Below are 143,670 nucleotides of genomic sequence, written 5' to 3'. Positions count from 1 at the left end.
CAGTTTGTCCTCAATATCGTTTAGAATGCTTAGCCTATGTCTTCTTCTCCTTCTACCATATAACACAGCATCCTCTACCGTTGCATTCTTTCTCACTCCCATATCAATGAAACCTCTAGCACCCAATAAGTCTACGAGAACTCCTTGCCTAGACCAATTATCATACCAGAAAGAAGTATGCCTCCCATTACCTACTTCGACCTTGTAAAACAGCTTTGCAACACTTCTCAACTTAAGCATTTTATGCCACATCCAAGAACCAGTCTGCATCTTCAAGTTGACTTCCCAAAAACTTCTTCCTTTTAGCAAATTTACTCTAATCCACTTCCCCCAGAGAGATGATCCTGTTAGCATTCTCCATATCAGCTTAAGACCATAAACTTTATTAACTTCTTTCAAGCTTCTGATCCCCAAACCTCCTTCTCTCTTAGGGAACCATACTTCTGTCCAAGCAACCTTAGCATTAGTAGATTTAAGGATTGGCCCCGTCCATAGAAACGCTGAACATATTTGTTCAACTTCTGTGATACAACTACAAGGCAATCTAAACACCGTCGCCCAAAAATTAACTATGCTAGTAAGGACATAAGTTATCAATTGGAGTCTTCCAGCATACGACAGAAACCGACAAGTCCAGGAGCTTATTTTACCTCGTATCTTCTCCAAAAGAGGAGTATAGTCTTGCTTCTTCATCCTTTGCGTCATGAGGGGAAGTCCCAGATATCGCACAGGAAGTTCACCATCATCAAATTTGAAATTTCTCAAGATACTCCTCTTCTCTGCCTCAGGAACTCTCGCCTATTAAAAAAAATTAGATTGTGAATGTATCAATAAAAACTGCTATTATGTGAAAATAACTTTTTCTTTTCCTAAAATCCTTAATAAAAAAAGATTTCTAAATTTTTTTTTTCTAATCTTAACAAGCTAAGATTTTTTTTTCTTTTTCTTTTTAAATTCTGACAAGAGAAAAATTGTAAAGTTTTACTTAATAGTACTTTGTACTTAAGAAAATTGACGATAAGTGTGATAGCAAAAACTATTTAATTAACAAGAAAAATTGTAAAAATATTAGTGATATTGAAAAAAGCGAATTTTGAAAATGGCAACTTTTAAAAATAGTTAATATTAACTGGAAATATCTATTTGATATAAATTTTATTTTTCTAAATCATAGACAAAATATAATTGTAAAAGATTATGTAATATTAATTTTCTTTTCTAAAATCCAAAAAAACTGTAAAAGAATATTTGATAGTTGTTTTCCTTTTTTATATAAAAAATTCATAAACAAAAAAAATTGTATAATATTTTTTTTTCCTAACCAAAAGAGAATTGTAAAATTTATTTGATAATATTTTTAAAAGAGTATTTGATGATGAAGATGATAATAAAAATTATTTAATTAACAAAAGAAGTGTAAATTTAGTATTGATATGAATTGTAAAAATAGTTAATAAAATAGAGTATTAATAACTAAAAATAATTATTTGATAGCAATTTATTTTTTTCTGAAATTCTATAGAGAAGATAATTATAATAGGTTATATGACAGTAATTTTAACTGTAAATAAAAAGGAGAATTATAAAATAGAATGTTTTTATTTTAAAAAAAAATCCTAACAAAATAAAATTTTTAATACTTATTTAATAAAATATTAAATTAATACATAAGAACACGTATAATGTTGTCATTGACTCGATTGATATATTTGACTTCCATTTTTTTTTACTTTTCATTCAATTTCTTATTTCAAGTGTGTTCAGTTTAAACGTTTAGGTATAGTATTTTCTCTAATTCTAAGTACAAAGTTTATAACAATTCATCTATGCACCATGATTACAAAATACAAATATTAACTTGAACTTATGTGTAAAAACGGGTTTAATTATAAAATAAATCTCAAACAATGTATGTAAAAAAACAATCATAAAAATATAAATGTATGCAAAAAACAATCATTAAATTAAAACATCAAACAAAACCAGTTGCAATGCAACGGGCTCATATCTTGTATGTTTATAAACATAATTATTGCATCTATAAATACAAATAACTAAATAGATAATAACATGGTACAATTATAAATAAACATAAATATTAAAATCAACTAATCATATTTCAAATAAGAAAATTATATAAATCAATTAAATTGTTAGCTTAAAAGTTATTATAAAACTAAACTAAATTATTAATATAGACTGGCGCGTAGCGCGAGTATAAAATCTAGTAATATATATAAAATAGAACACAAAAAAATTATAGTTTTGGATATACATGTTTTTAAGTCGGGTACAAATTGGTTCTTATCAGATCGGGTCTATTCGGATCGGTTTTTTTCGGATCCGGGTCTATTCGGGTCGGTTCCTAACGATTCCGGTTCTTTTGGGTAAAAAAAAATTAGACGCAAAAAGTATTTGTAAATTTTCGGTTTGGTTCCGGATCGGATATTTTTTGGTCGGTTCCAGTTCGGGCTTTTGGGTCCAGGTTAAAATGCATTGGCCTACCTTGCAGTATGCCATCGGTGCTAGCACCAGTCTACTAATTTAATCATGACTTCTTTAACCTTACATTATCTTCCTCGACATTGATAACAAAACAATAACTAATGAAAAAGATTTAAAGAAACGGGTTATACTTCTACAACTTGGCTCATCACTGATGAGATTTCTATAAACCATGTGAACAGTGATGAAATTTTCTAATAGCGTCAATTTACACCACCAGAGTGTCTTACAATGACTTTATACATCTAGCTATAATTGCGTGAGCATAACGAAAAGCATACGGTATTACATTTTATTTCAAATGGTGGATGTATCTCTCAATTAGTTTTTTGGCTACAATTTTATAGAATCTTTGGGTAGGATGGAAACTATCCCAAAACACGTAAGCAGATACATTGGAGCACACGTCTGTCGTGAATCGATTGCAGAGTATACCTGCTTCCACAAGTCCAGTTCCACAACATCCTTTCGTTATTTCCTCAAACCCTGAAACATTAATATCCCAATTCAATATATATATATATACATGTTACTATTTTTTTTTTTTTTTGGAACATACATGTTACTATAAAATTCGTTTTTGTAAGTCTAAGAAGTCGTGTGCGGTCTAAAATTACCATAATCTTGTGCGTTTACTGCGATGTCACTAAAAGGAGAGTAGATATCGATGTAGAAGACATTTGAATTTGGTAGGGCATGAGTCAATTGATCCAACGTGATGAAGAGTTTGGCATTGAAAAGCTGAGATGCATAGTTTAGATCTTGAGCACAGTCTCTACGAGGACCTCCCTTTATGGTTCTTTGTGATGGTACACATCCAAGTGGTGGTGTTCCTATCACTGCTATTTGTCTTGCTCCATATCCATATAATTGCTGCTTAATTATATCCATATTATCAGTTCAGTAAGTTAATATTTGAATAGTTACTCCCATAATTATAATTAACGTGGGATTTCTGTAGTTTTTTAAGAATAAAATAATAGATCGGTTTTTGCTAGATGAAATCACTTTGACTGGTTAAAAAAAATTGTTGTTTCAGATCTTATGAAAAATTAGTTTTTGATTCAAAAATAGTCCAAAAAAAACTCACTATTGCATAACTATGTTCCTAAAACATGGTAATTTTGCAAACTCCTTCTCTTAGGGTCAAATTCTTATTAACTTGGGTTCTTTTAGTTGTCAGCAAATTTCAGTTTAATTATTTGGGGTAAATGAAACTGAAAGTATGAGCTTAAGAAAAAGGATGGATGAAGCAGCGAACCGTAACGAAACTTGCAGCAGACTTAGCCATCATTGATGTGAAGTTGTGAATGTCGTATATGAGCGATTGAGAACCTTGACCATAGTATGTAATAAGCAGATCGTTGTTGCCTGCGACCACAATGGCTAAGCCCTTGGCTAATAAGTGATCAGTCTTATCTTTCCCTACTAACCTCTTTGCTCTCGCTATGTATTGTTCGAAATATGTCAACTGCTCCAACATTGACCTTACTCTCTGGTTATATTTTGATGAATGATCATTAGTCTAAGAGCTATATATATAAAATTAAATCTAGAGGGGGCTGTTTTGATCTTACTGATATTTTGGCTGTTAAATGGTGATAGCCACTACCACCCGAAGCAAATGATACGCCAGTGAGAAGTTCTTCTAGTTGTACGTTGGGTTCCAAATATGCCGGTACAATCGATTTTAGTCCTAAATATCGGGCTGCATGGATTATGATACCAACAAACAGTAATTAGAAGAACCAAAAACTGATCATATATATCCACCTAACAAAATAATAAATATATCCTCACTACCTCAAATATTATTTCGATGTTTTACAAGCAAAGATAGCAGTATTAAAGAATCTGGAAAATGTTTTTTTTTCTCTGGAAGGTCTTCTCCGCTTAACAAAATAACAAATATATTATCTTCTAAATGAACTAATAAATGTCACATATTAACGGTAACAATACAAATTAACGGTAATAAATGTCACCTCCGGCCCAAAAGAAAAGGAAAAAAGAGAGAGAGGACGAACATATATAGTCAGATGCGACCCTTCCGTTGCTGAATCTACCGGTGGCAACTCCCGTAGGAAAGTTCATGCCATAGGGACTAAAATTACATTTCATTTCTGTTGTTAGATTATTATTATTTCCCGTGTCGATGATCGAATCACCAAAGTAAAACAGTGCCGGTGTAGCTTGGTTCTGTGGTGGTGGATTAGGTGGTGAGCCTGGACCAGATTCTTGTGTTAGCCATGGCCACAGTCGTCGGTTGTGGATCACTTGGGAATGGGTCGTCGTCACGAAAAAGATACAAAATGATGATAAGAGAAAGAAAACAAATCGAAGCAGCCAATATTGTTTCATAGCTCTATAGCTATCAATCTCTGAAAAAAGGAAAAGCTTCTCTAACAAAAAAAAACAAAGATGGAATTTTACTAGTGATACTATTTTGCATGTGTGTTTATACAGAAAAAACAAAGATGTATATATTTCCCACTACACTTGGACATGCAATTTATGTGTCGTGTTAGGGTTCCGTGTGTCTCAAAGCTTCTTTTGTCACATGGTTGAGATTTTCCTTATATTCAGCTTCATTTTTCCTTATTAGGGTTCAAAGTAATCATAAAAGTTGCGTTCAAAAAAAAAAAAAAGGGGTCCATACGTAAGCGTAAACCCAGTTGCAGATCGAGCTTAGTTGCTGTCGGGAAATAGTTCTACCTTCTAAGATACTGTAATTAAATCTCTTAGGAGTTTTTTTTGTTCGACGAAATGCGTAATTATGCCGGTTTGAACTCGGATGTGGACTTGAACACAAACCATTAAGTTACTGGTCAAAATTACAAATTAATCAGCAATGAATAGAGTAGCATATACGATCATTGTACATATATATACACATGATTTATCTTATCATTCAAGATTCTGAAGATTGGCATCATTTTATCTTTGAAATTATGTGAAAGTAACTGAACTTATTAAGAGTTAAATGATAACAGTGAGCAACTTATATATTGTTATAATAATCCGAGATTCTTAACAAATGTTGTAGGAGTCTATGCAATGAGAAATATTAATATTTGAACAATACTTGGGTTCACCCCTATGGTGAATAATTAAATTCACCGCAACTTTTATAGCCAACCAATTGTCATGTTGGATTAGTTAAAAAAAAACAATAAAATTTAAAAAAAATTGCTGAAAAAAACACCGACGTTAACGCCGTCTACGAAACCTAAAATTCTTAAAATCTAAAATCTAAACCATAATCCTCAAATCCTAAACTCTAAATCCTAAATTCTAAACCTTAATTTCTAAACCTAAAACCCTAAACCCTAAACCATAAACCCTAAATCCTAAACTCTAAACCCAAAATTCTAAATTCTAAACCCTAAACCATAAACCCTAAACCATCAACCCTAAACTCTAAACCTTAAATCCTAAACCCTAAACCCAAAACTCTAAACTCTAGACCCGAACCCTGATCAAGTAATGGGTTTAGGGATTAATTTAGGGTTGTGTTTTAGGTTTAGGGTTTAGGATTTATGATTTAGGGTTAGAGTTTTGGGTTTAGGGCTTAGGATTTTTGGTTTAGATTTTAGGGTTTAGAATTTTGGGTTTAGAGTTTATGATTTGGGGTTTTGGGTTTAGAGTTTAGGGTTTGGGATTTAAAGTTTAGGGTTTAGATTTTTTATTTTTAGAGTTTTGGGTTTACAGACGGTTTTAATATTGGTGTTGTTTTTCTAAGTCATTTATTTTTTAATTTTATTACTTTTTTTAATTTTATTACTTTTTTTAATTATACCTATATGATATTTTGGTTAGTTATAAATGGTGATGTGAATTTAACCATTTACTATGGGATGAACCCAAGTATTGTTCTTAATATTTTTGGAATCGCCGAATTTTCAGTCCTACACTTGAAAACCGTTTCAAAGACAGAAAATTGGTACGTAACCATCATAAACAACAATCATTTCATAAGAACACTATGCTAAGTAACACATATAAAAGTTATCCTCGCACGATAAAACACGTTTTGCATAAGAATATGTTAATTAGCACATTGTTCTTATGAAATGATCGTTGTTTATGATAGTTGCCAATCGATTTTATGCGTCTTTGAAACAGTTAAAGCTTCAGGGTCGAAACTCAATAGCTCAAGTAGTCGATGCATATTTGCACATGGTGAACCCATATATGAAATTGTAACAAATACGCGTTTGCCTTTAAAGTGACTATCAGGCACGTATTGTTTCTTCCAATTTACTAATTTGTTCACCGGTTATCTTAAGAGAAGGGGAATATAGTCTAAAACGCGTCGTACGTGTTGGTTTGCTCAACATAAGGAATACAAACCTTAAACAAACATGGCTGGATCGGCGAGGGATTCGTTTACAAAAACAAAAAGCTTAGGTGACTATCTCAAACGTAGGTTCATGATCCTCACTTAAATTCATAAATTCAAGTGCTACCTTCACTACAAGAAAACATAATCTTAACGAGGGCGGTTTTCCTCGTTATTTCGTCGTAAAAGAGGCTTTACGACGAATTAGCGAGGAAACGCGTTTGCTCGTTACACGTCTGTCGTAACACATATTTCCTCGCTAATTCGTCGTAACTTAGCGAGGAATATATTTCGTCGTAAAGACGAAGTAGGACGATTCGTCGTAAAGACCACGTCAATATTCCACGTAAGGACGTCGCTATAATTCCTCGTAAATACCTCGAAAATAGTTCCTCGTAATCTACACGTAAATACCTTGAAAGAGTTTCCTCGCAAAATACACGTAACAACCACGAAATGATTTCCTCGTAAAATGGTCGTAAACTTTTCCTCGTTATTTCCTCGTAAATGGTTCCCCGTAAAATACTCGTTAAATGTTTCTCGTCATTTCCTCGTAAGGTTTCCACGTAAAGAGGTCGTACATTGGCTACGAATTTACTTCATTTTTATTATTTTACAGAATTTAAAAATATAATTAAAAAATAATTAAAATTATTTAATTTAATAATAAATTAAAATTCAAAATAAAAATAAATCAATATGAAAATATTTTATATATAAATAAGTTTTGAATTTATATAATACAACAACCAAAAAAAAAAACTAAGGGTCGTTCATCGCCCGGTAGAATTCATCACTCCTCCTCGTAACATCCGCCTCGTTATGTACGTCGGATGACTCGCCTTGAATGAGATGTTGTTGTAGCATGTTCCTCAACATGGACTCTCATTCTGGATTTGTGGCCGCAATAACGTCCAAGAAGCCCTCGACTCCACCCATACGAGATTTTGTCGCGGTCAACTCGTTACGCAGCTGAGCGGACTCTCTACGCAGCTCCGTGACTTCATCATCCCGTCGCTGACCATAAGACGATGTCACTCTCGGAACATCGTTGACATAACCAATACCCAACGTCCGTCCCTTTTTTTTAGGGACAACCTTAAAAACAAAAAATAAATATTGTAAGTAAAAATTTAAAGTTAAATTAAATGAATAATTAAAAATTAATTTTTTTGAAAATTTACCTCCTCGTAAATCTTATCCACTTCAAGTGTGGATAAGGTGACGGGTAATCCTTCGGTAGACTGCTGGGTCAGCTGAGTCTGGCGGTCTTCAACCCTAGCAACTACGTCGTTGTAGATTTGCTCGGACTTGCCATCTACAAATACGCCCGCCTTGTTCTTGTGGGTCCTCTCGTAAAGTTCCATAAGAGACGGGAGATGTCCCGTCTCTTTGGCCTAAAAAACAGTTAAGAAAGTTAGAATAAATTAATATATGTATTAAAAAAATTATTTAATAAAATATTTAATTACCATTTCCAAACGGACACCGGCGTGGGGTTTTTGGCCCGTAGTGTGAAGCATCGGTCCGTTCCCGTGCTCATCGACCGTGTTACGGGAGTTAGAGCAAGCCTGGGCGATTCTAATGGAATCAGGAAGGCGCCAATAACGGATGAGGCCATCCCACACATCCGTGGTGAGCTCAGCGGGTTTGCCACGCTCATACCCCTTCACGATCCAGTCACCCTTCCAGTTGGAGACCGTGTCCAACAAGCGAACTTTCGCTTTCGCGTTAAACTTCTTCCTCACCCTCTCAGTGATCCCCAAGGCCCAATTATATTTTTGCTGTTGGAAAAAATAAATTAACAATTAGTTTTTTAGAAAGTATATATATAAATCATGAAAAAATTAAAATATATATAATTAATTAATAGAAACTTACAGCGTAAATTTTGAACCACGTCTTTCTGACGTAGTGAGGCGTCTTACTCCAGTTTGGATGTGCCATGGAGAAGTAACCCTTGATCGTGTCGGTTACGTCCGATGCAAGACATCCGTCAACCCCCCACCTGGAAAATACAAATTTAAAATATAAATTATTTTTTAATGTTATAAAAGAAATTTAAACGAATTAAAAAAAAATTAATGCAACATACCACAACGTTCCGTCCGGTCGGTCTGGGTCGATGACTGGTAAACCTTCTCTGCCTGGCAGACTGAGAATGTCCTCTACAGTGTACTGCGAGTAAGGAGCACTCTGAGAGGCACCATCAGATCAGGATGAATATCGGCGGCCATCGGAGGTGCCATCGGAGGAGGCACAGGAGGAGGCATCGGAGGAGGCACATGAGGAGCCGATGGTGCACTAGAAGAAGTAGACCCAGAGACTCTCTGAGTGTACTGAGTCTCGGGGACAGTCTCCTGGCCCGAAGAACTGGGAGCGGAAGAAGAGGCCGGGTCTAAACGACTACCCGGCTCACCGAAGATCTCTCTGTAATGGGCAGTAAGTCTTCCTTTTCGAACCTGGGAAAAAAATGAAATTTTTAAAATTAACATCAACAATATATTTCCCAACATTATCCACCTAATCAACACTAAATAACATAAAATCCGCAAACCTATCTAAATTCCCTATACTAACCACCTAATCTATCCTAAACTAACCAAATTAGAGAGGAATCAGAGAGGCTTACCATTGCTACGAAATGGAGAGGAAGTAGAGAGGAAAGAAAGAGTGAGCGCTCGGGTGTATATATAAGATTACATATCGTCGCAAATTCGTCGTAAGTTTACGACGAAATAGCGAGCAGTTACAAAGGCCCGTGTTTTTTTTACGAGGAAATTGCGAGGAATCACAAAGGTCCGTGTTTTTGTTTACGAGGTATTAACGACGATTTTGCCTACGTGGAATTAACGAGGCTTGCTTTCCTATAAATATACTCACAACTCTCATTCTTAAACCACACATAAACTCCCAAATCACACACCTATCTGAAATCACATTCCTCAGCAAAATCATATTCAAATTATAAATATTTGAAAAAAATAGGAAAAGGATAAGATATTAGAATTCATGTGGGCGAGACTTACGTATTATAATTGCTGGAAGTCTTGCCACATGTTATTCTGGTATTTTGATCCTTTTCCCTTTTTTCTAGTTTTTACACTACGAGGTATTTACGACGATTTATGCTTACGTGGAATTAACGTGTTTTGTGTTTAAATCTTTTTACGTGGTCTTTACGACGATTTCTGCTTACGTGGTCTTTACGACGATTTCTGGTTACGTGGTCTTTACGACGATTTATGCTTACGTGGTATTTACGACGATTTCATCCTACGTGGAATTAACGAGTGTTATGTTTAAATCCCTAGAATCCGAAAACCGAAACCCGAAACCCCATACCCGAAACCCCAAACCCCAACCCCCAAACCCGAAACCCGAAAGCCCAAACCCGAAACCCGAAACCCAAACCCCCATCTTTAATTTTCTACTTCATATATTCCAAACCCCATATTTAATTTTAAGTTTCGTCGTTATTCCTAAACCCCAACCCCCAAATCCGAAACCCGAAAGCCCAAACCCGAAACCCGAAACCCGAAACCCCAACCCGAAACCCGAAACCCGAAACCCGAAACCCGAAACCCGAAACCTCATACCCGAAACCCCAAACCCCAACCCCCAAACCCGAAACCCGAAATCCCAAACCCGAAACCCGAAACCCAAACCCCATCTTTAATTTTCTACTTCATATATTCCAAACCCCATATTTAATTTTAAGTTTCGTCGTTATTTTTAACGAGTGTTATGGTTAAATCCCTAGAACCCCAAACCCGAAACCCGAAACCCGAAACCCGAAATCCAAAACCCGAAACCCCAAACCCCGAACCCCTAAACCCGAAACCCCAAACTCGAAACCCCAAACCCGAAACCCGAAACCCGAAATCCAAAACCCGAAACCCCAAACCCGAAATCCAAAACCCGAAACCCCAAACTCCGAACCCCTAAACCCCGAACCCCAAACCCAAACCCCGAACCCCTAAACCCGAAACCCGAAACCAAAACCCGAAACCCAAACCCCAAACCCGTAACCCGAAACCCGAAACCCCAAACCCCAAACCCCTAAACCCGAAACTCCAAACTCCGAACCCCGAAAACCCCAAACCCCAAACCCCAAACCCCGAACCCCTAAACCCGAAACCCGAAACCAAAAACCCGAAACCTAAACCCCAAACCCGAAACCCGAAACCCGAAACCCGAAACCCGAAACCCGAAACCCGAAACCCGAAACCCGAATACCGAAACCCCAAACCCCATATTCCTTATTTTCTACTTCATATATTCCAAACCCCATCTTTATTTTTAGGTTTCGTCGTTATTTCCTCGTTGTCTTACGTTGTATTTACGACGATTTCAACCTACGTGGTTTTTACGACGAATTCATCCTACGTGGTATTTACGACGATTTTGTCCTACGTGGAATTAACGAGTCCCGCGTTCTTTATTTTTATATTTCGTCGTTATTTCCTCGTTGACCTACGAGTCCTTTACGACGATTTTTTGTTACGTGGAATTAACGAGTGTTATGTTTAAATCCCTTGAATCCGAAACCCCAAACCCCAAACCCCATATTCCTTATTTTCTACTTCATATACTCCAAACCCCATCTTTATTTCCATTCCAAACCACAATTCCCACATTTGCTTATTCATAAAACAAACTCCCGGCATTACCTTATTCATAAAACAAACCCCACATTATCTTATTCATTAAACAAACTCCCTCATCTTATTCATAAAACAAATACATCAATCGGATACATCGACATTCTCGTCATCACTAGAAACATCATCATTTTCATTAAACTCGTCTTCAACAACTTCGTCTGTGGCATCATCGGTAAGATCTTCGTACTCGTGATTATGCGGATCAATGAGAAGGATGTCATCAATTTCTTGTTCAGGTTCCTCAACTTCATTTATCTGTTCTTCTTGCAATGGTGGTTCTTCTCCACTGATGATTCGTCCTCGAGGTGTAACTTTGATCACTGCTAACCAATTTATACCTGAATCTCTCATCCGAGGGTATGGAAGGAAGCTAACTTGGTCTGCTTGTGAAGCTAAGATGAAAGGCTCGAATTTGTTGTACCTTCGTCCACCGTTGACATCAACTACACCGAATTTGTTAGACCGAACACCTCTGTTGACGACGGGGTCGAACCATTCACATTTGAAGAGGACGCATTTCAGCTTCAGTATCCCTGGAAATTCGACTTCAATAATCTCCGTCAAGATCCCGTAGAAATCTGTTTCCCCTTTCACACATATTCCATAGTTACTGGTCGCCCGCTGTCTACCATAGTCATATGTATGAAAAGTATAGCCTCGTGTGAAATACATCTGTGATGTGGTGACCTTTACAAGTGGAGATTGAATTACTTCGTGTAACCACTTAGGATAATCTGCATCGTCGTCGTCATAATCAACCTGCAAAAATAAAGAGAATGTTAATGAAATACAGATAATGTATGAAAAAAAAGTTTTAGTTAATACCTGATTCCGCAACCACTTAATGAAGTGTTGATCTTTCCTTTTGTCTACGTCACTTGTGGATATACCAGGAAATGTTTCTTCGACTTGAGAAACAAATAGGCTGTAAAATCACATTTTATAGGAATGAATCTCTCGCAATTATACAATTAATTATACTTATATGTGTTTCGAAGTGTCAATATATGTTACCTTTCAAAATAACGCATCAATGGATCTTCGCAATTGAGTAGAATATAGGTGTGTGCACTATGAGCGTCTTCTTCACTCGACCATCAAACCTCTTTAGACTTCCCACCGAGTCGCCCAATCTGGCTAAAGATGTCTGGAACACCAGCAACTGCATATGTTGGCGCAACACCACCATCATCATATCTTCTTGGAGCTCTTCTCCGTGTACGTACTTTTGACGCAAAGTAGTACGATGTGAAGTGAGAAACTTCTTCCGTCAAACTTCCAGCAATTATAGAACCTTCAACTTTGGCGAGGTTCTTTGCTTTTCCTTTCAAATATTTCATGGCTCGCTCATACTGATATTCCATCCGTAATGTACAGGTCCACGAAGCAATGCCTCATATGGGAGGTGGACAGCTAGATGCTCCATGACGTCAAAAAATCCGGGAGGAAATATCTTCTCCAAGTTGCACAATAAGATGGGAATGTTCTCCTGAAGCTGTTCCACAACTTCTTCTTTAAGAGTGCGTGTGCTCAGATCCCTGAAAAATGCTCCAATGCCTTTTATATTCAAAAAAAAATTAAACACATTGTTAGTCATATATTATTTTGTAAATTATTGTGATATAATACACTACGTACCTGCAAGTGCTTCATGTACATTTGTTGGAAGTAGCTCCGCAAATGCAAAGGGCAGTAGTCGTTGCATAAATACATGACAATCATGACTCTTCATCCCGGAGAACTTTTGACCCTTTTCAACACATCTAGAGAGATTCGAAACATACCCATCGGGGAACTTCACTTCTGATGCCACCCAGTTGAACAACACCGACTTTTTTTCTGAAGATAATCTGAATATCGGAACGGGAACTTGTCCATTGCTTTTAATATGTAACTCGCTTCTTGAGCAAATATCCGGCAAGTCCAACCTCGATTTTATGTTGTCTTTTGTCTTCCCTGGGACATTCAATATTGTATTCATGATGTTCTCAAAGAAATTCTTCTCTATATGCATCACATCGAGGTTGTGGCGCAGAAGAAGATCCTTCCAATATGGCAACTCCCAAAATATACTCTTCTTGTGCCAGTTGTGATGAACACCGTAAGAATCTGGCATATTACGAGGGACATGCCAATTACCACCCCAACGAACTGTTTCGTTAGCTCCGTAGTAGTCGATTTGCGCTTCAATTTGTTCTCCAGTTAGATATGGAGGAGGAGTGTCTCTCACAACCCTTTTGTGCCTAAACAAATTCTTGTTTCTTCGGTAAGGATGACCAATGGGAAGAAATCGACGGTGACAATCAAAACAACTTGTCTTCCTACCATTCTTCAGTTGAAACGCATCTGTCGTTCCATTACAATATGGACAAGCTAATCTCCCATGTGTAGTCCATCCAGACAACATCCCATAGGCAGGGAAATCACTTATGGTCCACAAAAGCATCGCTCGCATCGTAAAATTCGTCTTCGTTGAACAGTCATACGTCCTCACCCCTGTTGACCACAAATCCTTCAACTCTTTTATCAGTGGTTGTAGGAAAACATCCAGGGACCTTTTTGGATGGTTCGGACCAGGTATTAATATGGTCAAGAATAGTAACTCCCGTTGCATGCACATCTCCGGTGGCAGGTTGTATGGAGTAAGAAAGACTGGCCACAATGAATATTGTCTCCCTGACATTCCGAACGGACTAAATCCATCTGTGCATAATCCGAGATACACATTCCGGATATTGCTAGCGAAATCTGGATGTACTTTGTTGAAATGTTTCCAGGCTCTTGCATCTGATGGATGAGTCATCTCACCATCCGTCTGAGTATGCTCGGCATGCCATCTCATCTTTCCAGTAGTCTGCTCTGATTGATACAATCTTTTCAATCTGTCTGTAATTGGTAGGTACCACATCCTTTGGTACGGTACCCTATTACGTCCCCGTCCTTGCGGCTTGAATCGTGGCTTCTTGCAGAATCGACATTCTTCTAGCTTCTCATCATCTCCCCAATAGATCATGCAGTTGTCGATGCAAACATCTATCATCTCCGAAGGCAACCCAAGACTATAAACCAGTTTCTGAATCTCATAATAAGAATCAGCAGACACATTGTCTTCCGGCAAATACTCTTTAAACAAGTCCGCCCATTCGTTCATGCAACTTTCAGGTAGATTGTGATCAGTTTTAATATTCATCATTCTAGCAGCTAACGACAATTTAGAGAGACCTTCTCTACAACCACTGTAAAGTGGTTGATTCGCCGCGTTTAACATTTCGTAAAACCTTTTTGCATCTATATTAGGTTCTTCATCTTCATCATGAGCTACGAATGCATCAGCTACCATATCATGAACCCTATCATAATCTACCATCTCCTCCTGATGGTAACTATGTTCATTATGCAAATGATGATCAACCGGTTCTTTTTCCTGAAAATTGCTATTACTACTACTAGCTTCATTCTGATCATAATTAAAACCTTCTCCATGTTGAAACCAGATATAGTAATTTGCCGTGAAACCTCTATTTATTAAATGCTTCCAAACATTTTCACGATTTGCCAGTTTCGAATTGTTGCATTTCCGACAAGGACAGAACATCTTACCACTTTCTTGGGCGAGCGGTGTTGAATCTGCTTGATGCATAAATGTCTCCAGACCCGCAAGGTATTCTTTCGTCACTCTCCCGTTAGCATCTCTATGCATATACATCCACTTCCGCAACTCGTAAATAGTCCCGGAGCCAGCCATTTTTTTTCTTTCACGTTTTTTGTTGTTGGTGTGTTTAAAATGATGTTTAAACATCCATATTTATAGGAAAATTCGAATCTGGTAGTTGTAATTTTGCTATGAATTTACGACGAAAATTAATTAGGTGGGCAAAAAAAACGTGTAACACCTATAAAGTTGGTGGATTCAAAAATTTCCTCGCTAAATACACGTAAACTATTCCCTCGTAAATACCACGCAAAGTTTACGTCGTATTTACGAGGAAATAGTTTTTCCTCGTAAAATACTCGTAAAATTACATCCACTTTATGACGAAACAGTTTTGTCGTTACGTTACGAGGAAATAACGGTGACTTTAGTTTTTCACGTAAATTCGTCGTAAACTCGACGCAAATTTACGAGGATTGTTTTTCCTCGTTAATTTTCGTCGTTAAGCATGTGTTTTCTTGTAGTGCTTGTATGCAAATAAATCATCTTATGTCGACATTTCTTATTGGTTCCATTATGTTCCAGACATGATATAATCGATTGAGATTCATTATTATCAGGACCTTTAATACTTTGCAGCTTGGCGTCCCAAGCTACATTGTTTGGTACATGTACCTTAGAGCCGGTCGGCCTTATCTCCATGTCTGGGATGGTTTCCTTAGTAACCTCGGATTTGGATTTTGATTATCATTCTCTGCACCTTTCTTTTGTTTCCGAAGATTCTTATCTTTTGGAACATATTTGGTCTACCACGTTTCATATGTTGTCTAGACTCTGTAGCAACTTGATTGTGTCTCTTCTTGGATATCAAATTCGTTGGTGCTTTACAAGCTGGTTTATATATGACTTAGTCATTCTTTTTTGGATCAGCAAATGTGTCTGGCATTTGATTAGCTAGCTTTGTAAATGTATAATCTTTGGATGTCTATTTCACATTCTTTAGTCCGAGGATCTTGTCAAGACATTGATGGTTGATTTCATTCTATTTCTTTTACCATTCTTTTACCAGCTTTTTTATTTTTTTTCTCCTCCTGGTCTTAAAATAATCAGTGTGCCTGGCCTCAAATATAATCACTCATAGTTGGCTCAAAGTACTTTATTATTGTGGGAGAATCATATCCAACATATATCCCCATCCTCCTTTTGAGGCCCATTCTTAGTTCTCTGTGGTGGAGCAATTAGTACATAGACAGCACATCCAAATGTCTTATTATGGGGTATGTCTGGCTCTTGACCCGTTAATAATTGTGATAGAGGATATCTATGCTCACTAAATGGTTTGATGCGTATTAACTTAGGTACATGTAAATTTCTTGTGGCCTAAGCTATGAATGAGAGTTTTGACCTCATAAGTTATGGTCTATCAATCAGCTATTTGCGTTTTAAAAGATTTCGGCCAAGCCGTTCTTGATATGGACATGTATCACATAATTGTCCACACTTACCCCCATGGACATACCATAATCATTTAAACGCTTGGGACATGTATTCACCAGTATTATCTAGACATATAGTCTTTATTTATGAAAAAGGGGCTCGTAGCCGTTTTACTGGTGATGGCCTAATGAGTTTTCCTTGTGTACATGCTACACACGTGATATTCTTTGGGATAACTCTTCTTATCTTTTAATGTGTGCCTTTTGAATATCAATTTTTGCATCATGTTTGGACCAGGATGGCTAATCCGATCGTGCCATAAAGTGTATATTTTCGCAGGCTTTTAGCCTCTATCATACTGATCTATGCATAGTCTAGGTCAGTAGAGAATGCAGGTATAGTCTTTAGGACTTATTATAGCCTTGGGCGATTTTATACATATATCTGAAGGAACTCTTTGTTTCCTTCGCATATTGTTTCAATATGGAAACCATTCATTCTTATATCTTTAAAACTCAATAGTCTGCTCTTGCTCTTAGAGCTGGGTGAGTATAAGGCATCACTGATTTCTAGATGCATACCCTTAGGCAATAATATATTAGCCGAGCCATAGTCTTCTTTCAGACTGGCGATACCTGCTTTAATACTTATATTGGTGTTTTTCAGTGTACTCATATAGAAAAATCATTCATTCATTTAATCTAAGCAGACAATGTAATAGAAATAAATTCAAAGAGATAAAAATCAGAGAAAGCATACAAGCAAAGCAATCACACAAGTTTGATGTTAAAATCAGATTATCAACTTGATTCTTTTAGGCAATCATAAGTCTCATATTCCATAAGATCATCTTGATCATGTTCGAAATTATTTTCACCATCTTTATAGACCAAGTGGGTTTCAGGATTCTTCCCTTTCAGACTCTCTTTGATAGAGGTCACAAAAATGTTTGGGAGTCCTTCATATCTTAGCCTAATGGTTTCCCATTCCATATCTATGGCACACTGATTTGGTTGAGCTTTGTGGTTTAAAGGATACTAGATCTTGACCCGCGCCCCCGCGCGGGTGTTGGATTTAACTTGCGTTCAACGTAAATTTATAAACCATTTTTTATAAAATGTCCATTTATATTTTTGTGTTTTGTAAAATATATTTAGAGTAGAATATATTATATTATAATATAGATGTTTGATAATAATTTTTTATCTGTACGTAATATTATATTTATAATTTTATAACTTGATGCAATTTGATGTAATTGTAATATTCATATATTAACCTATTGATTTTTTGTTTATTTATTTAAAAATGATTTAATTTTTTACAGTAAGTTTTTATGAATTATTATTAATTTTATGATATTTGGTTTTCTTGAAAATTGTATTGTAGCAGATTAATATATACTATATATTACAGTTTGTGTTTTTTTTTCAGCAAAAAGAAATAACAATTCATTGTAATTAATTAATTTAAATTTTTGATTTTAAGTGAAGTGACAGATTTGTAAATAAGAAAGAAATGCAATGGCTAAATGTGTAAATAAAACAAAATATTTAATCTACTATCTGTGTTTCCTAACAATTCTCATTTAATCTGCTATCCAAGTTTCCAAACGACAGAATCTGTAAATGAGAAATAAATACAGTGACTAAATATGTAAATAAAATAATTTGCTATCCTTGTTTCCAAACAACTTTCATTTAATCTACTATCTAAGTTTCCAAATAGTACCAAAAGGTACTTCAGTTTTAATAATATAGATACCACAGCCACTCCTTTGACCGTGGCTAAAATTGGGTTGATACCCATGGCCTCTGCCATAGTGATTCCCACGGCAAAATGTGTTATAGTGGCCATGGCCACGTCCTTTCCAGCCTCCACGGCTATGGCCGTGTGGTCTATCAATCTAGATGTAGTTACCTTTTTTTTTGCGGCCTTATTGCTATCAGGTAATGGGGTTAATCCGGGAGGTCTCAATTCACTGTTTCTCATCAGTAATCCATTATTTTGCTCAGCTAGCAATAGACTCATCCACGGACTTATAGTCCTGGATTCTGGGATTCCTCCAATCAAATAGGGTCTTTGGTAATAACACCGTTCTTTGGTGATCATATCTCGTTTTTTAACTCTGTCCAAAGGTCTAGAGGATTCTCTACAGTCAGATACTGATCTTTGAGACTCTTAATAAGATGATAGCTAATAATTAATATTGCCATGTATCAATCTTTCTCATTGGCATTATTGCCTTCTATGATACATTCACCAAGTCTTTTTGACTTTGGGATAATCTTTGTATCCAATGCCCACTGTAAATAATTATATCCAGAGAGATTTAGGGCAGCAAAATCCAGGTTGATTTTCGACATCTCAAATCATAGATTACATAATTTAGCAATTCTAATGATCAAACAAAGCAATAAGCCTTAACGGCCAACGAGGAAGCCTCACGGCCAACAATGAAGCCTCTCGGCCAAGACAGATAACAAGCCGCACGGCTATGAATGCAATCAGTTCGGTTTAATGCATTAAGTTCATTGCAATCCTAGCATAGATGATTTCTATCGGTTCATGATGCAATCAAAACTTCTCAGCCAAGTCAAAGAACAATCACACAGCTTATTTGATTTCAATTCAATACCATCCTAGCATAAGGTTCTAAGTGTAACTGCAATCAATCAATGTGATCAAGTTAGGTATGAATGCAACAAGGCCGCACGGCCACGAGATGATATGGTCTTAGTGATTTTAATTTAAAACTATCAAAGCTATCAATATTAGGGTTTCAATCAATTCAATACCAAATTTGAGTTTAAATAATCTTAGTAACAGTTCTAGGTGATCAAAACAATCAATCAAGATTCAAATTCAAACAATCAAAACCGATTTTCAAATTAGGGTTTAGGGTTTCGATTTTGATCTTAGATCAAAGGAGATTGTTTTGAGATTCAAAACCATCAAAGATTTTGATTTTAATTGATCAATAGATCAATCTCGATTTAGGGTTTGGGGTATCGAACTTTTAGAGCTTCGATTTACTCATTAGGGTTTGATCTATTATCCTATGGCTTTTATCATAAAGATTAGGATTTTAGGGTTTCATTCTTTATCAAACAATCCAAATTCGATCATAGGTTCTTAGATTTCGAATTACCTTTTAACCTAGATGATTGTTGAAACCGGACCACCAAGAAGGATGAACCGCAAGCTGCAATACGAACATGAACGAACGCGAGCTATCCGCAAGCTGGACACGAGCTGATCGGGAACGCCTTGATCGTCGGATGCGTGCTGACTGCGAGCTGGACACGCGCGGATTGAAGTTGATCTGAGACACGAGCTGGAATGGGTCGAGTTGCTCCTATCGAGTCGCGAACGTCGGATCGGGAACGCGGGCCGTGCGGGATGCGAGCTGAGGTTGAGGTCGTCTGATTGCTGAGCTGGGACGGATCGCGAGCTGAGGCTATCGGATCGGGAACACCTCGGTTGGGATGCAAGAGACGCGATCGAGAATTAGGGTTCGTCGGATCGCCGGCTAGGGTTAGGGTTTTAGGGTTTTTCGATTTGAGTATTAGCTTGGGGATTTAGAGTTTCGTGCTGATAACGTTTTATAAAAGTAATGGAAAAATCTATCTTTATTCATAACATAGAGGTTCCTTATATAGGAGATTACACCGTCATAGATAAATGGAAAGGTTACAAATCATAATCTTTTGGTTATGAGCCATCCACCGATCTGCTTCATAACAGTTTTCTTTTTAATGAAACAAGCTAAAAATACTCAGTTCAAGCCATCTCCAAAAGTTAGTACTAAAAGACTATGAAATGACATTTCCGGATTTAATCACATTTCCAAATTAATCATGTATAATAGCTCATGTGTGAACTAATTTTATATGTTTGTGGTTAACCAATCACTACAACAAAACATAGTGAATTCTAACCAATTTTCTGACCACTTAAGTTGGTCAAAACTGTTTCCGACCATAAACTTATCATTTAATGACGATCTAAATAAATGGACAAAAAGTGGTCAGAAATTACTGACCAAAAAAACTGGTTAAAAAACGGTCAGTAATTTGTGATTGAATTTTTACCACTTTATAATCGTCAGAATTTTGGTCAGAAACTAATCAGAAAGTGGTCAGGCATTCTAAAAATTTTAGCTGTTCCCAACCGTTGGGACAGTGGTCGGAAAATGATCAAAAACCTGATTTTTCATTTAGTTTGCAAACTAGCCGTTAGTCGTATATCATCTATATAAGGCATTTGATTCATTTGTAATCTACAGACAGATACAAAGTTAAGAAAACATCACTGAAAATGTCTTCACATATTTTAAATTTTCGTAGATGGATGTACGATCAATGGGATTCAAATGGGCAAATTTCAAAAGAGTTTGCGGAAGGGCTTAACGAGTTCATGCGTTTTGCCGGAAATCAAGAGATTACTTTGAGAGAAGGTAAGACGTTTTGTCCTTGTATTCATTGCGATAATAGTAAATTCATTCCTATTGAAAGAGTATGGAATCATTTGTATCAATATGGATTTACACCTAATTATAAAATATGGTATTTTCATGGGGAAGTTGATACCGGAAATATGCCTAGTACTAGTGAATATGTGCCGGTTAATTTAGAGGAACCTAGAATGGTAGTTGAATCTAGTGATACAATGCAAATGGTAAACGATGCATTTCGTGAAAACATCTCTTCATTTATAGAAGACGGAGAGAGAGTTGACGAACCAAATTTAGAAGCAAGGAGATTTTTTGATATGTTGGATGCAGCTAAGCATCCAATATATGAGGGTTGTAAAAAAGATCATTCTCCTTTATCGGCTGCAACTAGGATGATGACCATAAAATCAGATTTTAATTTGGCAGAAGACTGTGTAGATGCAATTGCTGATTTTGTGAAAGATTATCTCCCCGAAGATAATATGTGTCCAGCTTCTTACGACGAGGTCGATAAACTTGTTTCGGGTCTAGGTTTGCCATTTCAAATGATAGACGTTTGCATCGACAACTGTATGATTTACTGGAAAGCCGATGCGAACTACTTGGCATGTAAATTTTGTGGTAAACCCCGATTTAAGGTCACTAGTGGAAGAGCCAAGGTTCCATATAAACGTATGTGGTATTTGCCATTAGCTGATAGGCTTAAAAGGTTATATCAATCGGAACGCACAGCAAGTGCTATGAAATGGCATAAAGAGCACTCAAGTGAAGAAGAAATTGTGCATCCCTCAGATGCAAAAGCATGGAAGCACTTTCAATCAATTTATGAGGAATTTGCATCAGAGAGTAGAAACGTCTACCTCGGATTATGTACTGATGGTTTCAACCCATTTGGAAAACATGGAAGGCAATATTCATTATGGCCAGTAATTGTCACACCTTACAATTTGCCCCCCTGAGCATTACTGAAACCGTAAAGTTTCTTTACTTTTCATTCTTCATTCACTATAAAGTTTCTTTACTTTTCAGCAACAATTTACTTGGGAACCGAGCATTACTGAAACCGTAAAAATTGCTTACGAGAAAAAGGCACAAAAATCTTTTTCAAGCAATTTGTGTGAATGGAAAGAAAAATGGAAGCTCAACAAAGATCCTCCGGAGTGGGTATCAGATGATAATTGGCTTGGTTACGACTCGCTGTGGAAGGATGAAAAAGTCCAAGCAAAGTCTTCCACAAACTCTACCAACCGGAAAAGCGAGCGTGGTGGTTTTGGTATTGCAATACACAACACAGGGGCAAAATCCTATGAAAGGCGCAAAGACGAGATGGTATTATATTGTTAAATATACTTTGGCTAATTGTAGTTACTGTGGGTTGATTTTTTTATTTTCATTTTAGTAAGACCATTGATAATGGAGGGGAAGAGCCTGATATGCTAGCATTTCTTGCGAATGCACATCGAAGTCGCAAAACTGGTGACATTCTTGACAAAAAAGTGAAGGGGATTGTGGAGACTGTCAAAGAGAAGATAAAATGATCAGCTAACTCAAGGTGGATCAACTGAGACAAACCTTCTTACCCAAGGACATATCAACAATCTCGTTTTAAAGGTTAAGTTAGTTTGTTTATTTTTTTTTTTTGTAATTTTTTGTGCTTTCCTTATATATTTCTCATTCTACAGGAAATCCCTGTCATTAAGGGTCACCGTTTTGGGTTTGGAACACTGCCGGATCCGGGACAAGTACCTCCTTCAGCTTCTTTCATGTCAAATTTGGACCAAGAAGGACAACTACGGATTGCAAACGAGAAGATAGCAATAGCTGATGAGAAGATTGCTATGGCAACAGAGAAGATTGTGACACTGGAGAATGACAAAGCTGAGAAAGATAAGGTTATACAGTATTTGCAAAACTTAGCATCTAAGGTTGTTAGCAAATTTCCAGATTTGCTTCAAGAAGATGAAGATGCAACTCAAGAATAAGTGTTATGCTTGTAGTCTTTTTGTTAAAGCTTTAGTAACAAACGTGTGTTACATATTATGCTCGTAGTTTTTTGGTTAAAGCTTTAGTAATGAACTCTATTGTAACTTTAACGGTTGTTTTAAGACTTTAGCAAAATATTTTGCTAAAACTTTTTTTTTTGTAACATGCTAAAACTATTTTAATGTTAATTGTTTAAGTAGGTTTCAAGTCTAAAATATATTTGATTTAGTCTTTTAAATTTTAATTGCAATTTTATTGATTAATAAATAATTAAATTAATTAATTTTATAAATGGTCAGAATTTCATCGAGAATAAATGATCACAAATTCGTCAAAAATTTTAATAACAAAGAGGTCAATAAGTGGTCAGATATTTGTAGATTAAATCTGACAGTAATACGTTAGAAAATGGTCAGAAATTTTTGACCGTTTACCGACGATAATTTCTGACGACTTTTATGACCATTATTTTGGTCAAAAAAATTTGACAATTTTCTGACCAAGATAAATTTCTGACGGAGCTTTTCCGACGACTTTAAGTGGTCAGAGATCGGACAAAAACTCGTTGTTTTGACCAATTTCTATCGGATTTGGTGGTCAGAAATCAAACTTTTCTTTGTAGTGAATGATAAATGTGTTTTTAACACTGATAAATGTGTGTTAATAGTTTGTTTACGTATATTCATCTCCCTCTAATAAATCAAAGTTATACGTGTAATTTTAGTTATATATAAAACTGATTTTTTTTTGTAACAGAAAAAAGATTCTCATGCATAGCATTGGGGATCAATACTAGTTAATCAGATAAAATGGATGTATTTCTTTACAAGTTTTCTGTTTGATATTTCATAAGCTCTCTGACTGGGATGGAGACCGTCCCAAAACAGATAAGACGATGTATTGGGACATATTTTTGATGTCCTCTCTTTGCAGAATACACCTCCTTTCGTCAATCCTATTTTGCAACACGGTTTCTTTATCTCCTCAAACCCTGCATGTATTCAAATTCTCATATTATAAGTAACATATATGAATTCTCACAATAGTAACAGAAGTAATAAAATAATAGATTTACCATAGTCTTCTGGGCTTTCTAGCATCTTGCTGAAGATAGAGTAGATATCCCCGTAAACAATTGTAGAATTTGGTAGGGTTTTGGACAGTTGACCCAAAATAATTATGAGCTTAGAATTGAAAAGCTGAGCAGCATAATTTAGATCTTCATTACATATTTTTTTCTTTTTAACTCTCTGTGAAGGTGTACATCCAATCGGTGGTGTTCCGATCACTCCTATACGTCTTGCTCCATATCCATACAGTTGCTGCCCAAATATTTGGATTAATATCGTTTTTGATGAAACATTTACATTTTAAAAGAAAATATAGTTTATCGATGATAGTAACACGTACCAAGACGAAACTGGCAGCAGAATCAGCCATCATAGTGGTAAAAGAGTCGACGTCATTTTTGAGGTGTTGAGCACCATTTCCAAAATATGTATAAATCAGATCATTGCTTCCGGCGACCACAATGGCTGCTCCTTTGCTCACAATCTTTTTAGTCTTCTTTTTTCCTACTAGCTTCTTCATTCTTTTCTTGTAGTCTTGGAAATATGTCAACTGGTCCAACATTGTTGTTACTTTCTGATTTAAATAAATCAAATGATCAGTCAGTGTATTAATAATGATTTAACATTTAAAAAAAAACATGATCTAGGGTGTTAGGATTTGATCTTTACCCATGATTCAGATGTTTGAGGAAGGTAGCCAGCACCACCCGAAGCAAAAGATACGCCCGTAAGTAGATCGCTTTGTTGTAGTTCGTTGTTTTGTTGTAGTTTCTTGTCTACATATGCCGGTACAATTTCTTTTACTCCCAAATATTTGGCTAGTGGAATCACGAAACAAGGAGAAAAATACTTAATTAGAGGAAATATCCAAATGAGCTTAGGTAAAATGTAAACGGGAAGAACACACATTAGGCCAAACTGTGGCCCAAAGAGAATGTGACAGAGAGAAAGAGAGTACGAACATATATAATCGGAAGCGACCCTTCCGTTGCTGAATCTACCGGTGGCGACTCCCATAGGAAAATCCATACCATAGGGACGATAATTACATTTTAGCTTTGTGTCTAGGTTATTGTTATTTCCTGTGTCAAAGATTGAATCACCAAAGAAAAACACAGCCGGTATGGTTTTGTTCTGTGGCTTAGGTGGTGATGGGGCAGGTGGCTTGGGTGGGCTAGGTTTTGGCGATGGTGCAGGTGGCTTGGGTGGGCTAGGTTTTGGCGATGGAGAAGGTGGTGGAACAGGTTTCGGAGCTGGACTAGGTGGTGGCTTAGGTGGTGATGGTGATGGACCTGGCTTTGGTGATGGACCAGGTGCTGGTGGTGGCTTTGGTTGCGGTTTTGGTGGTTGCGGTGGGCATGGAGACGGGGTAGGTGCCGGTGGTGGCTTTGGTTGCGGCTTTGGTGGTTGCGGTGGGCATGGAGACGGGGTAGGTGCCGGTGGTGGCTTTGGTTGCGGCTTTGGTGGTGGCTTTGGTTGAGGCTTAGGTGGTATTGGTGGACATGGAGATGGACCAGGGGCCGGTGGCTTTGGTTGAGGCTTAGGTGGTATTGGTGGGTTTGGAGATGGTCCAGGTGTTGGACCAGGCTTTGGTGATGGGTTTGGTGGTGGGCCAGGTTGTGGAGGTTCCATTGGCCATGGAAACGGCCAAGGTCTCGTTGGCCAAGGCCTTGTTGGCCAAGGCCTTGTTGGCCAAGGCCTTGACGGCCAAGGTCCCGCTGGCCACGGCCAGAGCCGTCGGTGGACTACTTGAGCATGGGTCGTCGTCAAAAAGTAGATACAAAAGGATATGAAAAAGAAAACAAAACGAAATGTTATCGAATAAGAACAAGAATGGACCATGGAAGATTGCTTCATGCTTTTACTACAAGTAGTAGTAACAATATTTCCATTCAAGCGATTTCTTCTGTCATGTCAATATGAATATCAAAATGTGTGCATGTATGTGTATATATATGCATTACGTAGATTAGGGCATGCGATTTATGTGGGCGTGTTGAAGTTGGTTTTGTCTCGAGGCTTCTCTCATCACACATTTTGAGATACATTCCTTATATGATCAGTTTCTAGTCGGAACTTAACTCTCTTTCAAGCATCTTTCGTGACTTCTTGGAACTTAGAGCATGATTAACTCGGGATTTTTAGGATGGGGTTTTTAGCGGAAGTTAAGAAACATTTTTTTAACTTCCGCTAAAAACCCACTTTAAAAACTCCGGGTTAATCATGGTCTTAACTCTCTCTTGAGGAAGGATCTCCGGCTTCAGATTTTTTCCAAAAACAAATTGTCAGGCGAACCCAAGAAATCTTTTTTGAGGGGTCAAAATATTATAAAAGACCATCAGGAGGAATTGAACCCGGGTTCTGTGAGTTCAATGGTAACCTTTAAAACCAAATACGGCACTTTCACTTGGCTTACAGTTATTGTTTTTAACATATTTGTCGTGTCAACTGACACTTCCATATTTGAGGCTCTTATTAGGCTCCTCATTCCGACACTTCGAACTTTCCTGATATTCAGTAAATCATCACTATAGTAAACCATCACTATTCTGTATTCTCATTCTCGTATCCAACCGTGTTTCCATCTTTTTTTTAACACTTATAATCAAAGTATTTTTACAACCTGAGCCAAACCCGCCAGCAATAAAAACTCAAAAAAAAACACCAGTAGACATCTATAATTAATCTCAAACAAATGTGAGAGCCTTACCCACAAGGCAAGAACAACGTAGTTGCTTTTTCACCTCTCTCACGATGAGTAATCGACAACTGATGCCCACGACAAGCCACATGATGCATCTTCCTCCTTCCAAATAATGAGAGACCACCTTTCCATCATCATGAACCTGTGGCTCATAATATGGCAAGTTATGACCTATTGATCTTCATCACACCTCCAAATGCGGTAAAGTCCGACAACAACAAATGACACAACCAGTAAACGCCTAGATAGAAACCACCATAAAATAGGGAACAAAGACTAATTCTTCTGACAAGAATCAAGAACAAACTGAATCCGAAGGACAAGCAAACCGGGAATTGTAACCAGTGAATTCCAAACTTTAGAATCAATAAACTAACCATAGACGGTTCCGTTGCAAAAGAGAGAGCAAGAACTAAAACAGATGATCACCAAATACTTAGAAAATAACAAGACTCAAATCTCAGAACCAAGCAAGACTCCCACCCAAAATACTTCATTGATGGGAGCCGAATGATGCACCACTCACAACTGGGATAGCAGAACGAGGTCTGGAAACACCAGCCACAGATCTGGCCGGACAAATGCCAACGCGGACGAATCACTTATCAAAATCTCCGTCAGAACGAGAGCAAAGGTTGAAACAACCAACTTGAGACTGGACCGATGAAGAAAACAAACACCTTCCTTTCTCTAGCCTGAACGAAGAACGCCAAAAAGTTGTATCGTCGAGACCGTCAATGTCCTAATCCAAAGAAACAACACCGTAGGACAGAAAAAGATGATGACACTGGAGAGGAGAAAATAAGACACATGAGAGGAAATAGGACGAGGAGGAAGAGCCTCCCCGGCGGTGACGAAGCCAAACCATCGGGGAAGCTATTGATCTAAGAATAGAGGTTTTGGCGGCTGGGGACACTTCTGTTTCGTACAATCTACACTAATTTATAACAGAATATACGCATTATACTATAGATCAGCTCGTTAAGACATAAATGTTATACAGCCATAGAACTCCCTTCTTCTTAGTATCTAGCTTTTACACGAACAATCAAATCATATAGAACTTATATATCTCAGAGCATGTAAATGTTTCATATACATTAAAGGTTGGATCAGTAAATCAGACAATCAGCCCATCACTCGAAAGACTTTCATATACACACAAAGGGGAAGCACCACATGAGACACGACCAACAACTTATTTTTGGTGTGATCAAACCCAATTCAATAACCAAATGACCCAAAACCTCATAGGTTTGATTAATAATGTATATGTCAAGGCAGAATAAAAGAGGGTAGGAAGATCAATGCGCGCTAACAATGAAAGGGTTTTGGCAAACACCGCACTCAATGGTCTCGGATCCTGAGATTGGAACCTGAACCTGCAATTTAGATGGAAATGATCTCACAACCACATACTTGTTAACATGAGACACTACAAATAGTAAACTTCAAATTTCCAAATAGCTGGCTCGAATCTTATATCCACTTGCTTTAACTAACTGTTCAGATGATTAAGCGACAATCTCCATGATCCATTCTAAAACTAGACGACCATACCTAGCTATTTGATACTAGAGCTCGCATGGGTAGCAGTTCTATACTCACCTTTATAAAATAAAGGATCCTAGGAGTAAGAAGTAAGGCCTACTATTATGTCAAAAGAAGAAATCTCACAGATGCATATGATAATATTACCCAATGTTTCTCTAGTTATTGTATCGTAAAAGTGTTTGCAAGATGATTATACGCATCAACACACGGGATTATGCCTATGAGGACCGCCATGTTTTCCTTGCTCTAGAAAATATAGAACCAGAAAATCATAGAAAGGAAGATGGATTATCAAAGAATCTAACCTCCAAGTACACTGTACACGTTGGACAAGCTACGTCCTTCATCCGCCTCCCAGATCCTTCCCTCGAACCTGTTGAAACCATATCTATCATTCTCAGTAATCATAAAATGAATACCATGAAGTATATTAAATACAGATAATTACCAGATGAAGACTTTCGGTTTTTCTGCATTTCCTCCTGTGGCAAACATATTCGCAATCAGAAAACAATTGTATAATTTGTGCCGGATATCAGTTCAAATTTCTAATCGTTAAACCTAGTAAAGAAGCTGGAGAGATAAGCTCACCTGTAACTTCCTAGCGAGGTCTTCATGGCTCTGCACACTCACGTTCCTGCTAGCAGATTCCTTGGCATTACTCAACCTTTGTGACACTTCTGCCTTTGCACATCAAGAATCAGAATCATATAAGCAGCAATAACTTTTAAACTTAAAGAGCCTACTCCGACATTAACAAGTTCCGGTACAAATTTACTTTTAACTAGAACAGACAATCAAGGTTCTCCATGTTAAAGCTACATCATCAACGCATTCTCAGAAAGCCATGGAACATTATTTCACAACCTAAGGAACAATGAGCAGAGCATACCATGCATCGGTCGCAGAAACGGACTTGAGGAGCATTCTCATCGGCAGTGAGAGCAATCCTACCTTGCGTGCAGTTGTCACAGAAGACATCACCACAGTTCCGGCAGTGGTGCTGAAATAACAATAGTCCATAAGGTTTGTCAGTCCCGGGATGGTCGAGAACTTAATCCTAGATTAGAAGATCAGGGAGGAAGAAACAATACCCTTCGTATAAATGCACCGAAATCTGACCCACATGACGTGCACTTCGAAGCAGCTTCGTCTGGAACCTGAAGCCAGATTTAAATGGAGTGAGAACAACAAAACCATAGCTAAGCACGAAAGATAATAATGAGATTTTTATTCCCACAAAAACCTCAGCTAAGCAAGGAAGCGGTTTTATATTTTTGTTCCAAATAAACGAAGAATCATACCCAATGATCTTTCTCCTCATTTACAGGCTTTATAATGTTAATCCAATCACCCAATCCTTTCTTCTTCTCAGCAGATTGTTCGACCAGCTTTACAGAGGTAGGAGGTCTGCTACTTCCCCCAATCTCCTTAGCCTAAAACATACCATCATAAAATATTGGATTAATGAAAAGAAAGCATAAAGGAATTGAAAACTTAGGCCTAATTGACACAAAAACGTTAGCTAAGGAACCTGAAACATTGCAGCTGTCACTGTGTCCAGAAGTGTGTTGGTGGTGTAACTATTTGATTGCAGTCTGATACGTTTAGCATCAATGTCTACCGAAGTCTTAGACCAAAAAGCCAAAATAGAAGAATCTAGTTTCTGGATAGGAAAAAAATAGATACAAGACTCGTCTCATTCATGCAAATAGCAACACACCAAAAAGGCCTTGGAGAGAAGAAAAAAAGCTAGCTAATCTCCTCTTACCTCGCATCTTGTGATGTTCTCAAGAGGATATATTCTCAAAGTTCGGCTAGTGCTTGGATCAAGCATACGGAGGCCATCCAAACCAATCTGGTAGCAAAATTCAGAGGGACAGTTCTAAGTAACACAAAAGCTCAAAGCTCAAATGTGGAACTAGATGATTTGGGGGCTGTTCCGCGAGACCCGTAGGGCTCGACTTTGCCACCTTGGTAAGAATAGACGCCATCGCCATAGTTATCCGATCTGCTCTGGCCGTAATTCACAGGTTTCTCATAGGAAGGAGGTGCAGAGTACAATGAGGATGATGAGTAAGGCGACGGGGCAGCAGCAGATGAAGGAGGAGGATGAGGCGCATGGGAGTATCCAGAGCTCTGGTGCTGATCGTACGGTGGATACGGGGACGTAGAATCGAACGATCCGTAAGATGACGCCGGTGGATGATCAGTGTTTTGCCAGTAATTCTGGGGATAATTAGAGTAATCGGCGGTTCCGTAACCGTCGGTAAACGGTGGAGCTGACGCGAACGTGTTACTAGAAAGATTTGCCGGAGCACCGACGGCGGAGTTGTAGGATTAGGGGAAGGGTTTGGAAAGTGAGGGTACTGGTGGTGATAATAGGAATTGTGATCTCCCTGTTGCATCGCTGATCCGTGATTGGAGTTCGTTTGCTAATCGGAGAGACGACGAAGCCTGGGAGAAAGATGATCGGAGAATTTGGTGGAGGGAAAAGATTGTGCGTGCCGCAAAAACTACGTTAAGTTTTCACTATGGTACACGTGGTCTCTCCATACACCGTTGATTTATTTTAACTCGTGGTGGATACGCCCACCCACAACAGATGATTCCAGTTGTTTCTTTCTGTGCTAGACAAGTGCGAGGAACGGAGGAGACCAGTAAATGCAATTGGGCTTTCTTAACTGAACTAAGCCCAATAACAAGATACGCAAGGGGGTAAAATGGGTGTTTCACATGACGTTCCATTCTCGGACCGAGTTACACGGAGATAATAAATGACGAAAGAGAAAAAAGGGAACTTGACAATTACGGGTTTTCCTTTTTCTAATTAGTTATTCTCCCAAACGTAGGCCAAGTCGGTGGATCTGAGTGTTTCACGCGTCTTTAAATACACACCTCACCCTCTCCATTATTTTCTCAACCAATTGTTTATTCTTCTCTCTCTCTCTCTCTCTCTCTCTCTCTCTCCGTTTTTGGATTTGACAATACCAATCGAGAAAAAGAAATTAGCGTTTGATTAGATTTCGATTGATTTCGCGCCACAGAGAGAGACGTTCCGTAGGCTTGTCTGGATCTAAGGTTGTTGTATTAGTCCTGCCCGTATCCTTGTCCGTGTCCGTTTTTTACTGTTGAAACCGATTAGATAGAAAAAGACAAACGATGTCGAGATATTTCACATCACCACCGCCTGTGTATGCGAGGAACTGGGCCAACGGTCAGAACTTGGTCGAATCGACTAAGGTTCGTCGAGCACTCAATTCTTGTGATTGATTCGCACCGTGGAGATTTTGAATTGGCATGTTTTAATATAGCATATATCCTTTTTATAATATGGCTAGGTTGCATATGATTTGATTAACTTGCAGGGTTTTATTGATTTGTTGGATTGGTTGCTTATAGATCTGTGAAATTTGTATTAGCATATTGATTTTTCTATAGATTAGTATTGTCTATTATAATAGTTAACGACCGTAGAGACGTGTTGTAGGTAAGATATATATGTTCTGACTCTCGCTTAACATTGTTTTATTGTTTCCTTGGTTGATGTACCCACGTATATGGGTACTGGTTGTTAAACGATAATCCTTCCCCAATAGTCTAAATCCTTTATTCTAATGGATTATAAAGATTGAGAGACAAATAGTCACTTCAAAAAAGGTGCACCCTAAAGAGAAGAAGGAGAGAAAGAAAGATAAGAAACAGAAGAATGAGAAAACCATTGAACATGTGTATCTACCAACCAAGCAAGTGTCTGATGAATCTGAACAACTTGAGAAGAGTTGTTTGACAGAAGAACATGAGAAATATCTGTCTGATGGTAGCCAAAGTAGTAAGAAGAGAAGAAGGGAAGCTTCTCCTTCTGTTGAGAGTAATATCAAAGGTTTGTGTTTATTCTTATCTTAACTAGATGAATTTCATTTTTAAACTTCTATTGTAATTTTATGAAGATTGTTCATTTAATTATTTGCAGCTACGCCTGTAACTGGTAATCCTCTACGGATACGTTTTGTCTTCAAGAAGCCTAAGGAAGCTGAGTTTGTTGTCCCTCAAGAGGATCTCGTTTGTTCCACCTCAGGGACTGAAATATCAAGTTCTGTCTCAGGTCATGATGAGAATCTGCTTCCAGCTTCTCTCGAGAGTGTCGAGACTGCAATTCTTTCTGAATCAAAGAAGAAAAAGAAACATAAGACTAGCAAAGAATCACGGTACAGTTCACTGTTTGATGAACCGGTTCTTCCTTGTCTCTCCATTGAGGAAGATGATGGCAACAGCGATGACTGGCTTCTTAGTGGAAGGCGGCAAGAGAATAGTTCTACCAAGTCTACTATGGATGAAGACATGGTCATGAACTTGCAGAAGTCGGGAGAGTCCTGTTTTCCTAGTTCTCAGTTTTTGTCTGAAGTAGGAACTTTTTCATTGCCATACACAGTCCTGTTCTAGGTCCCAGATAATTGTTTTGTTCTTTCTCAGCTTAGGCTAGGCGCTAAGCTAGGCCTTAACTTGTACAGTTCCACGAATTGTAACAACCACAAAGATAAGTAATACTTGAATGATCCCCCTATTTTTGACTCTAATCTTGTTCTACTTTTTTCAAAGTCTGGCAACCTTTGAAGAAACGATTCCAACAACCGTTTACAATAAGTCCCCTGACATCATTGAGTTTATGATGTTGTCCAGTTGCTTTTCTCTTTTCTTCTTGAGTGTGCGTGAAGAGTAATCAATTGTTGGAAGTTTTGTGTTCTAAGGAAGATGACTTTTATAAGGAAGATGACTTTTATAAGGAAAATGACAACTATGTTCACATCAAGATTCTCAAATCATATCATTTGGGTGACGAGGCATAAGACAAACAGCTTAAAAACAGAAGCAAAATTTGCAAATTAAATTAGATTAATATGTCAATACAACAACGTGAGAGAGAGAGAGATTTATCTACATGGCACGAGTTTAACACACTATGAACTCAAAAGGATTCACCAGCAAAGAGTAAAAGACACAACAACACAATTTGTTTTAGCAACTACACAAAAAGCTACTCGGAATGTCTCCCTTCACGTTGGAATTGTCATATTAAAGTGGGGACGAATTAAATAGTCGAGATCTTCTTCTTCTTCCTTTCGTTTACCTCCTAGTCTTTAGAGATTTTCATTTATCACAAGAACACGCAACGGTTCTTGTTTCTTTTCTTCTTCTGCTTTGGTGGCTGAAGCACCACTTTTATGGCTGCATCAAACACTGCCTTCACATTCTGCATAATCCCAAAAAAACGTCAGTCTCATAACCAGAGTCTATGCAAACATAGGAACCAGGACAAGCAGTTTTATAATGTCTACCTGATGTGTCTTGGAATTACATTCAATGTAGATCGCAGATCCAATCAGTTTCTTCAGTTCCTATCCTTGCCCAATGTAGACCCTTTTGTTTTCAACAAGAACATGGCACTCATGGTGGAACTATGCGTTCTGAAGACAATACCTGGTGTGTAGTAATTGGCACTGCACCAGGATGATCTATGAAGAATTGTTTGTCATCTCGAAGGTCTGTAAATACCAAAAAAATATCAATAATCTCCCATGACCATTCAAAATCATGTAAGAATAACTTAAAAATCAAAGAACATATATAGTTAAAACAATAGCTAAGCTAAGTTTAAAGAAGGAAAGAGTTTGATCACCGAGTTGTGTGCCGACGAGGATAAAAGGAACACCAGGAGCTTAATGCCTGAGCTCAGGAATCCACTGAGAGCATTACAAGGAACACAAAATCATATTAGCTCACTACTCATCACTGTTGGAACTCGTTTTTTGACAAAGTGGCGTGGACCAATTTTCCGATGGGTTTTTCGATGGAGACGTCTGTCGGAATAACCGGAACTTGGGCACGATGTAATCGTCACCGTGAGCACTATGAGATAGTGTATTTGTTGGTCAAAATTGGAGTTGTTTTGAATAAGAAATGGAGGTGTAACGAGAGTGTTTTACAAAGCTTGTAAAATTTTGAATTTGGCTAAATATGAAATTAGCAAATGTCTCACTTTATATATTTGGGGTTAAATTAAAATTTGTTAGTTGGACATTATGTCTAATAACTTATTTTATGATTATCTTATATTTATTTAAATATAAAAGATTTAAACCCATTAAAAAGATTATTGTTGTTTAACCTAGTTAAACTTACAATATCTTTTTCTTGAATGCACGTTATCAAAATAGTTACAAAGAATCAATTTCTCTTTATGACATTTGATTTGATTCAATGCTCCATTTATGGCTTACGTTGGACCTGTTTTGTTGGTTACAAAAGGGAGCTTAAGTCATTCTTTGCAGAAACATTTATACGAGCAAATATAGCAAATACATTTCTCCCACTTGAATATTTGATTCTTTATTTTTCTGTGCGTCTTCTCTTCTTTTATTTTTTGAGTATGATAGTATACACAAAACTAGTTTCGTCAGGTTTCTGATAGAGTGACGCAAATCAGAAGATTTTTGTAGTTATATCATGGGACTCATTACATTATCGAACCGTCGCACTATGGGACGTATTTTGAGTTAAAGAAAGAGATAATATCTCGACTCTACAGCTGTATCATCATTTTATTAATTTTTGGTATAATCTTATCAATTTTATTCTTTACAATATTCAGTTTTCCGTAATTTATATAATACGGTCCTACCAGTCTTAACTCAAAATATGTTCCGTAGTTTTTTTTTATATATATATATTTCATTTCAAGCAATCAAACGCTTCCTTGTTATTGATATTATCATTCCATATCGTTCTAGTGGTAAAGTAAGTTTATTGTATCAGTTGACCAGTTAATATCTTGTGTCATTGCGTTTGAGTTGACGTTTAATTTGATTTGTTATTGTGTTATATTTGGTCCTACATGTGTTAAGACCGATAAAACCGTATTATATAAATTACGGAAAAACTTAATATTGTAAAGAATAGAATTGATAAGATTATATTAAAGATTAAAAAAATGATGATACAACTGCAGAGTCGAGATATTATTTCTTTCTTTAACTCAAAATACGCCTCGTAGTGCGACAGTTCGATAACGTAATGAGTCCCATGATACAAGTGCAAAAAATCTTCTGATTTGCGTCACTCTATGACGAAACTAGTTTTGTGTATACTCTCAGATTCAAAAGAAAATCAAAGAGAAAGATAAAAGAAATATGGAGGATTGTATTATTTTTCTATGTAAAAGAATGAGACTACACCAATTGTTTCTCTTCCTTTATAATAAGATGAAACACGTCGTGCACTTAATATGGAGCCACTAATGTACACAGCCTTTAATAGACATAAAGGAAATTTGATTCCTTTGTAATCAATATGGTAACGTTAGCTTTCAAGAAGATATTGTATGTTTGACTAACACCAATGATATTTTTCTTAAATGGGTTTACATTTCTTTTTATTCATGAATAAGATTTTAAAATAAGTTATTAGACATTTAGTCTAACTAACCATTTTATTTTATAATTCAAACCCAAGTAACCAAAGTGTATATTTGCTAGTTTATATACTTAGCCAAATTCAAAACTTACAAACTTTGCAAGTCATACACTTTAGACCTCCATTTCTCATTCACAACAACTTCGATTTTGACAAACAAATACACTAACTCATAGTGTTCACGGTGACGATTACATCGTGCCCAAACTTTGCAAGTCATACACTTTAGACCTCCATTTCTCATTCACAACAACTTCGATTTTGACAAACAAATACACTAACTCATAGTGTTCACGGTGACGATTACATCGTGCCCAAATTCCGGTATTTCCGACAGACGTCTCCGTCGAAAAACCCATCGGAAAATGGTCTACACCAATTTGTTAAAAACGAGTTCCAACAATCACAAGCTATATATTTGATTATTATTATTGTCTTTTTTTTAATTGTCACGGGTTTGAATTTTGATTGTGGATCTATCTACACTAATTTTGAATGTGAATATCAAAACAGGAAAATACAAATGTCACGAATGTTTATATTGTTAATCGGTTTGTTTGTTTGTTTCAGAACATATTTGTAAGAATATTTAATATTCTATGTGACCTATGTATCTGTTGGTTTAATATAGAGTTCAAGTTCATATTAATGTTTTTAGACTCTAATATAAAAGGTGATACCGTGATGGATTGGTTTCGATTAATGAGTTAAAATCCGGGTGTATTGATAACCCTCATACTTTACCTTATGTATATAAATGTCCTTAATCTCATGGTCATATATATGTATATGTAAAATGTAATAATAATGGAATATATTACCATATATTTAATATATATGATGATACATTATTTAGCACTTGTGCGGTTTAAATAATGAAGTGTTGCGTCGAAGTGTTATGTCCGAGAATTGTGTTGGTTAAGACACATCTCTTTGATTATTATAAAAGTGACTCGTACATCGTTTGACTTGTAAGTAAAAAAAAAGTCTCTCTAAAACACAAAACAACAATACTGATTATCAAAATGAGAGATTAAGGAAGGTTTGGGATTTCTTGTCCATCAAGGAAATCACCAAAGAAAAGGTTAAAGAGGAGAAGATCAATTGGTGGCATTGCATTCAAGCATTGATCAAGGTTAGTGTTTCTACTTTCTTTAGAAATGTGTTAGGATTGAATTAAATCAAATTTAGATCAGTTCTCGGTGTTGAAATAAGTTAACAGTATTTACTACACGCTGTATTTATAGAATTTTCAGCATCTTTTAAATTTTCGTTTACTTGCTATATGCAATGCAGGTCTTTTGTGTGTATCTTTTATTTCGAACGTTGAATCATCAAATTATCTACGAGAGAGTTTATTGTATAGCCAAATTAAAAACCATACAAACATACGATAGAGTTTATAGTATATTAAGAGATAGAGAGGCAAGAATGATAAAATCCAAACCATAATCATTACATTTTGGCAAATCTGATCAAGAACGTGTCAACTAGTGTCACGGCACGATTCCTAACTATCAAATCATCAGCTTTCTTTTATGTTCCCTCAGTCCATTTCGGATTACGAAACATACGCGAGTCCAAAGGGACGTGCCCAACTCCAACTAAAGTTACTAAATGTCCCGTCATGTAATCATAATCACACCAGACAGTAGCTAACTTCGTTGTTACATTTCATGAATCATAATTAGTATCCAATTGCGCATCATGTGTTAGTTTTTTTTCTATAAAGAAAAAATAGCATCTTGTATCAAAAAGTCTATACTCCTATTTGCTAAGCAAAAAAACAGTTGTATTTCAGCAATAAGGATTATAGTTTAGATAATGATGTCTATTGGCTTTTAGCTATGAACATTCGAATAAAAACACTATGAACATTCGAGTATAATTATATTTTAATCGAAATTAATTTTGAATATAAATACAGATCATCCAATGACATTTCAGAATATTTCCCCCTTTAACCACTCACTTTTTTAATTACAATATATTACATTTACAAGTGCTAAAAACATATGGTGAAGTTATAATAAAAACATAGAGATTACATTTTTTAAAAATCTATAAGAAAAAAACGAGTCAGGGAGATTAGAGGAAGGAATTGCGGAACTAAACAAAGAAAACAAATATTAAGAGAAATCGGAGAAGATATTAGCCAACCAAATCATCATTGGTAGAGAAGTTAAGCTTACTACATCTGCCTGCCCCTTCATACCAACTATATATATACCAAACACTAACCCTTTTTGTAACAGTACCAAACACTAACCATCCCACTTTTCTTTACAACTAACTCTAACTCAATTTTTATCAAAAATATAATTTTAATACTATAATAATAATTTTATTCATTCCAGAAGAAAATCCTAAATGAAAAAGAATCTGCAAAACCTAAACGTGATCGTTCTATTCTTATGCGTAAGTGCGTAAGTGCGTAAGGCAATTATTTCCCAAAATAAAGGAAGAGCACCCGCAACTCGGTTTCGTAATGAATCCAAAGCGCGATTACTTAGGCAAATGACATATAAATAATAATTAAAAAAATTTGTAACCGAATGATTGATCCTTAATTAAGGCGTTTAAGGATCAAATCCTTAAGGAAGTGGCGAGGCGGGAGTGGTCCGGCTGGGGGTTGTGTTGCGCATGTGGAAAAAAACATTTACTCTCTTTCTCCGTCACGAAAAAAAAAGCTCTCTCGAAGGCGACAGGCGATTCGGCGATCGTGAAACGGTGAAGGTAAATCGGGGCTATTTAGCTAAATATTTTTGCATTTGGAGTTGATGCATGTTGATTTAGTCAGTTTTAGGGTTCTAAGGTGGGGTTTAAATCGATTTAAGGTTTCAAATCGAGTTGGAAATTTTTTTTGATTTACGGTTTTCATCTGGGTTTGATATTTTCTGCATCTCGATTCGGTTATTTGTTGTTTTAGGGTTATATTGTGGGGTTTTAATAGATTGAGGGTTTCAAATCGAGTTGGGATTGACTTCTGAATTGATTTACGGTTCCGGATAGAGTTATAAATCATTTTAGGGTTCGGGATTGATTTCTAAATCGATTAAGGGTTCGGGATAGTCGAAACCATTTGAGTTTAGCTATCCTTATAGGTATATACGAATCTGATAACTTATTTTTTTTTGCAGGTTCTGAAATGAAGGAAGAACTTCGAGATAAGAAAGCACAGAAAGACTACTACAACATGGTAGATTTTGTTGCAAATGCGCAACAGAGGATTCCCAAACTGTGCCCTGTGGATCAATCACGAAGGAAAGCGTTGATGAAGAGGATACATACGACTACCTCCGGGGAAAAGATACTTTATCTGCAAAGACTTCAAGGTATGTACTGTTATTAATCTGGTTCTTTTTATGGTTCATATTCTGACAAAGATTTATCTGTTTTTGCAGAATGACGGGCTGCATTTCAGGCAACCATGGGTTACGGCTATTCATGAAGAAGTTGAGAGGCTCAAAGAACGGTATCACGAGCAGGCGAAGCTTCTGAGAGAGTGCCAGGCACTTAAGGTGAGTGATGAGTGATCTATTATATGTCTTTAGGACTTTAGTTATATGTGTGTAGGACTATAGTTCAGTGATAACTTTTTGATGTATGTTCAGGACCAGGTGAGAATGCTGCAGGACGAGGTGAGAATGCTGCTTATGCGTGAGTCTGAACTCGAAAGAGTCCTCTGAAGTTAGTGTATAAACTTACCCTTCTTCTCTTCCTTGTTTGAAATTTGTAGGAGTTTGAATTCAAACATAAGTTAGTAGTTTGAAAACAATTTATATGTAGTTTGAAAACAATTAATATATAGTTCAAACGTAAGATTCTAGTTTGAAAACAATAAGCTTCTGGTTAACTTTGTAGTTTGATTTCGAATTTGAAATGATAGGTTATAAATGCACTAAAGCTTCATTAACTCTCTCTTTCACACGAAAGCTTCATTAACTCACTCTCTACCTGTTATGATAGGACAGTTTCCTACAAGGATTCAATAGAGTTGAATTAAGGATCCCTTATTTAATCTTCTCCGTTTCTACTAGAGAAACACAGAGTCAAATTCCAAAATGGCAAACTCCACTTGCTTTGTAAACCTTTTAGCCAGCCAAGGGTGTGTTGAGCTTGACTCATCGGAACCTCTTTGCTTTAGCAGCCAATGTTCCGATGAGTCTACTGTCAAAGAGAGGAGAAAATGGTCACCAAAGGAGGATATAATCCTCATTGGTGTTTGGCTCAACACCAGGAAAGACCCAATAGTCGGTAATGAACAAAAAGCTGGTAAGTTCTGGAAGAGGATTGTAGAGTACTACAACTGTAGTCCTCTACTGGTTAGGAAAATCCCAAGAGAACTTGGGCAATGCAAGCAAAGATGGGCTAGGATCAATGATTTGGTGTGTAAGTTTTCTGGCTGCTACAAGATGGCACTGAGGGAGCAGAGAAGCGGGCAAAATGACAACGATGTGATGAAGGCTGCTTTGGATATCTTCTACAATGACCAGGGCAGTAAGTTCAACTTGGAACATGCGTGGAGAGAGCTTAGGCATGATGTGAAATGGTGCTCCACCTATCTCGAGAAGGACAGTGGTAGGGAGAAGCGCAAAGCAGTTGATTCTGATGCTCAAGGGTCAGTCGCAGAGCCAGAAGAAAGACCCATAGGAGTTAAGGCAGCTAAGGCTGGTAGCAAGAAGAAGAAAAGTGGAAAAGAAGAAGAATTGGGAAAGATAGAAGGACTGTTGGAGATCAAAAAACAAATCTCTAGACAAAATGTGCTAGAGAGTTTGCTTGCAAAGACTGAGCCACTAGATGACATGGAATTAGCTCTGAAAATGAAACTTATCTCCGAAATGATGTGATGATTGTTAGCTCTAACTTTAGTACACATTTGATGTTCTTTTCACTTTGTTTAATCATCTCATTTTCTCTATTTCAGGTGAAGAACAAGACCATGTGCCTGACGAAGACAAAAGCTATTGTCTCTTCCTTATGTATTCACGGGATGATTGTTTTTTTTCTCTTCTATTTCCATGTGAACCTAGTCACAGGTACTTTGTTTGTTTTAGCTTTGTATTTCTTGCCTTTATAAGTCTGTTTGTAGACTCGGCTAAGAGCTATTTCAATTGCTCTTCTTGTACTCAAAACTTGTTATGATGATATTTTAATTTCAAGCATCTGCGTTTCATCAACCCTTGCCTTCATCTTTGTAGACTCGGCTTTAGGTATGCTCACTGATCTCATAGATGATAAGAGTTAATGATGTAGTTTAGACATGGATTTTGCCATCCATCTAGATATCTGATCGTCGATGGTGTATTTTCAATAAAGACTACAATGTTTTCCCATATGAATGATATATAAGATATACTATAAAACTTTTCAATATAAGAAGACGCGAAAATATGTGAAGAGTTTAGTATTTAACCATGGCTATTTTTTACTAAACAAAATCTACTTCTTGAAATTCTAATCATTTCCAATGTGTAAGTACAATTATGAATTTGGTTTTAACAAACTTTCTTGATTTGATTTGAAGAAAGGATAGTCAAATATGGGAGATGAAGTCGATTGAAGATTATATGCGGTATTGGATGAGGCTGTCGATGAATATATTGAAGATACATTCAACAACATCGTCAAAAATCGAACAGTTAAACCGAGGAAACATGCATATGTCGAACGAAACCGCGAAGAGGGCCACAACCGTCTTTGGAATGATTACTTCAGTGAAGATTCCACATTTTCGGCTCATTTATTCAGACACCGTTTCCGCATGAACAAGGAAGTATTCTTGCGTATTGTCAATCGCCTCTCCGAAAATGTTACATTCTTTCAGCAAAGAAGAGATGCAGTCGGAAGGTTAAGTCTATCTCCACTACAAAAGTGTACGGCAGCTATTTGTATGCTTGCTTATGGCTGCGCCGCTGACGCTACTGACGAATATCTCCGACTTGGTGAAAGCACAACACTTTCGTGTTTAACTAATTTCACAGAAAGCGTAATACAATTATTTGGAGATGAGTATCTACGAAGACCCACAACAGAGGATCTTAAACGACTACTCGATATTGGAGAGATACGTGGCTTTCCTGAAATGATAGGAAGCATCGACTGTATGCATTGGGAGTGGAAAAATTGCCCAACCGCTTGGAAAGGACAGTACACACGTGGATCAGGAAAGCCGACAATTGTCTTGGAGGCTGTCGCTTCACAAGATCTTTGGATATGGCAAGCTTTTTTTTGGTCCTCCGGGTACCTTAAACGATATTAACGTCCTCGGTCGGTCACCTGTTTTTGATGACATTTTACAAGGTCGAGCTCAAAGGGTACAATACGTGGTCAACGGACACCAGTATGATATGGCGTACTACCTCACGGACGGTATATATCCAAAATAGTCAATATTTATCCAATCTATCTCACTCCCTCAAGGTCTTAAAGCAGAGTTATTTGCTAAAATTCAAGAATCAACCCGAAAAGATGTGGAGCGTGCTTTTGGAGTATTGCAAACTCGATTTGCAATTGCAAACTCGATTTGCAATAGTGAAAAACCCGGCTATTTTTTGGGACAAGAGACAAATAGGGATGGTTATGCGAACATGTATCATACTGCACAATATGATAGTAGAAAATGTACACAATGGATACACTCAGTATGATACATCTGAGTTTGAAGAAGGAACCTCGACCAGAAGTTCAAATGTGGATGTATCCGATTCTCCCGAGATGCCTCCAAATCTCGGTAATATGCTTCGCATACGGAGTCATGTTCTTGATAGGCATTTACGTGAACAATTGAAATATGATTTAATCGAAAATATTTGGAACAAGTTTGGTAATGATGAAGATGAATAATTATTGTATGTTTACATTTAATCTTTCAATAAATGAATTTTAAATTTAAATGTTTTGCAAATTTCATAATTTTTAATTTCTAAGATTCAATTAAAAAAAAAAAACTAAGGACTCCATAACGGATAACATCATTGGACATACAATTAGAATTAGAGTCCTTAACTATTCAAAAAAAAATATTATTATATTGCTAAGGACTCTCCTCTAATATGAAGAAACAGCAAAATTTGCTGAGAAAATCAAAGTTCGGATTTCAAAGCCGGAAACATGTTCTTTCGTGAATCCTAGGACATATCTATGTGTAATCATCCTTAACACATATATGCTTCGAAGACAAGAGTACACCGCCCATCAATGGGAAAGCCTAGCCTTCCCATTAAACAATTATTATCTCAACTTAAATGGATCATAGAAAATGTTATTTTGGTATTCGATGTAACGAACAATACTTGAGATGTACGAAATAGCATGTGTGATTTAGTCACAAATATCTCTTCAGCTTTTTTTTCTTGTTATACGTACGTTAGCAACTTAAACTAAAGTTAATACGTTACGTAACTTACTTTATGTCCATGGAAATTTGATGAAAATGTTCGAAATTTAAAAGGAAATTGTTACGTGCATCGCTGCTGACAAAATTCTCACATCGATACACCATATATATTATTGTAAATAGATTATTGAGATAAGGGACGATCTTAGTCATAGGCTGCATTCATATAAGTTAGATTACAGAACGGCATTCATATAAGTTAGATTACAGAACGACACTTTTATTATTCACAGGTAAATCAAATATAATGAATGAATGAACTTGATATTCAAAAAAATACACCCTATTTATACGTATCTTCCTTGTTCTTCTCTTCATTGAGAGGTAAAAAAATAAATACTAACCAAGTGCCGGTAGTCTAGTGGCAATTTCTTAAGATTCAGTGTGTACTCACATCAGTCACGGGTTTGATTTCTTCTGAGAACTAATTTATCATCATTTGGTCAATATGGGCTTGGACTTTGGCCCACGTAGTTTACATGGTGGATTGTAACAGATGGTCAGTTCATCCCTTAGTTCATCCCTTTGTATTAGTCGAAAAGTATTCCAAACTCGAGTCAGTTAGTGTGATAGCCAGTCATTCCACTATATCACCAAGTACGTTCCTCCAAGACCGATCGGATCAGCCGATAGGGTTTATCAAAAAGAAAAGGACTAAATACTTTTAAAACTTAATGTTTTTGATGGGGTGATTAATCAAACTGAAATTTCTTCACTCCATAATCTATCTATATATATAAAAGAGTGTTTTACTCTCTCCTAGGCCCTCCACGTCTTCTGCCACGTCAGAAAGTCAAAGCAGGAGGAGCCGCCACGTGTCCAGGTAACCAAAGTTTTGCGTTTCATTTAAACGTGTGTGTTATTTATGTGGGCTTTCTAAAATTGGGCCTGGCTTAACTTAGGTTAACGACGTCACACTTTTTCTTTCCCGTGAGATCACATCGCCGCCTTCATGTCAATCTTTCTATCCAAAAAACAATGAATACATCACTGGCAAACGGTTTCCGTTGTCGATTAGATTCACTTAACGCAATTAATTTTGTCATTAACATCACCGACCCATTCATCTCAAGCCATCTCATTCAATACACCTCTTCCTATCCCAAACGGATCTTCACCTATAAATAAGTGAGTTCGATCATGTGAAGTTCATCACTTTCTTCTTCTAAATCAATTTGAGGATTTCTATCTGTATCTTCCGATCGTTGGCGACTGAAGATTATGAAAAGTTCTAGGCTTTCACACACCTTAGAAAAAAAGCGTTGGTATTTGCTTGAATATGAAACTATTTGCTTGAATATGAAACGAGTGTTGCCGCTGAGTTGCATGAAAATCATTTATAGGCGATTCCATTCCCACTCGAAAATCCGTTTCCAGATATTTCGGGAATCTGATTCCAATACGTCGGCTGATGATTATTATTACCGCAATTTGTGACAGTTCCGGACCACCACGGATAAATCTACCAGCACCATCGTTAAACTCCGGCCCACCATCACCGCCGGAGAATCCATATACTATTTTTATATTGTCTCAGAAAGCACAGAAAAAGAGAGATTAGATACTCCGTCTGAAGAAAACTAAAGAGAGGTAACAGATGAAGTTGCTTCTTCTTTTTTGTCGTCATTAAGGCTCTAAAGGACAATTTGGTTACAACGAATCGGGCTTATCATTGAGGCCCAAATAAGATGCATAAACTTTAAATCCAGCTAAAGATGACCCTCATTTTCAGAACACACACGTGTCCAACTACAATATTTTATGTGTGACATATGCTTGACACGACGAAGTTGCTTTCTCTTCTGGCATTTTACGATGATAGTGACGAAAATACAAAAAGAAAGAGTAAATGGTTATGCAACCGTCCGATCAGATATTTAAATTTACATTTTCAAGCAAATAAGAAACAAACAGTACGATATTAAAACACTCATTTATATATATAGATGTGTAATGAGCAATATTACTGGCTAATTTAGCTGATTATTCACCATGTCTCAGTTATTTATTTGCACTTGCGTAAGAACGAAACAAAAATCCTTTACTTTCCCCCTTTTTATAAAATTTGAGGGTTCTATAATGTTTTTTTTTACCTTAATTGAATAGAGTTAATTAATTACGTTTAGATCAAAATCCAATTCAAAGAAATTAAAAAATAACTGTAAGTTTTCTGGATTAGTACGTTCGAGTAATAAATCTTACATTTTTTTTATAAAAATAGTACTTTCTTCCGTTCGAAATTTCGTGATGTCTGCACGTAGATTGAAGAAGTTTTTTTTTTTTGATAAAAGAAGATTAAAGAAGTTGATTTAATGTCTATTTTAATCTTTCCGTTAGTGTTCAATGCTAAATTAGTTTTATATCATTTCACTAAAGATCATTAATAACAAAGGTTGAAAAAGTCATATTTTATCATTCTTCATTCTTTACATAGAATTCTGAGAACTTCGAATATATTGACAAAAAAATTATTTAGAACGTCAAGTAAATCCGAACGGAATGAGTAATAATTTTTATAGTTAACTTATGATAACAAATACACTGCATAATATTTTACAGTAACTACGTAGTTTTCTCATTACTAGCTTGATTCTTTCGATTGATAGACATTTACTTCTTTTGCGAACAAATAGTTCCTCTTCAGTTCTGTATTTATCAAAGAAAGCAAATTAATAAATGTATTTTCATTTAATCTATATACCTAAGACTGTCTGTAAATATGCTTACTTCTTATTAAGACAGAAGATTGTCCGTAAATGATTAGAAAATCTTCGTGACAAAAACAAAAACTCAATTTGTCGCATTTTATGAACTTTTAGTAAAACCTCTAAACCCTAAAAAATAGGATAAAATAACAAAAATATGGCGCTTGGGTTTCAATTCAAAGTAACACCATATTTTCACATGCAAATGTGATGTCTCCGCTCTTGCTCTTCCTTTACCTCTTCCAATAAAAAATGTAAACCAATTACATTTACATAAAACTCTTCATAATGTTTTTGGTCAAACATAAAACTCTTTTTAATGATTTTTAATACACATAACTAAAAGAAATAGTGAATGTTAATATGTTACTTTCAATTTTTAATGAAAATAAATAATGCATATTTAAATATTTATTAAAATTTAAACATTTTTTAATATCATATGATTTTGATCTGAAAGAATCAAATAAAGATTCGTAAAAACAACTCAGTTCTTAAAACTACAAAATAAATTGCTCATTGATTAAGAATATCTAAAAATTGCTCAGCAGATTTGACTAACTGATCTAATTCAAATACACCAAAACAATATGTAAGAGAGAAAGTGACTATTATACCTTTGAGGACACCCAAGAACAACAATCCAATGAGATAAAAAATTGCAACAAAGAAACATGAATACCTTTGAAGGCTCCATTTGAATTTTAACCAACCCAATTATCAAAAACCAGTTAATGCTTTCCTAAGATTTTTAAAAAGTTACATTGGTATGGATTTGGAGTCTTGGAAACAGAAAAAATGACTCAAACAAGCTCAAACGAAGTAAACCAGAGATGGAGAGAGAGAAAACACAATAAAGAGAATACTTTCATCTCTTTACGAAACTTTTGAAACTATTTGTAACACAAATCTTTAAAAATTATTACTTATAAACAAATAAAATGAAATCTCTATCTCACTTATACAACTTTAAAAGTTTCACATGGGATGTAATTTGCTATTAATAAATTGTTTATTTTCACCTAAAATAAGATTTAAATTATGAAATAAACATTACAACAAAACAAAAATAACCACTTAAACCCAAAGTTTTGTGAAGGAGAAGAAGCAGTGAAGAAGGATGCTTTGGACTTATCTACTCTAATATTTTCTTTTGGTGGATGGATGCGTTAACGCATCTGTGAATATCTAAACTTACACATAGAGGTCAAAAAAAATAAGATCGAAGGAGATGCTATGAAAATGTTAAATTTGCAGTTAAAATTTAATAATTATCTTAATATCAATTTTGGTACCGGTTATTTTTAATCCAAAGATTCTTTGAGGTTTTAATTTCATAACTACATAATTATCTAGAAATAATGACAATAACAGTAGTGTAACTATTTTTTTCCAAAATAATATAATTAAAAAAATGTTAATCTTATAATTAATATTATATATCATGGAACATAAACAATTATGGATCAATTTATAAGCATTTTTCAAATAAATTTTGCATCGAAATTATTTTAGACATTAAGTAAATAGTAAAATGGCATAGTGTAGTATTTTGTGGTTTAAAATAAATATTTTACTTCAATTATTTTATCTGATCAAAATATGATTCGTTTTATTAACAATTATTCTTGTGATTTTGTAGTGATTTATAACGAGAAAAATTATGATATGTATTTTATAAAAAGCAGAAGACAAATCATCTATCATGCAGTTTACTTATTGCAATAATTTTGATATTCAATTGACAGAATTTCTATATAAAGCAATTTCACATAGTGTCCTATACAAAATATATAATTGCATTTTGAAATTAAAAAAAAAATCATGTTAAATACTTAATGAATTCACTCGCTCGCCGCGGGAAGCGCGGTCCGGCCTAGTATACCATATAAATGTACTAGAATTGGTATTTACATTATATTAAATTATTTTTAATGCGAGTTATCATAAAGAAAAGTAGTTCTTTTTTTATGCACCAAAAAAGACAAGTAGTTCTAAAACAAAACTATAGGGGATTGGAGCATACAAAGTGAAGTACGTGGCCTTAGATATGGTCGGTGCAAAAAGTAAATAATAATCATAGTGGACCACGTAAGGGACTCCAAAAGTAGCAATGCGCCCTCGTGGTAACTCCACATAATTAAACCCTAACTAGCAGCTATGTACATCAGTATATGTGGGGGGAATTTTAAAAAAAAAATATTGTGAAGAATAGGGTAGAGGAACAAATTTATTCGAACTTGAGGTTTAAGCTCATTTCAAAAGGGGCTATTTGATAACATGAGACTAGTTTATTAATTACGGTGGGTCGGGGTCTTGATCTTCGATTATAAAAATATGTAATTTGTATCTTGTATATAAATTATATATATCAAAACGGTATAGGTTGGAGTATGGTACATGCAAACGATAACACTCAAACTTGGAAACATTTAATCAAGAGAGAGAAGAGAGAGAAAGGAGATCGGAGATTGGATCCGGCGTACGGCCGGCGCGTGAGCGTCCGTGCCGGCGTCGGAACCTTCCTCCTTCCGTCAAAGGGTTTCTTTTTTGCTTCTTCCCCGTCGCCTTCCACTGAGTGCCTTGTCGGAGCTCTGGATTGGAGCCATCATCCAAGGTGGTTTCCTCGCTTGGAGGGACGACGCGCTCGCGTGGAGGCCGTGGCGTGAGAAGATCGGATTGCGTGTTCAAGTTGTGGTTCCGGGAGATGGAGGCTACCACAGATCCGTCGTTGCCGGTTTTTTTCCGGGGGGAGGAGGCTCCTTCAGCTCCGCCGACGCCGGTTCAAGTTCCCGGGAAGGGATTCTTCCATAGATTTACCTTCGCCGGTTTGGTGACGGAGTGCGGATGCTTTCATAGATCCGCGCTGCCGATGAGAAACCCGAAGCTTTTGGGTCAAGGTTACTATTGTTCGTTTAGTGCGAAGCTAGAAGTGGTTACTGTCTAGCTGGTTCTGGGTCAGGGCGGAGGAGTTCTCGTTTTGATGATGAAGCTCTCCGCCGAGGTGAAGTCGGTCAAGTCAACAATTAGGTGGTTCTCGATGCGCGCGTCTAGGGTTTTAAGCGGTTCAAAGGCGGAGGTGATCTCGTGTTTCGATTGATCTCTTCCGCGTGTTGACAGTGCGGGTAGAACGATGATTTCTCTAGTGGTTGGAAGTTTGGTTGTGTCGGGGGAGATCTCGATGGTTTGAGAAAGACCTCCGACATGATGTAAAAGCAAGGAAAATAGGTGGTTTCGACGGAGGCTCTGCGGGTATCTGAGCTCCGGCGAAACGAGCGGTCCGACGATCTCTTCCGGTTTCTTCTGGAGTCGATGAAAGGCAAGTTGAGGCGGAGAAACGCATGCCGGTCTGAATGGTGTAGATCATCCCACGTGTCTCTTCCTCTGCTTCCTTGTTTCTCTCATGGGCCTTGATCGTCCGGTTTTGTAAGGTTGGGCCGAGGGGGCGTCTAAGTTGTTTGGGGCTTCGGCCGTATGTTGTAGCCCGTTTATGTATGGGCCTTTGGTGTTTCTGTTGTATCTGGGCGTGGCCCATTTGCTTTTAATAATATAAACCTGATGGAAAAAAAAAAAAAAAAAAAAGACTATGTACATGCAATTTGTGTTAGATTTTGATTTCTTTGGTTGAAAAATGGAAGTCAACAAATCGAACCAAATTTCTACCAAACAAGGTGTATTGTATTAAATATTAAATGTGAGACGAAAGGATGAAAATAAAAGAGTAACCACACCTAACCATGATCATCCCAAAACAAGTAAAAAAAGAAAAGCTGTCATCATCCAAAGTATCTATAGAATAATGACAATCAAGCATCTACACTCCGTATATCTATGTATATACAGCTGCTATGTATATATATAGCATGTGATTTACAACATACATTGGTTGTAGCACATCGACATGATACGGATTTCCACGCTTCCATTTGCAGTTATAAATCAGCTGTACAGATTTGACCCCAAAAAAAATCAGCTGTACAGAATGATGTTGTTTTGGTATTTCGAGATTTGAATGTCTGAGTTAAAAGCATTAGGTTTTATGTATATGCAAAAGTATATTGATTCTTGATATTCACAAGCAAAAATTCATATGACTCTTTGAAGATTGTGTAACATCATTTTTATTTGGTTTCAATTATACTTTATAAACGTATTCAAATCATTATTAACTAGTACTGCAGCGGGATACAAATGACGCATTTTCAGCTAATAAACAATTATAGTTGTTTAAATGCTAACTATAATACTATTTAGTTTTGTAATGTTATCCGTCAGCTGTGAATTGTCTATTTTCTATACAGAAAAAAACTCTACCCCATCCCGTTAAAGATTCCGCAGTGCCGATTGGCTCAGTCGCTAAGATGGTACATTAGGAAAATGACAAATGTTTTAATTGCTGTACGTAGTGTTACTAAATAGTTTATTCGATTTCTAGCTAGGCTTAATCGTTCAAATGGTAGCAGTATACCCTATCATTCGCATTTTATATTTACGTTAATTATTTTTAAAGTTGATCTTTACGCAATAGACGATATCGTAGTGATATCCTCGATGCCTATATTATAATGTCCACCACAGAAAACAACTATTCAATATCTTCTTCCTTGGTATTCTTTTTATGGGAGGCACATGCAAACGATGCATGAAAACCGACCACTCCTATTCAGGTAAAGCCTCAACACAACGATGAATGGCCAGTGCAAAGCCACGTAGTCAAGATCGACGGTGATCGATGACTGGGACCCATACTTTTCCTCCACGTGAAGTCATCAAGGAAGAAAGCCACCGATGATACCGACGTGTATGGTCAAGATCTACCTAAAAACATATCCCGTGTTAGACGGCTCAGATTCTCTAAACGGCTACTGTAATACTTATTTCATGATCCAACGGCTTTGATACAATCGGCGGTGACCGTCCTAGAGGGGTTCTCGGGACTTGTACTGCATTGCGCAATTGGAATGTAAACTTGAAGCTATATGCTGCGACATTTCTGTGTAAAAACAAATAAATACTAAAAAATAATAGATTAAAAAAATACGCATTATTATTGGTGGTTTCAACTATAAAAAGAAAACAGCTGGGCCAGTGACAAGCAACATCTGTCCTCTCGAGGTTAGGGTTCTTTAGAGAGAGTTTATATCTTAACGAACGATCCTTTGTGGAAGCTTTAATACTAACATGTTTTAAAAACTCTTCGTTTTCTCTTTCTTTTCTAAACAATTGGAAAATTATAAACTTATAGAGCTTTCGATCGTATTATTTGGTAGATCGTCGCCATTAAAACGAATATATTTGTTTTCCCCTTGTTTTTATTGTTCAATATCTCATAAACTACCCTCTTTTCTTGAAACTATATTAAAGAAAATTTTCAAACCAATGGAAACAATATCAGTGCAACGTTCACCGGGTAAGCAGGTTTCTGGTATGAGGCCATTCAAGAACCCTAGAAGGAGGAGTTCTCGTGGTTCTCTTTCTAGATCCGGAGGATGTTTGGCACCGTCTTGGGGATCTTCCCCTGCGTATCCTCCGCCGCCGCCTAACTACTCGCAGCCTCCTCTTCTCCCTCTTCCACGTGTCAACAGCTCAACTCTTCCTCTACAACGCGTCAACAGTTCTCTCCCGCGTGTGTACAGCTCTACTCTTCCTTGCTCCCAGACAAGAGCAACGTCGTCTGAAACACAGCAGAAGAAATTAGACTACGTTGATTCTGTACCGAGACTGATTCGAACAGGCTCGGTTCCGGTCTGGTCTAACCACCCGCGTGATTTCCCTAAAGGATTAATTGATGGTTATCCCGGTCCAGCAATCTTGCTACTATCTCCTCCACCGAGCAGTTTGCCCATGCCTAAGTTTTCGATCAAACCGAAGCTTCGTTGCAACGCAGAAGCTGCAGGCAAAACTGACTTAGCCACCGATAATATCCGGCGAGTTTTACAGCTCCGGTGAAAGGTGGTGGTGCTATACTGCTACGTAACGTTGATGGTATTACTAATAAAATAAGCCCATGGGCTTTTATGGGCTTGTATCTATCTTATTTTTAAAGTGATAGAGCTCTCTCCTTTTGTGTGATTTGCTAAGCCGTAATAACTTTTTAAAAGGCTTTGTTGGCACAAAGTGTAGCCTTACCGGAATATATTTTCTTTTATACTGTTTCCTTTGTTTAAGATTATTCCCAATATTTCTATAATATTATTTGAAAATTCCTATGTGTCGCTCTTACGTTAATTCTCACGATGGTTGATTACACGGATACCCTTAGCGAATTAATTTACATTTACAATACTATTTTTTTTTAGTTTCCTTTTAAAAAAAATTCGAAAAAATTATACATATAATAAAAAGGAAATTTTTTATAAAGTTAAAAAAAAAAAATTGAAAAACGAAAATATATGTATATATAATATGATTTCACAAAAAAGAAAAGTTCACAAAATAATAAAATATTTTTAAATAACATAAAATATAATTTTGAAGTAATAAAATGCTTTCTTTATATATATTTTTTTTAGATGAAAAATATAAATTTTGTTATGAACCAGATTGTGGATAACTCATAACCAAGAGATTATCATTTGTAATCTTTCCATTTATTTATGACGGTGTAATCTCATATATAAGGAACCTCTATGTTATGAATAAAGAGAGACTTTTTCATTACTTTTATAACACGTTATCAGCATGATAGCCTCTACCACCGTAAGCCTAAATCCTAAATCATGTTCCTACATGATTAAAACCCTAAAAGTTAGATACCCCAAACCCTAAATCATGTTCCTACATGATTAAAACCCCAAATCGGTTTTTACAAGTTAAAATCCGATAAACCCTAACCCTATATCTATAAACCCTAAATAATATAAGTATCATAATTAATTATACTATAATTATCAAATCACATATTAAAACTCTAATCGAATATTTTGAAATCAAAACTGTTTTCGGTTTTGATCATTGAGGTTTTAAATCTGATCGAATCTAATGATATGTTGCTAGAATTGTTTGACGGTTAAATTGATAGATTTATTTTCTCATTCTGCTTGGTTAATTGTTCATCTGATTTAAAATTGTTTAAACCGACCAGCCTGTTAAAACATTGATTGAATCCGATAGGTTGCTAGCTTACTTTGCTTATATAATCCGATAGGTTGATAGATTGATTGAGGTTTACTTGTTTAAAATCCGAATAATCTGATTGCATGATTCTTGAGGTTTAATATCATCTGCTAGGATTGATAGTTTTGTAATCTGATTTGTTTTAAATAGAAACCCTAAATAATCCGTATGATAGGTTATATTGATCTGATTTAGATGTCATTGAGAATTGAGAATCCGTATGTCAGGTTAATAGATTCATGATAAAATCTAATGTCTTGAGGTTTAAGATTGTATGCTAAGTTCGATTAAATTGATTGATCTGATTATATGTTTTTGAGGTTTGATATACTAGATAAATTATTTACACATGGTTTATGCTAAATACCAATCAGCATTGAAATTCATGCTTGAAATCTATATTCTAGTATTGCTACAATCAGCCTTGAAACTGGTTCACTGAAATTCATGCTTGAAATCTATATTCTAGTATTGCTAAAATCAGCCTTGAAACTGATTGAGTGATTAATAAATCTTTTAACTAGTCTTGCTAAAATCCATTCATTGTTAAACCCTAATTGCATGATTAATTGAATCCGTTTTTGCTAGTCTTGATAAACCATAATATTATGAGCACATAGAAATAGTATTGCTCAGACTTGCTAGAAATTGACTGATTGATTAAATGTCTTTAAGATTGATAGTCTCATTATCCTCACAAGATTGAAATCCGAATTGATTGTTTTTAAGAGTAAGACCGCATGAAAAATATACCTAAATATTGAGTGATATATGATTTGAGATGTCGAAAATCAACGTGGATATTGCTGCCCTAAATCTCTCGGGAGATAATTATTTACGGTGGGCATTGGATACAAAGATTATCCTAAAGTCAAAAAGACTTGGTGAATGTATCATAGAAGGCAATAATGCCAATGAGAAAGATTGATACATGATAATATTAATTATTAGCCATCATCTTATTAAGAGTCTCAAAGGTCAGTATCTGACTACAGAGAATCCTCTAGACTTTTGGACAAAGTTAAAAATCGAGATATGATCACCAAAGAATGGTGTTATTACCAAAGGCCCTATTTGATTGGAGGAATCTCAGAATCTAGGACTATAAGTCTGTGGATAAGACTATTGCTAGCTGAGCAAAATAATAGATTACTGATGAGAAACAGTGAATTGAGACCTCCTGGATTAATTCCATTACCTGATAACAATAAGACCACAGAAGAAAAAAAAAAAGGTAACCACGTCCAGAATGATAGACCACACGGTTATGGCCGTGGAGGGTGGAAAGGACGTGGCCATGGCCACTATAACACATTTGGTTGTGGGAATCACTATGGCAGAGGCCGTGGGTATCAACCCAATTTGAGTTATGATTGCCTAAAAGAATCAAGTTGATAATCTGATTTCGACATCAAACTTGTGTGATTGTTTTGCTTGTATGGTTTCTCTGATTTTTATCTCCTTGAATTTATTTCTATTACATTGTTTGGTTAGATTAAATGAATGAATGATTTTTCTATATGAGTACACTGAAAAATGCCAATATAAGTACTAAAACAGGTATCGCCAGTCTGAAAGAAGACTATGGCTAGGCTAATATATTATTGCCTAAGGATATGCATCTAGAAATCTGTGATGCCTTATATTCACTCAGCTCTAAGAGCAAGAGCACCCTATTGAATTTTAAAGATATAAGAATGAATGGTTTCCATATTGAAACAATGGGCGAAGGAAACAAAGAGTTCCTTCAGATATATGTATAAAATCGCCCAAGAGCATAATAAGTCCTAAAGACTATACATGCATTCTCTACTGACCTAGACTATGCATAGATCAGTATGATAGAGGCTAAAAGCCTGCGAAAATATACACTTTATGGCACGACCGGATTGGCCATCCTGGTCCAAACATGATGCGAAAATTGATATTCAAAAGGCACACATTAAAAGATAAGAAGAGTTATCCCAAAGAATCTCACGTGTGTAGCATGTACACAAGAGAAACTCATTAGGCCATCACCAGTAAAACGGCTACGAGCCCCCTTTCATAAATAAAGACTATATGTCTAGATAATACTGGTGAATACATGTCCCAAACGTTTAAATGATTATGGTATGTCCATGGAGGTAAGTGTGGACAATTCTGTGATACATGTCCATACCAAGAACGGCTTGGCCGAAATCTTTTAAAGCGCAAATAACTGATTGATAGACCATAACTTATGAGGTCAAAACTCTCATTCACAGCTTGGACCACACGAAATTTACATGCACCTAAGTTAATACGCATCAGGCCATTTAGTAAGCATAGATATCCCTATCACAATTATTAACGGGTCAAGAGCCAGACATACCCCATCATAAGACATTTGGATGTGCTGTCTATGTACTAATTGCTCCACCACAGAAAACTAAGATGAGACCCCAAAAGGAGGATAGGGATATATGTTGGATATGATTCTCCCACAATAATAAAGTACCTTGAGCCAACTATGGGAGATTATATTTGAGGCCAGGTACACAGATTATTTTAAGACCTGGATGAGAAAAATAATAAAGCTGGTAAAAGAAATAGAATGGAATCAACCATCAATGTCTTGGCAAGATCCTCAGACTAAAGAATATGAAATAGACGTCCAAAGATTATACATTTACAAAGCTAGCTAATCAAATGCCAGACACATTTGCTGACCCGAAAAAGAATGACTAAGTCATATATAAACCAGCTTGTAAAGCCCCAACGAAGAATTTGATGTCCAAGAAGAGACACAGTCATGTTGCTACAAAGTCTAGACAACGTATGAAACGTGGTAGACCAAATAGGTTCCAAAAGATAAGAATCCTCGGAAACAAAAGAAAGGTGCAGAGAATGATAATCAAAATCCAAATCCGAGGTTACTAAGGAAACCATCCCTGACATGGAGATAAGGCCGGCCGGCTCTAAGGTACAGGTACCAAACAATGTAGCTTGGGACGCCAAGCTGCAAAGTATTAAAGGTCCTGATAATAATGAATCTCAATCGATTATATCATGTCTGGAACATAATGGAACCAATAAGGAATGTCGACATAAGATGATTTATTTGCATACAAGGTAGCACTTGAATTTATTAATATAAGCGAGGATCATGAACCCACGTCAATATAAGAGTGCGCACTCGTAGAACAGATTGGATTGAATGGAAACGTGGGGTTAAATAGTTTAAGGAAGAAATGCGTATTTGGCCATATGATTAAGACGCCATATGATGTTAAAACCAGTGGATATAAATGGGTCTTGTGAGGAATAGAAATCGTGAGATATAAAGCTGATGTTGCACAAGGATTCCCACAAAGACCAGTAATAGATTATGAGGAGACATACTCCCATGTGGTGGATGCAACTACTTTTAGATATCTCATAAGTTGGCTATATAAGAGAGAAAAATAGACTTGCAGCAAGTTGATGTAGTGACTGCATATTTATATGGTCCACTGGATAATGAAAGTACTAGAGGGTATTGAGCTGAAAGTACAGCAAGTTCTCGAGAACAATATTGATAATCATCAAAGTATATGATCTGAATATCCTAGGAACCTCTGAATACAATTTTCCAAACAGTTGAATATCTCAAGAAAGAGTTTGAGATGAAAGATCTTGGAAAACAAAGTTTTGTTTGGTATTACAGCTTGAGTACATTAACAATGAAATACTTGTGCATCAAATAGTATATACAGAAAAGTGTACTCAAGAGATTTAATATGGACCAGTCTCACCCATTATCTAGTACATGGGCGTGAGATCACTTGTTTTGGACACTGATCCATTCAGTCCAAAGGTGGACGATAAAGAAGTCCATTTAGTCCTGAGATGGACGATGCAGAAGTCTTGTTTTAGACACTGATATGATTGGTCCATAAGAAGGACGATGAAGAAGTCTTTGATTTTGGTTTATTTTATACTAACCAGCCCAAAGAAGGGTTATTTGATTTTGTTGATTTGTTTTCAGACATGTTATGTTTTACACATGGTGGTACACGCATATCACAGCAACATCATCCAAGATTTCGTGTGTGTGTATTTGAGGTCGGTGACTCAATATGTTCGTTCAGAATGTGGCATGACCGATGGTAAAGAAGAACCAACTATCATGTTCGAGGACGAAGCATATTCTGCCCAAGATCTTCATCACCCACGGATTGCAGAAAATTGGAGAGGTCCAAGGGACCTTTAGTAATGTCCAAATCAGGGGGAGTAATGTGTGTCGTACTCTTTTTCCTTCACCATGGTTTTGTCCCAATTGGGTTTTCCTGGTAAGGTTTTAATGAGGCAACATTAAAGCACATTATAAGCTCTAAATGGTTATGGCATCCAAGGGGAAGTGTTATGAACCAGATTGTGGATACCTCATAACCAAGAGATTATGATTTGTAAACTTTCCATTTATCTATGACGGTGTAATCTCGTATATAAGAAACCTCTATATTATAAATAAAAAGAGACTTTTTCATTATTTTTATAACAAATTTATATATAATGTGATTTCATTAAAAACAATTTACACAGATAATCTTGATATTAGAAAAAAAAATATTATTTATTTTAAAACATAATTTTAAACAATACAAAAAAAATTCAAAGTAATAAAAATATTTTTATATATCTATATATTTTCTTAGAAGATTACATAAAATAATTAAGTAACATAAGCTGATATAGGTTTAATTGTCTAAAAATAGTTTATAATTAGTAATATTCAAATGTTTTATTTATTTTTCATATATTTAGTTGACTATAATATCTTTCAATTACAGCAAAAAAATATCGATAAATTATATTTTACTTATATAATATTATTTTTAAATACAATCACAATTTTTTTACTGCTTATTTTTAAGAGATATTAAAAAACTAAAAATAATTTTCAAAATAAACATAGTTTGATCAAATAGTTACAAAATAGTTTAGTGAGGTAGATATATTATATTTTATCATTATTAAAGTTTTTTTTTTCTTAATATTAAATTTGCTTTTAAATTTTATGTTTTTATGTTTGTAACTTAATAGAACAATAATCAAAATACCAAAGCAAATCTGAATTCTCATTTTTAAGATTATTTAAAATAAATTTTAGTCTGCATTCAATAAATCAAAGGCATAAAGTTATTTAAAATTTATAAAATATTTTAATTATAGTAAATATTGATATGTGCTCATGAGATTTCAAAAATGTATCAGCTACTTACGCATGTAACTTCCTATTGATCATCGTTTTATTTTCTAATATTTTTTTTACAAACATCAACTTATAATTTGATAAATATTATGAAAATACATGCACATTTGACTTAATTATAATAAAAGATAATTATACTTCATTTTGAATTTGAAAGAATATATGTAACTCAATATACTCACAACATGAATGATTCGACTAATCCAACTTATATCTAAAATCATAAATTTAACTACGATAAGAATATATAATTTTATAAGAATAGTAATTTATTTTATAAATATAAATCATAGTACAACTCAAAAGCATATTAAAAATAAAAATAGAATATTAACCAACTATTACAATTTAGTTCTTTTGTAAAATTTATATATATGCATGAAACTTCAGAATATTATCGTCGTTACATCAATTTATGTAATTTAGAATCAGACAATTTAGTTTATTTTTTTTATTTCATTCTAAACACAATATATCTTAAGTTATACATAATCTTCATAAAATATATTCACATATCTAAGACAACAACCACCTAAATGCAAATAAGAAATTAACCAAAATTTTAATATATGGAATAAAAATATTACAATTGAATTCATAGATGCAATCCAATTTACCCAAATGATAACTAAATCGACTGAAAAACAACAAAATCGATTAGATATAACATATATAAAATCATATGTATAATTAAAGTAACATAATATTATTAATATAAATAATGCATATAAATTATAAATTAATTTAAAATTAAAAATAAGTAGCAATCAATTATTATAATATATTTACTTTAAAAATATTTATATCCGTACACGTAGTACACTAATAAATCAAAGTTCAATAACTGTATAAACAACAATACATAAGGTTTTTGATTCATGAAATTGACTAATGAGCTCGTACCATAAATGTAAGAATCAATAGTACATAAGGTTTTGACCATGACATAGAACATTAAGTCTGTAACATAAATCTAAGAATACAAAACTGGCATTATATGTTGAATCTCATGCAGAATACTGTAATAATCTCAACCTTCAGTGAATCTATGTCCACAGTTGGGGCAAGTATAATACGTTGTTTGTCCTTCGTCTGCTGATCTTGTCTGCCAAAAAAGAAAAAAAAATAAGAAAACTCAAGATGAATGAATACATTCTTCGACTTGAAAGAGAAGACAAGAACTTGAAAAGCTAAGACTCACCTGTCTGGTCGTGTATACAAGCTCAGGGTGCTGGCATTTCTCGCAGGCCTTTTTGATCTGCAAACAGAATCATCAAAAGTCAGAGATTGAGAAGAAAAAGAACCGTAATCTGTTTTTTTTTTGGGTACTGTATTCATATTTATAAACCTTTGGTAGCTCAGTGTCTTCCTGCGTTTTTTCACCAAACAGAGATATTCCAAGTTCTCTTCTGATATCCTACAAAAAAAGCCAAAGGTCCATGAGTTCACACTGGAACAGTTCACAAATAAGTAAAACTCCCAACGGAGAAGAAAGACACTCAAGAAACGGGTTTAGAATGCATATGATGCAATGTTCTTGCAAGAATAACAAAAGCAATGTCCATACCTCATCAGAAACTACGTAAGATATATCCTTGCCAATGATCTCTGAAAAAAAAAACAATGACGTTTTAAAGCATAATGAAATATTTATTTAAAACTGTTTGATTCGACAGAACAATCCAAAACGAGTTTCATGTAAATTACCTTGAGCATTTCGCGCTGTTTTGCATAGTGGACACTCCGCATACTTGCTTGATTTCAAAACCAGCATCGTCGAACACATATTACAGAACAAGAAACCGCTTTCTCGTGATTTCTGCATTACAACCTGAAAAACATAACTCAGCTTTTTCAGGTTTCAATGCGCTTTACAGAAGCCAAAAGTTAATTGGAACAGCGCTCAAGGGGGTAACAAAACAATGGATTCCACAGGACTACGACACGAACTAGAGACTAACAAACCTACAAGACTCTACAGAAACACAATCAACAACCCTAAAAAAAATAGAATAAACTGAGCAGCATAAATTAGTGTTATAGCTAAGAATAAAATCAAACAAGTATCAGAAAAAAAAAAAAAAAAAAAAAAGACATGTGGCCAAACCTTACTGTAAGACAAAGAAGTTTCAGAGCAGAGAAGAGAAATTGTCCGAGTAGTGAGTGAGTGAGAGAAGAAGGATTTTAGGGTTCGGAACGGTGATGAATGAGGAGAGAGATAAGCTTACGGTTCTCGGCGGCGGAGAGAAAAGAAGAGACAGAGGGAAGAAAATAAAATTAGGAAGCGAATGCACAAGTATTTGCCGCACAAATTTAATGGGCCAAAAGCCCAAAATAAGCTCCAAATGGATCTTCAGCTTTTCTTTTTTCTTTTTTCTTTTTTTTTTTCTTTTTGTAAATTTTTGTTGCGCGCACAAAAAAAAAAAAAAAAAAAAAAATTTACTATTCTGAATTGTCCTTTTTCTTTACTCTTTAGTTTTAACTTTTAACACTAGTTCTCTGAATTATCCAAAATTTAAATTGGCCAAGGCAATGCTGAAACGTGATACAGATTCAAACAGCCAATCAAAGTGACAGCAATGGAAGAAGCTGCGCATCCATACGTTCCGAAAGATCTGAAACTGCCGGGATACGTACCAATCTCCATGTCCATGTCATCCATCCTCTCTGTCTACCTCGCTTCTTCCCTCTTCGTCGTCACCTTAGTCTGGTTCCTCTTTGGTAAAATCCAATTCCCTTCTCTGCATTGTTCTCTGATTTGCACAAATAGTTTGACCTTTTTTAAGCTTTGAGAAACGACCAGAATCGAATCACACTAATCAGAGAATTACATTCTGTTGTTGTTATTCGTGCGTAGTAGGGAGAAAGAAAGGGAAGCTTGACAAATTGCTAATGTGCTGGTGGGTGGGCATTCACCGGTCTCACTCTCTTGGTTCTTGAGGGCTATTTCGTTTTCTCCCCTGAGTTTTTCAACGACAACACTTCTTGTTACCTCGCTGAAGTCTGTAAGTAAATACATTACATCTTCTTGTCCGATTACACATATTGACTTATTCTTACTCTCTCTTTTTGGCAGGGAAAGAATACAGTAAAGGTGATTCGAGATACGTAGGCAGAGACTCTGCAGTTATCGCTGTTGAAGGGATCACTGCTGTTATAGAAGGCCCTGCTTCTCTTCTTGCTGTGTAAAAGTCTTATTACCTCCTCTTCTCTCAAGCGAATATCTTTTCATTTTTTTGTTAACATTTCTTCACACTTAACTAAAAGTAGTTGAATTTTTTTTTTGTTTGGATAATGAAAAGATATGCTATTGCTAAGGGGAAGTCGTACAGCTACGTGCTTCAGCTTGCGATTTCGCTTGGCCAGCTCTACGGATGTCTTGCGACAAGCTCTTTCTACTATTACTCTTACTACATTGGGGCTAATGGATGGTGGGTCTTGATACCTTTACTCATTTCTTACCGTTCCTGGAACAAGATTTGTGAAGCTGCTGCCAATGGGGTGGAGACAAAGATGAAGAAGAAAATCCGTTGAATGCTACTCTTTCCAAAGTTCTTAGTCTATATCATCTCTTTTGTAGTTTTGATCTTTGCTCGGTTTTCTACAAAGCTCTTCTTCAGTCAGGTAAAGCTTTGTATTCTTCAATTGTAAAGCCTTTGTGCAATGGTAATTGGTTTCACGTTTATTGATGTTATAACATTGAGCAAGGGGCATAACACACAAGCCTCCTTCAAAAGATAGTTTATCCATTTTCATTTGCTATTTCAACTTAATTTTACTCACAATGAAGCCCATATCGCAGCCGACTTTTTTGAAAGCTTGAAAACCTTCAGATCCCCCTTCTGCATTTTAGCATAACTTCAAGGGTAGTCGAAACTTCCATACATAACAGTATATACTTATCATCATTGGACTCATGATATTATAATTAGCAGAAGCAAAATAATTTGTGTATTCATTATCTAAATCCTAGATGCTACTTAAACAAAGATGTCAGGATGGCCGAGTGGTCTAAGGCGCCAGACTCAAGTTCTGGTCTTCGAAAGAGGGCGTGGGTTCAAATCCCACTTCTGACAAATTTTATTCAATCTTATTCCTCTTAAACTTGCTAAATTTTGTGGGCAATTCTTTTTTTTTCAACTGAATATTTTCTAATCTCTCTCCAATGGGACACAAAAACTAAACCCCTTCCCACTACCAAATACTCCTGTGAATTTTGTGGGCAATTCAAATGGTAAAAAAGGTTTGCTTGAAAAGGATGTGTGGATAGGATATTAGTCTCATCTCATAATCGGTTGACCAAAAAAAAACAAGTTTCATCGCACAGTCAGAAAATTGTATCTGCCAAGACTACCATAATATACAGATTGCTGTCAACTGAGAAAAACTCTCTATCAATGTACCATTTGAATTAGAGCAAAACATGGAATGGTAAAAGATTAGAGCACATTTTTAGTTATATCCCTATTTTTTTAAACTCTCGTATAATATTATCTAAAACATAACTTCTATTCAGATTACAGAAACTTGGATGCCAAGGTTACACCCGCTATACATGACCACCGGATTTTAATCAGTAGACATAAACGTTCCATTGCTATGCCTTCTTCAATCGCTTCTTATAATCAAACCAATCAATACCTAAACCCATCACACAAAACGACCATTCACAAAGGCAATGCATGGAGGTTTCAAGATTTAGAGTCTAGCTCTCTCTTTTTACCGTCATTAGAAGCTAATGAGATCATAATGTCATCAATACCTATTCTCCATACCTATTAGGTCCACATGTAAACAAATGTGTTGTCTTTCTTCAACAACTCCCATAGCTCAGGTGCATATTGCGCCATTCAGGTCAGAATATACATTTTCTATTTTTTGGTTTCAGTCATAGTCCTGTAGAAGACAGCTTTTTTTTTGTAAACGCTTTTTTTGTGTGTTTTGATAGATGGGGTTTGAAGAAGAGTATCAAAGCCGTGGTAGCGTCGAGAGTAATTTATGTTGTTAAACTATTAGATCTGCTCACAATGAACCAACAAGGGACTACAGAATAAGATGTGGGGTTGAATGAAACAACATAAAACACAAAACAGCTATTGATTTCAATGACGTAAAAGTCTATCTGTAATGAATTCAAACAAAGCTTCATCACCCTTTTGAATCTTTTTTATCCCAATCCCAAACAGTTGCTTAGTTTCCGTAAGCCTTCTTCACCAATTGCCCTTCCTTTAATTAAAAATAATTAATAATATCAAAATCATTACACTGTACAGCTTTTACTGCCTTCTTCACTACTACTCGCGCCTAGATAAAGCAGCTGAAGAATATGATCCTACTGCAGAGGTCAGAAGGTTTTAAAGAAATAACAATTCAGTGAGATTCGGACTATTTTCATCCGATATGATAGTTTGCATTGTCACGTTCGAATTCAACGATGGGCGATACAACGTTTCGCATGACAATCCCATAACACCATTAATTTAAGAGAATAGAAAACGTAAACGTAGTCAATGAATTTTTTTTACCAATTATTATTGACATCTACAAAAGTTCCTTCAATTATACGAGATCACCACTGAAACTCTTTTGGTATGTATCTGAAGATGACAATCAAAGATAAACAGAAACGAAAGGGACAAGAACCTCTTTTGTCTGAAGATAAATATGAATCAACAAATTTATGGTTATTAAAACTAAAAAGTATATTTGATAATGAAGAAAGTATATTCATCAGAGAAGAGCGATCGGTACATCAATCGACACATAGTCTCAGACGACCGTCGTGAGAATTTTAGATCAAATCTCATCACCTGAATATTCTACTATGCTTCACATTCCAGCAAAAAAAAATCTAATCAATTTTCCTTTGCAACATAATAATAAAACAAAATCAAGCTATGAGGAAAAAAAAAAAAAAAGAGAGACGAGAGGAACAAGTTTCAGACCGGCGATATTGTTAATGAAGACTAGGTGGCCTTTTAAAGGATGATGAAGCAACAAAACAGCCTAGGGTTTATATATTTATATGCATATGATACGACAACGTTTCGAAGTAATGGGCTCGTTTTGTTATCTACATTCCTGGCCCATTACTTCTGGTTCTATTTCTTGAACGATTCTGAAAGTGTTGTGAAAGAAGAAGAAAAGTAGTAAATAGATTTGGTATAGACTTATAGTAGAGGGATTCAGTGTTGAATCTGATCTGTGTTTTAATGAACAAAACTTTTTTTATTTGATTAGATACTAAAGGTGTTCAGGGAAATTTCAAACCATTGACTATTTCATGATGAACGTGCAAACATATTAAGTGGTTTATCAAGGTATTGAAAGATTATAAAGCTGGTAGGTATGAAGAGCTCTCCAAACACCTAATCAACAAAACAAACAAACTTACATGTGAATTCTGATTTCAATGCTTACGTGTTGTCTTCTCTTTGTAGAGTCAATATATACCTATACCATTACAAACCATCGTTGGCAAAAAGATTTATCACATATTCAAAAGTTTCACAATCCAACCAACTTCAAGTTAAATCATTTTTAATAAAAGGTTCATCATCAACAACTCTTATAATAAGAGTTTAGAAAAGTGTACAAAGGAACACACACATTAAGGTTTTGATAAAATAACTAGAGTTACCAATGGTGAAAGAGAACACCTGAAGAATGAGCCAGTTAAATAGACTAGAAACAAAACTCTGCCATTACTCTTATACAGAATTCAATTTCGAGGGGTTCAACAAATTAAGTCCTGAAACACACAATTAGATTGTTTCAAATCACACAACTGAGATTTCTGAGTGTTTTAAATTTCCAACTACTTGGCTCTTGCCTTCTTATTAGAGACTCTGCTAGCCACGAAATCATCATCATCATCATCAGAATCAGAATCAGAATCCTTCTTCCGCTTCTTCGAATCATTTCCTTTCTTTCTGCCTGACAAAGCTTCAGATGCTGGTTTTTTAACTTCCTTCTTCTCGGTCACTACAGATTTGGAGCTGGTACTTCTTGGGGTAGAAGAAGCCGTTCTTGGGGTGGAAGCTGCAGATTTTGTTGGAGAACTGAACTTTCCAGTCTTTTGCAATTTCTTCTCAAGAACTTTCTTTGCCTCTGCAGCTGGAAGCAACCCTGACTCCATCAACCTGAGATAAGAAAAAAAGGGTCTTCAAATAAGCAGAGCAATCTCAAGCAAAATATGAACAGAACCCACACCACAACCAATCAGAGATGTAATAATAATGCTTTGTGTTGTTCTTGGTTTGTTGAAAGGACTCGCCTTTTCATATGAAGAGTGTTAGTCTGTTAATACCAGTGCCACCACACACAAGAAACAAACGAAAACAGAATACTACAAGTCTTCAACTCAAACATAATAATAATCAGAGTCACACCAAAACAATATACAGTTGAAATTGCTCATCTTATCAAAACTATAACGAGGTTGCAGAACAATATAGGCACACAAAGGAATGAATAGAAAGGCCTCACCAAATCTTAGCCATTTCGCTAGTGGGAACTTGCTTGTGAAGTGACTCGTAGAAAATCCTAAGTGGATCTCTCTGCAGAAATTACAAAAAAAAAATCAACAATGCAAGTTCTTTAAATTAAAACGAATTAGCCACAAATCTCACAAATCAGAATAAAAGGAGGAGTCCAAAAGACACCTCCTCAGGTTGGTCTCTCTTCTGACCAGGCAAATCATACACTTTCTTCTCCTTCTTCTTCTTCACTTCTCCTTCTTCTTTCACCGTATTCTTCTTCTTTGCCTCTTCTTCTTCTTTCTCTTTCTCTTTCTCCATCTTCTTTTTCTTCAACTCTTTCTCCTAAAGACACCAACACAATCCTTCATCAAATCTCATCTCTAAGAAATTATAATCAGACAGCGAAAGAGAAGAGAAAAGAAGGAACCTTTGAGACGCCAACAACAGAGGAATTCCTCTTGGAAAGAGGCTTCTCATCGTCGTCGTCTTCTTGATCAATCTCCTTCTTCTTAACCGGCTTTGGACGAGACCCAGATAAAGACGACTTAATGGGTTTGTTATCATCATCCTCGTCCTTCTTCAATTTCCTCGAAGCTGACGAACCTGCATTGTTGGCGTTTGAGGGCTTCTTCCTAGCCAAGGAACCCAAGCTCTTGTTGTCGTCCTCATCCTCCTCTTTCTTCACAGCTTTAGCATCATCCGATGTCATCTTCTTCTCCTTCTACCAACAAGCTTGGGGGCAGATTTGAGAATGAAACCGCTGTTGTGTGTTTCCGGTGTCTCCCCCTTGGTCAGTTATGCCCTAACCCGAAACGGCGTCGTTTTAATCTTCTAAACCAAAAAGGAAAATCATTAATTAGTTGAATCGAACCGAAATTACTCGGTTCAAAAAAGAACCCGCGTTTTTTCCGAAGTAAACCAATAGTCTAATCCGAAACAAAGGGAGCTCGCGGCGTCATTTTAATCTTCTAAACCAAAAAGGAAAACATTAATTAGTTGAATCGAACCGCAATTAGCCGGTTTAAAGAAGAACCCGGTAAAATTGAGTTTTGCCGAAGTAAACCAATAGTTCTTCTAATCCGGAAAAGAGAGACGTAGCTGCAAGTCAAGTCGTTAGAAAAAAAAAACAGAAACTATCAGCCTCTCTGACCTAACAGCAACTCTAGCTTCCCCCACGTGTCCTCTTCGCAAAAGAAGTGTCTTGCGTTAAGACATGCAGATTCGTTTCCCATTGAAAACGAAGTTGATAATTTTGTGGCTGGCATATCGTTAATCAGAGAGAGAGAGAGTTTGTGTGTCTGTGGAGGGAATCAGAACGATGAAGGCGGAGAAGAGTCCGATTCAGTGCGTGATGTCGTGGATTCGCCGGCAGCCTCCCAAGGTAAAGGCGTTTTTTGCTGTGGTTACGGCAATGACGGTCCTCGTCTTCCTCAAGGTCATTGTCCATGAGCACGACAACCTTTTCATTGCTTCCGAGGCTGTCCATGCCCTCGGCATCTCCCTTCTCATCTACAAGCTCACCAAGGAGAAGACTTGCGCTGGTTATATTACATTTCATTTTTGGGATGCTCTTGTTCTGTTATAATCCTTTTGATCCTCCATGTGAATGTGATCGATGATGAAACAGGGATATCTCTCAAGACGCAGGAGCTAACGGCTCTGTTTCTTGCCGTGCGGTTGTATTGTAGCTTTGTAATGGAATTTGATCTTCACACGTTACTCGACTCTGCTACGTTGGTCACGACCCTTTGGGTCATCTATATGATACGTCTCAAGCTTAGACCCACTTATATGGAAGACAAAGACAACTTCCCCATCTACTACGTTGTAAGTTGCCAAACTCTTTGAGTAGTTATCTTAGATTTAAGGCAAGGTCGAGGCTAATCATATACTTAAAGGCTCTCTCTTCGTTCTGACTCTACGTGCATGTCGTTTATTTTGTTAGGATCCCGGTATTAAACACTCGCTTAATCATTGATTATAGGAGTAACCATATTGATTATTAAGAATCTTGACTCCAATTTAATATTTGGTTTGTTTGCATCAGGTAGTCCCATGTGCTGTTGTATCACTCCTCATTCATCCATCCACACGTCACCACATCATAAACAGGCTCTTCTGGGCGTTCTGTGTTTATCTTGAAGCTGTTTCAGTTCTTCCTCAGTTAAGAGTCATGCAGAACACTCAGGTCTTAATTAATCATTAATCTGCTTTGTTTTAAATAAAACTAAAACTCACGTTGCCTCTGAATCTTCTTCGAATGTTAACCTCTTACATATATTCTCAGATTGTGGAACCATTTACAGCACACTACGTTTTTGCTTTGGGAATCGCAAGGTTCTTGAGTTGTGCACACTGGATCCTTCAGGTTCTTGAGAGTTACATTTTAATATAAACTCTTTTAATCATCATTTTTATCGCATTACAGCTTCTGAAAGATTATATGAAACGCGTGCGTGTAGGTGTTGGATTCGGGAGGGCGGTTACTGACTGCATTAGGATATGGATTATGGCCTATAATGGTCCTTCTCTCTGAAATCGTCCAAACCTTCATTCTTGCAGATTTCTGTTATTACTATGTCCAGAGGTAAAACAAAATTAATGAAGGATCTTAATTATAGACACTATTGTTGAAAACCTTTGAATGCCTAAAGACTTGGAACTTCTGTCTGTTTTCTGGAAACAGTTTAATGGGTGGACAGCTTGTTCTTCGTCTTCCATCAGGTGTGGTGTAAGAAGCTTGAGCTTGTATGGATCGAGCTTCTTACGGAGGTTTCATGATTATACAACTTTGAGATATAATATTACATATATTTGCTAGCAAACAAACCTTGATTAGAATTAATTTTTCTAATAATGTCAATTAATCGGATTTCGTTGTGGTGACGTTCATAAAATTCGACACACCAAACTTAAGAACGCTGTAATGTTCTCGAACATTTATGGAAGACACCAGGAAGTGTGAAGTCAGTTTTGTTTCCTCAGTACTATTTTTCAGTGAAACTGTAACAATCCGCCACGCGGATCTAGGCTCACAACCATGCAAGACACCGATCCCAACCTTTCACTTATGAATCCTCACTGACTCCATAATTAGGTTATTGGTTCGCTTGGCGTTCCTCAAATTCAAAACCTCATTTTTTAACAACCTTCCCACATGACAAGTTGTCACCAATTGATCTGTTCGAACCCAAGATCTCACCCTTTAACAACTCTCCCACATAACAAGTTGTGACTAATTGATCTGTAATGCTCCGACCACCCACGGCTAATGGGCCATCCACGTCCGTTCTCTCGGTACATGTGTCTCATCCCGTTCTAACGGTCGGTGCGTAAATTTTCTGAAGGCTCGAAATCATTATTTATTGGCCCTGCAAATATCACATAACTTTTCCCCGTGCTCTGACCTCACTTGCACGCTATCGCGAATCACTTCCCGATAAGTCACCCATCATTCTACTACTCCAGATCAAGCACGCTTAACTCTTGAGTTTTAAACGGATGTGTGCCGGAAAATGTAAGCACATTTTGATGACATAGCTAGATAGCCAAATCAATTCTTTTAAACTTTTTCATATATACCAGAAATCAGGATGTTACAGAAATGCGCAGAGGCTGTGGAGTTTATTGACTGAGAGGTTGACGTATCTGTTAGAACTTAGAATTAATCTTGTAAATGGCAACTTAGTGGAGCTCTTTTATTCTCCTCATTACCAAACACGTTATGATATTAGTATGAAAGATGCGGTTTTCAAGATAGTTGTCATGGGTTCACGTACATAATAAAAAAAATGGAGAGATTGAAGACATAGGTGTTTTGTATTAGTTTGTGAAGTGATACAAGAAACAGTACATGTGTGTTATGAAGGTTAGTTATGTTAGAGTTTGTCTACTGTGATATGCATGGAGTACTAGTTGAGTTAAGAAAAGTAAAGAGAATATGTATTTGAAGACAAATCAATGTTTTCCATTAAGCAAAAAATATTTTTTAAAAAGATAAGTTTTCTATTAAAGAAGAAAAGAAATTTGCTTTACGTGCATTTGGAAAATTTAATAGCAAATTATGGATTTTTTTTTTTATTTGAGGAAGACATGTGTTATGAAGAATGTAGATTTCATAAAAGAGATAGAGAGAGGAATCGTTGTGTTTGTGGTGTCGGTTGGTGTCACATGTTGCGGCGTAGTTACCAATGGAGTCCGATGTTGATTTGGTGTGGTGGCGTTGTTGTTGTCGGTTTGTGTGGCGGAGTGAGCTATTGTTTGGAGTTTGTGGTGAGTTTTGTTTGTGTTTGTGTGATCAAAGCGTTTGGTATTATCGTTGTGTGTTAGGTGATGACGTATTTGGTGATGTATCTTGAGAGATTAGAAAACTGAAACATAGAGAGTTTAGCTCAAGGTGATCGGATAAATTATGAACTTTAGTGGAAATTTGTTTCAAAATCAATTTATTTTGAAGAGTTTATATTATCTCCAGATCCATTTATTTTGAAGAGTCTCTCAAGATACATCACCAAATATGTCATCTTCGGTACTTTCAATTGGTACCATAACATCTCAGATAAAAAAATTTAGTCTCGTTTCGGATTAGATCAATAATGAAGATGGAATCTGGTTTAGGAAGTAGAATAGAGTTTTAATCAAATACTAGATTTTGACCCGCGCTTTCAAAGCGCGGGTTTATTTTTGTTTTTTTTTTCAATTGACAAATATTTAGTAAATGTTACATTTTCATACATTTGTATTTTATTTTATAAAAGACTTAAAAATTTTATCTTTATTTATCGTATTTCATTTTAAATAACTATTTATGTTAAAAAAATTAAACTTTATTTTTTTAATGAATTAAGTTGGTATAACTCTGATAAATTAATTTTATTATGGGGTTAATATTTTAATTAAAAAATTATATACTTTTAATAAAGATTTATACTTTTCAATAAAAAAATTCAATTATTTTTATGAATGCTTAAATTATATTAAGAAAAGAAAAAATAATAATTAAGAATAGTTGAAAAAAAATTATTTGAACTTGGACTCAATGGTCCAAAGGAAAAAAAAAGGTGAGAATTGAATCTGATTTTTTAATAGGCCCAAATGATTTGGGCTGGATCCAAAAATAATGACCCAATATAGATTTGTTATTAATATTACTTAATTGCCCTTAATAAAACATGCAATGTTAGTGAAGGAAACATGCCCCTAAGGTAATTATGACAATAGGATCCTGCTTTAATAGTATAGATGACCCGCGCTTTCAAAGCGCGGGTTTATTTTTGTTTTTTTTTTCAATTGACAAATATTTAGTAAATGTTACATTTTCATACATTTGTATTTTATTTTATAAAAGACTTAAAAATTTTATCTTTATTTATCGTATTTCATTTTAAATAACTATTTATGTTAAAAAAATTAAACTTTATTTTTTTAATGAATTAAGTTGGTATAACTATGATAAATTAATTTTATTATGGGGTTAATATTTTAATTAAAAAATTATATACTTTTAATAAAGATTTATACTTTTCAATAAAAAAATTCAATTATTTTTATGAATGCTTAAATTATATTAAGAAAAGAAAAATAATAATTAAGAATAGTTGAAAAAAAATTATTTGAACTTGGACTCAATGGTCCAAAGGAAAAAAAAAGGTGAGAATTGAATCTGATTTTTTAATAGGCCCAAATGATTTGGGCTGGATCCAAAAATAATGACCCAATATAGATTTGTTATTAATATTATTTAATTGCCCTTAATGAAACATGCAATGTTAGTGAAAGAAACATGTCCCTAAGGTAATTATGACAATAGGATCCTGCTTTAATAGTATAGATCAAAGGAGAGATATGGAGATGGTTCAATGGGATTTTATCCTTGCTTTGGAGAACGGAGGTCCTTGAATTAGTTTTTATCATGATGTGATTTATGCGTAGAGATTAAAAATGTGTATTTTAAATTAGTGTGTGAGTTCACGTAGATAATTAAAAGAGAGAGAGAAAGAAAAAATAGAAAATGAAGAATAGTTCTTCAGTGAAAGACTATCAAAGCAAGTTACTTTTTACGACTTAGATCATGATTAAGGGGAGATATCTATTTAGGGTTTTTAGAGCATGATTTAACACTTTTCGGCTAAGAGATGTTTTTTATATCTCTTATTTACGAGACGTTTCTTAGTTTTTCTTAGTTAAAAGCTAAAAGAATATCTTATATTACACTAAAAACTTCATCCTAAAAGACTCCATTGATCATGGTCTTATTAGTTGCTTTAACATATAAACAAAATAATAGCTAGAAACTCACCATGAAAACTTATTGTTGATGATGTTCTAAAGTTTCTTAGAGCAACATTACTGGGTAGAAACTTGATGAATTTCTAAAAGTATAAAAATAATAGCATTTTAATTACTTATTGTATTTTAATTATTCATAATTGATTGGGCCTACTGATAATTGACATCCGCTTAGTTTAGTTTCTAAAATGCGAGTAAAAAGCTCTTGTAGGCAAACCCTTTCTACTCTCTCTCTTTTATATATGTCTTGTCTTTCTTTTTTTTTTATTTTTTTTTGCAGACGACAGTTTATTCTTCTGTAAAACTGATATCCAGCAATGTGCTCAGATAATGCGTATCATAAAATTATATGGGAGGGCTTCGGGACAGCAGCTAAACCCTAATAAATCATCTATTTCGTGTGGTAGCAAAGTTGGCCAGGATATTAAAAGTGTACTCAAACAAACTCTTGGGATCCAAAAAGAAGGAGGTATGGGATGTATCTCGGTCTCCCTGAGAAGATTTGTGGATCTAAACGCCAGGTTTTTGCTTTTATCAGAGATCGTCTAAATGACCGTATCAATTTCTGGTCGGCAAGACTGTTATCTAAAGGGGGAAAAGAAGTTCTTCTAAAGTCAGTAGCTCAAGCTCTCCCTGCTTATGTTATGTCATGATTTCTTCTCCCCAAAGAAATCATTAATAAGCTCCAGGGAGCAATAGCTAAATTTGGGTGGAGCACTAAAGCAAATCATCGAGGACTACACTGGATAGCTTGGGAGAAAATATGCGTACCTTTTGATAAAGGGTGACTAGGTTTTAGAGATCTGCATGATTTCAATTTGGCCATATTAGCTAAACAACTTTGGCGACTTTTGCATCACCCCACATCCCTTCTGGCTCGCGTCTTAAAAGGAAGATACTTTCGACATACGAGCCCTATGGATGTCAAATCGTCAAATTCCCCGTCTTACGGGTGGAGAAGTATCTTAGCTGCTCAAGATCTCTTACGAGACGGTCTAAGGAAGACAATAGGATCGGGATGCAGCACGCGCGTCTGGTTGGACCCATGGATCCATGTAATCCCGGCTAGGCCGGCGTCAGATAATGGAATCTACCGAGACCAAGATCTCCTTGTGAGCCATCTCATTGACGAGAACTCTAAACAATGGAGCACTGATATTCTCGAATCTCTAATTGATCCAGGAGATATCCCGTTGATTCGGAGCATACGTCCCAGCTCTGTTGGCAAAGAAGATGACTACTGTTGGATTCATACGAAGTCTGTATTATATACCGTAAAGTCCGGATACGAGCTTGCCACAAAACTGAAGGAAGAAAAGAGGGATCAATACGTTTTGGAGCCAAGTATAAATCTCTTAAAGGATATGATATGGAAGCTGAAGACAACTCGCAAAATCAAACATTTCATGTGGCAAGCCCTATCGGACTGTATTGCAACGTGTAGTCGACTCGCAGACAGACATTGTGGAACGGACCGGACTTGTCCTCGTTGTGGAAACGAGGAGGAGACAATCAACCATTGCTTGTTCTTGTGCCCACCTGCTATACAGACTTGGGCGCTTTCCGACATACCGACACTTCCGGGGTGTTTCCCCAGCGTCTCTCTGGTGGAAAACTTTGATTATTTACTTCTCCGAGCAAAAAACGCAGGAGCTCCTGCAAATGTCTTGGCCCGCTTTCCATGGATTGTGTGGTTCATTTGGAAAGCTCGAAACGAGAAGGTTTTCAACGGAAAATCTATCCTGCCCCTGGATACGGTTAGCCATGCGACCAGAGAAGAAGAAGAATGGCGTGTTGCACAAGCTATATCATCGCATAGAATCCCACCGGAACCTCCAAGCCAAGCAAATGATGAGGCTTTGAATGTGTCACCTCTCCCTCGATGCCAAGTGGACGCATCGTGGGTGACAAATTCAAATTTCATCGGAGGTGGTTTCGTCTTTGACATCGAACCAGGGTCCCATACCTACGGTTCTATTGGGATGAACCAGGTTCAATCCCCACTACATGCAGAGTTCAATATCCTGCTATGTGCAATGAAAAGCTCCTTGCAGCTAGGTTTTACCTCTATGTCCTTTGAATCGGACTGCTTACAGCTTGTTAAGCTGATAAATGAAGAAGAAGATTGGCCAAGTTTGGCGTCGGAATGGAATGAGTTCTCCTTTTTAGCTTCTGAGTTTAATGTTTTTTCTATCTCTTTTATATCACGAAATCGCAATGTAAGAGCATACCTTATTGCTAAAGGTGCTCGTCTTCGCAATTCTATTTTCTCCCATGTAAACTCTTTGATTCCGACGTGGTTAGCTTCACAAGCTAACTTGTTCGTCTTGAATTAATAAAACATGGTGCTAGTCGTCAAAAAAAAAAAGTTTCTAAAATGCGAGTAAAAAGTTCTTGCACGCAAACCCTTTCTACTCTCTCTCTTCTATATATGTCTTGTCTTTCTTATTTTTTTATTTTTTTCATTAATGTTTTGTTGAGAAACTTTTCTTAGAGACTCCAATAGTGTTAGGCATTTTCTTAATTAATCTATATTTACTTCTTAAAATCATATATAAGGTATTCTAAATTATTAAAATATTGAATTTGAATTCGATTAAAGCAGAAATATGTAAATAAGAATAATTCAATATGTTTGGTGTATAAACTACAAGGTGCACCGGTTACAAGAAGGATCTAGCCGGTTGTGAATTAGAGACCTTCTATGGTTTGCTCAAACATAGCCAATATGATAGCCCAATGCATTTTCTAATAGGCTAAAAAGTTCTAAAATATTCGTAGTTGCCTACTTGGTCAGACCAACTTGGTCTATTTAAGTCCATTGTATGCCAAATTGTTTATTTTGTCATCTGATCAAAGTTTTTGCAATTTTTGGAAAATTAGTAGACTTTCATGGTATATGTTCATCTATATCAAACTGAAATCTTATCAATTACAAACGGCTAAACCATATTTCATATGGTGTAGAGGCATCTTCGTAAACTCGCATAATCTGTGAAAATTTAGCTAGAGAGGTATATATAAATATTTGTTGTAGATAATGGCAGTTATAGTGGATATTTTTTAAAAATATATATATATATTATTTTTTACTTATAGTGGATATTATTCCATTCAAAAACACTCCACACACCATATAATATTTTCAATAGTCTATTTTATTTTCCCTTTAAAAATTCTTTTAAAATGGTATTTTATATAAACTAATGCACGTTCCTTCTGATTTTTAATGGCCATGTGATTCTGAGAAACTAGCGTAGCTTACTTAACTTAGCATCAAATTCTCATTAGTTTACTTTGAAATTATGCGCAAGCGATATCAACGTACCTACTCGACCCTCAATTAATGATATTGTTTCTGATATCGCTTTATACATCGATTCGAATGAGAGAAATCTAATTTTTATCTACACAATAAATATTTGTAATTTTGTTTAGGGTTTTCTAAAATTAGTTGCAGAAGTTGAAAGCAAGAAAAAAAATTCAAAATCTCATTACAATGACGATAATGATCATGATCTCGCTGGTTTATTTAGACACAATCAAGTTAACAAGAACAACGATCAAAAGCATAATAATCACCACCACCATTTTTCACTTAGACATTTTGTTGTCAAAAGTGAAAAAAAAAAAAACAAAATTATTTGTTGGTGATGCCGAGAACTCCAGCCCACACTTGCGTCCTCACCTTTGCTCTCTGCGGCTGACTAGCAAACGAGCCGCCGCCGCTGCCGCTATTACCACCGCCGTTACTGTCTCCTCTGACAGCTGTTGTTGAGGATTGGCCGCTTGGGTCGCTCATGTTTTTGCTTCTTGTTTTGTCTTTTTGGACTGTGCTAATAAGAGTGCTCATACAAAGAAGAAAGCTAAAGGTTGATAATTATAGCCGGGGGTTGAGAGGGACACGCCAAATGGAATCTTTTTTCAACATCTACCCTCATTTTCAATAGTGCTTTATTTGTAAAAATCCTAATGCATGGTTAAATGTATCAAGTTGATACTATCAACCACCAATAAGAAAATCACAACTCACGTTAAATCACTTTAATAACAATAATTAACAGTACCATGACAGTTCTGGTTGATCTTATCTTCGAGATGGAATCTAACGGTGAAGAAGAAAGCCATTGGTGATATACGATATATGTATATCTTATTAAAAGGTAAAATACGATATATATATATATTCTGCAAACGACATTTTCTATTTATTATGATGCCACCACACAACTACACTGACCACTCCACCTCCATTATTGAGGCCTTCACTCCTCATGACGCATGCAGCATGACGTCATTGAAATATTCATTTTAGAGATAAGCTCCTCAATAACATTGATTACTGAGATGATCTTCTCTTGGTAGATAGAGGTTAATTCTTATTGATGTAATAAAATTTTGATCCGCGCGGTTGCGCGAAATTATTTATTTATAATTTATGCTTTTAAATTAAAATTTAAGATTTGATGATATTTTATAAATTTCGGTTTGCATCCAGATTATATTTTTTTTTTATTTTTGGTTTGGTTTCGATTCGGTTGTAGGGCTTTGGTTTTCGGTTCAAAAAATATAGTAATAATGTAGTTCGGTTATTTATGAATTTGATTTTGGTTTGGATTTTGTTATTTTGATCTTGGTTTGGTTCAAATAACAACATTAGGAACCAATAAATTTTGGTTCAATTCGAACGCGTGGATCTGATATTCTGATTTAGATAATTATAGTTTTTATTACATTTTCTGATTTTTTTATTTAATGATTTTAATTTTTAAATATGTCCAAGGAATTGGTATATCTCAAGGATACATACCAAATTATAAAATATTTGCTAATTTCGCACTTCTATGTGATAAAGATAAATTGTATATTCAATAGTGATGATCGATCATAGTATACAAATATTGTTTTTGTTATAGGAAATATTTTTAGTCTAAATAGGAATCTAAAGAAATTATATATCTTAAAACAAAACATAAAAAGATACTATAAAACAAATAAATATATTTTTAATAGTGAAGTAAAGAAACTAAAATGAAGACGTAAATTTTTTTTTTGAATTTTGTTTCTACCACTGTCGATTGAACTTTGTTTTATTATTAGTCCATCATTTATAAATACAATCATAGAAAACACACATGTACAAAAGATGCCTTTTGTGGCAAGGAATATCAATAAAAGAAGCGCTGATCTCTACATTAGGGATGTACAATATATATCCATATTGGTTTTGGCTCTACTTAGTGAAACAACCGTATTGTTCACAAGACTAAAAGGATCAAGTGCATGAATGCAATTGCAATAGTATTTAACAGAATTTAAACAATTAATTCGCTTTGCCTAAATAAAGCGTGAAAGTAAAACGCAAAAAACAGAACCTTCATGTGCAGGCTACATTTGGTAACGTTGGAGAAACAAAGCCTGAACCTTTGAGAGTCTGTTCAAATATGTGACTAACTTTCAGCAATTTCTCCTAAAACCAACAACAAAAAAAACTCAATCAATCATTATTCTAAGCAAAATCTAAGTGAACCAAAGTAAAAAACCTTGTTCTCAAGCTAACCTTGAGAGTAAGCAAAGAGTTTATGTAACAAACCTCATCGAAGGCTGCACCAATCATTTGAAGACCAACCGGTAGACCCGAGGAACCTCTTTCAACTAATCCACATGGTAATACAATCGCAGGAAGCCCCGCAAGATTCACATTAACCTTCAACAGAATTCATACGACAAAACTTTATGTTATGTGTAATGAAAACCGGTTAAAGAGGGACAAAAGAGAACATTTATTTGTTACTAATTCATATATTAACACCAAAGAGAACATATATTAGTTATTAATTCTTATAATGTATAGATCACATACATTGTGAATCAAGTCTATCACCGTGTTTACCTGACACCATCACTACGTGTTGGAAGATGATTCAGATGAGGCAATCACATGTAAGTTGGTAGTCCAAGAGAGAATGAAGGAAGAGAGACATGTGAATTTCAGAACATAAATCTCTATGTATTTGTACACAAATAACACACAGAACAACATAATGTCAGAGAAAAAACCTCTGTTAGTACACAATCCAATCCTTCTAAATGAGAAGCAGCTTCCTTAGTTGCAGATCTCATTCCGGAATGAACACCTTCTTCAAGCTTCTCGTGAATGAAACCAATTTTCAATCCCTTTAATGGTTTAGATTCAAAAGAATCCATAGAAAGAAACTGTGATTGGAACTCAGACACATCCTAAACAAAGCAAATATATTTTAAAGTCAAAAGCAAAGACATTTCTTCTGTTTCATTACCATAAACCAAAACCATGAGACCTTACTTGTTTGCTACTCGTGGAGTCAACCTATCATACCCATAAACAGCTTTGATTAATCCGATAGAAGGGCATCAACCGAAAACAGCTCTTAAAGCAATCTTAATCATCAATTTCAAAATTTAGATCGATGTGTACTCATCTCAAACCAATACCCAGAATCTCAATTGAACAACTCTTAACACCGTTCTTAAAATCACAAACACACAAAATCACAATGCATTTTCATGTCTAGTTCAATAGTTAACAATCTTTGATCAATCCAGACGAAAAATCTCAATTTAACATCAAATCATGGAAACAACGATGAAAATAAGAAAGAGAGGAAGAAGATGGTAGCGACAGATGATGATATACATGATAAAAGAGAAATATTTTAAGTTTAGTCACAACCTTTTGTATAGGTCCAAAAATAATGCCAAGGTAAATTCAAATAGGTCTCTGTTTTAATAGATTAGATTATGATGGAGATATGTTGATCTTGTCTTTTTTTTTTTTTGATAGATAGATATGCGAGGTAGAAAATACTATTTTCTAATATAGGCCTTAGACGTTATATACTTGTTGATGAGAGAGAATTTCAACAAATCCGCTGTAGCACACAGGTTAATTTCAAATGGCGAAAACCGGGTTCAAACACCGGCTGTGGAATACAGTTTTTTTATTTAAAATAGCTTAAGTTGAAACCATTCAAGAAGGACAGAGTTTTGATCTCTGTATGTTTCCTTGGTAGAAAGTATTATTTTCGTCAAACTGATGCAGTTAATTGCGCAAGGAGTAACCTGTTTGTTCTTCGTATAGGTATTGTCATAGGCTGAGGCTTTTGTGTTGATTGCAGAGCTACAACTGCAAGATCTCAGTGAATCTTGTTTGCCCATAGCTCACTGCCATATCTCCAGCTTTGGTCCTTGGCTTAGTTCAACCAATTTGCTGTCGACTATTCTCAGTTAAGTTGATTTCGTAACAAAAACCATTCGAGAAGGGCAGAGTTTTGAGTCCATTGACCTTCGCAAGTTTCTAAATAGATGACTATATATAAAACTTAATGTTAAAGGTTGTACAACAGATCCGCTGTAGCACACTGGCTCATTTCAAATGAATGAAATCCGGGTTCAAAACCCCGGCAGCGGAATAATTTTTTTTTTTAATTTAAATTTTTAAAAGAAGACAAATCAAAGATTAGTAACAAGTCTGAACAATTTACATCTGATTAAAAGACAAACGACACCATTTTTTCCCCAAAACAAAATCAATTATTCTTGTTTACGTTGACTTCACAAAAGAAAGTCACCATTGAAAACCAGAGAGAGTTTTGATTTTCTATGTTTTACTGTTCTATTTTTCCTTTAGCGTGTTCCCCGTTGATCGAGCTTTTCTCAGACTCCCACGAGTGACCCTAAGTGTTTCCTCCATTATCGTCTCTTTCGAAGATGACGGTCGCTGAATCTCTGACGCCGGTAACGCTGCAGCAACAATCTCTGGCGCTTTCTCTACCTCTGTTTTTGATGGTGGCTGTGCAGAATCAGCGTTTGGTTTAGTGGTGGCGGGTGAAGGTGATGGTGGTGGGGTAGGAGTGAGTTTGGTTTGCGACACGCTGGGTTGTGCTTCCTTGGTTTCTGTTTGTTGTTGTGGCTGCAGCTGATTCCGTGGAGATGAAACATGCTTGAACGCTATAGGTTCTTTGGTTATAAGCAGTGGTTTCTTAGGTTTTGGTCCTTGTGGACTAGCTTGCGGAGTGGAAGAAGCTGCTTGGCACGTCTTAAGATCTGGTTGCTTCGGTTCCTCCTCTCTAGGTGCTGGCTGCTTCTTTTCCTAATGTTGGATAATGACGAATTAGAATCAAGAGAGAAGTCCATAAACACTATCACCATTGGTAAGTGCATATATTTTTACCTTGGGTTGAGGTTTTGGTGTTGATTGTAGAGAAACAAAGTGCAGGATCTCAGTGAATCTTGTTTGTCCATAGCAAACTGCTTTTCTACAGAACAACACAGTCATATCTCCAGCTTTGGTCCTCAGCTCAACCAAGTTGCGGTCAATTTCATTTTCGTGCTTTGCAACATATGGTCTAAAGAAAGAGTCATAAACGTAGGTAGTTCCCTGTGGAACAAATAAGGAAATGCAATGAGACAGAACTCCAGTGGATCACATAATACAAATAAGACTCTCTTTACTTACTCTGGTCTTGGGGAACCAAAGATATATGAAAAATGCGAGCTTTGCCTCGCAGTAGAGCGGAACCCTTCACGAAAACAGGACAGAAACAACATAAGTATATACATCTCAAATTCGTATGGAAGTAATTCTATAATCAATAACACCAACCAGGAAGCAAAAGTATCCCCAACTCTTTCGAAAATGGTCAAAGCCGCCACCAAAATCCTGCAAGGAAGTTTAGAGAGGAAGATAAAAGACTTTTACTTTAACAAAAGAAAAAGCTCAAGGCAAGAAGAGATGAGAGAAAAGAGGCAAATGACAAACCAATACTGGCACCAGAAACGAAGCTGCTGAATCTCAGGTTTATTCTTCTCAATCGCTTTGTAGCATTCATAAGCAGGATACGCATATCCAAATACCATTCTGCCAACAAATGGAAAAAAACTTTATAAAAATCCTATGACCAAGCATTATTACTATGGAACCTCAATAAAGAGATGAGAATCATACACAAGGCCTCTTGTTAGAAATGATCCAATCATCCTTTCAAACCTGATAAAGAGGAACAAACAAACAAAAAAAAGAGTGTTTAATCAAACCACAAATTATTATAAAGTATAAACTAGCAAGAAGCAATGATTATAACAAAGCAGAATCAATCAATATAGCTGGATCATCTACACACTTGAGAATCCGAGAGGAACGAATGTGGATTTACTGTACGAGATCTACGTTCCTTAATCCTCCTCCTACTGGTTAAAATGAGACTAGTCTCGGCCGCGAGATGACTCCATAAAACTCAAATGCATTACATTACTAAAGTGAACGAGATTTAGCTTCGATTTGCTGGAGTAATATCCATCATCCTCAGTCTACGAATTTGGATTTTGAAATCGAACTTACAAATCTATCTATATAAGATGCACAAAAACTTGAAATCCATTCATGAACAAACCACAAATACTGCATCTGATACAGAAACTAACGAGAACGAACTAAGATTAACGCCGATCGGTATCGATAAACACAATCTCGAACAAAACGAAGAAGGTGAATCGATTTCTACTTTGAACCGAATGAACACAAGACGATACCTCCTGCGAATGTAAGGGAATCGAAAAATACTGCGAGGAGAGTTCGAGGGGAGCTGGTTTCGAGACGTTCGGCGAAAGGAAACGGACTGATCGGTGGAATGCGGGTGACGACCGTTACGCAGACGGCGGCGAGCGGGCGAAAGAGACAAAATAATATAATGAGGAGAAAAAGAAAAAAAAAGGAAGTAAATCAAAAAGTTAAATATAATTTGTGGCTTTACTGAAGATACCATACCAGCGGTTGTTTTAAATACTGTTTTGGTTTTCGTTACGAAGTCCTTTTCACTTCTCTCTTCTTGTAAAATGGGTTAAGTAATCTTCTGTGGCTTTATCTACCGTACACTAGCACTTTTATAGGTTAATCCTTTTTGAGCTTTAAAACAGATGGTTCAGATCTGTGAGATCGATCGGGGACATGGAGAATGAATCTACTCCAGAATCCAACATTTGATCCAATTCCAAGCTTTTCTTGTGAATGAATAAATGAATGACTGAATGCTTTTTACTAATTTGTTATCTTTTTCATTTCTTTCTTTTACCAGCCGATTCAATATATTGATCATTCTTAGTGTGATGGATTATTTCATTTTCTAAAATATTTAATGAGGATAGCTATATTTGTTCATACGCTTATGCTACATATGGTTCGGAATTATTAGCTTTTCAATCCTCTGGTTGTAGTTTAATTCATCTATTACTATTATGATCTTCCTTTTTTTTTTTTTTTTTTTTTTTTTTTTGTAACTGGCATGATCTTCTTTTGGTCATTGGATTCCACTATATTATTTCTTTCTTTTCTCGTCATAGTAATTTTGTTAATGTGATTGTATTATTACAGATTTTTCTAAAATAATAAATATAGCTGTATTTGTTCATAAAAATATGAAAAAATAATTTAGAAACTGGAAATATATAAACAAGACACTGTTAGATTATTCTTGACAATTTTGCGAATAGAAAGCTATACAATTACTACGATTTGAATATAAAACTTTGTTTATATGCTCTATAAAGTGATCTAATTAATTAGGCATCATGATGATAAAAACATGTTAACTATATAAGTAGAAAGAAGTATATAACATTAGCATGCTTTATGCTATCATGTCCTTTCTAATCATAGAGTAAATTGCTTTCACGCCCACAGCGAACTCCTCCAGGCTCCAGACACAGCTAGATCTTAACCAAAGGCTTTTCACAAATCTGATTTCTGTTAAATCTGGATCAATCCGATTGGTTAAACTAATCACGTCCATTGGAGTTCTGATAACGTTAGATTATATGCGAAGAAAGCCAAACCGGAAAAAGGTTTGTCGACAAAAAGAGGATGAGGGGCACTATTTTTCCATTATTAAAGCAAAGAAAGTATCCCAGAAACACTAACGTCTATATTGGTGATCGCTAGATATTCACATCGACATTACAGTGGCAACAACTCAATGTAAAAGAAATGGGGCCAAAACTATATCAAAGCGATCAAATGGCTTTTAACGTATTGTAGATGGCACATGCTAATTAAACAACGTAAATCTGAACGATGTAAATCTTTTATATTTGAGATGAAATTTATCATCATTTTGTGAAATCATATATATTTCATTCATAATGGAGTGGAATGTCAATATCGCGTTGACACAAGGATTATATATACAAGTGATAGTTGATTTCTTTTGTCAAAAGAAGCCATCGTCATTTGAAGAAAGTTTTAAATTCAGTTAGCACATACCCATCTATTGTTTTGCATCGAAACAAGAAAATTAAGATAATTCGATGGGTAGAATAGCTCTATGAACTAAAATTCAACGCGTTAAACATCCCACTAAAGAAAATGCATGGCCACACACGCAAACTAGTATGTAACTAGTATGTTTCACCCATGTTAATTACTTTCCATTAAAATTTAAATGTTATTTTTTATTATCTATAAATTAATGACAAACCTTTTCTTTTAGTTCAACTTAACCGTGTGACCATAAAAATCAAAGTTTGTTTACATGAAATTAGATTTGAACAAAGAAGGATTGTTTCGATGAAATTATGACATTTTAGTATAGCTATATTTTAAATAAATACTATGAGAAGTATTGCATAATTCAGGTATTATAATTGGTTGACCAATATAGCAGATAATATTATAGATGTCAACAGAGTTAACATATTATTTATTTTGTTTTAGCAGATTCAAAATGGCCTCAAGCATATTCATACATGCTTATATATATACTATCCACGATACTTAAATACTATGAGACCTGCGCAAATTTATATGAAAATTATTTAAGAAATATTGTATGGAAAAATAAAATTTATATTCTTGATCGAATTAATATTTTTGGCCCTTAAAAAAATTTAAATTTTTTTTTTGTTAATTACATAATTTATTTACTGATGAGCTGATCTCATTTTTAAAAATATTTTAGGTTAAAAAATCACTTATTGCATAAGAACCTAATGTTTAGGCCGAAAAATCTCAGGCCTACTATTTGGTTACAATGAAATTATGTCAGCTCGGTTTATATCATGATTTAGCAATTTAAAAGTTAATTATGGTTATGAGAAGTTTATATTCACGTGCCAATCCTATCTATCTTCAATATTTTTCCCATTTTTGTGTCGTTTTTTTCATTTTGGTTATTGCTCGATATAAATATTGATTTTTGAGTGTATTCTCATTTCGTTATTTTGTTTTGCCTGAGATTTAGAAAATGTTTAAGATTTAAAATTATTAAAGAGATACATACTTAGGTTAAGATATGCGCCTTGTGCAGAATACATATTTTATATTTATTCCATTTTTATGTTTTAGATATTATGAAATAATAAAATAATAATTATGTATTAAATAACTAAGAAATCAATTACTTTTATGTAATAAATTGACGTGCGCATATAAATCAAATGACCGCTCTTGTTTATTCGCAATCATTCTAGAGTAAATAAATCAAAACAATCAGTTTAATCTATCGTATATGATATATAATTAAATTTAAATGATATTAACATAGATATATAGTATAATTTTAATACGGATATTTATTAAATGATGTTTCCACTCATATGATTTTATGATTATTTGCATATTTGTGTAACAAAATTTTACATCAACGGTTTGTTTTTTAATGTGGAATGTTTAGTGGTTTCAATAACTTATAATCATTTAAAAAAAAACAATGAAGATTTCAAAACTAAAATATTAACTTTTCAACATATGTTCAATGCATATATCAAAATATAAGTATGTATTTTCATATTGTATAGTTTAATTTAAACGATATGAGATATATATATATATATTAACATAAATACCTATTAAAATAAAATTATTTATTCATATGATTTTATAATCATTGTATCTTATTATAGAAAAAAAAAATTAAACCTTGATCACAAAAGTTTCTGTGAGACTTTTAATAGTTTTAGCAATTTATACTCGTTTTGAAAAATTCAAAATACAACATATACAAAAAAAATCTAAATTTTTATTATATAATTAATGTAATTGTGTAATTTATTTTAATAATAAATAATTAAAAAAAGTGATAGAAAGTATACAGACTGTTAGCAAATCTTTATTATTTAAAATCATTAATTGTCATATATATTTTAATCATATTAAATAATTATGTAGGTTTTATTTAAGGAAATAATATATAATAATTTCAATTTGATAAATCAATAGTCCGGACATATTATTTAATATAACATTTTCTATCAATTTAATTTTGGACTACCAAAATTCTCAATTGATTTTCAAGCCACCACGTAAGCAAAATTAACATATCAATTACATGACAACTCAGCATGACATTTTTTTAATTAGTACAAATTACATGCTATAATTTTTTAAATGAATCTTTATTAATATATAGGAGATTTGTCAATCTTAAAATGTTTTCAACATTATTTGATGGTTAAAGAGAAGAATGAAGAAAAAGATTTATTAGTCAAGATTTTGAATCTAACCTATTAATCAAAACATGATTAGCACATGGGTTAGATCTCTTGATTAATTGGAGTCCATCTTCCCTTTATATTTTTCATTAACTCTCGTCCACCTTCATCTGGGGATAACACTTCTCTTTGTCCACCTAAGAACATAATTTGTAAGTTGACGTCTCTTTCTTTTCTTGTTATATATCTTCTTTTTCTGAAACCGTATCTTTTCCTCTTCTTCGATTCCAAAGTCCATTTGGTTCGAGGAAGACTCATTCATCTAAAAAAAAAAAAAAATTAAAATTACACAACAAAAAATAATTTAATGCTGAGAATAAATAAAAATTCATCACTCGCTCATTTGCTAAGATCATTTCCGACCCTAACATATTTTTTCTCCGTAATTTTCACTAGAGTAACTCTATTATAGAGTAAATTTTGGAGCAAAAAAATGAAATTATTTTATTTTTTTTTCTATAATAAAATAATTCTATTATACAGGAAACTATTGTAAAAAAAATTTACTCTGTTATAGAGTTACTCTATTTTAGTTGAAATTATAGTGGAAAAATAGTTTTGGGTTGGAAATATCCTAAGCTCTCGTCCGTACCACCAACCAATGGACACCGTCCACCACTTCAAAACTTTTACTTCCAAACCTTTACAACCCCATTAAATTGAATATTCATCTTTTTTCAGAGAAAAAAAATATGAAAGGATCGGCTGTTCTATTTAGTGGAATAAATTACATTGTTTGTTGAAGTTAATATATACAGCTAACGTAATGTATGAGAAAAAGGTGGAGATCGTGGCCGGAAACGGTTGACTAAAACGTGGTGGTTTGAACTTTGAAGCTGACTCTTAATGAATGTAACAGGTGAGTTTATTAAAGTATTCACCAAAAAATGATAATATATCACTGATGATCGCAACCGTCAACTGGGACATAGTACTTTTTTTTTTTTTTTTGACTAAACTGGGACATAGTTCTTACCACATTGCTTCTAATCAAGGCAAGGGTAAATTCCATAATCACGACAAAGTTTTTTCTAGATACACATATAGCCATATAGCTTGGCCATACAAACATATAAATTTGAATGCCCGTCTTACCGGGCCATCTCAAATTAATTTTAGATCCCGTTAAAAAAAAACAATTAATTGTATATTTGATGATTTTATCAAGTAATTTTTAAAATAATAACTTATATTGTTTTTTTTTTAAATTATACTTTAAATTTAGCATTATATTTAAAATTTAAAGTTTCTTACCATAATTTATTTATATATTTTTAAAAATTCTTATTTTTATATTAGACCCTGTTCACCATTGCACCTGCTATTAGACAGCCGTGCGTCGTACCATTCGATCACTCTTGTTTGATTATGACAAAGTTTTGAAAATAAAATACTAAAAGAAATGGAAAAACGGTTCATCGTCCCGCGCGCGTGGTGGTTACATGTTTGATCAGTGTCGGTGACTCTGTTTCTCTCTCTCTCCCCCCATCATTTTAGACAAAATCTGATAATTTCCATATTCGAATATTTTTCCGTGATACACGACTTTTCGATATCTATTTTCCAAAACCCCTAAAGATCCCTAAATTCATGTCCATTGACATTCGATAGTTACATTTTCTTAGTTTCGATCTGAAGAAGGAGAACAAAATGGGAGAGAAATCGAGTTCTAGATGTTGTTGCTGTAGCTGGTTCATCGGGATCATAGTGTTGATCGCTGTAGTGCTCGCCATCGTTTTCACGATCAGACATAATAAATCTAATAAGCATCCCGATGATGGAGCCGATATAGTTCCACTTCCAGGCTCCATTGATAAAAACTACGCCGATGCTCTCAAGATCGCTATGCAGTTCTTCGACATTCAGAAATGCAAGTCGTCAACATTGCTTGCAGAACACACACATCTTACTCCTGGTTATGAATGATTCTTGGTTTTGTTTTGGTGCAGCTGGTAAGCTGGAGAACAACAAAATAACCTGGAGAGGAGACTCTGGTCTTGAAGACGGAAGTGAAGCGGGTCTTGACCTTTCAAAAGGTTTATACGATGCTGGAGATCACATGAAGTTCGGTTTACCTATGGCTTTCACTGCCACTCTTCTCTCCTGGTCCATTCTCGAGTACGGTCATCACATGGACTCCGTGAACCAGTTGGAACCTGCTAAAGATTCTCTTAAATGGATCACTGATTTCCTCATCCATGCTCATCCTTCCGCAAACGTGCTCTATATCCAGGTACAACGAAGTTATGCGAGTAGGGCCGGATCTGGACATAGCGTAATGAAACATTCGTTTTGGTTTCCAAAATCTTTTAAAGTTTTATACATAATAAAAATTCTCAAATTATGATTTTTTTTTAATTATAAAAATTCTTATTAAATGTTTATGCAATGTCTGAAGGTGGGAGATCCGGAGACGGATCATAAATGTTGGGATAGACCAGAAACAATGTCTACCAAGAGAACTCTCACCAAGATCGATACAGAGACTCCAGGGACTGAGGTTGCTGCTGAAACGGCAGCTGCCATGGCTGCTGCGTCTTTAGTCTTCAAACAAAGTGATCCTAAATATTCAAGCACGCTCCTGAAACACGCCAAGCAATTGTTCGGTTTCGCGGATAACCACAGGGGATCTTACAGTGTCAACATACCTAAGGTTCAGAGTTACTACAACTCGACTGGATACGGAGATGAGCTTCTTTGGGCAGCTTCTTGGTTGTACCATGCGACAGAGGACAAAACGTACCTTGACTTTGTGTCTAAAAATGGAGACGAGTTTGCCAATTTTGGAAGTCCCTCATGGTTTAGTTGGGACAACAAGCTTCCAGGAACACAGGTTACAAGTTACAAAATCATGGATCATGTTCTTGTCTTGTTTAATAATACCATTTAATGTTATATATTAACATTGCAGATACTATTATCAAGATTGACATTCTTCAAAAAAGACTTATCAGGAATCAAAGGACTTCAAGGTTATAAAGAAACAGCAGAAGCTGTCATGTGTGGGCTTATACCAAGCTCCCCAACAGCTACAACTAGTAGAACCGAGGGTAAATACAATCTCTTACACCTGATATTAAACCATACATTCACTTATGATACAATTTCATATAATTTTTTTTTGTTATAGGTGGTCTTATATGGGTTGCTGAATGGAATGCACTTCAACAACCTGTGTCCTCAGCATTTTTAGCCACACTCTACAGTGATTACCTGCTCACATCCGGCATTGAAAACCTATCTTGTGGTGACACATCTTTCAAACCTTCAGATCTCAGAAAGTTTTCTAGATCCCAGGTTCTTTAATGTTCCATTTGGATAAACTCATGACCTCTTACATGTACCATATATATAACACGGTTTGCATTTTTCAGGCTGATTACATGCTAGGGAAAAATCCGGAGAAAATGAGCTATTTGGTGGGGTATGGTGATAAGTATCCAGAGTTTGTGCATCATAGAGGAGCTTCGATACCAGCTGATGCAAACACAGGATGCAAAGATGGATTCAAGTGGCTTAACTCGGAGGAACCAAACCCGAACGTAGCTTATGGTGCACTTGTTGGTGGACCGTTTCTGAACGATACGTTTATAGACGCAAGGAACAACTCTATGCAAAATGAGCCAAGCACATACAACAGTGCTCTTGTGGTTGGCCTCTTGTCTAGTTTGGTTACTACGTCTACCTCACTAAAATCTTTTATGTAGAGTTTTATAAAGTCCCTCTTAATTAGAGTTACACACTTTCAACACCTTATTGGCTTTCATTCTATAAATGTGTGTGTACGTATGAGTAGGCTTGGGATTTTTGACCGGAACTGTCGAACCAAAATTTTGGTTTGGTTCAAATCATTTGATTATGAATTATTTCTTTTTTTTTTTTTTTTTTTTTTTTTTTGATAACTCTGGTATCTGGGCAGCCACATTCCCAACTATCCTCCTTAGGGGGTCCAGCGCCCCAACGGAAGAGATGTTAAATCCGCTGTGGCCGGGGTTCGAAGTCGTGATGGCGGGCACATCGGCCGAGGTTCCTTTACCACCAGACCACGAGGCCCGGTTTGGTGATTGACTAATTTAATTTTTCATTTTCTATAAATAAAACCAAAACATAAAAGTTCTAACCAAATTTTGAATGGAACTAAATGAATTAACCAGAATTTCAAACGTAACTAAACAAAAATTTTGAACCGAAATAACTGAAACTTTTAACCAAAAATATACCGAGACTTCAGTTAATTTCCATAAACCAAACTAATCTAATATCAAATCCAATTTTTGTTTAGTTAAAATACAAATCACCTGAACCGAACCTCCAAGCTTATGTAAGTAAAATTGATGGAGAAAATAACATAATCCCAATTTCTTTGGGTATAATTAATAAAGGGCAAAGAGGACATTTCACACGGAAGGCAGCAATTCCATCCACAAGCCAAAAATTCCTGCAACTGAAAAGCAAAGAGACAAAAGTGGCAAACGTGTGGATGATGTCTTTCACAGTGTTCGGTCTTCTTTTTCTTCCTCCAATCATGTTCAACCAAATCTCGGCTTCACTGTTCACTCTCTCCACTCCACTTCTCTCGCTGACCTCTATTCACCGAGATCAATGTCTCTTCTGATCAGATCCTCTTACCTTTCTCAATCTCACTTCCAACCTAGAATCTCAAAACCATCCTCTCACACAAATCAAACCCCGTCGAAACTAGTGTTCTTATCTTCTTTTAACCACAACCCTCTCGTCAGTTTGGTGGATAAACGCAACCCAACAATGCAACCTCCCACCTTTACTCCTTCGATGACTGTTAAGAGCTCCTTGATCGACCCAGACGGTGGGGAACTCGTCGAATTAATGGTTCCCGAATCTGAGATTAAGCTGAAGAAGAAGGAATCAGAGGCGATGCCGAAAGTGGAGCTGACGAAGATCGATCTGGAGTGGGTGCACGTGATCAGCGAAGGCTGGGCTAGTCCTTTAAAAGGCTTCATGAGAGAAGACGAGTATCTTCAGAGTTTGCATTTCAACTCTCTGAGGTTGAAAGATGGGTCTCTGGTCAACATGTCTCTTCCTATCCTTCTTGCTATTGATGATGACACCAAGGAACAGATCGGTGTGTCTAAGAATGTTGCTCTTGTTAGCCCTCAAGGAGATATCATCGGTTCTCTTAGAAGGTGCATATATATTTACATATATCGAAATGGTTACATGCAATGTTCAAGAAATCACTAGACAGCACCTTATACCTGTTTATTGTTTAGGCGGTTGCTTAGGCCGAACTTTTAATTGTCTAGATAGATTTTTTTCTAAAAAAAATTGGTTTGAAAAAATCATCTTGCTCATACCCGATTTGCCCACCAGATGGCCTAGATCGATTTTTAGAACACTGGTTACAATGTAACTATAGTGTATCGAATTTTTTTATAATGAGTGTTAAAAGAGAGAGTCTCTTAATGTTGATTTGTGTAGCCTAATTGACAGTTTTACTAAATCTTCTGCTTGTTAAAATTTCAGTGTGGAGATATACAAACACAATAAAGAAGAAAGGATTGCTAGAACTTGGGGAACCACTTCTCCAGGACTGCCTTATGTTGAAGAACACATCACTCCCTCTGGAAACTGGTTGATCGGTGGCGACTTAGAAGTTTTCCAGCCGATTAAGTACAACGATGGGCTTGATCACTACAGGTTATCACCTAAACAGCTTAGGAAAGAGTTCGATAACCGTCAAGCGGATGCTGTGTTTGCATTCCAGCTAAGGAACCCTGTGCACAATGGCCACGCTCTGTTGATGAACGATACACGTAAAAGGCTTTTGGAGATGGGTTACAAGAACCCTATTCTTTTGCTTCACCCTTTAGGAGGTTTCACAAAGGCTGATGATGTTCCTCTTGATGTTAGAATGGAACAACATAGCAAGGTGAAAACTCTGTACCTTATAAAACAATTTGTTTTAGATTATTACAGGCTTTAATTCAGTTTGGTCTTTGATGTATTAAGGTTCTTGAAGATGGAGTGCTTGACCCGGAGACTACTATTGTCTCGATATTTCCATCACCGATGCACTATGCTGGTCCAACTGAAGTTCAGTGGCACGCCAAGGCTAGGATTAACGCAGGTGCTAATTTCTACATTGTGGGACGTGATCCAGCGGGAATGGGACATCCTACTGAGAAGAGAGATCTGTACGATCCTGATCATGGGAAGAAAGTCTTGAGCATGGCTCCTGGACTTGAGAAACTAAATATTCTTCCATTTAGGGTAATGCAAAGTTTGTTGATAGATTATAATAATATGCTGTGCTTCAAGTCTTGATCATGTGTTATTTTTCTCTGTTTTGTTATCCTTCAGGTTGCAGCTTACGATACAGTTGAGAAGAAGATGGCTTTTTTCGATCCCTCTCGTGCAAAAGAGTTTCTTTTCATTTCTGGAACTAAGGTAACAAGGGACAGTTCCGAGTCTTGAGATTCTTTAGAAACGGTCCGGTTTACAACCTGAGTTCTGATCGGCTTTCTTGTTTTGGTTAACAGATGAGAACGTATGCAAGAACAGGAGAGAATCCACCGGATGGGTTTATGTGTCCGAGTGGATGGAATGTTCTTGTCAAATACTATGAAAGCTTGCAAGAAGGTGATGATTCATCTAAACAACAACAAACCGTTGTTTCTGCCTAAAGATAATCATAAATGATGACTTGGCTTAGTTCAGCCCTTCATTTTATGCCTTTACGTATTTTTGGTCGTATGAAAGTCGCTAATCTTTTCCAAAACCAAAACCAATAACAATCCTGAATAATGTTCTTGCTTTATGTCGAGTGGAATATTTGTTAATTTGAATGTCAGGTTCATTGATATTTCTCTGAAAGAGGTTTTTATTTTCGGCCACCAGCACTGAAAAAGGAACAAAAAAAAGACTCTGTTGCCGGGGACTTGAACCCGGATCTCTCAGGTGAGAACCGAGTATCCTGACCAGCTAGACTACAACGGATTTGTGAGCAAAGTGTAAGATATTGATTATTGACATAGAAAGAACAACAACCGTACATCCTTCCAAATCTTATCAATCTGAACACAAAAAAGTTTACATTCAAGTCGAGTGGGACTGAAAAGCTCAAATTTTGTTTGGAGCTGAATTATACACAGAACAATATCAAGAACACTGAAACAACAAGCCGTTGTCTGAGTCTAGAGAATCAAATCACTGAATCCTCTTATTTCATTACTTATTGATGTATTACGTGCAAATTTATTTATTTTTAAAAAGAAAACACAATTAGAAAACCAAGTTCAAATGATATTTGCTTGTTTATTCATAAAGAAACTCAAAAACTAACAACAATGCCACGAAATATTGAAAGTGAAATATAATCTAAAAACATTACAAGGATTTAGCACATAAGAACAGAGACTTTCAGAGTTCACTCGGCTCTAGACTGCCCAGCACGAGAAGAGAGGATGATACCAACGATAAGACCGTACAGCGCAAGTGCTTCAGCAAAGATGAGAATCAGAATCATTCCCACAAACAGCTTTGGTTGCTGTGCATTCGCTCTACAACACACAAATCACAAATCACAAATCACATCAGATCACAAAGTCGAACACATCTCTCTAAGTGGCAAAAACACATCGCAAGAATATGTTATTCAGTTACCTGACACCGGCATCGCCGACGATTCCGATAGCCATACCGGCGGAGAGACCGGCGAGACCACAAGCGAGACCGGAAGAGAGATGAGCATAGCCATCGAAGAGATAGTAAGACTTGGCCTTTGGGTTGATTCCAGTACTGATGATGACAGCTATGATCAGACCGTAAATACCTAACACACCAGCCATAACCACCGGAACAATCGATTTCATTACAAGCTCTGGTCTCATCACCCCCATCGACGCCACACCGACCCCGCTCTTTGCTGTCCCGTACGCTGCCCCCATACCTGACGGATTGGATCGGATGAGATCAGAACCAAATCATGGATTCAATTTGGGTGGAAAGAACAAGAATTTGAAGTTACATGAGAAAACAAGAGCGGCGGCTGCGCCGAGGAACCCGAAGAAAGGAGCAGTTTCATCGCCGCTGAATCCTGAAGCCATCGCTCGTCTCCGGTGAGATCTGATCGCCAAAGAGACAAAAGCTGTTTAAAGAGAAGGAAACCAAACTTTTATGTCAACAATGGTTTGATCGATTCTTTAATTGCTGGCGGTAAGTCGTCATGTGAAATTGAACCCGACTTAAATTAGCTAACCCACCTAAACCGAATCGTCCCCAATTTCTTATTCGGTTATATAGAGTTTTGTTTGCCATTGATTCCATGAGCAACAACATACAATGTAAAGTCTTTGTGCATATGATAATGCTTGAACAATTTGAAATGTTTTTCCTTCTTCTTTTTTTTTTTTTAGATGTTTAAATCTAGTTTATGTAGCTCAGGGTGTTTATTCATCGCATTTTTTTTTATCTTATATTTTCAGTTGACCTGCATGTTTTTTTTTGTAACAACAAGTAACAGTTTGATCACACTACTTAATTACTTATGATGAAAAAAAAGTAAAATCAAGTGAAAGATACTTTCAGAGTTAACTAATTTTTAGATATTGTAATTGAACTCAAGTGAAGATACACTAGCGAATATTAATCTAGAAACAGTCATTATTCACAATTTTATGCTAAGCACTACGGATTCAAAATCTACCATCTCATCTCAGATATATCCGTTTGGATGGTCATACGATATGGATATCTAATTCTTATTGCGAACAATCGAGTTTATCTAACGTCGGTGGACAGACCTCCAAGAGATTAGTTGGTTAGGCCTCGGCATGCCGAACACCCCTAGTTATTAAAAACAAAAACCTAAAACAATTTCTTATGATTATTGTTGCCTTCTCTCTAGCTTTACGATGTGCTAGAATGTAAGCAGCTTATGCCGTCTTGCTAAGTTGCTAACCATTACTTTCTCGGCACATATAACAAAGACACCGTGGATCATGCATGACATATCCTTCAAGAGTATCATTACATACACAAAACTAATTTATTTGCTCATATGCAGCAATTTATTGTTTTGAATAGTCAATTACATTAGTCGTTTGTCAATATATATTTGTACTATTAGATTTGCATTGGCAAAATAGTTATATAAAATCGGCATGAAATAATACTATAAAATATTCCATAATGTAATTGACTATTCATATATATGGTTTGCCTAAGAATAATACTATAAATTTGTAAATCATATATGGTTTGCCTAAGAATATATAATTTAATTGAAAGAATAATATGTTTTGATTTTTTGATTTTTTTTTGTCAACAACAAAAACAGACTTATATAGACTCTGTAAACCAAACTGGTAGTTCCGCATCCATAAAGACTACAAACGAGGGTTGCTTTCTTGCACTGCGTGCTAGACTATCCGCCCTTGAATTTAACGTCCTTGGTATATGGATGAGCTATGAACTATGAGCTGTGGAAACTTCTTTGCAAGATCTTGATATCTTCCAGATAACTTGCAAATGCGGGCCATTCTTCAGGTTCAGAAACCATCTTCACCAACTGAGAACAATCCGTCGCAAAAGTAGCAGTATACTGTCTTAAATTCCTCATACATTGCATTGCCCAAATGAGCGCCTCTATCTCCGAATGAAGGGGTGATTGACACACTCTAGTATTCCTTGCTCCCATCAAACTATCAAATCCTTCCAAAGTACTACACCATCCTTGTCCCGAATATCTATCATGTTCTTTCAATGATCCATCCGCAAAGCACCATCTACCGGTGATAGTGGGGACCGACGTATTCACTACCGATTGGGCCTGATCAGATCTCGGTGCATGATTAATTTGCGCCTCAGCCCAGAGGACCGACTCTTTTTCTCCCAACTTGAGAGTATCGCGGGGGTCAATATCCAAATTGCTAAAAACCTTGTTGTTTCTTGCTTTCCATATATACCATACAATCCATGCAAAATGGTGATCTTCCATTGCCGGAGACACTCTCCAAAATAAATGATCCATATTTGCAAAAAGTGAATGAAGGGGAAAAATATATGGGTTAGACGGAATCCGTGAAAGTGCCCAGACCTGAATTGCCGGAGGGCATTCAAAGAAGACATGATTTATGGATTCCTCAGGTGCTCCACATCGTGCACATATCGTATCCCCTTTAATTCCTCGCGAACGTAGATTTTTCTTTACCGCTATGCAACCTGTGACCAGTTGCCAAAGAAAATGTTTTAACTTAGGTGGACATCGCACTTTCCAGCAGTGTGCTTTCAATAACGAAACTGATGGACCATACTCTGGTAGTGTCGTAACTTTATCTAGATACACTCGCTCCACCTCATAGCATGATTTAACCGTGTATCTCCCATTCTTTGTAAAATGCCATCCATCCCGATCCGCTGTCCGAAACCGGCTTAAAGGTATACTCTCAATTATCTGCACATCGTCCGGGTCCACCAAAGTCCTGATAACCTGTGAATTCCACGTTCTTGATGTTTCATCAATAAGAGAATCCACCGTAAGATCCGGGTAAAGGTTGTGTTGATTTTTGTTTGCTGGTCTCGGGCAGGTGGATGGGAGCCAAGGATCATTCCATACTGAAATAGATGATCCTGATCCCACCCTTTTGATTTGTTCTTTGCTAACAAGATATCTAGCTGAGACAATACTACGCCAGCCATAAGATGACGAGTAAGATCTAATTGGTTACAGGGGTGAAGCATTCCTGAAATACCTTCCTTTGAACACTCGTGCAAATAAAGTGTTCGGTTTCTCAATTAATCTCCAGAATTGTTTCCCAAGCATTGCCGTATTGAAATCTGTAAGGTCTTTAAAACCCAAACCTCCTTCATCCTTAGGCACACAAATTTTATCCCAAGATTTCTAATGCATCCCTCTAGTATTACCTCCTGGACTCCACCAAAACCGTGCCACTGCGCTTGTCAGTTTTTTCATCACCGTTTTTGGAATACGATAACATCCCATTACATGGTTTGGCAGAGCTGTTACCACTGATTTAATAATCACCTCTTTACCCCCTTTAGTGAAAAACTTGAAAGTCCATCCGTTGATCCTGTTATGTAATCTCTCTTGAAAAAACCCAAAGACTAGTATCTTTGAACCTTCCAAACTCTCAGGTATTCCCAGGTATGATCCCATTCCACCTAGATTATGTATTCCCAAAATGTCCTGTAGTTCCTGCCTTAAGTCTTCCTCGACCATATGCCCAAACTGAATCGAAGATTTTTCAAAATTTATCTGCTGACCTAATACCACTTCATATACCTTAAGAATCCGAAGAATAGTCTGGCATTCTTTCTTTTTTGCTTTACAGAAGAAAAAGCTATCATCTGCAAAGAGTAAATGGGATATCGAAGGGCAAGCCCTAGCGAATTTTATACCCATCATATGTTTCTCCCTCTCCGCCTTTTTAATATTCGCTATCAGCGCTTCCATGCACATAATAAATAGATAAAGAGAAAGAGGATCCCCCTGACGAAGCCCCCGCTGTGGAATTATATTTCCTTTCGGTTGCCCATTTAATAACACTCTATATTGTACTGAGGAAATACATTCCATCATCAGTTGTATCCAATGGTGATCAAAACCCATTTTAGATAGAAGTTGTTGAATGAAAATCCATTCAACTCTATCATAAACTTTATTCATATCCGTTTTTATGGCCATAAATTTGTCCTTACACGCATTATTAGTCCTCAATCCATGGAACATCTCATGGGCTATAAGTATGTTATCCGAGATCAGCCTTCCTGGCACAAAGGCCGATTGTGTTTCCGAGATAAGAGAAGGAAGGCACACCTTCAACCTCTGACATAAGACCTTCGAATCTTATATCCTACATTACATAAACTGATAGGTCTGAGTTTAGTCATTCGCGTAGGTCTCTCTGTTTTAGGGATTAAACAAATATTCGTCATATTTAACCTTGTATCTAGGATCCCTGATGACAAAAAATCATTAACCATTTCCAGTAGATCCTTTTTTATTATATGCCAAGAGTGCTGAAAGAAAAGAGCCGTCATCCCATCCGGTCCTGGGGCTTTTTCCGGATGCATCATAAACAAAGCTTGATGTACTTCCTCCTCAGTTACAAGCCGGATTAACCGCTGATTCATCTGAGGAGTAATCATAGGTATAATCTCTTCCAAAAAACCATCAAACTCTGTAGGAGAGGTTGTCTGAAACAAATCTCCAAAATAATCTACTGCTACCTTCTCTACACCTTGTTCCTCAATAATCCATTCACCATTCGTATCATATAGGCCAACAATTCTATTGCGAGCCCAGCGTTGTTTTGTCAGTGCATGATAGAATTTTATATTCAAATCTCCTGAAGTATGCCACATATTATGAATTTTCTGTTGCCAATACTCTTCCTCGTCTTTATACGCTTCCTGCAATTTCCTCGAAACATCCAAGATTTCCTCTTGAGTTCTACTATTATCATTTTGAACTTCTTCCAGCGCTTGTTGCAGCTCACTGAATTTTTCCTTCCCATATGGTGGGTTATTTTTACGCCATGTGAAAATCTCATGTCGGCAATTAATAATTTTCGATTCGAAAACCTCCGAATTCTCCGCTGCCGATTCTCCCCAACCCCTCTCAATTGAATCCAATAAACCCTCCTGTCCAATCCACCTTTTATCAAAACGGAATTGTCCTCGTCGCCGCTGTATTTTATTGTCCAAGTAAGCCACCACTGGTCTATGGTCAGAACTCACCATTCCTAAATATTCTGTGAAAGAACATGGAAAAAGTGTATGCCAATCTTCATTGGCTAATGCTCGGTCCAACCGACACTTAACCAATCCTTTATTTTTTCTCCCTTGCCAGGACATCCTATTTCCTCTGGCTGGGAATTCCAGTAATCTCGTATCCCTAATCATATTATTAAAAGATAAGAAAGATGCTGGGCTCCTTAGCGTCCCTCCTTCTTTTTCATGATTACCGGTAATCTCATTCAAATCTCATATTATAAACCACAGCTCTGATCTTGCCAGGCCGTACCTGGTTAAACGTGCCCATATGTGATCTGTCAGTTGTTGTACCGGCTCTCCATATACAAAAGTCATAAAAACTTTTTTCCCTAGAGCCATCGCTTCCACATCAATCATCCTATTACTAGTATATAAAATATTTACTTGGAATTCATTATTATAGAATAAGGCAAGTCCCCCTATTGTACCAATTGGGTCCACCGTAACTAAGTTGTCATTGCAGAAATGGGTCTGAAACCTTGAATGAAAGTCAAATCTTGTTTTGTTTCAGACAAAAATAGAAAATCCGGTTTGTGTTTATGCCAAATTTCCCTTAGGTAACTGATTGTCCAGTTACTTCCCGCACCTCTACGATTCCAACTCAATACTTTCATAAAAAATTCCTATTAATAAGCTCTACAGAGCTAGTCAACCGGGAGTGAAGAGACCCTAACAGTCCATAAACCGATATGGATGTACTTACGAAACTCATATACCCAGCAACATGTTTATATTTATCCCTTTGGCTTCTTAGTATTACTACAATCTGTATGTCGTCCTTGAAACTATGCAACATTAAACCTTTAGCCTGATACCCATATAACCATTCTTGTAGCCATGTTTTCCGATAAAAAATATAATCAATAAGGGAGCATAAGGCTAATACATTTTCCACCCAAGATGATAAATTTGGAAGCATTAATATAATGGACCCGACAAACGCAACATCTTGAACAACACATAACGAGACGACCCAAGAGTACTTAAGAAATATCATTTGTATCAACATAATATTTCCACAAAGACCACGACTGAGAAATATCCATACAGTTGCCTTGATCAAAATAAACACTCCATATTTGCATTAACTGTTGAGTCCACTCCATACCAAACATTTCCAACTTGACAAAATCATCAGAAACAGACCATATTAACATCATTTGAAAAACCATGCACCCATAATCCACACCCATAACCGTTTTCTCAGTGTACTTCAATAGTGTATGTGTTTGACTTAAGGAGGCCAAACACATGAGAAGTAGCATAGTAAGATGTCTCATGCCGTCACTACGTAACCGGATTTGTAAAATCCCTCGACCTTTTGCATCCCTGAGCCTCCAGACCAAAGAAAACCGCTTCCACAAGAAGGTTTGTATTAGAAAATATAACCCATCCCCAAAATCAAACTCTAGTGCATTATACGAATAATAATCCGTAGCAAACCAATTTACGTAAACCAGAGACCATGTTCTCTCGGCCCCTCTTCCGCTCAGATCAGTAACAGAATTGTTTCCTTTCCTGAAACTCTTTCCATTGACCATATATACCATCCAAACATCATACGTACTCCTCATTTGTTCTGAAAGAATTGTAATTACAACAGGATGATGATAAACATCAAGCTTTATTGATACCATATCGTCCACCTGTGCCACCATGAAGAAGAGTTCCATAGCCGTTGTAATACCCAAGCTGGATCTCTGCAACTGGGTTGATGAAGCCAGGCAGAGAAATTGTCTTGCTGCGAGTGATCCATGCGATGCAACCAAGACAACCAGAAAATTTATATCAAAACAATGTGACCAAATAACACCAAACATCCCTCTTAGGTTCCAAATAAAAACCAAACACCAATGTGAAACTGCCCCAATGAAGATCAACCAAACAATATCAACGCTTATCAAAGGAAAGAACCTATGATAATAAGCATAATAGCCATTTTTATTCCAATACTTCATCTTCCTTAAGGAGCTAACCAACATCGTTAACCCAAAAATAAATAAAGAAAATATAAAGAAAAAACCAAATATGCTCAAAGAGCTTATTAAAACATTAGAAACAAGGAAATCCACGATCACAAAATGCTTCCATAACTTTTTCCCTTTCTTAAGCTGATCCACATTCTCAATAGAGTTATTATCCTCTCCAACACCACTAGCTCCATCCAGACTCTTGTCATTTTCCTCCTCATCCGTCAGGTTTTGAAAGTCATTATCAATACCTTCATTCTCCCCTGTCTTTTCCATATTAACTTGTTCCTCATCTACCTCCATCACATCCTCATCTAAAACTTTAGCGCCAAACTCTAATGCTTTATTTGCTAGTTCTAAGCCATTCTCCATCTCTACAAAATTCATAATTACCTCTGTAGGGTCTGTTTGAGCCAGGTTTGTTTCCAGCTGGGCAATGAAGGGATTGGCTTAGTTATCTGCTCCTCCCCCTTTTGAACGCTTCGTAACACGTTCTCCTGAATCTCTCCTTCTTCATGTGGTTCCTCTCGTATATTGCGCAAAGGACTTATTTCCCTTTTTGAGCCGCTGCAAGACCGATCTAGCTCCTCCTGTGATGTGCCTCTTAATGATAGCCGAAGCCTATCAATCCCAATCTTCCCCGTATACCAAAAAAATCCTTCGTGAATCCGAGAAATCTCGTAGCGATTTCGGTAAAACCCTTGTAACCATATACCCTTGTCGATTCTATGTCACTCTGATCTTGTCGTCCTGGCAAAGATCTACTCGATCCTGTATCCTCCACTGATTGCCCGGATCCCGTCGTCGAAAAAGCATGGAAACCCTAGAAAGTTATCGCCGTCGCCATCGCCATCGCCATATGTATGTTTAGATTTTAGTTTAGGTATATTCTTGATATTAGTATAAGAATATTCGATCATTTGCCTTTACTTTCGATTTTCTGTAAAGAATTTTGAATTCAATGAAATACAATAATAAGATTACATGTTTAGATTTTGGTATTAGTATAATAATAATATTTGATCATTTGCTTTTATATTTAGATTTTTTTTAGGGAATGAAAGATTCCAATCTTATAAATATATGTGGTAGCTAATTTAAATCTATACTATTAAAGCAGGATACTATTGTCTTTTTTACCTTAGCCTGCCCTTTCTTTACTAACATTTCATGTTTCATTAAGGGCAATCAAGTAATATTAATAACACATCTATATTGGGCCATTTTTTCGGATCTAGCCCACTGTCCACGTTAGATCTCTCTTGGGCCATTTGGGCCGATTAAGAAATCAGATCCAATTCTCACAGTTTTTTTTCCTTTGGGCCATTGAGTCCAAGTTCGAATAATTTTTTTTCAACATTTCTTAATTATTTTTTTTCTTAATATAATTTAAGCATTCATAAAAAAATGAATTTTTCATTGAAAAGTATAAATCTTTATTAAAAGTATATAATTATTTCTATAAAAAATATTAACCACATAATAAAATTAATTTATCAGAGTTATACCAATTTAATTTATTAAAAAAATAAAGTTTAATTTTTTAAACATAAATAGTCATTTAAAATGAAACACGATAAATAAAGATAAAAAGTTTAAGTCTTTTATAAATTAAAACACAAATATATGAAATATGACATTTACTAAATATTTGTCAATTGAAAAAAAAAAAAAAATGAATCCGCGCTTTCAAAGCGCGGTCAAAATCTAGTCGAAGGTTAAAGATTAACCATGGTATATATATTGAGAATATTTTGTGGCAAGTTAAAAGATAGTGAGCACTCAAATTTTACTAACCATGCGTTAGTTTAAGAATAGTGGTTATAGTTATACTAACCAAATATATATATATATATATATGATTTTATAAATTAATCTTCTACTAAGTCTAACTTTAAACAATGGTTTAAGCACAAAAAAAAGTATTTTTTCATCACTAAAACAATCTATTTTAATAAAATCGATCAAGTACGCCTGATGTGTCTAAAATCAAATTTGATTTAGTGACCCATTACAACAAATATTAAGAGCTAAGACCCAATGGTTGTAACAAAGATAAGAACAAACTTTAGAGTACACACTTATTACACTATGTACACACCCCATTTCCACCCCTCAAAGTTTTCAACACGTGCCCTTTAGACATCTCCAAAAAAGTAATTCTGTTCTGAAGTTTCCAAAATTCTATATTTGAAGTTTCAATGTATTTTTTTCCAAAAGTAAAACTTCAAACCAAACTTCAAAATTATTTATATTTTACACTATGGTCCTTATATTTATCATAGTTGATGTAAATTCATAAAACTTCTATAAATAACTAGTACATATATATAAATATTACAGAAATATTAATTAAAAAAATCTTACACTAAAATATAAAATTATAAATAAAAGTACATAATTAAATATTAAACTGCAAGCAAATACTATATTATTCCATAAAATTATTTCCGTAATGCTCCCATATATGATCAACTAGTGCATTTCGAAATAAGAAACAATTCTCTTTATTTTTTATTTGTAGATTACGAGCCAAAAATTGTTGAAATCGGATATCCTCATAATATGGCCGCTGATAGTTTGATAGCATCAAACGAAAAAATCCTTGATCTTTTAAACGAAAGTACAACAAGCAGGGAAAAAGGTCATGGGATGATTGAATTACGACTGCAAAATGAAGCAAAAAAGTTAGTTTTTAAAGAAGTAAAAGAGAAAAATAAAATATTGCTGAAAAACTTAGCTTCTATCGATGGTGTTAATATTCATGAATACATTCTATCTGAACAAGAAATAATTGTACGAAAAAGGCGTCAAGAGCAACAACAACAATCATCTTTGGTTACACAATTTGTTTGGACAATATTTTGGAGATTTGGGAGGTTCCGGAGCAAATTTACCAGACTATTAGTGTTGTTATAATATTTAAATTTGAGTAGTAATTATGTCTTCATGTGTTTTTTTAATAAGTTTTTATTATGGTTTGTAATATTCTTGTTGTTTAATTTTAGTTTTAAAATATTATAAATCTTGTTTTAAAATTTTTATTTAATTTCATGTGTAAAACTTAAATTTATAAAACAAATTTGAAATATTTATGAAATATAAAAGTTTTAAGGATTAAAACAATAAACAAAAAAATATTTAAGAATTATAAATATGATGTATAATTGTAAGTACCAAAATGTAAATAAAAAGATTTTTGAAAACCGAAACTCTATATTTGGAGTTTCGGTCTTCAAAATTTGAAGTTTTGAAATTACTTTTTGGAGAGCAAAAAAACTCTATATTTGGACTTATAGAGTTTCTGTAGGAGATGCTTCTCAACGAAGAGACATCATCATTCCTTGAAACACCAAGCAATTCCCGGTGGTGTTCTCCGGCATCCATCATCTTCTCCGGCGTTCAACCCTACTCCAACAGTCTCTCTTATTTTAAACTTCAAAAATTACCGGTGATTTAGGAAATCCAGTGCTAAAGTCTTCATTTTAGCACCCGGTTTGAAGTTTAAACTTGTTGTCAATCCTCCTTTACAACCTTTACTCAATCTTCTTAACCGACTCCTCTGTATCCTCTACCAAAATCCCTTCCGCCACTAACCGACTCCACCGAATTGCGAACCTTACATCTCCAAATTATTAAACACAGGGATTGCTCAATCGATCCAAAAGTGAACTCTTTGTTGGACTGTTCTTCCAAATGCCAACTCTACTGAATTCCTTTTGAGACAACCAAGATTAATCCATCATCTTCTTCATCCTTTCCGACTGAAAAGCTTAACCCCTTGAAACCAAGGTCAGATCTGTCGGGTGAAGACTAATATTCATAGGATAGGATTCAGAGCAAATCCTTCGATAAAGATAAACTAATTCAAAAGATCGAGATTTGAATTAAACTTGCGAAAGAGACGAACAAATCCGACCAAAGATCAGAACTTTATTCCAAACTCATAAACAAATATAAATGAAACAAACCATGAAGTATTGTTTTGTTATGAGTTGAGAAACACAACAAAGACATAATCGCTCTAAGCCGAAAGAAAAGTCTGATTCAACAAAGATCAGAAGATTAACCAGAAAACAAAAACGGGGAGAGAGAAGAATTAGGAGAGAGAAAATAGTTGTGTTGATTTAAAACTATTAAAACGGCTGTGTTTTGTATTTTATGGTAGTGACATAAGATGGTAATTCTTTAGGAAAAATCATGGTTATTCCTTTTTTTTACTTCTGTTTTAATAGATACTAGATCCTGATCCGCGCGCCAGCGCGGTTATGAATTTTCGGTTTTTGATTATTTAATTTATTAAATGATCTATTTGTAATATTTGATCATATTATGTTCACTAAATAAATATTTTTTTGCATCTTAAACTATCTATTTTTTTACGAATGTGCGATATCATATAAAAAATTAAGTATATAGAGTTAATTAGAAAATTGTAAAAACATAATTTTTTCTTTCGTGTGCGATATCATATAAACAATGACCCACCCAGTTAACAGAAATCATGATTTCTTTCATGCGTGGTTTTTTTTATTCGAATCATTTCGTAAAAAATATATTAAATTGTACATATTTTAATTAGAATATTTTTAAATATCTTTACCTTTTTATTTGAAATGCAACTCAATATTTTTTAAAAACAATTATAACAAAACCTTTGAAAATATTTTTAGACGTTTTTTGAAAAATATGAAAATTAACATTTTAAATTATAATTATCCTAAAATATGATTAGTTTTGATGTAAACCAAAACTAAAATTATGTCAAAAATAATTATATTCAATGATAATAACAATTTAAATTGAATTTTTTAAAAAAAAATATATATACGAAAAATATTGTTAGAAAGAAATATTCATTCATCTTTCAAATATAAAATAAAAATATTATAATTAAATAATAAAAATTATAAATAAAAGCCATAAATTTAGCAAACGACAAATGAGTTATATTATGCTAAAATTTTGTTTAAATTTATACTACCGATAGGATCAAATACCATATAATTTTTTAAAAAACATATCCATTCTTAAATATTTTTTGAATAAATAATAATTTTTAAATATAATCAATTGAAAAATAATACCCGTACGATCATGTGAGTTAAAATCTAGTTTTATTGATGCATGTTATATATTAGTGCTGCAAGTTTTAGATAACATTTTAATGATGCTCGTGTTGAAAAATCTTCATTATTAAAATTATGCACGTAAAGATAACTTATGAGTTTTTTTTGTTGATTAAATGACATTACGTCCAAATTCATTTAAAGATATTTCATTAATGTAACTGAAAAAGTCAATCAATAAAATAGGTAGTTTAAATTCATTTAAGGATATTTCATTAATATAACTAAAAAGACAAGAAATAAAATAGGTAATTTAAATTTATTTAAGGATATTTCATTAATGTAACTGAAAAAAACGAACAAAAAAATATGAAGTTTAATTAATGAAGTAAGAGCATTTTCAAATGGGTACTTCTCTTTTAATAATATAGATGTTTAATTATTATTAGGTGATTTCTCGTGTCCATACACGGATACAAACATTTACAAAAAAATAAAATTATTATAATTGATTAACTTTATATTTTTAATTATTGATAAGTTTAAATTATTTTGTAGTTTGTATATTAGAAAGACAAATATAACACTGTTTTAAACTACATTGTTACATTATAATAATTAAATATATGATTTTAGGTATAATAATTTGGATCGGTTCAGTTATTTTTGGTATGTTGATTTGTATAATTTTTTCAATTGAATTTTAATTATACTAAATCAGATTATATATAATTTAATTTAGTTTCTAAGATTTGTAAATATGTATTTTAAATTGATATATTTTTTTGGCTTAAATTTATGAGAAAAAAGTTTATGTGTTGATCAGAAGTTGTATAAGTGAACCAAATTTGAAATCTTTTAAAAACACGTGGTCATTAGAGTTTTAGAACGTAATAGTAACCTAATTAATTTTAGCAAATACCACATTCATAGGAAAACAATTTTCTAATGGAATTAGATTTGAGATAAATACTTGTTTATTTTTATAGATATTGAAACATTCACATAGGCTTGAGAATCTGTAATTATGAAAAGAAAAATCTGTATGAAATTGTAAGAGAATTTGTTTAAAATAAGAGATTGAATAATTATCCAAAAAGTAAATATTATTTTAGAAATTTTATAATTAAAAAAAATAATTTCTTTAGTGTATTAAAAGTAAATACTGATTTGTTAACTAAATTGACTTTTTCTTATGAAAAGGAGTTATTATATTTAAAATGAAAAATATTTAACTAAAATTATTAACAATCGTAGAAAAACGTTATTAAACAAAAAATTTCAAGAAAATTTTATGAAAGTGAGATTTATATAAAAGGAAAATATTTTTTAAAAATCACATGTTTTAAATATCAAAAATCACTATATTTTTATTTAAGATATTATTTCTGATACTAAATTCCTTTATGATATTGATATGATTTTATAAAAAAATAATATTACGAAAAACGAAAATATAAATAGATATATTAGTAATGGAAATTAGTAAATAGTTTATGAAATTGGGGTTTATATAAAAGGAAATTTCATATTGTCAAATTACATGTTTTAAATATAACAAACTGCTATATATTTTTTACTTTTAAGATATTTCCTTTTTGATACTAAATTTCTTTATGATATTGATATGATTATATATATATATATATATGTACATACATATATATATTAAAAACGAAAAATAAAAATAGTTTATAAATGTTTTTTTAAATATATATATTTTACATAAGAAAAAATTATTAATAAAAACTAAAATATAAATTTTGATAATGAAAATTACAAAATAATATTTCATTAAGGTTAACAATGTAATAAACCATCGTGAGAATTAACTTGAGCGCGCGACACATAGGAAACTGACTTCTAAAATAATATTATAGAGATGATTTACGATAACCAATATAATAGATAGATAAGAAAAATTACTTGTATTGATATTGTCCTTAACTTAATGTATTATGGTTTTCATTGTCGTAATTATCTAGAACATCGATGTATATTTATCTTAAACAATTCTTGGTATAGTATATTTATATGACAAATAGATATATTTTAAATAAAATATGCAAATAAGCAAATAAAATTATAAGAAAATAAAATTATTAAAAATATTAACAAATAAGCAGAAAAATCTAATATTATGGAAGTCGACACATAAGTCAAATCACTTCATAAATAATAGTATAGACAAGACAGCGAAAGTTGTATGTTCTGGTACGGGTGTTGAATTATATAATGAAGTTAAATCTTTTATTTCTTACTTCTTAAAACAAAATCCTATAATTACAGATTAGAAATATGTATATGGATATTTATGAATAATGTGATATCGCAAAAATAGGAGGCACACTATTAACAACATAAAAATTTAAGAGTCAGCTAATTGCATTCAACTGCAACCAACGTCGAGTTGGCCCAGTGGTAAAGGAGTTGCGGTTGCAACTTCCGTCACCCGGGTTCGGTTCGCTCTGGAAGAGACTATTTACAATGCTTGGGTTCCCGGCAAAGAAGTGAAAACACCATTTTTTGTACCAAAAAAAAAAAACTAACTGCATTCATGAATGGAACGTCACCGGTTGAGTATTAGATTTGGTGATACGGAAATATAAAGATTAATTCATAAATTAAAAACATATGTCTATATATGCTGATATGCAATAAGAAAGTGAAAAATCAGTCCAATAATGATGCAAATAATATAATTCTACATGCCGATATGTATGTGTACATAGAGTAGATATGAAAAATATATGCATCGATGTCTTCTTTTGTTAATAGGAAAAGGATCCGGATTCTTAGGCCAGACTAATTTTCTAGGCTAGAAGCTGCGTTTGGGGACATTGAGAATTTGCGTTAATCTTTCTTCCCAACGAAACCAATTATAAATGATAAACCACTAGTCCAACAGATCCTCTTATTACTAAAAGAGGAGCAAAAAAATAAGAATAACTTTTAAATTACATTATATTTATAAGTATGTCATTTGCTAACGTGTCATCACTAAAGTTCTTCTCAACTTCCTTTTATTTAGACCCACTTAGCAACGACACCTTGAAACGTCTATATTGTATCTATATTATTAAAACAGGATCCTATTGTCATAATTACCTTAGGGGCATGTTTCCTTCACTAACATTGCATGTTTCATTAAGGGCAATTAAGTAATATTAATAACAAATCTATATTGGGTCATTATTTTTGGATCCAGCCCAAATCAAATCTCTCTTGGGTCATTTGGGTCTATTAAAAAATCAGATTCAATTCTCACCTTTTTTTTTTCTTTGGACCATTGAGTCCAATTAAAGCAGGATCCTATTGTCATAATTACCTTAGGGGCATGTTTCCTTCACTAACATTGCATGTTTCATTAAGGGCAATTAAGTAATATTAATAACAAATCTATATTGGGTCATTATTTTTGGATCTAGCCCAAATCAAATCTCTCTTGGGCCATTTGGACCTATTAAAAAATCAGATTCAATTCTCACCTTTTTTTTTACTTTGGACCATTGAGTCCAAGTTCAAATAATTTTTTTTCAACTATTCTTAATTATTATTTTTTTATTTTCTTAATATAATTTAAGCATTCATAAAAATAATTGAATTGTTTTATTGAAAAGTATAAATCTTTATTAAAAGTATATAATTTTTTAATTAAAATATTAACCCCATAATAAAATTAATTTATCAGAGTTATACCAACTTAATTCATTAAAAAATAAAGTTTAATTTTTTAAACATAAATAGTCATTTAAAATGAAATACGATAAATAAAGATAAAATTTTTAAGTCTTTTATAAAATAAAACACAAATATATGAAAATGTGACATTTACTAAATATTTGTCAATTGAAAAAAAAAACAAAAATAAACCCGCGCTTTGAAAGCACGGATCAAAATCTAGTTATTTTATTATAATTAAAGTATGGTCTTTCACACGTGATTTTTAGCTCCCACTAGGATTAATATGCCTTTGATAATTTTTCAAGAATAGCACTTTCAAATTCATCGCTACGTTGAACTCTAATGATTGCTATTTCTATTGGAACCTCAGGCAAATAAATCGATACTACAAGTTTGTTAGTTGCAGTCTCCATTTTCTTTGGACATAACTATGTTCTCTTTCTTCAAATATATCTATTTGTCAATAAAATATTTTTTTTTTGTTCATTATTCCTGAGATTTCTAAAACCTGCAAATGCTTGCAAGATGCAACTCAAAATTTTAATCAATATTTGAATTTAAACAAAAAGAACAAATTTCCGTCCATTTAATAGATGCAGTTGAATAAATAAATCAATTTAAGAAACTTAGAACAGTCATAAGGAGTATGCAATATTTTATGAAAATTCTTTTTAGTTTTCAAAAATCCACCTACAAAATGAGGAAAGTATGATATTTTCATAAAAACAGAATATTCTTTAAATTGAGCTTTGTCAACACATTAACTTTATAGTTAATGCTTAGATATATCTTCAAAGTTTAAATAGCAATTAAGTATATTATATTTAAAAAAAGCAAAAATTAAAAATAACTTTTAAAGTGTATTATATTTACAAGTATGTCATTTGCTGACGTGTCATCGTGAGAGTTCTTCCCGGCTTCTTTTTATTTAGACTCATTTATATCTAGAATAATTATTAATTATGCCATTGGTATGTCGTTATAGACAATTATGCCATTGGTATGTCTTTATACACAAAAAAGCAACGACACCTTGAAACTTCTGTATTGTATGATTTTATTATAACTAAGTGTGATCTTTTACATGTGATTTTTAGCTCCCAGTGGGATTAATATGCCTTTGATAGTTTTTCAAGAATAGCACTTTCAAATTCATCGCTACGTTGAACTCTAGTGGTTACTATTTCTATTGGAACCTCGGGCAAATAAATCAATACTACATGTTTGTTAGTTGCAGTCTCCATTTTCTGTTCATAGTATGTTCTCTTTGTTCTTCTTTTTTTGGACATAATTATGTTCTCTTTCTTCAAATATATCTATTTGTCAATAAAATACTGTTCTTTTGTTCATTATTCCTGAGATTTCTAAAACCTGCAAATGCTTACAAGATGCAACTCAAAATTCTAATCAATATTTGAATTTAAACAAAAAGAACAAATTTTCGTCCATTTAATAGATGCAGTTGAATAAATAAATCAATTTAGGAAACTTCGAACAATCATAAGGACTATGTAGGGGTGTTCAATCCGGATATCGGTTCGGTTTAGGTTCGTTTTTTTTTGGTTTTTGGTATTTCGGTTAGTAAAATATAACTACCATTCTAAATCCATATTTACTTCGGTTTGGTTCGGTTTATATACCGTCGGTTTTCGGTTTATTCGGTTTTATACCAAAAACATAATTATTTAGTTTGAGATTATATAAAATGAATTTTAGAGTCATATTGTCAACACAGTCATTTATTAAAAATATATTACATGTTCAAATAAATGAAAAATAAAATAAAAATGCTTCTACCATCAAATAAAATAATCAAATCTATAATTAAAATCAGAGCCTGAAATTTTGAAAATAAAAATATGAAACAAAACAGAAACATGAAAGAAAAGTTTTTCCACTCTTCCATATTTAGTGTTCATTAAAGTCATGCTTTTTCGATTGAACATGAAACTCTGTTTGTTTATAGATAAGAAAAAAGTTATGAAAATTTTCCATTAATTATTTTGTATCAAATTTATAATCTTCATATTAATTTAGTGAATACTAAAATAAAACAAAAAGATAAAAAAACTTAAAAATAAGATGTCTGAATTACGATGTATTGTTATTTAATTATAGTTCAATTGTTTTACAAATTGTTCTTTATTACTATAACATTATGGTAATAGTTATTAACACAAATTTAACTTATATAACAAATAGATATTCATGTATTGTTATAAAATAGATACATATTTACATGTTTCTACTTTTAGTCGGTTTTGTTCGGTTTATTTGGTTTAATCGGTTATATACCAAACCATATCCAAATCCTATGGTTTTTATAAAATTATATCCATTCGGTTTATATGGTATATACCAAAACCAAACCATATTATCTATTTCGGTTTGGTTCGGTTCGGTACGGTTCGGTTTTACCATATTGAACAGCCATAGGACTATGCAATATTTTATGGAAATTCTTTTTAGTTTTCAAAAATCCACCAACAAAATGAGGAAAGTATGATATTTTCATAAAAACGGAATATTCTTTAATTTGAGCTTTGTCAACACATTAACTTTATAGTTAATGCTTAAAGATATCTTCAAAGTTTAAATGGCAAATAATCCGTTAAAGTGTATTATATTTAAAAGAGAAGCAAAAAATAAGAATAACCTTTAAAGTGTATCCTACTATATATTAATTGAGAAGTCACTTTAGTGACTTTTGCTTACGTGTCGATTATAGGTAAACTCTTACAAAATTGTTATAATTTGATTGGTCGATGATTTTTAATTATTATTTATTTTATTTAGAACTAAAAAAAAGGTAAATCTATAACCAATTAATATAATTTGCCAAATAATTTACATAATATTACAAATAATTATTTATGGTAACTAATTGTTTAAATTATAGAAAGAGAAATAAATTGATCATTTTCTATATTTATAAAATACATAAAATAATAAACGATAAACTGTTTATAGAAATTAATATAGCGATTTTATATTCTTATTTAAAAGCATTATATTTTGTGTAAATTATCATAATACCTATTAATATCTTGATTTATAATCATTTATAACAACATTTATCAAATTATTTTTCTTGACTTATTGTATATTTTAAATTATCATAAGGGTTTTATGTCATCTATGAGAGCTTATAAATTAATTTATAAAATTTGTTTTAAAATCTCATTCTACTATCCTACTATATATTGATTGAAAAGTGACTTAAGAGGCTTTTTCTTATGTGTCGATCATATATGAAATCCTAAAAAATTGTTATACATTGATTGGTCGATATTATTTAATATAGATCATTTTTTTATATTTTTTAAAATATATAAAATAATAAGCGACAAAAAGTTTATATAAATCAATATAATGATTTTATATTCTTATTTAAAAGCATTATATTTTATATAAATTATCATAATAACTATTAATATCTTCTAAAGTTCATATTATATGCTTTATAAATCATCTATAAAAACATTTATCAAACTATTTATCTTGGATTATTGTATATTTTAAATTATTACAAGAGTTTGTAAGTCATCCATAAGAGTTTATAAATTACTTTATAAAATATATTTAAAAACTCATACTACTATCCTTCTATATATTAATTGAGAAATCACTTAAGAGAATTTTCTTTTGTGTCGATCATTTACGAAATCTTAAAAAATTGTTATAAATTGATTGGTCGATAATTTGTATTTATTTTTATTTTAATTAGATTTAATAGAAAAAATAAATCTATAATCAGTTAATATCACTTGCCAAAAATCTACATAATATTACAAATAATTATTTATGGTAACTATTTGTTGAAAATATAGAAAGAATAATAATGTTTGATCAATTTTTTATATATTTGTAAACTACATAAAATAATAAAAAAAAAGTTTTTTGTTAAAATTGATATAATGATTTTATATTCTTATATAAAGCCTTATATTTGTATATAAAGTATTATAATAACTATTAATGCCTAATAAAATTCATACAAACTTTATAACTCATTTATAAAAATTATCAATACATTTATAAGATTATTTATCTTATCTCATCATATGTTTTAAATTATGATAAGAGGCTTTAAGTCATTTATACAAACTTATAAAATATTTCAAAAGTTTCAGTATTATATACCTTCAAAACTTAAGTAATTTTATTAAAAACTGAATCATGAATATTATATATAACTAATTTTAGTACAATTATCAATACAGAATACCAAAAAGTACTTAAAATATTTATATTTATCATTTTTAAAAAGCAATCATTTTTAGAAATAGAAAAATATTTATCAAAATTATAATAAATATATTGTTCCAAAACATTCGAACCCGCGAAATCGCAGACATCCACCTAGTTATATTTAGAAGTATATCATTTGCTGACGTCATCATGAGAGTTTTTCTCAGCTTTCTTTTATTTAGACCCACTTATATCTAGAGTAATTACTAATTATGCCATTGGTATGTCTTTATACACAGAAAGCAACGACACCTTGAAACTTCTATATTGTATTGTTTTATTATAACTAAAGTGTGGTATTTCACACGTGATTTTTAGCTCCTAGTGGGATTAATATGCCTTCGATAGTTTTTCAAGAATAGCACTTTCAAATTCTTAGCTACGTTGAAATCTAGTGGTTACTATTTCTATTGGAACCTCAGGCAAATAAATCGATACTACAGGTTTGTTAGTTGCGGTCTCCATTTTCCATTCATAGTATGTTCTCTTTGTTCTTTTTTTTTGGACATAACTATGTTCCATTTCTTCAAATATATCTATTTGTCAATAAAATATTGTTCTTTTGTTCATTATTCCTGAGATTTATAAAACCTGCAAATGCTTACAAGATGCAACTCATAATTCTAATCAATATTTGAATTTACACAAAAAGAACAAATTTTCGTCCATTTAATAGATGCAGTTGAATAAATAAATTAATTTAGGAAACTTAGAACAATCATAAGGACTATGCAATATTTTATGGATATTCTTTTTAGTTTTCAAAAATCCACCTACAAAATGAGGAAAATATGATATTTAAAAAGAGGAATATTCTTTAAATTGAGTTTTGTCAACACATCTATACTATTAAAGCAGGATCCTATTGTCATAATTACCTTAGGGGCATGTTTCCTTCACTAACATTGCATGTTTCATTAAGGACAATTAAGTAATATTAATAACAAATCTATATTGGGTCATTATTTTTGGATCCAGCCCAAATCAAATCTCTCTTGGGCCATTTGGGCCTATTAAAAAATCAGATTCAATTCTCACCTTTTTTTTTCCTTTGGACCATTGAGTCCAAGTTCAAATAATTTTTTTTCATCTATTCTTAATTATTATTTTTTTCTTTTCTTAATATAATTTAAGCATTCATAAAAATAATTGAATTTTTTTATCGAAAAGTATAAATCTTTATTAAAAGTATATAATTTTTTAATTAAAATATTAACCCCATAATAAAATTAATTTATCAGAGTTATACCGACTTAATTCATTAAAAAAATAAAGTTTAATTTTTTTAACATAAATAGTCATTTAAAATGAAATACGATAAATAAAAATAAAATTTTTAAGTCTTTTATAAAATAAAACACAAATATATGAAAATGTGACATTTACTAAATATTTGTCAATTGAAAAAAAAAACAAAAATAAACCCGCGCTTTGAAAGCGCGGGTCAAAATCTAGTTAACTTTATAGTTAATGCTTAGAGATATCTTCAAAGTATAAATGGCAAATAATCCGGTGATTTGGTATATTTATTTGCTTTTTTTTTTCTAATATAGCTCAACTACAACCGGTGACCCCGTTTGATATTAAAATCCGGTTTCATCAAATTAAATTCATATTGTTTTTAAATATTTATGTAAATAAATTAGTTTTCATTAAATTTTTATATTATTTTTTTTTAAAATTATTTTATTTTATAGTTTTTAGATTCTAAAAATGATATAAAGTTTTATAAAAAATCCTTCTATAGTTATACATATACATATAGTTATTTAATATATAATTAAATTAAATTTAGGGTATGACAGGTTTTCCCCTACCACCCGCAAACGCAGCTTTTGCGGTTGGTAACGGTTGTTGGTATTTTGCAACAATCACTCAGACCGCTCAAAACCTCAAAAAATCAAAAGTTGGTTCCAGCTAGCGTTTGCGGTTGCAGGAGGATAATTTTTTTCTTTTTCTTTTTAAACAATAAAAATACAAAAATAAAAATATTCAATAAAATTTTTAAATTGGAATTATAAAAATACTAAAATATATGTATTATATTTTAATTAATATTATTAAATTTTAAAATAAAAAAATATTTTCTATAATTTTTAAAAATTTAAAACTATAACTTTTTTTATATTTATTATAATATTATGATTTTTGATACTTTTATAATTATATAAAATGTAAATATTGTTAATTTATTATTTAACCGCTGCTGCATTTGGTAGTTAACCAGTCATAATTATATTGCAAACACACCAATTTCTAGCCGCAGAACTAGTCGTACAAATCTCTTAAAACCGCTAGAAACAGCAACCACCTGCATCCGCAAACTCCCGCACCTACAACCGCTGCGTTTAAACCTGTCAGACCATTAATCCCCGGTTGGACCGGTCTGATCATTAACCCAATTACAATGTCGAGTCGATGTCCGGTTTGATTTTCGAAACAGAGCATTGTTATGATTGAAATGGCTGGCCCTTTAAAGAAATCCTGCCAAAAACAAAAAAAATGAATCTGGGCTTCAATTCTTAAGTGTGTGTAAACATATTATTAAATTTTATGATATTGTTATATTTGTTAAATTAACCCAAATCGACCATGATTTGATACAATTTCTGAAAATATCGACACGTTTCCTTCAACTGAAACAGTTAGTTTTCGTAATTACAATAGATGTCCAATAAAATCAATTTTATTATTCATTATTTATATATAAGTTACAAACTATGTATATATATAAATCTTTGTTCTTTTAACAATGTAATTTTAGTCTCATCCCGCGCAAGACGCAGATCTTATCCTAGTTGTTAGTTATATAGTAATCTTTCCATTTCTGTCGTTTAAAGTTTTTGAACACAAATTAAGAAAATTGTTAAAATTTATGTTTCACTCTTATTTAATACTATAATTTTTGTTTGATTTTTTATTAATTAATGAATTAAAAATAATAATAAAATTTGGGAAAAAATATTTAATATATGCATTAGAAATGTAAAACGACACTTATAATAAAACTAAATTTAAAAGTTAAAATGACACTTAATACGAAACTGAGGGAGTATCAATGTTGTATGCATTATTATAAAATAAAAGGTTTGATGTAAATACCAAAAAATTAATTTATGCATACTGAAATTAACTGTCTTAAAAATAAAATAAAAATGTTTACTAATAACAATTGTTATGAACATCATAGATTTAATCATGAAATTTGACTTTACATCTCTAGAACGAATACTAAGTATGCATGAATCATGAACTTTTTCGTTTGTTTATGTTTTTGCATTGTTATTTATCAGAAAACTTGGGACGACCAAAATGATTAACATGCAACGAACCAGGATAAATAACATCTGGGAGGGCTAAAACCGTAACGCACTTTGACTTGTATAATCTATAGTTGCATGTTTGATGTTACAGCATCGCCATCATTAATTGGTCCTTGCCCACCGAACTAATAAATTAATATCACTATTCACAAATAATGGTAGTTACATTTTAAATCATTCGAGGTTAATGTAACGTCAAAATAATATAAAATGTTAATTCAACGATTATCATATGTGATTAAAAACATCGACGTTGACGTTATAGAATTATCTGAAGCGAATCATACTCTCAGAATTAGAACGATATTTCACATCTGAAAAAAAACATTTGACATCCGATCAAACAAAAGAGGGAATTAAAAACATCGACGTTATAGAAGAAGTTATAAACTTTTTTTTTTTTGAGAAAGAGAAGCTATTAACTTGTGCGAAGAAGTTATCATAAGACATAGATTTTACAAATATAACTAAATGGGGATTTTTTTAAACAAATAATTAAAACGAAATGATGTGCATGAATCTTTTGCTAAAAATTGAACTTGCGGTTGTTTGCCATTTTAACGTTTGTTCTGTAATTTATAACAAGAAAAATAGCGACGCGCGACCAAAAATTTTTTACATGCAACGAACCACAAGAAATAAGTAAAAACGTAAGGGACTCTCTTACACATTTGTGCTGACTTCAAAGTAACGAACTCTTGTATAATTTATAGCTGTACGTTTGATGTCAACACATCTCTTTCATCATCATTCGTCCTTGAGATCTCCTGAACTAATTAACTCAATTAATCGATAATTATGAATGAAATCCCTCGAGCATAATGTAAATCCAATAATATAAAAAGTTCCTTCCACGAAAACTCATAACCTGTATGTATATCCAGCCGTATTAGTGATTAAAAGTATTTACAAACAAAGATGTATATGCATGCAACCATGCTCTATAGAATATTTTATGAAATCAAAAAGAAAGAACGAAGAATGATGATTATTTCAGTTACAAAAAAAAGAATGATGATTATTTTGTATTTTTGTGATACAGGTCATCCAAACCGTAAACATCCGACTAATATCGGAGATCATGTAAAAGAACCGGTTACTTAATCCCTTTCCAACGCTTTTGAACCCAAGAAACCGACCTTCCATATATAGAACTACTGAGTTAACACCGTCGGTTTAATGATGATTTTAGGGATTTTAACTAAATGGTTTATATTGTTTCCACAAATCTATCGATGACTAATATAGAGACATCAAAACATATCTAGTGAATACTTTCTTAAATTAGTTGTTTTAAAATTGTAGTATAGTACATAAATCGGCTGCCACGATATGTCAAAAGTTTCTTGTTAAGATAAGTTTCTAAAGATGCATATATATAAAAGGGTGACACAATACAAATACTTCAAGAAAAGCAAAAAGAAAAAGATTACGAAATCTCCACTTAATAATTGTACATTAGACTTTTCTCTTCTTTTTTTCGGAACTATCTTAATACATAGAATAACATTTAATAATGTCCCAACGTCCACTATATAAACGAACAACCACGATACATTTACACCACAACACACAACAACAAAAACACAAAGAAACCAGAAAATGGCAGCACGAGCCACAACGTTCTATGCTCTCTTACTAACCTCACTCCAACTCCTCCTAACATGCCAAGTGTCTTTCGCCGCGGGAGGAAAATGGAATCTCCTTCTCCCCAACGTCGGAATCTCAGCGATGCACATGCAGCTCCTCCGCAACGACCGTGTCGTAATGTTCGACCGAACCAACTTCGGCCCATCAAACATCTCTCTCCCGAACGGTAACTGCCGTAACAACCCACAAGACCCTATCTCCAAAATCGACTGCACAGCTCACTCCATCGAGTACGACGTTGCATCAAACACCATCCGTCCCTTAACAGTACAATCCAACACATGGTGCTCCTCCGGTTCGGTTAGACCGGACGGTGTTCTCGTTCAAACCGGTGGAGATCGGGACGGCGAGTTAAAAGCTAGAATCTTCTCCCCTTGTAAAGACAAACGATGCGACTGGATCGAGATTAACAACGGATTAACAAAGAGAAGATGGTACTCTTCTAATCATATCCTCCCCGACGGTAAACAAATCGTCATCGGAGGCCAAGGACAATTCAACTACGAGTTCTTCCCCAAAACGACATCTCCTAACGTTATCGCGTTACCGTTTTTGGCCGAGACTAACGATAGAGGAGAAGAGAATAATCTCTATCCTTACGTTTTTCTCAACACCGATGGTAGACTATTTATATTCGCTAATAACCGTGCGATATTACTAGACTATGTTAAAAACACGGTGGTGAAAACTTATCCGGCGATTCCCGGCGGTGATCCGAGGAGCTACCCGAGCACTGGCTCAGCCGTGTTACTACCGTTAAAGAATCTTGAAGCGGTTAAAATCGATGCGGAGGTTCTGGTGTGTGGAGGTGCACCTAAAGGATCGTACCTCCTCGCTTTCAGAAGGAAAACGTTCGTGAAAGCGCTTGATACGTGTGCGAGGATCAAGATTAACGACGAGAATCCACAATGGATGGTGGAGAAGATGCCACGTGCTAGAGTCATGGGAGACATGACGCTTTTGCCTAATGGAGATGTTTTGATTATCAACGGTGGTGCTTCTGGCTCAGCTGCATGGGAGCTTGGTCGTGAACCGGTTCTCGTACCGGATGTGTACCATCCCGAGAATCCGGTTAACTCGAGATTTGAGTCGCTTAACCCGACTACAATACCGAGAATGTATCACTCCACGGCGGTTCTTCTCCGTGACGGTAGAGTTCTCGTTGGAGGAAGCAATCCTCACGCGTTCTATAACTTCACCAATGTGCTTTTCCCGACGGAGCTAAGCTTGGAGGCTTTCTCTCCGGGTTACCTAGAACCGGAGTTTGCGAAACTTCGTCCAAAGATTCAGTCTCCTAAATCGCAAGTAATGATTACGTATAGGATGAACTTGAAGCTGAAGTTTAAGGTCGCAGGAGAAGTCAAGGGTCCGGTTAAAGTAACGATGGTGTTTCCGTCGTTCACGACGCATTCATTTTCGATGAATCAAAGGCTTTTGGTTTTGGATAACGTTACGTTTAAAAGATCTGGTAAATCGACGAACTATGAGGTTGAAGTGAAGACTCCAAGATCGGCGAATATAGCACTGCCTGGTTATTATATGGTGTTTGTTGTGAATCAAAACATACCAAGCGAAGGTATTTGGGTAAGGCTACAATAATTCATATATATTCATTCTTCTGTGTTTGTTTTACTTAATATAAAAAGGATGCCTCATTAATTATTTGAAGGCTTGTAAAGTTTTATTTGGATGAATTATTGTATTTGATTATTGACAAACAATTCAAATGAATTGTTTTTGTTGTGTGTTCTCTATTTGATGACAATCAATTAATTGGAAACTCAGTCCACTTTCATGTCTGATTATGGTTAGCAAAAAGTATCTTGTCGGTGCATATCATATTATCATTGTAAATTTCAGTTGTGCATGAATGAAATCGAAGAAGTACGTAGGTTAAATAGGAACATTTTGATAAGTACTGCTTAATTAACTTTGTTATCAATTAAATGTAAGCACGTTCTTAATTTATTATATACAACAACGAAGTCCTTCGCTAGATAAGAAAACGACATGGCAGTGAATGGTTAAAGAGGTTGGTTAATTGTTGGAGAGGATATCGATTTTAGTCAACAACAAAGATAAATGAGGAGGAATGGCTGAGAAATTTCTTCATATTGAAGTATGAGTACAAAGGCAGTAGGGATTAACAAAGAAAAAGCATGTAGCCGACGAATATTATTGCCAGTTTACAGTTGTTCTTCTTCCTTTTTTTCTTAACCATTCAATGTATATTTATTGAACTAGGCTTCTTTCTTGAAGAGTAGGTGTTAACATGTTCAAAACAAGAGTAGGCTTGCTCAAATGAGTTTATTGATCAAACATATAGAAAGGAAGTAGCTTGTAATGAGTTTTATTGAGCAAGATAATAATAATAGCTTAGATTGTCATCAATGTAAAAGAAATTTAGAAATTAAAATATATAAAATAAGTGCAAAAGGGTTAAACCCGGGTCTATTAAAGACACAGACCTTACCCCCGGGTGGGAGGTGCAACCCACGGATGGATCCTCTCCCGGATATTCAAATGGGCCGTAAACATGGACCCATATCCGCGTGGCCACATGTGGAGCTAATATTTTATATATATATATATTTTTTTTTAGTTGCAAAAAACAATATATATAAAATAGGAAAAATTGCCAAATATGACTCAAAACTTGATTTTAACCCCAAAAGTATCCCAAACTTGAATCAAATGCAAAAGTAACCTAAAAGGCTAGTGAAATTACAACCAGCCTCTTATGACCAAACAAAAAACCGGAAATTATTTTTACCAATATAACCCCGTTAAGTCTTCTGAGATTTTGTAAGTCTTCTAAGGTTCTGTAGGTCCTTCTGGACGACTTCCCTGGAAGTCTTCTCATACGGTAGATCTTAAAAATAATTAATAAATTTTGTAAAAAATATTTTGATAGAAGAAAAATTGAAATCATATAATTATAAACAGTTATAACTGATATAAATTAAAATACAATAATATTGAATTGTTTTCAACATAGATGAGTGAAAGTAGTGAGTCATGATATTCTTTGGTTTAGTATTTGGTAACATATGTTGTAGAATTGTTTGTATTCATAGGGTTTGTTTTTGGAAAGCTTAAATATATTTTTGAAAATTTAATTTTGAGCTATAAGTGTTTAGTTTTTGTATATTAAACAATTTTTAGGTTTAGTTTGATGTTAATGAAGTGTTTAGTTAGTTAATTACGTTCCGGTTAATAGTATTTACGTGGAAGACTTCCATGGAAGTCGTCCGTAGCAAACCGAACCTTTAATTTTACCAATATACATTAAATCTAACCGGATAATTTACCGGACATATAAATACTATTTTTTCACTTTTTGGTAAACTGCAAGAAAACCCTAGCGTCATTTCTCTCTGAGGCGATTGTGAAGGCGGACTCCCTTTTCCCGTCGAATCTCTATTCCCCTCGTTCTAACTGCCGGTAATCTCTCCTTTTGCGACGAATCTTTGTTTCTCCTTCATACCGAAGAGTTGATTAAACTAACCATCCCCTTCCTTTTTTTTCAGATCTGAAACCGCGTCTCGTTGAACTCCGCCGGTAAGTTCTCCCTCTTTTCTGTTGAGTTCAAATTTATTACTTAAGGCGTTTAGCCACCGTTAAACCCTAAAAAATGTAGTCTTAATTCTTTTTTCCCGTCGATTTTTGCAGATCTGTAACCGCTGGTGTCGTTGGCGACCATAGATTCTCCAACTGTAAGTCATCTATTTGTTTTCTACTTATTTCTCTTCAGATCTGCAAGAGGTCGGTTTTAGTAATCTTCTACTGGAAGGCTTTTACTTACAGTTAAGTCTTCTGAGAAGTTTGTTCTGTAAGACTTCCATCTTTGTTGAGCCGTAAAATATCTAAGTTGATATCTTTTATTTACTGCAGACTAGCGTGATCAACTTTGTTCGGAAGGACTTTGCTGAAATGTTTCTTAAATGGGAGTTCGATGTAGAGGATAAGGCCGCGGAGAATATAACTAAACTCATGTTTAATTCGAAACCTAAATTGAAGTTGATCATGGATTGTTGGGAAGTCACCAGGACTGACCCATAGGTAAATCCCCAGCTTGTTTATGTGAAGAAGGAAGAGAGTGGAAGCGAAGATAGTGGAGGAGAAGATAGTGGAAGACCTTGGAAGAAATCTCGTAAAGAGGCTCCTACAAAGGCTCGTAAAGAGGCTCCTACAATGGCAAGTAAAGAGGCTCCGACGGCTGTTGGTGGGATGACCAAAGAAAAGATTGAACAATGCTTCAAGGACCTAAGTGATGCCATGAGGGATGGGTTCGGGATGTGCCCTAGGGAGATCAAGTTTTTCGGGGAGAGGATGGAATCTGTGGAGAAGAAGGTGGGAATCACCAAAAAAGGACTGTATCTAATGATCATTAACTCACTACTTCAAATCCGCCTAAACGTCGCCATGAACTCGAGGTTAGTACCGAAAACTCTCCCAAAATCACAGAGCCGAGAATCACTAGACAAAGTGTTAGGAATCGAAAATGAAACTTGGATGTGCTTTGTCTCTTGTGTGTGCTTGGATGTACCATTTGTATGTCAGCACATTTGTGCTTTGTTTCTTGTGTGCGCTTCGAACTTTGCTTATGTATAGATTTTTGTTTCATGTGTTACTTGGATCTTGTTGGTTAATATTGTATAAAAATATATTATGAAGGCTTATTATTGACAATTTTTCTTGTACATCAAAATTGTAGAGTGAAAATGTGAATGGGGAGAAAGCGGGAAGAACAACACCCAAAAACCGAGTGAGACCACATAACCGAGTTCCTCTAGAGAGTTGAGTCTCATGATAGAAAATGTGCCAGAGAAAGCTCCTGAACCGATTACTGGCCCCAGCGTTGTTGTATTGGATAAACAAGTACCCACCGTTTCAGATGTACAGCAGGAGGAAGCCAGAAGGCAGACAAAGATGGATGCTGCTGTGGCATTTGCCCGGGAAAAGAGTGACCGAGTAAGGAAACTTGCTGCCTCACAACAATCTCCTTTTCAGGGTAACAGCACAGGCAAAGTGATCATTCCAAACACTAAGGTTGGCCAAGGCTATGATCTTTTTGCACCCGTTGACAAGAAGAAGATGAAGGTGCTCTTTGACTGGCTGAAACTTGATCCGTAAGTGACTTTTTCCTATAATTGCTTGCATTAGGCTACAAAAAATGATTTCTTATCTACTTTATGTGTTTGCATTTATTATAAAACACATATGGACAAAAAACCACGTAAATGTCCAAGTTTGTGATATCATGGCCTCCAAACCTCCTTATATTGACTCAATGACACCGTAAATTTCTAAACGCTACTTCACTTTAAATTTGCAGAACACTTACTTGTAACTCTTCTGAGAAGTCTTCTTGAGATGTCTTTCTGACTAGTATTGTTTTATATGCAACATAGGGATGCTTTCATCAATATATTAAGGCTGCAGTACCACAAGAATCCACATCATTTTAGGAGCGGCAGAATTTACTTTCTTGATCATGTTTTTTCTCGGATTTGGAGGGACAAGTACCCGGAATTTAAGAGCTCGGAGCCCGATCACAACGGTTGTAAGAAGAAGGCTCCCTGGCGGGGCGTGGGATTTTTATGCAGGCAAAGTACCAAAATTTTGCCAATCAAACAAGGTTTGGGGGGGGGGGGGGGTGGAGGTGGATGATATATACGCGCCAGTGAACTTCAAAAACACTCATTGGATTGCTATATGGATATTGATCCCTAAGAAGCACATAGTCATCTGGGACAGCATTGCCAAACATATTAGTGATGAAGAACTCGCTGAGGTAATGGAGCCTGATCAATGGATAATCCCTTATTTGCTTGTTGAGTGCGCCGGCTCTGGCGAACTTTGTGTCCAATATACTCTGAAGCCATTCACATATATGAGAGTGACAGCTGGAGTATCTCAGTGTCGAGCTGGTGATTGTGGCGTGTTCACTCTGATGTATATCGAATGTCATGCTCTTGGGATGTCATTTTCTCCAGCCTTTTCTAGTAGGAACGTGAAGGCTATCAGGGAGAAGATGGCAGTGGATATATTTCAAGAGGCCCCTGAATCCCATGACAAAGAGAACAACGACAATGATGAGAACGTGACAACTTATGAGCAGTGAACTTGATGCTTTTGTCTGTTTTTGTATGGTTTTGTAAGGTTTTGTATGATGTTTTAATCTACTGTAACATGGCCATGATAGGATATGCTTTTGTATGTATGCTATCCTCCTACCAAATTAGCATTTTTTAGGAAATTAGTTTGGTTGTGTACTAACTATACCCTCTCGGTTAATCTAATCTCAGATGTTATCTTTTAAGTTGCAATTTCAATTTAGTCATAACACAAATTCATAACACATAAATTCATAACACAAAGTCATAACACATAAATTCATAACACATAAAACAAATAGATTGATAAGGAGACACCAGAGAAGTCTTCGGGACGACATAACAACCTGGACGACATAAACGGAAGTCGTCCAGTAGACTGTCGAGAAGGTCTTCCACGTCAGTTCTTGCATTGTGGATGCGTATGGCCAGTTTGTTTGCAGTTTGAGCATCTATAAACCGTGTGTTGCTTCTGGGGCATGCGTCATCTCATCCTTGATTGCTCCAACCAAGATTGCCATCTTGATTTCTTCGTTGTCCTCGGACCACGTTTTACTTCCGGAAGAAAGCATGTGTGTACCTCAACTTGTTGTCCAACACAAGGATATATATTATGTGAGTATCCTGCAAACAAATAATCCTTTGAGTGGAGCGGACAGACAAGTGTGGAGACATTCAAACCAGCATATGTTCCAGCTGCTATAGCATGAGAGAGGGTATTTTCTAGATTGCATAGACACCATAATCATACTTTCCATGTTCCAAATCAACAACACAATCCATTTTGCCACATGTTACAAAGAATCGCCATCCATCAATTGGTTGGACAAACATTGAATTCCCTATCTCCGAATGAACATCAAGTAAGTATTCAACTCCCCGACTGATGCAGCGACATCATTATCTTTAACGGCAACTTGAACATTCAAACTCGTTTCCTTATGATTTTGGTTTTTATGATATTTCCTTTTATTATTAGTTTTGGGCTTTTTAATTAGTATGACGGTTTATAATATCCTTATCCTTATGGGATTTGTCCAAACGGATGGATATATAAACAGAGCTTTATGTTTCTTATTAAACATGTTTTGATTTATAAAGAAGAGCATTGCTTTTATCCCTTGTTCGATTCGATTCAATTCATCAAACAGGAAGTTGGTCTCAAGAAGCTATCGAAAGAAACTCTTGATCGATCCAAGAACAGGTCTCGGGGAACCCTAAATTCTTAGATCGACCGTTCACCCATTCGTACGCTGCGCCAGGTTGGTCTCAGAGCTCTGCTACGCTCCGAATCCTTCTCAGCCCGCTACAATGGTTCGTAAGACTCGTGCTCAGCAATACGCTGATGACGATGACACCCCTGCTACCCAACAATCCATCAACGATCTTCAGGCACAAGTCACGGCTCTGGTAACTGCTGTTGCTAACCTAACAGCGCAACTAACAGTCCCTGCCGCACGTCATGATCATCGCGATCACGACGACCAAGTCTCCGTCCATAACGACTCAGAAAACAACGACAATCCGTATGCTCCTCTCCGCCAGCAGAACGCACGCCACCGCGAGGATACTAATGATGACTTAAGTTCAGACGACGACAAAGATGATTCTTCCTGGAAATCATGCTTTAAACTTGAGATACCCCTTTTCAATGGTTCAACGGTTGCAGAAGACTTACTCGGCTGGTTCGTGACTGTTGAAGAGATACTGGAATTGAAAAACATACCACGGGACCAATGTGTTCCACTTATTGCAATCAGATTCCGTGATAGGGCTGCCTCATGGTGGTATCAAAACAAGACCAGACGAGCTCGTTCCGAGAAAACAAAGATTCACACTTGGGGTAAGCTCAAGCGCGAGATGCAAAATTTTTTTTTGCCATATAACTATGAGCAATTGATGTTTCAGAAATTCCAAAACCTACGGCAAGGTACGCGTTCAATCGATGACTATGCGACAGACTTCTTTAAGATGATCAACAGTGTGGAACTTTGAGTCACTGAGCCGCAGTTGGTTATGAGGTTTATTGGAGGCTTACGACAGCAGATTCAATTCACATGGAATTTATTCAGACCTCAAAAAATCTCTGAAGCTCATCAGCAAGCACTCATAGTCGAACCACAAACCCGTACTGGGTTCTCAGCTTGGGGTTCTGGCAGACAAACACGTTCACCGTCAACAACTCCAGCGTCCTCGTCCACGCCTAGCGATGCGACAACACCAAAAACAGAAACAGCTATTATTCATGTTGACACTCAGTGACAGACACGGCTAGGAGGGTTTCGCTGCTACTCTTGTGGCGAAACGGGACATCGCCAATCGGCTTGTCCAAATCAGGCTCGCCGTGGACTTCTTCTCGACGAACAACCAGACGATGACAATAACCCCATTTACGACGATGAAGAAGCTGTTGAAGAACTCGGCGCCGACACGGGCACTTCACTTATGCTTCGCCGATCATGTTTAGCTCCGCATGGTTCACCCCGAAACCCACAACGAAACAATCTGTTTCATTCAAAGTGCACCATCGGTCTTCAACTTTATTATTGATTCAGGAAGTTCTGAGAATGTAATGTCCTCTGATGCAGTCAAGAAACTCTCTCTTCCCGATGAACCGCACCCCACTCCTTACAAACTCGCTTGGTTAGAACAGAACAACGACTTCTCGGTGACTCGCCGCACCATGGTATTCTTTTCTATTGGAGACTCATGCCATGATAAGACTTACTGCGACATCGTTCCTATGGATGCTTGCCATCTACTACTAGGTCGTCCCTGGGAATACGATCGTCATGTTCTTCATGATGGGTTCTTAAACAACCGCAACTTTGTGCTCAAACCTTCCCCACCTGCCTCCCTCTCAACGACACCTGCATCTCTCACTACTCCAACCGCCCCGGTGCTTCTTCTCCAACGGGCCCCCTTTGAAGCTCTCATGAAGGATACAAGACTTGTCCTGATGTTACTTCTAACACCGGTTTCTTCTACCACTCCTCGACACAACCGCAACTGACTAAGCTCCTTTTGGAGTTTGAAGATGTCTTTCCTAAAGAACTTCCATCGGGTCTCCCTCTGCTCAGAGACATACAACACCGCATCGATTTGGTTCCCGACGCCGTGCTACCGAATTGTTCTCACTATCACATGAGTCCTGCAGAGCATGAAGAACTTCGTCGTTAAGTTGAAGATCTTGTCTCTAAAGGCTACCTACGCGAAATCTTGAGTCCATGTGCCGTTCCTGCTTTACTCATCCCAAAGAAAGATAGAACTTGGCGAATGTGCATTGATAGCAGAGTTATGAATAAAATTACGGTTCGATATCGCTTCCCAATTCCTCGTATTGACGAACTATTGGACCAAATCGGTTCAGCTTCAATCTTCTCCGAGTTGGATTTGCGCAGCGGCTATCACCAAATTAGTATTAACCCAGGTGATGAATGGAAGACAGGTTCAAAACACGTGAAGGTCTTTTTGAATGGTTAGTAATGCCTTTCGGATTGTCTAACGCACCTAGTACGTTCATGCGTGTCATGAATCAAGATTTGTGGCCCTTCATTGGAAAATTTGTGGTAGTTTATTTCAATGATATTCTCATCTTCAGTACAGCCCTGGCCGAACATATTGATCACTTGTGTGATGTTCTCACCGTGCTACGCCGCGACCGGTTCTATGCGACCCAGAAAAAGTGTGCCTTCGGAGTCACTGAGGTGCAATTTTTGGGTTACATTGTCTCTTCTCAAGGGTTATCGGTGGATCCTGGAAAGGATGAAGCTATACGAACGTGGCCAATTCCAACAACAATCACGGAAACACGCAGCTTTCATGGCCTCGCCTCGTTCTATCGACGTTTCGTCTCTCAATTCAGTAGTCTTATGTCTCCGATTACAGACTGCATACGCGAAGGGAAATTCTCGTGAACCCCAGACGCGGATCGCGCTTTCCATATAATTAAAGATAAGCTTTGTACGACACCAATCTTAGCTCTGCCGAACTTCAATTCCGTCTTTGAACTACACACAGACGCTTCTAAAACTGGTATTGGTGCAGTTTTATATCAACACAATCGACCTATTTCTTTCTTTAGTGAGAAATTATCAAACTCCCGTCTCCGCTACATAACCTATGACGTTGAGTTTTATGCCATTATCCAAGCAATCAAGCACCAGCGCCACTACCTTTTTCACCGAGAATTTGTTCTCTACACTGACCACAATGCTTTGAAACACCTCCATACACAGGTCAAGGTTTCGTCGCGTCACGCCTCCTGGATCGCCTACCTTCAGCAATTTACGTTTGTTATTAAGCACACCTCGGGTCTCTCCAACCGAGTTGCGGACGCTTTGAGCAGACGCCATTCTGTTCTTACCACAATGCACAGGACGGTCCCTGGTTTTAGTACATTTGTTGACCTCTACGCCTCGGATCCTTTCTTTGGCCGGGTCTTTGCTGACACCACATAAGGTCTCCCTTCTCCTTATACTCTTTGCAACGGGTTCTTGTTCCGGGACAATAGGCTGTGCATTCTTGAATGCAGCTTGCGCCTTAAGTTGATTACGGAGATACATCAAGAGGGTCACATTGGTCGCGATAGGACGTTGCATCTCTTATCCACATCCTACTTCTGGCCGACGTTACGGCATGATGTCGAGCGGTTTGTTGAACGGTGCATTATTTGTCAACAGTCTAAGGGTTCTACATCCAATGCGGGTTTGTATATGCCCTTACCTATCCCAACTCAACCTTGGACAGATATCAGTATGGATTTTGTGGTCGGACTTCCAAGAACTCAGCGAGGATTCGATTCTATTTTCGTTGTTGTTGATAGATTCTAAAAAATGGTTCACTTCATACCTTGTAAGAAGACTACAGATGCTCTTCAAGTCGCTATCCTCTTCTTTCGCGAGGTCTATAAGTTACATGGGCTTCCGTCTTCTATCGTCTCAGATTGACATTCTCGTTTTCTTGGTCATTTTTGGCGTTCCTTTTGGAAGCTTCTTAATACCAGTTTGGATATGAGTTATGCTTATCATCCCCAATCTGATGGTCAGACCAAGGTCACCAATCGTTCGCTAGGTAATCTTTTACGTTGCTTGGTCGGAGATGCGGTGAAAACATGGGACTCTCGCCTTCCACAGGCTGAATTCGCGCACAATCGAACGGTCAATCGTAGTTCGGGTTTCTCTCCTTTTCACGTCGTTTATGGCATCTTGCCTCGTGTACCGGTTGATCTATCTACTCTCCCCGATTGTTCTCGTCATCATAGTGATGATTCCACTTTCGTTGACGACATCCTTGAAGTTCATGCTCAAACTACTCAGCGTTTGGAAGCATCCTCCTCTAAATACAAAACAGCTGCGGACGCTTCTCGTCGCCGTCTGATCTTCGATGCTGGTGATACGGTTTGGGTCCATCTTACACGAGATCACATGCCAGCTCGTGCTTATAATAAGCTCAAGTCCAAGAAAATAGGTCCAGTTCGTGTCATCTCCAAGAGCAATGACAATGTTTACCATCTCGAGCTCCCGTCTGACATCACCACTTCTGATGTCTTTAATATCCGGTACCTGTCTCCATACAAGTCACCCACGTCCCATCTGATTCGTGGTCGAATCCTACTCACCCCGGGGGACCTGATGCAGCGGCAACTTGAACATTCAAACTCGTTGCCTTATGATTTTGGTCTTTATGATATTTCTTTTATTATTAGTTTTGGAGTTTTTAATTAGTATGATGGTTTATAATATCCTTATCCTTATGGGATTTGTCCAAACGGATGGATATATAAACAGAGCTTTATGTTTCTTATTAAACACGTTTTGATTTATAAAGAAGAGCTTTGCTTTTATCCCTTGTTCGATTTGATTCAATTCATAAAACATGAAGTTGGTCTCAAGAAGCTATCGAAAGAAACTCTTGATCGATCCAAGAACAGGTCTCGAGGAACCCTAAATTCTTAGATCGACCGTTCACCCATTCGTACGCTGCGCCACCGACTATGTTGATTTGTGAGACTCAAAGCATCTTCTCTCTTTTTTCAATACCACCTTCCTAGCTTCTCCCTTATGAACTCCAATAGGAATTGAACATGAAATCCTCTTTCTCGCTTCATCGCAGAATTAATAGATTCAGCGATGTTGCTGGTTTTTAAGTTGTACATGTCTCCCTGACAATGAACCCTTGACCATAGGGTCACGTCGGCATCCACCAAATCCTTTGCAAGTTCCGGGTTTGCACTCTGAATCTCATTTATGTACTGGTCAACATCGTGAACTGTATAAGCATAAACATCACCTTTGACCAAATACAAGAGATGCTTCCCTTTATACTTTTGGACAATGTTCTGTTGTAGGTGATAATAACATTTTCCTCGGGTTGCCCAAGGGAACACCTTATCACACACATTTTTAATGCTCGTGTGCCGGTCGGAGACTATCACCAGAGGATACTGATTAGATATACAGCTCGCCAATTTTGTGAAAAACCATTCCCAAGAGTCATCATTTTCACCATCTACGATTCCAAAAACCAATGGAAATATCTGAAAATTACCATCGTGTGCGGCTGCAACTAGCATAACACCTTCATACTTCCCACTAAGGTGAGTCTCATCCACCACGATGACCCTTCTCTGATAATGAAAACCGTGAATGGAAGCTCCAAAAGAGAGAAAATAGATACTTAAATCTATTCAGAGAATCAAGTTCTAGACCAGTGATAGAACCCACATTTGCTAACTTGATTTGCTCCAAATATGAATCAAGTCGCTCATACCCACTTTCTGATGATCCTCTCACCAATTCTTACGCATATAGAAGTGCTCTGTATGAAGTGGTGTAATCAAGTGTCTTTCCAAACATGTTCTTCATAGCATCTTTGATATGATGCGAATTCAACCCATCAATGATTCTAACGCGATCTATGAAAAGGCTAGCAATATACTTCACAGTATTTCCGCTGAGCCAGTCGGTCCGACACAGAATTGTATGATTTTCCACATACTTGGTTACCCAAAACATGATCTTTCATCCACAACCATTGACCCGACATCTAGCCACAAGTAGATTTTTTTGTTGACTTGTATATTTGGTAGGAGAACCTACACTTCACCGCTGTCAACCGCAACTCTGAAATCAGTGCAGCCCTACTAACAAAACTCTGGTTGACATAGATACTGCTCGCATTCGAGCTTCCTCCTTCACTACCATATGTCCTTTTGAAATCTTCAAAACACATATCATCTTCTTCTTTCCCATCCTTATCTTTAACGTTTCCATACTCACTGTAATCCTCACCATCATCAACCGGTTCAGAAATATCAGGGATATCAGCATCCTCCTCCCCATCATCATTCTCCCCATCATCATTTTCATCTTCATTCCCTTCATCATCTTCATCCTATTTATCATCTTCATCCCCTTCATCTGAAACCGTTCTCATCTTTCTAAGGTTTGATACACAAAGACGTACTTCATGCGTTTTAGTTATCTCGAACAAGTTTTGAACTTGTATATCACTTGTAACATGAATATGAGAGGTGTCTGGAGCCATTTGTTGCATCATTGCTTCTGGTAATAAGTAGGTTAACTCCACATCCTCTGTCTTCATGTCAAGGTTATAATCTTCTTGGGCACTTTCAACAAGTCCAGCATGTGTCGAGCCTTCACTCAAAAAGAACACTCTTGCTCATTTGGAATGATCAACCACAAAATTCCAAGAGTCATCTTTCAACAATCATTCTCCATACACTACAGGTAACTGACGCATCATCTGCACAATTCAAATTAACACACATTAGCAAACATAGAACATCAACTTCAATTTAAGAGAAAATGAAAGTTTATTAAACGTAGACGACTTCCATAGAAGTCTTCTGGAAGACGTCCTGGAAGTCGTCCATTAGGTCATTTTTACAATTGAAAATATTCAAAACAAAATCAAAAATATCGTAGACGACTTCCAGATAAGTCGTCTAGGAAAAAAAGTTAGTTATGCATTTGACCGGATTGTGTCAGAACTTTGACTTTCTGTAGCGGAAAAATAAAAATTAAATATTTATTTTTTCTGAAACAACTTCCATGTAAGTCGTTTCAGGTTACTTTTGCAATTGGAAAATAAAACTTAAATATTTAATTTTTGCTAGACGACATCAGTGTAAGTCGTCCGCCATACGACTTATGGACGACTTACCTCGAAGTCGTCTGTGTAAATTAAATATTAAAGTTTTATTTTTCAATTGGAAAAGTAACATGAAACGACTTACATGGAAGTCGTCTCAGAAATATTAAATATTAAATATTAAGTTTTATTTTTTTGTTGGACGACTTACCTGTAAATCGTCTAAAGAAAGTCAAATTTCTGATACAATCTGGTCAAATGCTAAACTAACATGCTTATCCTAGACGACTTACGGGGAAGTCTTCTCTGGGATTTTTGACTTTTTTTTAAGATATAGAAAACCAAAAGACTTCCACCGAAGTCGTCTCAAAAAGACACACATAAAGTTTGTTGCAAAACTAACCTCTGTATTGACCAGAAGACTTCCGTATAAGTCTTCTATATCCAGAGGACGTTACAGAAGTCTTATGGGCGTACAGATCAGGAAAAAAAAATGATTTCATACCTGAAATTACTGAGATACATTCCTTAGCACACATAAGTCTTCTCCAAGCACACAAAACATCAAACGAATTCGACCCACCAAGAATCGTGAGCTTAAACTGTTCTATGAACCTTAAAAAATTTAGAATCAAAATCTTGGTTTTTGTGGATGAATATATAGAAAATGTGAAAAATGTTGTTTTTAGTTCATAAGAAATGAGAAAGAAGAGTCAAAATCAATTTTAGGTGCATTAAGAGCTTCAAATTGGTTGTTCATGGTGGTTGATGTATTGATGGCAATAGCAATATTGTGAATACTTGAGGAAGATGAGGGTGATAGAGTAAAATATGCATTTTTGGAAAAAAAAAAATGATGACATTTCTGTGAATAATGTGAACTTTAGGGGTGAAAGAGACAAATCAAAGTTCAAAAAAAAACATGAGTTAATTTTGTGTTTGACTTCAAGTTTTGAGTCATATTTGCAAAAAATTTCAGGAAAGTATTTTAAATAGTGTTAGATTAAATAATTCATCAATCAAAATACATTTAAATGCTATATCATTTCTAAATTACCACATCAATTTTCTTAAGACAATTGCGCTTCTCCGAAAAATAATTAATCATAGACCTTTCCCTTTCTTCTTCTTCCAAAACGAAAAAGTTATAACTCTTATTTTGCTTTCACTTTCCAAACTGTTTTCTTTTTCTCTTCCCTCTCCATAAATTTTGTTTCAGATTTCTAATTATAACATTGATTCTTATCGAACCACCTTGAAATCACCTCCTTCGGTAAAAAAAAGAAAGAATCAATGGTGATGAGTCTCATAGATGAGTGATGGTCGTGTAATCATATTCATGTCCTCATAATCAGCTTTGCATCAAGAAGAAGCTGAGACTAACCGATACATATATTTTGAGTATTTCCCCAAATCTTATTTATCCTCTACTTGAAACAATGGTACGTGATTATTGCCAAATTTTGAATTGCTGCGCCGTTAGTAAAGTAGGAGAATCTTATGTTTGTTATCTGAAATTAGGAGACCAAAGAAGAGAAGAAGATCCTCACAGAGGAAAAACTTAGAACGGAAGAAAAGAAGGCTGTCAAGGTTTTGCTTTTGATTTTTTTTTTGTTTTCTTCAAGGAATAAGAGGAAATAAGTGTGTCTTAGTTCAAAAAAAAAAAAGGAAACAATTGTGTCTTCTTGATGTTAGGAGTTTTCAAGGCTCCCAAGACAAATGTTGTAGTATAAAAGATTGTCGAACCAGTTCTGAGAGATATCAAAGCACTGAGAATGCAAGTAATCACTTAATCTAAGTGCAACCAATGATTTAGATGGGTTTTTAAACTATAACTAACTAAAAGGAATAACTAAATGATACTTTCTTAACTATGGGAAAAGAGAACTCATGGATATAGGGATTAGACCTCGGGTGATCAAGTTTCGAACTAAGGATGGCAAACGATCAATCAAACTATCAACCTTAAGCTTAGACACAATCCTAAACAAACTCTATGTCTATATGAATGTTCATTTACTAACACAATTCAAACATCAAATGTCTTTGGTTGAATAATATGAAAGCAATCATAACTAGCAAGTCCAATGGCTATCTTAGCACCTCTAACAACAAATGTCTTTGGCAAAGTATGCTAAAAGCTTTGAAGAGTTGTCTCGGGCATTTCCTCGAACACCTTTCGGGTGAGAAATGCCTAAGGATCAATAACTGAGTGGCCAACTCAGAAGATGCATTATGTTCACTCTGTTAGCAAGGAAATATGAATGATCTACACTAAAACATCCTACCTCTAACCTAATCACCCTTAATCTCCCTAACCCATGAATTCAAAAGGTGATTACTCACTAATCTCCATGATTCCTCTTAGACCCATGTTGGATTTCAGATTAATCATGTAGAGAAACACAGAAAATAGATATAAGAACACAAAATTTCAATAACAAAACTGATCAATTGATTCAAGAGATGACTTTCCAAAGGTTTTCGGTGGTTTTTCTTAAGAACAAAGATGATCTGCCTCCTGGTGGCTTACAGAGTATTAAAACATAGGTTTAGAAAATAAAAACGTGCATAATGAAATGACCAAAAGACCCTTGAGGAATCATAAGTTCGAGCAGAAATAAGACGCGCAGCGACTTCGGCTCGTCGCTCCGACAAGTCGCTCACGAGCCGAAGTCGCTCCATGCTTTGGGAGCGACCTCGCTGTGTCGCTGCGAGAGGTCGCTCCGGACTCGTTCTCGCGTCTCTGGGTGATGAAAACGCGAGCGACTCTTCCCTGTCGCTCTGGTAAGATCGCTCTGATAGGGAGATCAGAGCGACTTGATGGTGTCGCTCCGGACTGGTCGCTCCGGACTCGTTCTCGCGTCTCCGAGTGATGAAAACGCGAGCGACTCCTCCCTGTCGCTCTGGTAAGGTCGCTCCGATAGGGAGATCAGAGCGACTTGATGGTGTCGCTCCGGACTGGTCGCTCCCATGCGCTGCTCGTCCAATGATCACTTTAAACACTTCTTTTGAACTCCAAATGCACCCAAATGTCTCCAAGAACTCCATGTGGTACTCCAATACCTGATAAGGACTCATGTATGCAAATGCAACCTAAACATGGCTAAATCCTAATCTATATGATCAAAATGCACATGGGTGAATGGATAAAACAATAGAAATATGCAAGATATCAACTCCCCCAAACTTGTTCTTTACTTGTCCACAAGTGAACTTTCTAGAACTCATAGGGAGAGAGGTTTGAAGGTGGGAGCTCATAGCCAAAAGAAACACAATTAGCACACTCTCTTATTACACTCTAGCTTCTCTAGGCCTATCTCAACTCCTTTTGCCCCTACACTCATCATCAAGCATCCACACATTCAAATCAACCAACTCTCACATTCATTAAGCACAAAACATCTAGTGAATTCTTGCAAATGGTCAGTCGGTCCAAGTCATTTGGGTAAGGGAAGGCTTTTATTCAAGTGATTCAAGAGGTTCGAAACATAAAATCTTTAAGGTAGTTTACTCTCGAAAGAAGTAACCTTGACATTGCACATAATATATCTAAGAAAGAGACCAACTCATGCATACAATGCTCAATCTCCATTGTTCTACCCTTTTCCCAAACATACAATTACACAATCTTTCCCCAATGTCAAGCCCAACTCACATCTCTCACCAAAAGATCTCAAGAACACCCTGCACACAAAACTCTTTTCTTTGAAATCTCATAAGGATTTTTCTCAACTTCAAAACAAAACTTAGCTCTAAACAGTTTTGCTAGCCCCCTTTCTTTCTTTTTTCTTTTTTTATATATATATATATATTTTTTTTTCTTTTCTTTTTCTTTCTTTTTTTTTCGGGGGCCAAGAATTTTCATAAACTGAGCTAGAAGTTTCTCTACTTATCCCATAAAGACTAGTCAATTAAGCACAAGAGTTCACTCTTTTCCTTCCACTTTCTCATACTCCCAAATCAAACTTTACAACACTCACCCCCATCTATGGCTAGACAATGATGTGCCTAATCTAGCAAGAATGAAGATCAAGCATTGTCGTTCCCGATACTCTCAACATTATGCACATGTAAGACTTTCCTAAGAAGGCTTCACTCATCAAACAATGAAAGCTTAAAAGGAGGGAAAGGTTTTTGGGAGTGGTCTACCACTAGAGTTTGTCAAAAAAGATTGGCATAAAAGATGTGACAACTCAAGTGTGTATAGCCATGACTCAGTACACAAGGGACCCTAAGCAAGAAGCATTAAGTTCGTTTAGTTCAAATAGGGTTGTAGTTGGCTTCAAAGACTAGGTTTCAGCAATCAACAAGTTTCAAGAAGAGTTTTCAAGGCACGAAACATACAAGTCTTTTCGAGAGGTGCATAGCTTTTCAGGTGAAACGTAGTGTTCTTTATAAGGCATTTAAAATCATTGCTCCCAATGCAAGTGAATGCAACCTATATGCTCTAGACTCTCCTAGAAATGCAAAATGATGCAAACTAAATGAATTTGTTTTTTTTTTATGCAAATAGGTATGCAATGCATGACTCATGAAACAACATCAAAGCAAACATGATCAAATGCTTGGTACCTCCCCCAAACTTGAGTTACACAGTCTCTGTGTTGTCAAGTAAAGAGAGAGATACCGAAAAGAAAACTAATATGCAAAAAGGAAATGGTATATACAAGGGAGAGAAAGAAGTACCTCCTATGGATAGTAGGTGGGGGCAGATGCCCCAGCATCGTCGTCGTCAGGTGGGAAGGTGGTGTAGTAACCACCGGATGCTGAACCGGAGCCTCCATACCATGGTTGGCTCTCAACCTCGTCAATCTCGACCTCACTATCAGAAGAAGCGAGGGATGGGGACTTGTTACCGGAAGTGGAAGGTTGAGTGGGTGGGTTCCTCCACTTACGCTGAAGCTGCGCAGCAGTGAGGGGGAAGCCAAGAGCATCAGGCGGAGGTGGAGGCTGGGGGTTTGAGGTGTTCGCGAAAGCGAAGTCTGCTGAGCTACATCCAGCTATTCCTCCCCTGGTTAAGACATCAGCTACTTTCTTCATGAATTTGGCTGAGGTCTTTGCCTGCTTCTTTACTGTCTTGCTTAGCGCCTTGCACTTATCCTTCAGCTTTTCTATCGTTCTGTCCTGAGCCTTGTTCCACCTCTGAAGGCGACCAATGTGGTCATGAGCATCACGAAGAGCTCCAGGGGGAAGAACTCCGTCATGTGGCTTGAAGTAGTAGCGCGGAGGTCCATAGATATGCTCAGAAGGGTCTGCAACAGGCGAGTCATGTCGCGTAGGAACACTCCTTCTCCTTGATGGAGCAGCATTAACTGGATCGAGAGGCCCGTGTTCTCCAAGAAAGTACTCCTGGGGTATGTTGAAGCTGATAGCTCCAGGTATCTCTAAACTCGTCAGGTTCCGGTTTGGAAGAACCACTTCGACTGGCTTGCCCTGCAAGTAGTAGTGGTAGACGTAGTCCTTCCCATACATCCCACTAAAATAGGTGGCAATCCTCAAGTAGGTGCCATCAATGAACTTAGGTCCCGCTGCGTCCTTTCCCAAGGGAACATTCAGAAATTGGAGCAGTGGTGTGATCATTCCACCTATCCCCATCTTTGGGCGCGAATCAGTGGTGTACCACGCCCAGTCTCTGTAGTGCTGGAGACGACCCACAAAGAAACTGACCATCCCGAAGGTAGCATAGATGTCGGTGCTGGGAAGGGGTAAAACTCCAGGTTGGGCGTAGGGACGGATAGCCGGACAGAGCAGTCGCATGTCTTCCTCAGTAACCGTACCAGCTTGCTTCCGTGGGTAGAATGCATGGACGAGCATCCTGTGGAGGTAACGTACGGACGGGTGTCGGATGTGTGAGTTCTTGTCAGCCCCGGTAGAGTGTTTGTTTCCAGTGATCAACTTCCAAAGCTCCGTGGGAAGGTTCTCACACTTGGGTAGGGAGTGGTCTTCTAGGTCTTGGAACCCCATGACTCTCCCAATGTCCTTGAAGTTCATGTTGTATTCTCGTCCATTGACCTTGAAACTGATTTTGCCCCATCCTTGCCTCACATGCGCGGTGTCGTGGTAAGTGACCGCAAGAGAAGATAAGAACTGACAAGTGACATCCTTGTAGAAAGGATATGCCATGGTGAGGAGTTTTGGCATCTTCAAATGTCCTAGCATCTCCTCAATGTCAGATTCAAGACCCAACTCCTTCAGCAGATCAAGGTCGGCGAACCTGGTTGGAGTCCAAGTGACCTCATTCTTCAAGTGATCATACAGCTCCTCCACAGATGGAGTTTTCGCCCTATCTCGATCAACCGCAACCCCTTTGCCTTTGGACATCTTGGCTTTCTTCGTAGGTGCCTGCTCATCAGCACTCTCAGTTTCACTTTCCTCATGGTTGGGAACTGCTACACTTTACCCTGCCCTCTTCTCCTGTTCTTTCGATTTCCTTGCAGCCAAAGTCTGCTGTCGAACAGTCCTCTGCGTCCCTGAGCCAGTTGGCTCGCAGGCTAAAGCTTTTCCTCTTAGTGCAAACTCTTATCTTTCAGCTTCTTGTCTCTCAGCTTCCAACTTTCCCTTTGTCTTCTTAACCATTTTCACCTGAAAAATTAAAACTTGAAAAGGGATAAGTAGATGGAAGTAAAGAAGGGCAAGACTTTGCAAGTGAAAATTGCAAAAGTGAACTTAACAAATGAATTATCAATTTAAACTCAAGTTCAACACAATGCAACAATTCTCACTCTTGTAACACCTTAACGCATCTAGTTCACCCACAAACACACCCAATTAAGGTCAAATTCGAAAACCACCAAATCCATGAACCCTAATTTTGTCAAAGTGCAAATTAAACTCAATTTCACCATTTATTCGACAACCCAACTTGATAGATAAGCTTTCCCTAGTCTATTTCACCACAATCTAGCAAGAAAATGACCAAATTTCGATTTTCAAATCCTAAGGTTCATGGACCTACGAATTTGAATTTAAAAACTCAATACCTTGCTTTGGATGAAAGAAAATGGTGAATGGGTAGTGAGGAATAGGCTACAGGGACGAAAGCTTGGATTTAGAAACAAGAACTAGTTGATTTGGGTGAGAATTGAGAAAGTTTTGGGATTTTTGGTGTGGGTGAGTTTGAGAGAGTTTGAGAGTTTGTGAGAGGAGGGAGAGTGATAGAGATGGAGTCGCGGGGGTTGGGGGTAGGTTTAGGGTCGTCCGGTTCGGTCTAGGGTGGTTAGGGTCGGTTTACTTGAATTAAACCGGGGTTTAGAGTTAGAAAACTTACCTGGACCGGTTCGGGAGCGACGTGAGGGTGTCGCTGCGAGAGGTCGCTCCCGAGTCGTTTTCTCGCGTCGTGATTCGACGAAAACGCGAGCGACCTTGGAGTGTCGCTCTCGAAACCTCGCTCTAGAGCTGGAGCGACTTCGAGGTGTCGCTCTAAGACGTCGCTCCAGGCCAGTTTTTGAGCTCCGTGACGACGAAAACGCGAGCGATTTCAAGGTGTCGCTCCTGTAACGTCGCTCCCAGCTGGAGCGACTTCATGTGCTCGCTCTGAGAGGTCGCTCCGAGAGTGTTTTTGGAGCACAAAACGTCTTTAAGCCGAGCGACCTCGAGGTGTCGCTCCCGTAACGTCGCTCCCAGCTGGAGCGACTTCGAGGTGTCGCTGTGAGACCTCGCTCCCACGCACAATTTTTGCTCAAACCTGCATCGATCAAGCACCTGCACACGACTTCTCTCTTTCTTTTTTTTTTTATGCAATAAGATGAAAATGAAAATACCAATGCAATATATACAAGGATACGCATGGGACTTCCTCCCAAGTGAGCTTGTTTTAAGTCTCTAGCTTGACTTTGCCTCTTTTTGGATTAGGCCGGGGTAGGGTCAGACAGTGGAGTTGAAACCCCATCTTCCTCTGGTGCAGTAGCCATGTAGAGCTTAACCCTTTGCCCATTGACTATGAAGTCTCTTCCATCAGTACTCCACAAAACTATTGCTCCATATGGCCTAACCTCTTTGACTTTGAAAGGACCTGACCACCTTGACTTAAGCTTTCCTGGAAATAGCTTCAGCCTAGAGTTGTAGAGAAGAACTTGATCTCCTTCTTTAAACTCTCTCTTCAGGATATTCTTGTCATGGAAAGCTTTAGTCTTCTCCTTGTAGATCCTTGAGTTCTCAAAAGCATCCATTCTTATCTCATCAAGCTCATGTAGCTGAAAAATCCTTTTCTCCTTGGCACTCTTGATGTCAAAGTTCAGCAACTTTATTGCCCATAGTGCCTTGTACTCAAGCTCCACTGGCAGATGGCAAGCTTTCCCATACACTAGGTTGAAAGGTGTGGTGCCCAGTGGTGTCTTGTACGCTGTCCTATAAGCCCAAAGTGCATCATCAAGCTTATTGGACCAATCCTTCCTTGTGATCCCCACAATCTTCTCCAAGATAGACTTGATCTCCCTGTTAGAAATCTCAACTTGGCCACTTGTTTGGGGGTGATAAGGAGTTGCCACCTTGTGCTTCACACCATTCTTCTTGAGAAGTCCCTCAAGCAGTTTGTTAATGAAGTGGGAACCTCCGTCACTGATCACAACTCTTGGGACTCCAAACCTTGGAAAGATGATGCTCTTGAACATCTTGGTTACAACTCTAGCATCATTGGTGGGGCTTGCAATAGCTTCCACCCATTTGGAGACATAATCAACAGCCACAAGGATGTATTTGTTTCCAAAAGATGATGGAAATGGTCCCATGAAGTCAATACCCCACACATCAAACACTTCAACTTCAAGGATTGGATTCTGAGGCATCTCATTCCTCTTGGTGATGTTTCCTCTTCTTTGGCAAGAATCACACTTTGAAACAAAGTCTTGTGTATCCTTGAACATATGTGGCCACCAGAATCCAGCTTGTAACACTTTCGCAACTGTCTTGAAGGTGGCAAAGTGGCCTCCATAAGATGATCCATGACACTGTGTAAGGATCCCATCAATCTCCTCATTTGCAACCACTCTTCTATAAAGCTGATCCTTGCAGAGAATGTAGAGATAGGGTTCATCCCAGTAGTATCTCTTCACATCCTTGTAGAACTTCTTCTTGGCATAGCCCACAAGATTCAAAGGTTCTCTTCCTGTGGCTAGGTAGTTCACCAAATCAGCATACCAAGGTTCCTTCTCTTCTGTTGCCTTGACTTCTTCCAGCTTCCTACCAGTCTCACAAACTGCTATCACTGCTTCAATAGCCATGATCTGCTCCTCAGGAAGTCCTTCGTCAATAGGAATACCAGACTCTACCCTCAACCTGGACAAATGATCAGCTACACCATTCTCAACTCCTGGCTTGTCCTTAATCTCCATATCAAACTCTTGAAGCAAAAGGATCCACCTCAAAAGCCTGGGTTTTGCATCCTTCTTGGCCAAAAGGTGTCTCAAGGCAGCATGATCTGTGTAGACAATGACTTTAGACCCAACCAAGTAGCTCCTGAACTTCTCAAAGGCAAAAACAATTGCCAGCATCTCCTTCTCTGTTGTGGCATACCTCATCTGAGCATCATTGAGGGTTTGGCTGGCATAGTAGATCACATGGGTTTTGCCATCTTTCTTCTGCCCCAAAACAGCTCCCACAGCATAGTCACTAGCGTCACACATGATCTCAAAAGGGAGATCCCAATCAGGTGGCTGGACAATTGGAGCACTAATGAGTTCACCTTTCAGCTTCTTGAAAGCTTGTAGACATTCCACATCAAAACTGAAGGTGGCTTCCTTGCACAGCAGCCTGGTCAAAGGTCTAGTGATCATGGAGAAGTCCTTGATGAACCTCCTGTAGAACCCAGCATGACCAAGAAAACTCCGGATGTCTTTCACTGTCTTTGGTGGGGGCAAACCAACCATAACATCGATTTTGGCTTTATCCACCTCAATCCCCTTCTCTGAAATCTTGTGTCCCAGCACAATCCCTTCCTTGACCATGAAGTGACACTTCTCCCAATTCAGCACAAGGTTGGTGTCTTCACATCTCTGTAGGACCCTGCACAAGTTTGACAAACAAGCAGAAAACGAAGATCCGTAGACAGAGAAATCATCCATAAATACCTCCACAACATCCTCAATCAGATCAGAGAAAATTGACATCATGCACCTTTGAAAGGTGGCTGGAGCATTACATAGACCAAATGGCATCCTTCGATATGCAAAGGTACCATAGGGACATGTGAATGTCGTTTTCTCTTGATCATTGGGATGTATGGGGATTTGGAAAAATCCTGAGTACCCATCAAGAAAGCAATAGAATGGGTGATTTGCAAGTCTCTCAAGCATCTGATCAATAAATGGTAATGGGAAATGATCCTTTCTAGATGCGGAGTTTAGTTTTCGGTAATCAATGCACATTCTATGACCTGTGATGGTTCTTGTTGGTATCAATTCATCCTTGTCATTTTTAATCACAGTGATACCACCTTTTGGTACAACATGCACAGGTGATACCCATTTAGAATCTGAGATAGGGTAAATAACACCAGCATCTAAGAGTTTAAGAATCTCTTTCTTTACAACATCCTTCAGGTTAGGATTTAACCTTCTTTGATGCTCGATAGAAGTCATTGATTCATCCTCAAGATGTATCCTATGCATGCACAAAGAGGGTGATATTCCCTTGATGTCATCCAGTGAGTAACCTATTGCCTTTCTAAATCTTTTAAGCGTTTTCAAAAGTTCAGATAGCTCAGTTTCAGTAAGTTCACTACTCACAATGACATGATAAGTTTCATTAGGACCAAGGAATGCATACCTTACACCATGGGGGAGAGGTTTAAGCTCCACTTTAGGTGCCTTAAGCTCACGCCAGTCATCTTGCTGGGTGTCATCTTGCTGAGTGGCTGAGACTTCTTGGTGAACCATCTGTGGAAGCTCCTCGTACTGATCCTTACGACAAACCCCTGGTGTGAATCCATCATCATCCCATAGGCAGTACTCTCCAGGTTCTCAATCACCTCAGCCTCTCTCTCTACAGTCAAAGCATGCTGTAGAGGGTCCTCTAGTGACAACTCTTCAAGGAGTGCATCAGCAAGGGCGTCCATCTCTTCAATGTAGAACACTTGCCCTTGAACTGTTGGCCTCCTCATTACCTCTTTGATGTCAAAATGGAGAATGTGCCCTTTACCCAGATGGAGATCA

General features: G+C 35.7%; 13 protein-coding genes, 1 long non-coding RNA gene, 2 other non-coding genes and 3 pseudogenes across 19 annotated transcripts; 9 read left to right on the top strand and 10 right to left on the bottom strand.

The window, feature by feature from the left end:
* Positions 1-2,616: 2,616 nt before the first annotated feature.
* On the bottom strand, positions 2,617-4,964 carry LOC111213764 (anther-specific proline-rich protein APG-like). Its single transcript, XM_022715593.2, has 5 exons — positions 4,533-4,964; positions 4,083-4,213; positions 3,767-4,000; positions 3,123-3,378; positions 2,617-2,991 (listed from the first exon to the last, which is right to left on the bottom strand). Exons 1-5 carry the CDS (start codon positions 4,864-4,866, stop codon positions 2,798-2,800), a joined length of 1,149 nt encoding a protein of 382 aa, XP_022571314.2. The 5' UTR covers positions 4,867-4,964; the 3' UTR covers positions 2,617-2,797.
* An 18,763-nt stretch (positions 4,965-23,727) lies between these two features.
* On the bottom strand, positions 23,728-26,043 carry LOC106374390 (anther-specific proline-rich protein APG-like). 2 transcript variants are annotated; one of them, XM_048756715.1, is made up of 6 exons: positions 25,812-26,043; positions 25,075-25,781; positions 24,782-24,930; positions 24,453-24,686; positions 24,118-24,364; positions 23,728-24,033 (listed from the first exon to the last, which is right to left on the bottom strand). In XM_048756715.1, exons 1-6 carry the CDS (start codon positions 25,967-25,969, stop codon positions 23,843-23,845), a joined length of 1,686 nt encoding a protein of 561 aa, XP_048612672.1. In that variant the 5' UTR covers positions 25,970-26,043; the 3' UTR covers positions 23,728-23,842. The 2 variants fall into 2 exon arrangements, with proteins under 2 accessions (XP_048612672.1, XP_022550457.2); XM_022694736.2 differs by having other exon boundaries at positions 25,075-26,043.
* Positions 26,044-27,859: 1,816 nt separating this feature from the next.
* LOC106375816 lies at positions 27,860-30,710 on the bottom strand (annotated as a pseudogene).
* A 552-nt stretch (positions 30,711-31,262) lies between these two features.
* On the top strand, positions 31,263-32,934 carry LOC106375818. Of its 2 annotated transcripts, XM_022694737.2 has the most exons (4): positions 31,263-31,613; positions 32,001-32,253; positions 32,344-32,514; positions 32,627-32,721. In XM_022694737.2, the coding sequence occupies exons 1-4, from the start codon at positions 31,533-31,535 to the stop codon at positions 32,719-32,721; spliced, it is 600 nt and encodes a 199-aa protein (XP_022550458.1). In that variant the 5' UTR covers positions 31,263-31,532. The 2 variants fall into 2 exon arrangements, with proteins under 2 accessions (XP_022550458.1, XP_013671273.1); XM_013815819.3 differs by having other exon boundaries at positions 31,264-31,613; positions 32,344-32,934.
* Positions 32,935-33,331: 397 nt separating this feature from the next.
* On the bottom strand, positions 33,332-35,257 carry LOC125586885. The gene is made up of 2 exons (XR_007323410.1): positions 33,707-35,257; positions 33,332-33,621 (listed from the first exon to the last, which is right to left on the bottom strand). It is a non-coding gene; the product is annotated as an uncharacterized LOC125586885 (long non-coding RNA).
* Positions 35,258-39,904: 4,647 nt separating this feature from the next.
* On the top strand, positions 39,905-40,690 carry LOC106373077 (glutathione S-transferase T3-like). The gene has a single exon (XM_013813308.1). The coding sequence runs from the start codon at positions 39,905-39,907 to the stop codon at positions 40,688-40,690; it is 786 nt and encodes a 261-aa protein (XP_013668762.1).
* Positions 40,691-49,833: 9,143 nt separating this feature from the next.
* LOC106375819 (extensin) lies at positions 49,834-52,153 on the top strand. Its single transcript, XM_013815820.3, has one exon. The coding sequence runs from the start codon at positions 51,324-51,326 to the stop codon at positions 51,891-51,893; it is 570 nt and encodes a 189-aa protein (XP_013671274.1). The 5' UTR covers positions 49,834-51,323; the 3' UTR covers positions 51,894-52,153.
* A 6,945-nt stretch (positions 52,154-59,098) lies between these two features.
* LOC106374391 (DNA-directed RNA polymerase I subunit RPA12) lies at positions 59,099-60,601 on the bottom strand. Of its 2 annotated transcripts, none has more exons than XM_013814432.3 (6): positions 60,388-60,601; positions 59,983-60,106; positions 59,843-59,883; positions 59,624-59,692; positions 59,477-59,533; positions 59,099-59,380 (listed from the first exon to the last, which is right to left on the bottom strand). In XM_013814432.3, exons 2-6 carry the CDS (start codon positions 60,098-60,100, stop codon positions 59,306-59,308), a joined length of 360 nt encoding a protein of 119 aa, XP_013669886.1. In that variant the 5' UTR covers positions 60,101-60,106; positions 60,388-60,601; the 3' UTR covers positions 59,099-59,305. The 2 variants fall into 2 exon arrangements, with proteins under 2 accessions (XP_013669886.1, XP_013669887.1); XM_013814433.3 differs by having other exon boundaries at positions 60,383-60,575.
* An 83-nt stretch (positions 60,602-60,684) lies between these two features.
* On the top strand, positions 60,685-62,026 carry LOC106374392 (annotated as a pseudogene).
* A 241-nt stretch (positions 62,027-62,267) lies between these two features.
* Positions 62,268-62,351, top strand: TRNAL-CAA. The gene has a single exon. It is a non-coding gene; the product is annotated as a tRNA-Leu (tRNA).
* A 1,649-nt stretch (positions 62,352-64,000) lies between these two features.
* LOC125588194 lies at positions 64,001-64,091 on the bottom strand. Its single transcript, XR_007324586.1, has one exon. It is a non-coding gene; the product is annotated as a small nucleolar RNA Z161/Z228 (small nucleolar RNA).
* Positions 64,092-64,955: 864 nt separating this feature from the next.
* On the bottom strand, positions 64,956-66,553 carry LOC106375820 (DNA ligase 1). Its single transcript, XM_013815821.3, has 4 exons — positions 66,184-66,553; positions 65,940-66,098; positions 65,764-65,834; positions 64,956-65,417 (listed from the first exon to the last, which is right to left on the bottom strand). The coding sequence occupies exons 1-4, from the start codon at positions 66,463-66,465 to the stop codon at positions 65,093-65,095; spliced, it is 837 nt and encodes a 278-aa protein (XP_013671275.1). The 5' UTR covers positions 66,466-66,553; the 3' UTR covers positions 64,956-65,092.
* A 343-nt stretch (positions 66,554-66,896) lies between these two features.
* LOC106374393 (ER lumen protein-retaining receptor erd-2.2-like) lies at positions 66,897-68,726 on the top strand. The gene is made up of 6 exons (XM_013814434.3): positions 66,897-67,297; positions 67,384-67,583; positions 67,804-67,944; positions 68,044-68,124; positions 68,219-68,343; positions 68,443-68,726. Exons 1-6 carry the CDS (start codon positions 67,075-67,077, stop codon positions 68,489-68,491), a joined length of 819 nt encoding a protein of 272 aa, XP_013669888.1. The 5' UTR covers positions 66,897-67,074; the 3' UTR covers positions 68,492-68,726.
* Positions 68,727-75,515: 6,789 nt separating this feature from the next.
* On the bottom strand, positions 75,516-81,862 carry LOC125586884 (annotated as a pseudogene).
* Positions 81,863-87,038: 5,176 nt separating this feature from the next.
* Positions 87,039-89,431, top strand: LOC106347064 (endoglucanase 2-like). The gene is made up of 6 exons (XM_048756714.1): positions 87,039-87,435; positions 87,515-87,798; positions 87,964-88,398; positions 88,477-88,615; positions 88,696-88,862; positions 88,940-89,431. Exons 1-6 carry the CDS (start codon positions 87,216-87,218, stop codon positions 89,270-89,272), a joined length of 1,578 nt encoding a protein of 525 aa, XP_048612671.1. The 5' UTR covers positions 87,039-87,215; the 3' UTR covers positions 89,273-89,431.
* Positions 89,432-90,026: 595 nt separating this feature from the next.
* On the top strand, positions 90,027-92,406 carry LOC106346981 (ATP sulfurylase 2). Its single transcript, XM_013786464.3, has 5 exons — positions 90,027-90,727; positions 91,068-91,473; positions 91,554-91,814; positions 91,905-91,991; positions 92,084-92,406. The coding sequence occupies exons 1-5, from the start codon at positions 90,168-90,170 to the stop codon at positions 92,225-92,227; spliced, it is 1,458 nt and encodes a 485-aa protein (XP_013641918.2). The 5' UTR covers positions 90,027-90,167; the 3' UTR covers positions 92,228-92,406.
* A 372-nt stretch (positions 92,407-92,778) lies between these two features.
* Positions 92,779-93,807, bottom strand: LOC106346982 (V-type proton ATPase subunit c2-like). Its single transcript, XM_013786465.2, has 3 exons — positions 93,571-93,807; positions 93,207-93,492; positions 92,779-93,103 (listed from the first exon to the last, which is right to left on the bottom strand). The coding sequence occupies exons 1-3, from the start codon at positions 93,647-93,649 to the stop codon at positions 92,971-92,973; spliced, it is 498 nt and encodes a 165-aa protein (XP_013641919.1). The 5' UTR covers positions 93,650-93,807; the 3' UTR covers positions 92,779-92,970.
* A 1,209-nt stretch (positions 93,808-95,016) lies between these two features.
* Positions 95,017-95,541, bottom strand: LOC125587078. The gene has a single exon (XM_048757211.1). It carries the CDS (start codon positions 95,539-95,541, stop codon positions 95,017-95,019), a length of 525 nt encoding a protein of 174 aa, XP_048613168.1.
* A 22,544-nt stretch (positions 95,542-118,085) lies between these two features.
* Positions 118,086-120,088, top strand: LOC106351462 (aldehyde oxidase GLOX-like). The gene has a single exon (XM_013791260.3). It carries the CDS (start codon positions 118,239-118,241, stop codon positions 119,883-119,885), a length of 1,647 nt encoding a protein of 548 aa, XP_013646714.2. The 5' UTR covers positions 118,086-118,238; the 3' UTR covers positions 119,886-120,088.
* Positions 120,089-143,670: the final 23,582 nt, after the last annotated feature.

Source organism: Brassica napus, chromosome C5 (assembly GCF_020379485.1).
Source record: "Brassica napus cultivar Da-Ae chromosome C5, Da-Ae, whole genome shotgun sequence".
Lineage (NCBI taxonomy): Eukaryota > Viridiplantae > Streptophyta > Magnoliopsida > Brassicales > Brassicaceae > Brassica > Brassica napus.
This window is presented reverse-complemented; position numbering and strand designations above follow the sequence as displayed.

Coding starts and splice junctions, on each gene's coding strand:
- LOC106374391 (XM_013814432.3), bottom strand. CDS start 60,100: ATGCAGAAATCACGAGAAAGCGGTTTCTTGTTCTGTAATATGTGTTCG. Junction 59,884..59,982: donor AACAGCGCGAAATGCTCAAG/GTAATTTACATG, acceptor TTTTTTTTTCAG/AGATCATTGGCAAGGATATA. Junction 59,381..59,476: donor TTGTATACACGACCAGACAG/GTGAGTCTTAGC, acceptor CTTTTTTGGCAG/ACAAGATCAGCAGACGAAGG.
- LOC125587078 (XM_048757211.1), bottom strand. CDS start 95,541: ATGGAAGATCACCATTTTGCATGGATTGTATGGTATATATGGAAAGCA.
- LOC106374393 (XM_013814434.3), top strand. CDS start 67,075: ATGAAGGCGGAGAAGAGTCCGATTCAGTGCGTGATGTCGTGGATTCGC. Junction 67,584..67,803: donor ACTTCCCCATCTACTACGTT/GTAAGTTGCCAA, acceptor TGTTTGCATCAG/GTAGTCCCATGTGCTGTTGT. Junction 68,344..68,442: donor TGTTATTACTATGTCCAGAG/GTAAAACAAAAT, acceptor TTCTGGAAACAG/TTTAATGGGTGGACAGCTTG.
- LOC106346981 (XM_013786464.3), top strand. CDS start 90,168: ATGTCTCTTCTGATCAGATCCTCTTACCTTTCTCAATCTCACTTCCAA. Junction 90,728..91,067: donor ATCATCGGTTCTCTTAGAAG/GTGCATATATAT, acceptor TTAAAATTTCAG/TGTGGAGATATACAAACACA. Junction 91,474..91,553: donor GAATGGAACAACATAGCAAG/GTGAAAACTCTG, acceptor TGATGTATTAAG/GTTCTTGAAGATGGAGTGCT.
- LOC106375820 (XM_013815821.3), bottom strand. CDS start 66,465: ATGACATCGGATGATGCTAAAGCTGTGAAGAAAGAGGAGGATGAGGAC. Junction 66,099..66,183: donor CTGTTGTTGGCGTCTCAAAG/GTTCCTTCTTTT, acceptor TGGTGTCTTTAG/GAGAAAGAGTTGAAGAAAAA. Junction 65,835..65,939: donor AGAGAGACCAACCTGAGGAG/GTGTCTTTTGGA, acceptor TAATTTCTGCAG/AGAGATCCACTTAGGATTTT.
- LOC111213764 (XM_022715593.2), bottom strand. CDS start 4,866: ATGAAACAATATTGGCTGCTTCGATTTGTTTTCTTTCTCTTATCATCA. Junction 4,214..4,532: donor GGTCGCATCTGACTATATAT/GTTCGTCCTCTC, acceptor TAATCCATGCAG/CCCGATATTTAGGACTAAAA. Junction 2,992..3,122: donor AGTAAACGCACAAGATTATG/GTAATTTTAGAC, acceptor TTAATGTTTCAG/GGTTTGAGGAAATAACGAAA.
- LOC106347064 (XM_048756714.1), top strand. CDS start 87,216: ATGGGAGAGAAATCGAGTTCTAGATGTTGTTGCTGTAGCTGGTTCATC. Junction 87,436..87,514: donor GTTCTTCGACATTCAGAAAT/GCAAGTCGTCAA, acceptor GTTTTGGTGCAG/CTGGTAAGCTGGAGAACAAC. Junction 88,399..88,476: donor ACAAGCTTCCAGGAACACAG/GTTACAAGTTAC, acceptor TTAACATTGCAG/ATACTATTATCAAGATTGAC.
- LOC106351462 (XM_013791260.3), top strand. CDS start 118,239: ATGGCAGCACGAGCCACAACGTTCTATGCTCTCTTACTAACCTCACTC.
- LOC106346982 (XM_013786465.2), bottom strand. CDS start 93,649: ATGGCTTCAGGATTCAGCGGCGATGAAACTGCTCCTTTCTTCGGGTTC. Junction 93,493..93,570: donor CGCCGCTCTTGTTTTCTCAT/GTAACTTCAAAT, acceptor CCAATCCGTCAG/GTATGGGGGCAGCGTACGGG. Junction 93,104..93,206: donor GTCGGCGATGCCGGTGTCAG/GTAACTGAATAA, acceptor TGTGTGTTGTAG/AGCGAATGCACAGCAACCAA.
- LOC106375819 (XM_013815820.3), top strand. CDS start 51,324: ATGGAAACAATATCAGTGCAACGTTCACCGGGTAAGCAGGTTTCTGGT.
- LOC106373077 (XM_013813308.1), top strand. CDS start 39,905: ATGGCAAACTCCACTTGCTTTGTAAACCTTTTAGCCAGCCAAGGGTGT.
- LOC106374390 (XM_022694736.2), bottom strand. CDS start 25,969: ATGAAGCAATCTTCCATGGTCCATTCTTGTTCTTATTCGATAACATTT. Junction 24,931..25,074: donor GGTCGCTTCCGATTATATAT/GTTCGTACTCTC, acceptor TGATTCCACTAG/CCAAATATTTGGGAGTAAAA. Junction 24,687..24,781: donor CTCAAACATCTGAATCATGG/GTAAAGATCAAA, acceptor TATTTAAATCAG/AAAGTAACAACAATGTTGGA.
- LOC106375818 (XM_013815819.3), top strand. CDS start 31,533: ATGTCGAGATATTTCACATCACCACCGCCTGTGTATGCGAGGAACTGG. Junction 31,614..32,000: donor ACTTGGTCGAATCGACTAAG/GTTCGTCGAGCA, acceptor TGGATTATAAAG/ATTGAGAGACAAATAGTCAC. Junction 32,254..32,343: donor TGTTGAGAGTAATATCAAAG/GTTTGTGTTTAT, acceptor AATTATTTGCAG/CTACGCCTGTAACTGGTAAT.